Genomic DNA, 144,179 nt, shown 5'->3' with positions numbered 1-144,179 from the left:
CTGAATACAAAGACTACACAGTACTGACGTGGTAACATAATGTTTACAACGGCTGTTACTGTACATGGAGGAGCTTTTGGATTTGAAGTGTGTGCATGGCTGTCGACGTTTCCTGATCTATCCGTACTATTAAAAGTGAAAAGCTAGGATTGGATTTTTCAACTTTTGATCGCTCATCGCGTTACAATGCCCTTTGAATTTCTGGCATATAAAAAAGTCAATCTTCAGCTGGGAATTTACCTCAAATACGCACGTAGATTGACCAAATGCAACAATATTAGTAGAACAAAAATAAGTGAAATTTAAGGGAAAATCGGACAATCCGTTCTAAAATTATGAATTAGTGGAAAAATGAGCAAATTCCGACGAGATTCAAACCCGAGACCTCCGGATTGCTAGCCCGGTGCTCTACCAACTGAGCTAATAGAAAGCCCTAGTTCAGTGTTCGTCCCAGAAATCCTTGATACTCAATGCTCGAATAGTCAGAAGCTATAGCAGTGTGTATGTGTGTGCCACACACGCACACACTTAAACCTGGTTTAAACCCGAAGGATAATAATTCAACTTGGGGATAAATGCGAGAGATCACCGAAGTGATGCAGCTTTTTGAGTATGTAACAAACGCAAACAGAAGGAAACTGACCAGAAATGAATACAATTTATTAAGGTTTTGGTGACACCATCCCTGGGTGAGAAGACTGCAATAGTTTGTGACGTCACTGCAGGAAAACGATATACTGAGTATAGAAAATATAGGCAAAATTCAAAATATTTTCATTTTTTTTTTCTAATGAAAGGGTGATTGACTTACCTCTTCCAGAAAGCGGGGATATGATATCACTCTTAACATATTTATGCCAAATGACAAGTCGAATTTATGTGTCATTTTCATAAAAAGAATCTGTTTATATTTTCTTAAATAATTGTTCTGAAGTGACGTCATGAGTTTTACTATTGTTATCTTGTCATCCAGCAATGGTAACGCCAACCATAACTTTTGAACGGATTGACCGATTTTCATAAAACTTATTTATTTATTTATTCATTTATTCAATCTTCTTTAAGAACAGGCTAGTCTTTTCAGAGCCAAAAGGCCTGCTTTTAAAAAGAGCCCTGTTAACATAAATATAAAAATTACACATCGAAACATATTTGCATAAGTGTAAACAAAAAAAAAGTAATTACATCAAAACCTAAACATACCAAGTCAAAACACAATAACAACTAAACAGGAAAACAAACAAACAAACAAACGAAACAGAAACCATCAAACTAAGCTCATAACAGAACAATATGCTACATAACAAGACAGGGTAACCAACCTGCCACATAACAGTTGTGGCTACAGTTAGTGCGCAAAACTGTAAGAATGAATAAACCAGAATTTGCGTCAAATCTGCAATTACAAGTTGATTGATTGTATTTGGGTCTTAAAAGAGATGAGTGTTGTTGCCGTTCGAATGTGGGTTGGGAGTTTGTTATAAATACTGGATGCTATGAAAGAAAAGGATCGCTTTTTAAACTTCACTGATGTGATGTAATAATATCGTTACAATTACTCAGTTTACATGTATATTTAGGGAAACTTAATTCCCCTTTAAGAGAACATTTTTTCTCGTTAGAAAATCTACTGAAGTCATGTCATGTGAATTGCCCTCGATGTATCTTGGCACATAGAAGCAGAGTCCTATTGCACCTGTTCAAATAGCCTGTTAAAGGCAGTCGAGTATAAAGCTTACGGATGGGACTTGTAGCGATTTGTAGCGATTTTAACATCGAATCAATGGCGATCATAACGTTCACGCCAGGGTTTCAAATCGTTTCTTTTTATATTAATCAGGAATATGTGTTGCAAGTGAATTTGGGACTTTGCCAATCTGGAACAAGACCAACAATCCTGTATACTTTTATCAGCTGCTTTTTTTCTTGCATTTTGAGCTCCCTTCTTTACAAATGCACTGGCCGATTGGGCTTAACCCTCTGCAGTCAATTTTTTTTTTTTTTTACATAGCCTGAAGTAAGCACCTGATAACTAGGTCAGAACTACATTCGTGAATTGCGTCCTCTACATCTAGGCATCATTAATATTTGACCTACTTTCATTCTACCCCCATGATTTTTGGGTAAATTTGATTTCAATCCAGCCAGGCGTCGTTCGGAGGAGAATTTTTGGGGAGTTAATCGATATCCTGATAGCAACCTCTCCAAGACACTCATTTTCTTGTTAAGGTTTACTTTAGGCCTTTCTTCCCTTTTCACTGCTGTACTGTTTACTGCGTCTTCAATCGACGGTGCTTCTGCGAGTCTACCCCCCCCCCTGTTTTCAGCTCCTAAAGTACAATGCTCTCCAACTTGAAGTTGACTTTGATAGGAAAGTTGAAAAGTTTCGGTGAAATTTGATGTACTCATACCTATATAATTTCGATTTGTCATTCTTCTCAGCAGCAAATATATTTTATCATATAATGCATTATCCACATTGCATATCTTATCTCTTACAAATTGATAAAACAATGTGATTCGTGTGATATAATATGCTCTGCATTTTGTTTCATCCTTCTCTTGGATGGATACAAATGAAATTGAAAAATGAATTGAATTGAATTGAATTGAATTGAATTGAATTGAATTGAATTGAAATGAATTATTTTCTAAGACAGAAATCTAGTGAGGATTTGTGTTCAGGAAAAGGGGAGCCATGTGAATTGATGACGTCAGCACCTCCTTCTGTATGTGCTTTATGTGGTTCTCACCAATAATACTGTCTCGGAAGAAAAAAAATCACATGAAATCGATCCGATTGTATCAGATCTACCAATCTGTATGGTTTTACTTAACATGTCATGGGTTATAGTGTAGAGGTGCACTCTAAATAGGACGTTGTATGGAGCTACTTGGAAGAAACTAATTAGAGAGGTTGTTTCATTGATATCGGTTTTATGGTTATCTTGGTTTCATAGGTGATGTCATGCACTATTTACGACCAGTTGTTATGGTTACATGCTACACATTTTGTGCCCCAACATAAAACGTGAGAATTTATAACAACAAACAGTTGATGTTGGCATGTGTGTGTGTGAGTGAGTGTGTGGAGTGTGTGTGTGTGTGTGAGTGTATGTGTGTGTGTTCCCTGGTCGACTCGATAAATGTTCTTCATTGTAATTCTTGACTGAAAAAAAATCAGCCATTCATTTCAATGAGTTGTGCGCGATAATCTCAAAGTACGCAAAAAAAAAAAAAAAAAAACTTTTCTGAATTGAGCAAAGTTGAAAGTGAAAGATTCCGGTCTACACTCCCATTCGAAGGTTCCATCAGGTATATACATATCATGTTAAGAAATGTATCAGCACAGCGTGGGTGGAATACCGAGTCACTCTTTCATGTTACATGCACGGTCAGTATATATTGTAAGTACCGCACTTCACAACTACGCTAGTCATAAATCGATAGCCATGGTCTCACATATTTCTTTCTCTTCTCTGTGGTATTGTTTTTCAATTCAGCGCAAGTTAAGATGCACTCTGCTCGGTCCATGTAGGTTAAGTTTGGGATAGAATTTCGAAACTTTGAAAGAACATTCCGATGTGCACTGAGTAAAGGTGTGAGGATGAGCTTGTTGAATAATGGAAAAAGAAAAGACCGCGAAGCGAATGCAGAGTACAGTTTGTATTCGCTATATAAATGTTTCATGTCCGAGTCATATTACTTCCCAGATGGTATCGCATCTAAAATTTCACTAGCTCAAGGATGAAGTCTGAATGTGACCTATTACGTCTGAACCTAGCTGTCACCTGCGTGGAGCTACCAGTGGGCGTCATAGAAGTTGTTTTTTTTTCCGCTAATTTGCAGAAGTTGCCATCTTTTGAAACTCTTTTGTTTAGGTAAATAATCCTTATACAACAACGAGTACAAATTATTTTTCTTCGAATTTCTGAAGAGATTTATTATTATCATCATTATTATAATTGCTGTTGTTATTATCGTTGTTAGTGTATTGTTATCATTATTATTATTGTTATCATTATCATCACTATTATTATTATTACTACTACTATTATTATTGTTGTTATTATTACTATTATTATTGTTATTATCATTATTACATTTGATAATGTGATGAAAATAAAACAAAATGAAATGAATTGAATCTAATTTAATTTAATAGTAGTAATACAACATGTAGTATAGTAGTAGCAGTAGTAGTAGTGGTAGCACCGTTAGTAGTACTGCTGTTATCGTTATTAGTTTTATCATTGCTCATCTTTTTAATTCAATTATCTATTATTCTTTTCTTTTTCTCACCAATACAAATCGTTATTCACCTTAATTTCAGACTCTCGCAGGATTAGACAACTAGGGAACTGCAATAGATATTGAAATAGTCCGCGCACCGGTTATGTCTGTAATTCAGGTGATGGGGAATGATTTCTTGCCGGCTTGAAATGAGACTAGACATGCGCAAACTGATCAGCTATGGTCAAATCATCAAATCTCGTATTTCACAGATCAAGAGTTTGGCCAAACAAAGGTGTGAACTAATCAGGTGTAAATAATTATCATAAATGACCTCGTTATGAAGCCTTATTATTTTCATATCATTCAATATTGAAACACTGGTGAACCCTTACAGGATCGACTTCGGCTTTAATCCAAACTTTACTTCATCAAGGCCAGATTCTGGTTGAGAACGTTTCAAAAGGTGAAAAGTGATCTCATAATATGGATAACATTCTAGTAGTCTCTTGTCAGACTAATCATGTTTTGACACGTGACGCAACATCTCATTCAACAACGCAATAGTAAAAGAGAGTGCAGTTAAATGAATCATATGCATTATGTATGCGAGAAAGAGAAACTGACGAACCTGAAAGAAATTAGAATTACTGAAAATTAATATTGTAAATTGAGAGAAGAAACCTCGAGAGAAGAAACCTCGGAGTTAGCAGCTGACTTATGACAAAATCCTGAGATTTCACATTCCAGGAATGATTTACAAGTTCGAAATTTCATGATAACAATGAAAAAGGGGGAAGAAAAATATAAAGAAGTTTAAAACAATGTGCCTTGTTTAGTAAAGTTTTGTCAGGGCTTCAAATTGATTGAAACCAACAAAATATCCTGCGGATAAACTGCGAGGAATATTTGAACTTCTTAATATTGCTGTTGGGGAGATATACACAGTGGTCATAACATGATCATACCCGATGACAACTTTCCATTGTGACTCTCATACACGGAGAATTTCCCTCTTTGCTTTGTTCGCTCCGTGGCAGACTTGGGGTAGATGTGATACTAATAAAACGACTCCCCGTAAAAGCCTCTCTCATCCGACGCTGTACGAGGGCTGAATACGTTGGGGAACGCGCCAGTCGTCCATTATTAAGCGACCACTTTCGTCACCAATAGCGCGTAGACGTCGTGTAAGCACGAATTTGTCAATACCAAGCCGACTTATGCCAGCCCAGCCGTGTCTATATGTACACTATGTGGCGACATGTTTAAAGCAAGTTTTGTGCTTCCGAACTACATTCCTTTATCCCTGTTTCTGTATCTTAGATCAGAAAGTTAAGGTTGAGAACACTTTCCCCTAACATCGTTTTCGGCTCTCTTTGTAGCCCGTTTTGTTCAGATGACATTTTAAAGTCACTTTAGAAAAGCATGTTTTACTGTTGCTATGGTGATTTCAATTTACGTGTACCAATACTTGATTTTGTTGAAGTGTTAGTCATAAGTACAGTCAAACCTGCCTCCGCAACCACCTACCTATAGCGGCCACCTGTCGTATACGGCTACAAAAGCAATTACATACGGAAGGAAAGCTGTCTACAGCGACCACCTGTCTATAACGACCTTTTTTGTTGCTTGGGTGGCAACTTCAGACAGGTTTCACTGTATACAATTTTTAGCGTCCTAATACTAGTATCAGGTCAGAAATCAACAATCAAAGCAAAACATTCTTGAGAGCTTTCTATATTTCTTCCAAATTTCAGGGCCAACACTTCTTGCTTCTAAATTATGAATATGGCTAACAGCACATACAAAAAAGGCTGCTTTATGAAGGTTAATTAGACTGAATTCCCCAGTTCTTGTTCGATATTTAAACCAAATTATACCCGATGATGACGATTGTAGTGGATGTAACCACTTGTTAAATCACTGCTGTATGTATACATACATTGGAGTGAGAAAGTGTGATCACTCCCAGAAATCTATCGCACTGGCCGTGATCCAAAGACGCCTAGAGGTGATCTTGACCTTGGAATCAAGCCGGAGTCAGAGTCAGTCTGGTAGAAGGCGATCTTGTTATAGGCATCAGGGACCTGACTCACGCCTCCTTCTTCCTTTTCTAAGTTCAAGTAATGATTCAAACAACCGTGGTGTGTGTCACGGATTTGTAGTCGCAGAGGTTCAAAAACAACTGGCTGCATTTCACCGGACGTTTTCTATTGCCATTCAGTGACCGGAAGTAAATACTTTAAATTCGAAGAAGTCTGATTTAAGGGATGCGGAATGCATTGAAGCGATATGTTAGTAGTGTACGGCGAGGGCGTCCTTATCCGTTATTCCAATTATCTCGTTTCGCTGAAACCTAGATGAGGGGGGCGGGGATATCTGCTATACCAGGGCATTACCAGACTAATTCCGAAATGGAAATTGAATGTAATCAGGTGTAAAAGGAACCGCGCTATTCCAAACATGAAATAATCATGTAGCGCTTTGCCACGACTTTCCACTTTGCTCTTCTCCCTTTCCTCTTCCTTCCCTATATCCGCCTATCTCTTTCTATCACTTCTTCTCTTGCCCCTCTCTCCCTTAACTTTTCTTCTAAGATTACAATTTATATATAGACAGAGCTTCGGATCCTCTCTCTCTTATGCCTTCCTCATCTCTTATTATTCGTCTCTTTAAACCTTCTAATGCGAACATAAAATTATAAAAGAAGAGAGCAAAACAGAATGAATCAGAAAGTTACGAAGAGGGAGAGAGAGAGAGGATTCTGTTTATGTATTATCAATATGATAGGATTCATATTCATTTTTCTATCTCTCTATTCATTTTTCTTTATCTGTAAGCTTATTAAAGAAGTATATATATATATATATATATATATATATATATATATATATATATATAAACGAGAGTAAAGAGGCGGTAGACGTTGCTTAATCCTCACAAGTGAGTTTACTCAAGCTTTCGGGCTTCCTGCCCTTTGTCAAGACTGGGGACAAGATACAAAACATGGATATCATATACACAAATAGAAAATAATAATGATGATCAAAACTATAGCGGAACTGATAACTACAGTGAAGGAGGCAGAGACGGCAGGGAATAATTACACAGGTGGGGGTGAATATATGCATTAATCTTGCATAATATAACATGCAGATGTACTATCACAAACAAGTATACAAAATATAAACATTTACAAATACAGTGTCGCGCAAGTTTCACATGTGTGATTGTGCGCACACATCCGTACCCATTATGTATGTGTGCAGATGCTAAGTCATACGTACACTGTATTTGTAAATGTTTATATTTTGTATGCTTGTTTGTGATTGTATATAATCTGCATGCTATTTTATGCAAGATTGATGCATATATTCACCCCCACCTGTGTAATTATTCCCTGCCGTCTCTGCCTCCTTCACTGTAGTTATCAGTTCCGCTATTGCTTTGATCATCATTATTATTTTCTATTTGTGTATATGATATCCATGTTTTGTATCTTGTCCCCAGTCTTGACAAAGGGCAGGAAGCCCGAAAGCTTGAGTAAACTCACTTGTGAGGATTAAGCAACGTCTACCGCCTCTTTACTCTCGTTTACATACACACTCCAAAAAAGATGCGACGACCCAGGGGTTCATCATTAGCTGAAGACACACGACTCACACTTATATATGTATATATATATATATATATATATATATATATATATATATATATATATATATATATATATATATATATATACACATATATTTACAAATATCATATTTCTTCTTTTCTTTTTACTTGACAAAGTGCTCTTCCCGAAATAATCGCTTTTTGTGTACGGTGTACAATTTAAATGTAATCATGTATATAATATAGTGGTTATGTGCAATGTGCACTTGTGTTTGCATGTTTATTTATTTCTATCAAGCATGCACGTAAGTGTGTACTGCTCTTAGTTCAACTAAGCATTTAATGATAGTATACACGTATGATCACCTAACAACGCTAATGATTACATGGCATATAGCTTCATCAATGCTTTCACCGCTCTTAAAATCACATCCCATTATCAGGTTTCAAACTAAATCTAGGTCAAGAGGAGTGAAGTGGATTGGTAGATTGACAGAGAGAGGGAGAGAGAGGGAGCGAGAGAGAGAGAGAGAGAGAGAGAGAGAGAGGGAGAGAGAGAGAGAGAGAGAAGGAGCGAGAGAGGGAGAGAGAGAGGGAGAGATGACTAGATGACTAAAATGTGAGATACGTAAATGGCCTTGGTAATGCATGATGCACGTGCGTTTGCAGTTACATTTAATCACACAGACTAATTCATTCCAAATTCACTCCAGTGAGTGCTTAGAACTCGCTCATTTCGTCGAGTTGTCTTCCCTGGGAAACCATGGTTAATGGTTGTATTTCCATTAAAGTCTTTCTCCATTTTCATCTCATTGCATGGGAATTAATTCTCTCTAGCAGTGAATTCAAATGTACTGCGTTTTTACGTCTGTTTTTGTTTTTGTTTATTTTTTAACCAAAGCGTATGGGAAAGTTCTTTCCTCACCCTGCTAAACATCGCCAATCATTCATGATAAAATAGAGTCATCAGCTTGGACTGAGTACAGCACACTGCCATGCATAATTGATTGTAAAAGCAAGCCATTAGTCATCGCATGGTGATATAAGGCCTGGGATTGATAAGATCAGCCCAGTTTCTCTTCAATTGCTTCAACACCTTTTGTTGCTATTTTTTGCATGTAAGAACTTGAAAGAACTTCACAGAGAACTTGAGCTAGTTATAGGGGAACCTGAAACACAAATGACAATCTACAGAGCAGTATAGACATAACCCCCCCCCCCCCCGCCATCACTACCAACGCATCTCAACGTGTGATGCGAATATCCTATGTGCAGTTTTCCGGTTTAATGAGCGCATGACAACAGTCTTTTGGCAAGCCTCTGACGCGTCTGAATTTGAAACAAGCTATATAGGAAAAGAGGATAAACGGATGTCAGTTAATATTTGTACGGGTTACGTCAAATATGGGCTCACACTTCCAACTAGAGACCTTGCCAAAGGTATTATGCGCTATATAAGAACGGTGATAATAATAATAATTATAATATTAATAATAATAATAATAATGATAATAATAATAATAATAATAATAATAATAATAATAATAATGATAATAATACTACTACTACTACTACTAATAATAATAATGATTATGATGATGATAATAATAATAATAATGATAATAATAATGATTATGATAATAATAATAATAATAATGATTATGATGATGATAATAATAATAGTAATGATAATAATAATGATTATGATAATAATAATAATAATAATAATAATAATAATAATAATAATGATTATGATGATAATAATAATAATAATAATAATGATAATAATAATAATAATAATAATAATAATAATAATAATAATGATGATAATAGTAATAATAATAATAATAATAATAATAATAATAATAATAATAATAATGATAATAATAATAATAATAATAATAATAATAATAACTAGCTTGTTCAAATGAAATGAAAAGTTTTTCCATTGCTTGATTTGGGTTTCTGAAGTCATCGGCCAGATATCGTGATAAAGATTTTGTCTCATAATTGTGATAAATTGCATAAAATATCTGTCATGATGTAATGACTACACTCTTGACACAAAGAGCGGTGGTTTCAGATCCCTACGTAACCATATCGATAATGGTGTAGACTACAAATTTGTAAAATAAGCCAGTTCGTAATTAGCTCATGTACACCTTGGTACAAATGACCTTTCTTTTTTTCTCAGTTGGTTAGGCACTTCACTCGTTTTCAAAGCGGTATAATGCATAAGCTTGCCCGACATCACAATTTGTGGAATTCATGTTCAAACAAAGAATGAGCTTGTGCTTAGACCAGGTGACCAGAATTTTAGTCAGTCAGTTGACACTTTAGCAGGCATCTAATTCATTGTTTCGTATGGAATGCAATAACAACCTTTTTCTTTTGATATTGCAAATGCCAGGCTTGCTATCAGGTGGATGTGCTGGCAAGCTCTAATTAGATAAGGATCACATGAATAATCATCACATCACAGATGCTCATCTCAGTGAATTAATAAACAAAAATGCCTGTTGGTATAAATGACCTTTTTCTGCTCATACGCAAAGTGGAATTACGAACTGGTCTATAAAAACACTCCCCCCCCCCAAAAAAAAACACAAACAAAAAAAACACACACACACAAAAAAAAAAACACACACACACCAAGATATCAAAATGACATATATTATCTTCAAAAGAAAAGCATTCTTCAATTTTTCGCCTTCAGCAGGGGAGTGCTGCTTGGCATTTGCCAACTGTCACATGACTGTACCAGGCTCTTTTATTCATTTATCCATTTAGCTCCTATTGGTCAGTTTAGATGTGTTGAGAGCAGTATAGAGCAAGGATTGAAACGACTGGTGATCATTATACGAGTAATAATGATTAGTAGGTACGGGTATGGTTTCCGATCACCGATCTCTTGATCGGACACTGATACCGCCATCGATAATTGAGAGATTACACCGGTTAGTCTCATTTCAGGCTGGAGATGATAAAGAAGTGGAATATTTAGGGTAAAATCAATCTTAGAGTTGCTGGCGTAGTCTTCTTGTAAGTGGTTTTATGAACATAAAACTCACGAAACGCACCACCAGTTTGCTGAAATGATTGGATATAAAATTTCGTGGTTGGATCATAACTTAACATGAGATTAGACGTATAATGAAAACAATTTGCTTACCAGCAAAATTCTACTGTAGCTGTGCATAGAATTATGATCACAAAAAAACAGACATCATTATGATAATAGACTAGGAACACTTAATCTGCAAAATCAGTCAGTACAATACCATATCTTGTTGTTGTTTTTTTTTTTAAGACAAACCAAATACTTTGTAAGGCGTTTAAATGAACTTGAAACCACCTCAACTTAATGACAAAGCTCCGATAATCTCTTACATGCCTTGATGATAAAAAAATAAGAACTTGTTACCACCCGTTATTATGATATTCGTATAACGATATGGAGCATAAAGACATTATCTGTCTTATTCGTAGTTATAGCCTGTAACCTATCGGTGCAAAGCCTTAGTCAATATGATATGCAAATATGTAACCGTTTAGTCTTGCAAGATGTTCCTAACTGTGTGTATTTGTGTTATGTGCGCGTTTGTCTTAAGAATAGGCGTATATCAAATTCTCAATCACAATTCAACAAAATATGAAAGAGACACTGAACAGAAATAACCATAGCAGAGCTAGGTTGATTGTGGGCTTTGATGGTGAAAAGACCTATCTTGGCGAGCCTGACTCTTCGGATTTCCTCACTCAGTCTGTGAAAATGAAAGTATGACAAGGAGAAGTATCTCATGACGCCATATGGGTTTCAAACCAAGCCAGGATATCATCGGAGTGTGAGGCTCTTGACCCAGATCAATCAAAGAACTGACCTGGAAAAGGGGTCGGCTACATCGCAGCTTCCGGGTGAACAATCTGAGGAGGGGAGGTCGGGAAAAATTGGTGCATCCATCTACGACAACATACAAAATGCATGGATTTATCAAACTAATATATAATATCATGTTATAATTTATTTGACTTTACAACCGTGACAGTTGGAAAGTACGATTATGATGTATAAAAGGAAGCATGTACACATGAGCACAAAGTAGATTTATGGGATGAAGAAGGCACGTAACATCTGAAGTGAAAATCTAATGTTAAATGACGCAGGTGAAGCAGGCATTAAATTAGAAACGAGATAATAAAAAGAAACCCCACTGGGTCAATATTCGTGATATTACATGTCATTCTGCTTCAGTCTATTGTCTTTCAGACATAAATTGCAAACTTGGTGTGAACAGGTGATGCTGGCTGCCGAGTTGTTTGTAAGCCCTATATTCTCTTTCCAGAGTAAACTTCGCGACTACCTTATAGTATATTGGGTTTGCTATGAAACAGGCATGCTATAATCTGTGGTACCTTGAAAAAGGAATAACCTGAGTAACCTTTTTATTTATGCATGAAAAGTTCATTGTTTTTTAATTTCTTTTTCTTGATACATCACTCACTGCGATGGGATTGCGTAAAACAAAGTATAGACGGCATTTAATGAGGCTCATTACATGATGTGGCCATAGTGCCTGTTTGGTGCAGTGCTTTGCCACTTACCTGCGTTCCTGGAGTAGCAGGGTTTTACCTCTTCTTCGATTTACATTAAAAAAATTATTAACTTTAGCCGACAGCTGTCTTTCACGTCAAATTTTACGAGCGAAAGAAAACTTTATGGCACAACCCACAAAACGTTCAACATGACATTTAGGTATAGCCTCCGATTAACGCGAACATTATTTGCACGATCTAAAGCTGTTGTTCATTGAGAATGACTTCTTCTGACAGTTTCTAAGAAGAGACAGACAACACTTTATAAAGCTCGTGAAAAGATTCCTAATCTTTTTAATACGCGACAACTGTCATGCAGTTGTTATATCAGTCTAGTAAACGTAACGTATAAATTCTTAATATGTAACATGAAACCCACAAATGCTTGTGAGGGTGTCTGTGTGTCTGTGTCTGTGTGTTGTGCAGTGTAAGTACGAAATGGATAGGTAAATTCTCGTCAGTAGTAAAGCAAGTGATGCATTTTCCAATTTTGTCTTCGAAAATGTGTGTTAGCATTCATCAATGTTTCACTGCACGTGTGTGCCCGCAGCGGATCAATAACAGACGGGGAATTACAGACCGCATAGCTCCGTCTCGATCCGCGCTCTATCCTTCGTAGTTTGCAATCTCGTAGCTTGACAATCAGGGACGGAAACTTCGCTGATCTCTTCTCAGGTGTAAATATAGGTCTCGTATCAGGTGAAAATCAATGTGGTCCGTCCGAGTGCTGACCTCATCGAAATCTGTGGCTGGACGGTAAGAGGGTAACTCTGAAAGCTTTAGTAGATTTTATCGATTTGCAAATAGTATCACGTCAGCAATTATTGTCAACCTGTCCCCCTCGGCTTGTATTATACACTTCTCATCTATCCAGCTTCATCAAGTGTTTAAAAGCATGGATATCAACATGCATCTCTACCTTATATTTTCAGTGTTGTATACCCCTCAAAATAAAGTTTAAAGGGTTTATACATTAGTCATGGTGTGGATTAGGTCTAGTTTTAGCAGTTTTGCCATTAAAGGAAAATTATCACAAGTACAGCGACAATAAGAGAGACCTTTACCCACACCAAAAAGAAAACATCAGATTGCATTATTTTGAACAATCATGAGATCCAAAATACTATAGAACAAGAGAGAAAGGTCAAACAAAACATGTTTCACACTAATATAAAAATCTCTGGAAGACTGGATAGATTTCATGGGTTCTCAGTAGGGATTTCATTTCATTTATTTAGCATATTAAAAATAGATTGATAAAGGCAAAAGCAAAAACAAAAACAGCAAAAGAACACCAAAATAACAAGCGGATGGTGCGTGGGATGGCTACTATAAAGTAAATGAGTAAAGAAATCGATGTTAATTTCCTGAGCTTGATATTTAGCGAGGAGTGCATCTCCATACCACGGGACGTCTGGACAATAGTGAGAATGCAAATCTGGCCTTCAGAAATCTGAAGTCTATACTCCGAAGGGCCATGCGTAAATATGTTTAGATGTTTCTCATCGTAGAAGTGTTCATTCTAACACACTTTCTTCCCCCACTTTTAAGGTATCCACCAAAGATTTCAGAAGAGTGGTTAATCTTGAGAGTGTCATCTCCGCTGCGGTATTTACATTCATTTCGTTCAGCTTCACTTCAATTGCTGGGAAAGGTTTGGTATGCTTGGCGTTGAGCTTGAATACCCTGTGGTAACTTTGTCTTTCCTCCAAACCTCTCTATGCAACAGCAAATTTAATTTGGGAAGCTTTTGTCTTGTTGACATACGATCCGTCGTGAGCTGACATTCACCGTTCCGTTAAATGGGGGCGCGCTCTATACAACAAACACTGGAATCACACCACGCTACCTTTTCCTATGCAATCTATCAAGGCAAACTGATCAAACAATACCCTGTGGAATTTGACCCTAAAAGCTGAATAAAGGTCATGATTTACTCCGTGGAATATATGATTTACGCAAATGCCTTCCTCACATTTAATGAAAAAGATGCATTTGTGTGCGCTCTCAACTTCGTAGCTATTAGAATACGCGGAAAAAGTTTAGAGTCCAGTGCAATCTACGTTAGATATAAACTTAGTGTAGATTGTATGGTGATGCTGTGAGTGTTGGCTTGTGATAGTCAGACAAAAATTATTTCAGTGTGATTTTAATTGAAGATTTTGTTACAGTTAGAACATCCTGTGTTCCATCTTCGGTCTGCATTCTCCTATTGGGTTACATTACCAGAAAATTGTATGTGCATGTCTGTATGTGTGTGTATGTGTGTTTTGTCTGTGTGTTTGTTGGTGTGTGTGCGTGTGTGTGAGTTGTGAGTTCAATTCTGTACCAGTGAGTGCCCGTGTGCTACTTCTTCCTTTCCAATAACCGTGCCCCTGCCGCCGTTCAGATAAATCACGACCCTACCTTTGATTGGAGAAAATGAGAATTAGATTCAAATTAGACAAAGTGAGATGAGGCGATGGTTGAGTTTGGACACGACAAGGAGCAATAAATAACCAAAGACCATAGCGAGAAATTCATTGGTCTGCCTACCACTAATTAGACACTCAAGCGCGTCTACAGTCTGCGCGCCTCTCATGATACTTCGTTTACAGGAAGAAAGAGACTCGGTCGCTATCTCCCCTTCACATTCCTGGATATCTCGCCGAGAGCTGAGGTTTATAGACCCAGATCGGAAGCTTTTCAGTCTGCAGTCACTACCTCACATCGACTTCACGGCTATGTTCACCACTTGCTTGTTATAGGAAAGACTGTAAAAAGTGATGTGGTATTTTTCCAGGAGCAGAATCCAAATATAAAGATGCATGACCTTTGGCATATCATTGTAATTAGTTTCCAAGATATTCCCTACCTGTCTCGGCGGCCAATTCGTTTCCGCTAGAGCTGCGGATCACAGCAGCAATCGCTGACTGGTAAGACATTAGTAGACAAATTGACTCTAAGAAGTTACTACAGGAGAAAGTTAAAGTCTGTTATGTATTGTCAAGTCACAGTTCCACAGATCAGAAATCTGGGGAGCAATTTGTAATGTTTCAAAATGTTGTTTGTTTGTTTGTTTGTTTTTTTGTTATGAACATCCAACGACGATTAGTAATCGAATACTTTTTTGGAATGATTATGTACAGTGACTAATAAACTTATGGAAGAACACTTCAGTCCCTCTTTCTTTAGTCCGTGTAACACTTCAAGATAGTCAATATACAATCAATTCTTCGACATTATTGAAAGTTTTTAATAAAATAGCCATTACCAAGAATACATTCTCTAAACCATCGTGGCATCGTGGACGAAGACCAACTGGACATTAAGGGTGTTATAACCATCGGTTAACGTTCGAATCCGCTACCGGCCATCGATGCGTTTACTCGTTGAGGGGTCTAGGAAGAGCGCAGATCGTCGGCGAAGCAAGCTTGCGCGAAATAATCTCGCTTAATAACTGGCGACCCAAACATGTCAACTTCACTTGGGCACGACAAGGACGAATGATTGCAGCAGTCTTACGATGAACCTAAAACCTACCAGTGTACAGCAGCGTCGCTACTCATTCACGTGTTAAGTCTCGTGTACGGACCTGAAATGGTGGACTGTACGAATAATAAAGAGCAGATCAGTATCTGTTTTCCATCCATCAGATAATATGTCAGAGATTGGTCGATGTATATATACCTTAGTTTGCTTGTTTCAGTATGTCATGAACCGGCCGTGGGCAAGTGGCGATCCTGATGAAACATAAAACAGTTACAAAGTGCAAAGAAATGTAAGTTTGTGTTCTTAAAACAAACTCGACTCAAGTGTGCATGTGTGTGTGTGTGTGTGTGTGTGTGTGTTTACATAGCCTCATTGTTGAAAAGAGGCGTAGTCAAAAGCATGTATGAAGAGAAATTTGCGTCGATGATCTAATAGATTTGAAAAACAAAAGCAATCGATTAATTCATTTACAGGCAAAAGGTAATAAGAGCCCAACTGAAGGAAAGAAATGACAGGAACAAGTTATAACCACAACCATGAAGAAAAGACAAGAGACCAACTAAGTGTAAAGAAAACTAGAAACAAACTAACGAAAGCGAAACAGGAGAAAGAGAGAGAGAAAAAACCAGGCATGAAATATACGTAGAGAGAATAATATGCTTGCATTAGGGGCTGTGTGATCATTCAGTAAAGAGTAAGTGCGTTAACCACATCACCCGTTCAGAGAGATGCATTGGAAAGATGCTTTTAGCAGGAATCAAGTCGGATTTACATTTTCCAAAGAATTTACGATAATGTAAAAGTTGGAATGTGACTTTATACTTAAAGATATGGCTCAGATCATCTGCCTCGTAAGGGTGCTGGCATTATTTATAGAAAGAGTGTTTGTGGTGGTGTTATTCAAGTAAACAAACAAACAAACAAACAAACAAACACACAAACAAACAAACGAACAAACACACAAACACACAAACGAAAAAGAAACGAATTTTTCATCATTTTGAATGTGACACTCAACTTACTTTATTGTAATAATGTTTACCCCACCCTGCAACAAAACAACAACATTAAAGGACAGGGAAATTTGAACGCATTAGCTGAAATGGACAGAAATTTGTGCCGTGACCCAGTAGGTAAACCACATTATTCCGTGTCCTCCAGATGTCATGGGCTATAAATTTATAGATTGATAAAAGTATGATCTATTTCTGCTGTCCATATAATTTGTAATTTACATTTTCATGGCATTCGTCGGTTGCAACCTTTATACCTTACTTAAGTGGACAGGGCCATTTACGCTAGGACCTTGTGCCATGATAAATCCGCCGCCGAGTCCCAAACGGTGGCACTCAAGTGCTGCCATTTTCATCTCGCTGGGGAGGGGTTATCAGTGGAGGGGGTTTACGAGTCCTTTTGCTCATGTATAAACTCGGGTAGATTCCGAACAGCGCGACATGCAAATATTCAGAGGGCAAATCTGAGAGTCCATGTTGAGTGCAATTATCATACATCTTCATGTCTCCGATGTTCTCGCTCATGCTATTCACGCGGGCTAAAAAGCATCCACACCCCGCAGGCGATCATTCATCTTGGCGGACGAACTAAAAAGTTAAGGACAGTTGTCGGGTTTCCCACCCTGAAACGCAGGGACTCTAAGGCTAAAAATTCAACACCAACCTCTTTGTCCTGTGAAGAGCCTATATACCGTCTAGAATCGTAATCACATTTTAGTTCATAGTTTGAAGAAAGGAAATGTGATTCTCTTATCGTTTGTATACTCGGTAGTGGCTATACTAATCAAAATCGAATATTACATACTTTAGGTGATAGTGGCAACTTATGGAACTTTCCATCCACACTGTCACATACTGGTGAACACATGCGCAAATCATTTAATGATCTCATTTAAAATATTTTAGGTAAACTATTAAGGATATTTTGTCAATGTCACGTTTCCTTTTACATTTATAAAACGAAAACCATGCTGTTGATATTAAGGTTATCAAAATACTTCCTGTTTTTTTTTTATATTTTTTTTCTTTTTTTATTTTTTCTCCTTCTTGAAAAAATTCACAATTTGTACATTTATCTCATTCTATAAATATCAAATATTATCTTAAATCCATATTTGCAACGTCAGTGTGAAAAGTGCCAAAGTTATCCATGTACTGAAACTAAAAGTGATGGGAACTACTTTGGGTAATATCAGTCTGTAACCGTTCTTTGCCCGTTGGACGAAAAAACAAGGAAAGCAAACATTGCTTTCTTATTATTTCTCATATAGGCATCAAATCCTGTTTTATTACACGGATCCACAACTTAGATAGTGCATTTGCCCAAGCTGAAATATTCAAATGAGTTCAACGCTTCTACTTTATATGACCCTTTTTTGTTCAAAGAGAAACATTCTATTTGACACGCCTTGCGTATACCGCGGTATAATTGCTAAGTCAACCACCTATATCAGCCACAAACCGTAATATAATGTATTGGGTCATTCTCTGTTCAAATAAATGGAGCATTGAAAGCAGTCATGAAGATTGTTTCTTTTACTGTAACCAATATTCCATACGGGAGTCTTAAATCCAAATACAATAACTGAATAGGAAACGACTGCACTTGGACGAAATTCAATCCGATAAGAGATACATGTATATATGTTAATGAAGTCATACAGAGGTGTTTACTTGTGGGTCTTGTCATTGGGTATAAATGTTGATTTAAAGACAGAGTCAGAAGAAAGGATCGAGGGAGGGTTCACAAGGGTGGTTTACTGGGGCGGTTCACCAGCGGTTCATCGGGGAGGTTCACCAGGACGGAATCATAATTCAGAGGTTAATAAACCGGAAAGAAAGAGAGGTTAATGAAAATGGCATTCATCTGATTGATAACTTGCCCTCGTGAAATGTGATTACCATGCGCTACATGGTTGCTTCAGTGAGTCGCTTATTCTCGCAGAAAACAAAAATCAAGGCAAAGCAGAAGTTGAAGTCGTGTCCCGGGAAAGTAATTTAAAGGGTACTGAATAGGCTGGGGTCAGTGACTGCATCTAACCCTGCTGGTTTCATCACCAGAGCAGAAGAGAAGAGTTCAAGATTGCAAAGATTCAGCGCTGAAAGATAATCAGGTATTAACGCCGATCGATTTACAGCCTCGCGTAGGGAGTGAATACCTTGTAAGGAATGTGAGAGTGCTACTTCCAAAGCTGACTTCCATTAGGTCCCAGTTCAAGGAACCCGGCAGGTGATGGGAAAAAGTATAATGTGTTAAATGTGTTTCAGTTTATAAACTTATGGATTGAAATGAGGTGAGAAGTCGTGAAGTGGCCCTTACGATGTCTGGATAAAAAAAAAAAAAAACCCAAGGGTAAATCACTTAAAGTTGAGAAAACGTTTCCATAAAGTTGACTCCTTACTATACGAATTGTCAAAAGTTTCTGTCATGAAAAAAAGAACGTATGGCATGAGGTGGTTAACAACTTTGTTCTGTCTGTGTGTTTGGTTCTTTACTGTTTACATGATCCAGGAAAGGACAGGCAATATTGGTTCTTGTTCTGTGAAACGAGAAAGAATGTGTTTTGTACGCCATCGGGTTTGGGGTATTTATCATCTTTTATGCCTTTGGATAAGTCTCTTATACGTTAATGTCTTGTTTTTTTCTTATCATATACAATATAAGATGACGGCACGGAAAGAACAATTTTGCTGATTAATTACCGGCTAACTGCAAAGATATAGAAGGTCTTTGCTATGTCATTGTACATGTAAAGTTCATATTATCTTTTACATAGTGCCATCAATTATGGTTATTTTCTAACCAGTAAAATGTTATCATTATTATCATTATCATTCATTCGGAATTTGCAAGACAATGATTAGATAACAGATAAACAAAACATGAAATATCACTTGAGGTGACATTCTGTGAAAGATGGCCTTTTTTTAGGTGAAACACATGCTATTTCTTATCTCTTTCCGCGCTGACCGACATTGAAATTATCTTGTCTGAGCTCATCAAACAATAGAAACATCCAAAGACAGATATAAGGAGAATTCAATATGCCCTGAGGTGTAGAAGAGCTTGAACATGACATGAGGGATATCTATTGTTGACACTGTTTTATATATCCGAGATCGAGATCGTAATGGAGCATGACAGATGATGAAACACAGAAATTACAGTGACATTTGTTATGATTCATTTATGACATCGTTGATTTCACCTGTCATGTATGATACATTTATCATCTTTCAGTATACACTTTTTTTGTATGTTCGTTTGGAAATTTGTTGAGCTTTTTATTCAGTAAAAGGCTAATACACTGTTAATATTCACAGTGTGGGTTTCAAAAGGCTGCGTTTTCTCTCAAACACTGCTTAAACCTAGGGCTATAATACTTCACGTAACGAAGGGATACTGAATGTCGGATGCAGGCCATTTACTTGTGGCGTGGTATGTTGACAGTTTCATTTAGTTCAGTAAACGTTACAGGAAACCACCAGTCGATGCCTCGGCGCGCTTTCGCGCCAAATTTTGCATTGTCATCAGTCTCGGCTGGCTGAGTAAATATCTGATCAAATCAATACGGTAAACGAATCGCCAGAACGTCCTACCGATAAAAACAACCCGAGAGTGTCAACAACCTGAAAGATAGATTATTAGAAAATGAGGAAACCACCTCCTTTAAGTGTTTAATGATCTACGCATGGTTGAATATGTCTTCTAAAAACTTGCGGGAAGATAGCAATTGTCAAAACCGTAGACAAAAGCAACGTGCTGTCTCATCAAAAAGGTACAACGTTGACAAAAGTTTGTCTTTGACTATTGTGTGTTTCCCATCGCCCTCAAAGTGCACTGTTGACAGGTGGATGAAATATAAACTGAGAGTATTAATGATGAACTATCACGAAAGATTCCCACTTATAGTCGAGGAGTTGTCTGTGTTTTAGTCAATTTTTAGAGGATCGTATTTTTGCTACGTACTATGTAAAGCACTATTCATAGTTCATAAGACATGCAATGCCTACGTTTCCACGCGAAGCAAAGGTCACGTTGGATGAGAAGCGGTTGTTGACCAAAACCTCGTGAGTAGTTCGGACTGATATAGTTGTTGCTGAAAGTACTTTCTGCTCAAGATGATGATTCGTAGGCTTGACATTTCCTATCGACAGGTTCACGGTCGTCATAGTGACATTCACAAGAGGTACTGTATGACGTCGTTCTTGGGTCACTGGACGATTCCTCACACGCAAGAAAATAAAAGATATGAAATTTGGAGAATGTTTACCCTTTTCATTGCCAACGATCTTAGGCAATTCATCCGTGCTTTCACTTACTGTATGTCTTGACGATGAAGTTCTGTGTTCAGATCTTTCTTCTTCCTTGTCTGCTCCTTTTTTTCCCCCCACTTGATTTTTATTGTTTTGGGGAGTTCTGCGTCCTCCCTTCTTGGTACAAGGTCGCGCCTTTCGTGCATATGTATTTCATAATATGGAGGATCGTATGTGTGTGTGGCTTGATTAGGTTGATTAAAATAGTTTTTTTTTTTGAGAGTCATGCAGAACTTTATGTCATTTCTCATATATAAACATGGTATGATTTGAACAAAGAACCTCAAAATATATTGTATTGCAGTAGTTGGAAAAAATGATATAGCAGCACAAGAGAGAAGAATACAGCTGCTTATTTTTCGTTCATATTGTTTTCGTTGTTAACACGGACCTATTGAATCAAATTCAAATGAGGAATATCATAAAGCAAAAAAGTATGTGTGTGTGTGTGTGTGTGTGTGTGTGGTGTATGTACATGTATTATCGTTTTTTGGTCACCAAATTTCCCTGGCAGACACAGTTCGATGAATAGTGTCTAGGCTAGTGTTTCTCAACCATGAAGTGGACCGCGAAGCTCTCGCATGTGGGCTGTGATGTCTTCCCAAAATAAAAATGAAAAAGATTTGCATTCGATCGACTCATGTAACTGGACCTCAAAAACCTTTTGAAAGAACCAAGTGGGCTTCGGGTTAAAAATAAAAATAAAAATAAAAGTTGAGAAGCGCGGGTCAAGCCGTCACATTGACATCTTCGATATCTTATTCTTAATTTGTATCTCCTTTGCAGTTTAGAATAATTACTGTTTACAACATTACAATCTTTTATTCGCCTGCATTTCATTTAACAGTATATTTCAGCAGAACATTAATGCATTTTGGATGATCCACGTTTTACAAGTTCTGCCTTAAATCTAATCTCTCTTTTTCATTCATATATCTACTTTTTACGTCAACCCTGCAAAGCTAATGTGCAAGCGGATTATGATGCATTGTTTTACTTATTATTCAATCAATTTGTACATATCATCATGTAATAATAACCACCTTGTGCTGAACGTATTTCTTACAAATTGTTAAAACAATTTCATATGAGAAGTGAAATGTATCTTTGTAATTGATTTCACCAATTTCTTCGATGGAAATAAGCGATTATAAAATTGAATTAAACTGAAACGAGGCATTCCGATCTAACATTTAGCTTTTCATTATAATCTATCACATATATCTGTAATAATTGAAATTGAAAATATGGAAAAACATGGTTTATGGCTGTTGATTTATGATGTTACAGTATTTTTTTAGATAGCGTCAGAGTTAGTCAAATTCAATTGAAGTATATTCTCTATCAACATAATCATGACATTCATATTTAGAAAAAGGTATACAAATTTAAGTCTTCCTCAGAGTGGCTGTCCCTTGTGTGTTTAGGTTTTTGTATTTAACTGTGCCGATAACTATCAAAATTATCAAACGAACTCAATCAGTCATTTGCTAATCAAGCACATTCTCATTAACTCCCAAAGGGCAGACAGAAACCTAGATCCCTGGATAAGATACGTAACAACGCCACTTATGTAACAATCATCCTCTCGTCTGCTTTAATCAGGAAAAACGCGCCAAAGTGCATTGACATGGAAAAGTCGTGATGTGTCACCAATCCTATCGTCTTCCAGAAACCTTTCATTTTGGAAATAATCAAATTCCGAAACATAGTAGATCTTGCTGCCAAGCAAACTTGACAGGATCTCTCATGGAATACCGTTACGCCATTTTGTCTTCTTGCTGGAACGTGGGGCTCTATGTCTGGATGGTCACATGAACATCACATGACCAGCAACAAATTACACAGAACTGCAGGGATTAATTATCTAGATCATTGGATTGCTCCGGCTTTAGGATCACTTCTCCGTATTGCGCCCATAGGCACTGGTAGAAAAATTGTTTCGTATGCCCTTCTCGGACTTGCTCCTGATAAAACATGTAAAAAGGGGAAAAAAAAAACCGCTGTCGAGTCCCTTACCGTACATTCCTGGCTCGCACGAAGGCTGCTAATGATGAGAGAAGTCGGCTTCTATCAAGCAAACTTCGGTTCGTGATGGTGCTCCAGTATACAGTCATAACGTGTCTGTCGTTGGTTGTATGCATCTCTTACCACACTCCGGTTTATGAAACGGGTGCTGTTCGTTATTCCGAAGGTTCGTTATTCCGAAGGTTCGTTCTTCCGAAGGTTCGTTAATCCGAAACACACAAATTCCCTATACCTAGAGGTTCGTTAATCCGAAAATGAAAAAGTGTTCGAATAATCCGAACATTTGTGGCGTTATTCCGAAGGTTTGTTATTCCAAAGGTTCGTTAATCCGAAAATGAAATAGGGTTCGCTATTCCGAAGGCTCGTTTATCCGAAAATGAAATAGGGTTCCTTATTCCGAAGGTTCGTTAATCCGAAAATGAAATAGGGTTCGTTGTTCCGAAGGTTCGTTAATCGGATATGAAAATAGGGTCCGTAACGAACCTTCGGAACAACGAGCTTTGTGTCATTTTCGGATTAACGAACCTTCGGAATAACGAACCTTATTTAACTTTCGGATTAATGAACCTTCGGAATAACAAACCTTATCACATTTTCGGACTAACGAATCTTCGGAATAACGAACCTTCGGAATAACGAACTGTACCACTATGCAATTTAACCATGTCTACCCCTGTGGAACTTTCCAGCGAGGCAGACACCATTTAAAACCAAATCTGCCAAAGGAGGAATGTTTCCGTTCACTGACAACTACTCATTTTTAGGGATAGTTTTTCTCAATGACGCCAGTAGTAGGGCTCGTAAAAAAAAGACTTTTTACAACAAACAACATCATGAAAAGTCTACAGAAACTTTATCAGTTTATTAGGTATTTATAAATCTCAGGTCTTGTGATAACGTAATGCTGGAACGAGGACCATGCAACGAATTTCGGTTTTGATCAGTTTTCAGCTTCATCTCGAGTGCTGATGCGTGTGACTGTCTGCTCATATGGGTTAGTTATATTATGTGTCACTGTCGAGCTACACGTCCGACCATCCTTCAAGAGCGTAATTAAGGTTACACACTTGATCAGCGATGAACGCAGGTGGAGGGGGGGGGGACAGCAGAACGAAAATAATGGTAGAAAATGACGGGTAAAGAGACAGAGAGTACAAAGCAATAGGAAGAAGACTTAAAGGTATAGCAGAAAACAAAGATGAAAGATTTTAGTTCACACTCTTCTTACGTATATATATATATATATATATATATATATATATAGAGAGAGAGAGAGAGAGAGAGAGAGAGAGAGAGAGAGAGAGAAAGAGAGAGAGGGAGAGTGAGTAACATAAGAGGGAGACAGATAGATAAGATCAGCTTTGCGCAGATGAACAAAAAATGACTTTCCCTTGTTTTATTTTATCTCTTTGGATTTTGTGTATGTGCGTGTGTGGTTTAATTGCTATCATCTGTAATGTATGGAAATGATCATTATTGCCCCGACTTTCCTTCCACGTAATTAATTTACTGAGGATTCATAATGAAATTACCATTAGAAGTTGTTTCAAGGCAATAGATTGAAAGTACTTGACTGGCAATTATCTTAATGCTCTTAAGCCGAAGCTACCTGTATAGACAATTTGTGAAAACTCTTTCCTGTATGTTTTTCTCATTAATGAGCTCACGTGAAGAACTGTGTCCATTATCACTTTGAACGTCTGTCCTTGTATTTTCCGGGAAAGAAGAAAAAAAAAATGTCCCACACTCCTAAGACGCTTGTTGGACGCTCACTTATAACTCAATGACAATATATTTTTGTTTCCGGTAATCATACGATTTACGTTTGCATGTATCAGCCTAAAGGTGACACGATTATTAAAAGTGTCCATAAGCGTCCATAATAGCGATGATATATACAGCGTGTTGTCATATGTATACCTCTTTCAGCATACATGACTATTATAACACAAACATTATCTGATATGAACTGTCATAAGGGCTCTTACTTTGATTACACTCATCTTAGATTCACAAACTAATTCCCACTCAACATGTGTGATACCCAAACCCGTGGTGTGTGAAGACAGGTGCAAGTGGCTGTTCTTATACTGTAGATTGACGTATAGATCTCTGTCTTTCTGCACATAATTGCCAAGGATATTACACAAATACATAATAGTCGGTGGCGTTTCTCCCACTTTCAAGTGATTAAAGTGCGCAATGTGCTTGTGGCTGAAATCATGACATTGCTCCCAGCGGCTTCTTCCCTCCCAGTAGCCCCATTGCTTCACCCCGTCCATGAATTCAAAAGAATCGTGAAAGAAATGATGTTACAATCTCTTCTGGAGAATATCTCGACAAAGGAGCAAGAGAATGAGAAATATGAGGTCGATATATGCAACGGGAGTGCGGGTATATTTAGAGTGGGTGTATCTTTTTATTTGGTCAAAAGGGACTTATAGAATCCAGCCAGACAAATGACTTTAAACATTGGATTCAACGCATCTTGGTCTCAATAAGCAGTTTGAGGTGAAGCAGAGTTGAGATCAAAACACCCCCGCTACAATTTTATCTACTCGATATAAGGATTTCCCGTAATATGTCATCCTCGATTTTTCAAAATACATCATACCTCAATCTATATCTTTGTCTCTGACTTTTGAGTGCAAAATTATTCTCGATTGTTTGATATCATGTGACTACGCGTGCACGATGTTGTATTAGTAATCGTATCTAAGGAATTTTAAATGAACACAACACACGACTTTAAGCAGTGACGATGGGCGATGAGCTTGGCTATACTAGACAGGACACGGTGGCTGTTAGCAAAGCGTAATACACAAAACACCTCAACGTTAACCTCACCCCTACATAAATGAGTTCATCCAGTCGTACGGAATATCTGTTACCTTTGCAGACAGCTTATTTCTCTCAAAACGCTGACGTAGAGCTGCGTTGTCTGATTACATGCGCTGGGATTATGTTTTCCTTTATTGTCGGACTGTGTTCCAAAGATTAATCATAATGTGAGAAAATGGGTGGTTTTTGGTTTCGACTGAAAGAGAAATAAGGTAGTGTACACGGAAACCGTGCAGTAAATGTAGATAGAAATGATTGAAGTGGTAGAATGGTCACTTGAAGATTACAAAATGGGAGGTGGGGGAGGGGTGGTTAATGGAAAGCCAACATGTCTAGGAGGCGGAGAAGGAGGTGAAAAGGTTGTATTAAGGGGGAAGGGGATAGGAGGAGGAGAGGAGGGCGCCGTGGTAAGACAGTAGTGACAGTAAGGTTACTATGGCAACGGGAAGAAAAGATGAGAGGTGGTGGTGGTGGTGGTAGTAGGTGGAGGGGGAGGAGGAGAAAGAGAGTTGATGGAGGATGACGGAGAAACACTCCTCAAAACCTGTTATTTGCAGATAAAAAAATACACATTCGCACCTGTAATGTACTTATTACTCAAATCTCTGGGTCGATCTATTGAGATTTTGCTCTGTAAATTAAGAATCATCGGTAATGTTACCCATCATGCTGACGGTAAGGATGTACTATGTCAATAATGAAAGAAGAGGCCGATACCAGAAGATCTCAGGTCCATGGGGTGAGGAGGAGTGGAGAGGGGCAAAATGTGGCACTGTTTGCGAAACTCTTGGTTCAGTGTTGTGTTTGCTGATACAAAGGAAATCTCGACTATTTCCAAATCGTATTGAATTGACTGTGGGTGAGGCGAGGGGGCAGGTGCAACTGGGGCGAAGGTTTTACATTATGCGCACCTGCCCGTCGAATGGCGTGTAATCTTTCAGACAGGAAGATGGCGCAGGTTAAGGTCCGCTGTCGCGCTCTCGAATGTGTCCGTTTTTCCGATGTTTTTCATGTGACAGGAGAATTAGATTTCAGTGCACGGTCTCTCCTCCCTAATGGACCGTGAAATTGAACGACTTAGAGAAACATGTCGCATTTCTTGACGCTCTCTTCCCCTCCAGATCGATATGAGTTCTTTCCAAGCTTTTTTAGGTATCGATTTCCTATACGGAAAGAGATCCCTGTTCAAGTTATTTTAAGGCAAAGTTCTGAGTTTTTTTTTTTCTCAGACTGCCCTGGCTCCTCGTTCCTACTTCACCGAGGTGAAAGCTTCAGAAGAAGTGATAATGATTGATGTTATCATAGTAACCATCTTTACTCTTTCTTGTTTTGGTAATTTATTGAGGTTTTCATCTTTACTACAACAGACCACTCTCTAAAATGTCCATGGGTTTTCTTAAAAGTTGTTTAGTTTGAGACAGATGTTACCAGAAAGTGAAATAGTGCCTTAGCCTAACAAAAAAAAAAAAAAGGGGGGGGGGGGGGTAGCAAAATTCCTGTACGAAGTATATCTCCCCCCCCCACACACAAAAAAAAAACACACACCCAACAACAACAATATGTACCTCGAGGTTTCCATGTCACTTCAAAACCAACTGTGAAGGAGTATGGAATGACAGTCGGGAGAAGTGTAGGGTATAAGGGATAAGAATCAGGACTCGTTTAGTGATATTATTATGTTGATGGTCCTCAGTTCAAATCCCGTGTGGAGTGTGTGCTGCCTTGTCAAGATGCTTCACCCACAAAGGTCGCACTTGGACCAGGGATGAATGCCTACAGGACAGTGCTATGATAATGCCAGGGCCATCAGAAAGAACAATGCTTTGATAGAACTAAGATACTATACGCTTGGTTAATAAGACTAATTTATCACTGTTTCTTATTGAATCGTGTAATCATCACTATCATCATTATCATTATTACAACACAACACAGGATGGGAAAAATGTTAATGATAGAAATAGTATCAAGATTGTTTCCATATTTCAACGCAGAACGGGTAGAACACTGCTGCTCGTCTCATCAGTCGAATTAAAAAGTACGATCACATCACTCCTGTCATATGCACTCAACACTGCATGGCTGTTAATCCGCCAACAATTCAGGATCTTTCTCATCACTTAAAACATCAACTATAATCATGCATCGTCATACTTCATCATCTCACCCAGTTAGGCTACATTCAAAATGCATGAATCTCAGATCTTCATCCGAAGCACAGCTCGTACTTGGTCCTAGCACCCACAACCGTTATGATCGTACTTTTCCTGCTTCTGCCCCACCCACTCCTCCTGAACAGTCGATCTCCCTACCCATATTCAGGATCCAACCCCACTGAAAAAAAAAAATATCAAGACGCACATAATTGCGGGAAAATAGCAGCAGTTGTGTCATTCATGAATTATTTGGATTTAAAATGGACTATAATGCGTTTATTTCGTTTATAATAAATATCATTAATGTTAATTAAGTAGTAGGCCTAATTACTCAACATGTTTTGAATTGTAAACCGATTCGATTTAATTGGTAATAGGGGCTACATAATTATCATTTCGTGTTATTGCCATTCTTGGTCTGTCACAAAAGACATGAATAATGTTATACATGACTGTATTTTTGTTCTAAAACGTGTACATAGGCGCTAACAAGTGAGATTTTCAACACACATACAACTCATACTAAAAATCTATGTTATATATCTCTATCTACAGTTATCAATCTATCTATCTGTCTGTCTATTATCAATCTACAAATGTATCATTTATAAAGAGAGAAAGAGAGAGAGAAAAAAAGATAGAAAGATAGATCGAGAGAGAGAGAGAGAGAGGGAGAGAGAGGGAGAGAGAGGAAAAGGGAAGGGACACTTTCAATGCGACAATGTGCAGTGTTCACATTTCAGGACGAGCGATCTGTCTCCGCTGTGTTTATCCCATCAATCAGCGGCGATCGATTACATTAAATTTGGTTTGTCTAAACACGACACGGTGTGGGGGCGCTTCATCAATCTCACATATCAAAACAATGCCAAAATGGTTTGTGGTCTCGCATGGACCCTCTGCCTGCTTCTCGTGGCTTTCCGCACGATATTGATGATGCAGATGTGTTAAGTTGTGACGAGAGAAAAGTTCTCTTAAATACTTCTAGTTTTCCTTCAGTTCTTCTAGGGCTTTCAAGATGCCTTAGTTACATCTGATTAAATAGGGAGGTGATGTGAAAACTCGGAGTCATGAATTGTGTAATTCGTGTCAAAAGAATCTCTCGTCTCGTCCTCCATCTCGGCTACCACGCTTGAGTTCCTTGCACCGGGGTTCTAGCCATAAGGCCCGAGACACACATGCCTTGATTAAGAAGCTGAAATATCATGTTCTCGCCCCCCCTCTCTCTATGTCACTGTTACTGCGTTTGCCCCCTTTTCAGTTAAGTATAAGATAAGTAAGTGGATAATGAGAATAATGATAATGATGATGATGATGTTGATAATAATAATAATAATAATAATAATAATAATAATAATAATAATAATAATAATAATAATAATAATAATAATAGTAATAATAATAATGATAATAATAATGATAACAATAAATATAATAATAATGATAGTGATAATGCATTTTACACATTCAAATGCACTTTACAAAAGACCTGTTGATGGAATAAGTTTTTAGATTGTTTTTAAAAATATCTAGGAATTGCTGGTTGCGGAGAGTTTTCGGTGGTTGAATGGGCAGTTAGGAAGGAGTAGATGAAAATATTTCATCACCTTGTACACTTTCGTATAGATCATATACATTGTACATTGATATCTATCTATCTATCTATCTATCTATCTATCTATCTATCTATATATATATACATACATATATATATATATATATATATATATATATATATATATATATATATATATATATATATATATATATATATGTATATATATATATATATATATATATATATATATATATATACATATATATATATATATATATATATATATATATATAGAGAGAGAGAGAGAGAGAGATGGAGTGAAGGAAAGAAAGGAAGAAACAGGAAGAGAGACCACTTACTGATTCTTTTACCTAATTTTACGTCGCCACGACCCTGCGAGGACAAAATGAAAAGCAATTGTACCGAAGCATTTCTATTTACATCCTCCGTTAAATAATGAAACACATAAAACACTGCATTTTTAGGTATGTGTGTGCGTGTGTGTGTGTGTGTGTGTGTCTGTGTGTGTGCGTTTTGTGGTAATACTTATGAAACAGTGAAGTTTGGAGTGATTTTAAAGCAAAGTCATAGCTTGACTTTTTCAGGACGTAGAACATCTAACATTGTTCATGTTGTTCGAAGGGAAACCCCTTCGGGAAGAACACGTATTCCTTCCTACAGAAATAGCCTCGCCTCAAGACGTATCGATCTAAGCAATCCGAATTCCGCGCTGCGGTCTTAAATCGCAGCTGTATACAACATAGATGTTTCGGCAATATGTTTGTCAGAAAGAGGATACTTAAAATCTAATGTTCCTTCTGGGCAAAGGAATTGTTCAGGTAGCCAATATGCACCTGCTTTGTTATTTTCTTGGAGACATTGTCCGTAATTAAACGGGAACTGACAATTCATAAGTTTTTTCCCCATATTTCTTTATCTTTTCTATTTTGAAAATCTTTCCGTGCATGCTTTAACTCGTAATGCATTCTTTACTACAGGTTGACAAAGTAACATGATGTAGCGCACCAGGATAGAAGGGGAATATTTATGAAAACAATTTTGTCTCTACTCTTTATTAATGAAAAATTCATGTTCCATGTCGGCGGATTATAATGCAGTAATCTTCCTTACCCCGCGCTCTTCTTCCCTTCAGCTATAAGAGCACATTTTTTTTTTTTTTTTTTTTTTTTTTTTTTTTTAGCCTGTGGATGTTCTCCAGAGTGCGTGTAACGTGACGAACATTGCGGGGATCCATTACCTGACGTCAGACCCGCTCCTCACGCCCTCCGGCTAGCCGCATCTCGCGCTTCTCTGCAGACTCTCCTCGCTTGGCGAGTTTGGCGAAGCAAGGCGTGCGTGTCTGCTTCGAGCGCTGTCTCATCTCACTCATACCGCGCTTCGTTCCAGCTTACGCGCGGCTGACATGTAGTCACTTTCGTGCCAAAAGGCATCAAGTCCACCCTTCAGAGAACGTGCATAGACTTGTGGCATACCTAATTCGAAGTAGGATTCCAACGTGACGATGAACTCTCAGAATACTCGATGAATTTTGTCACATTATTGTGTTACTGGTTAGGGTCTAAGACGACAATACCAGTTATTTCTTTTTAGAGCACCTCATTTTTGAAAAAGGCTGGACATTCCACTAATGCTTGCGTGACACATTTGCTAATTGGCATGATATTATAGTCCACCCATTCACAGTCGGTTAGTAGCTAGTTCTCCAAATGATTGCTAAACTAATTTGTTTCTGTGGAAGAAACAATAGTACCCCATGTTAATTCAATTACATGAATTAGGGACTGGTTTTTGGAAGCACCACTGACAGGACACGGGTTTGATTACATTTAAACCGTGTTTTATCATCCCCTTGATCCGGCAAGAGTACGCTGGATATTCCACTGACCTTTGCAAACGGAGTTACCGACAAGTGAATAGCCCGGAGGCGCAGGAAGCTACACACGATTCTGTACATAATGTTAAAAGTTCTCCGTGACGGCATACCCTTTGTGCCACTAATTGTCTCCGATGTTGACGTAATTACCCCTCGCTGTAACCCCATGTTCCAATCCTGGAAATTAGAAGAAAAATGCGCGGAAGCATGTTACTCTTTTCTACGTCATACTGCGTCAATTTACGTCGCACCACGTTAGCATGACTGTGTGGATTTCAGCCTCCACCAAAGGGTCTGCATGTTTAATAACTGGAATTTCAAATACCAGCGGTAATAATAAACTCCGCGTTAAGCCTCGCCGTGAAAATGATTTTGCGCGGGACCGTGGAGGGGAATTCAGCTCACGCCGATGGGTCATTTAGAAGAAGTATCCGTGTAATTCGCTGGTAGCCCTGCCATAGATCATGTCCATGCAGTGAGTGTGAGTGTGTGTGTGTGTCCGTCTGTGTGTCTGAGCTGGTGTTTGATGGTTTGTGTGTGTTTCTGTGGTGTATAAGGAGGCGTTGTGCTTGATGTTTTGTGGATTGGCGTTTGTGCGTTAATGTGTATTTGGTGTATAGTGTGTGGATGTGTTTGTTCGTGTGTGCTCGTGTGAGTTGTTCTTGAATTTGTGTCTTTCTGTGGCGTGTATGCGTCAGTATTGATCATTATTTTATGTCGTGTGTGAGTGAGGGTGAGTGTTTGTGTATGTGTATATGTGTGTGTGTGTGTGTAAGTTCGTCAGTACGAAGCGGTACTGTCCAGTTGAAATAAACGGAAGACTTGCATCTGATCGTTTCCTAATGCTCATATCATTCATTCAGTCAGGATATTCAAACATTAGCATGTTATCCTCTCACTGAGATTAAAACACAAACACAAACACAAACACAAACACACACACACACACACACACACACACACATACACACGCACACACAAACACACACGCTCGCGCACACACACAGGCATGTATATGCCAACTCTTCCCTATACACGTTGTGTAACTATAGGAATTACTCTTAACCATAAAGTTTAACTCGAACATAATGAATACCCATATAAATACCAGATATATCAATGCCCAGAATGAGGAGTGTGGCTGGTTGTAGTCCGTATAAATGGCAGTAAAAACAGAAAAAAGAAAGAAAGAAAGAAAGAAAAGAAAAATATTCGATGATTAGGGCTTGCCAGCATTATTGCAAACGGCAGCTTGGACACTGTACCTGATCATAAAACAATAAACCTTTTTTCATATCCCCAACTTGACCGTTTGAAAAGGAAAAGAAGCAAATAAAAACATTAAAGTGTTAAATCAAACAACTTTGCTGAAACGCCAATTTGCGCAATAAGTCTGAGTGCCCTAAACTTCAAAATTGCCAACGTTGCAATCAAGGACTTTCAGTGTGTATTTTCTCAACAAAGGAAATGTGATTTTATTTCTTACGCTAATGGTACTATAAACTTGCCGCTGATGGGGAATGTGAAATGACTGAACTCCCTGTGACTCCATCCCGTGTTTATTGGTTTGCCGATTGAATTATGGGTTCCGGTCAATTGCAAAACGTTTGACTTCGAAGTGCAATTCTTGGCTGGTAGTCGGTTTCCTCTTGTGGCAAATGTCGAAGTGTACGGTGCAAATGACATTTTGATGTTAAATGTTAAAGGTGCCGGGAGTTAGGTGGGCGAGCCCGCTTGACATTTTGGCGGTGTCCCCGCGAGAGAGCGAGAGAGGAAATGTGCTTTGCTGAAGTTTGATGACAAGAACGTGCTCATTTGAGATCAATTATTTGGAAGGGACATGGATCTGATGAAATGTCGGCAGTTGAACTCGAATAGGTTGGGGGTTGATATACGCGGGAAAAAACCCGAGATCCAACAGCAATCCAAAATTGACTGAGTCCCAACTGAACGGACTTTCGTGAAATGTTAGATGTGAGTGCGGGTTATGCATATTTTCGATTTGCGGGTAGCGCTCGATCGCCCTGTGCACAATGCATTTATTACATTCTCATACTGACTTTGTCATGACTCAGTTTCTTATGGCAAGATATCCATTTTCATTCCTATGAGTGAACTATTATTATAGTAATAACAATGATAGTAACAATAACAACCACACACAAAATATTTATAAGCTTAAAGGTCCTGTTTACCTTTGGGAGCAGTGATTTAAAAAAAAATAAGATATCACATTTGATGCATATGTGTAGGTAAGTTGTGTCACAAAACATCCCACCATATGAAATTTTTGCAATAAAGCCTAAAATATAAGGAGATATCACTATTTTTCTCAATAAACCGTAACTGTAGACGGTTTAGTCTGTGAACAATTCTATTATAACTATTGTTCACATTTTGTATATTTAACTATATTTAACATCGACTATACTTGTTCAAATTTTTACATTGGTTGTTTCTATCCCTCACTCACATTTTAGAACTATTTTGAAGCACTAATGCTGGATGATTGTTTCATCTGCAAATGGTAAATTATGCCTTTAATCGTTTCTAAGCGTACATTTATACAGAAAAGTTGATTTAGAATACAGATGACAGAATATAATGGCAAACATTGTGATTGTGTATATAGCAAAGGAAAAAAAAAGCAGACTGATTGAATAAGTGAGTTTGGAGCATTGATTTTAAAACTTTCATTTAAAACTCAAAACTCTCAATTTTAGCATAATATTCCCTAAAGGGCGATGACACAAAATAGTTGATGCCAGCGATATGATCGTCATCCTAATAGTCTAATTGTTATGAAAATGTTGATATCGTGTACTATGAACTCCCGGACTGAATGGAAATGAAACAAAATTACTACATTAGAACGAAGAAGATAAAAAATGAGATGGATTCCCGCCTGCTCTGTCCATGAATAGATGTAGTTCCCGGATCCCCCCCCCCTTATCAAGAGGTAGAGAAAGTAATAAACTGCAGAGATCCCGGAAAGAGCAGTGCTAACATTGAAAGTACTCTTGTGGGCAAATGAAGCCGATGTGGCTTAATCATTTGTTATGCGGTGATGTTAGTTCATCCAAGCCGAGGGCTTACCATATAGTGAACTATTGTCATCGTTTATTGTCCAACCTCCGTCGTCCGTCGTCTCCTGAGTTATTATATTCTTCTTTCCTTAGAGCTATATTCACCCTTTACACAATCTTGGCTGTTATCTTTTACAGTTAATTTAATCTTTTCCGTGCCAATGAGTAAAATGTGCACAAATTTACACATAAACGTATAGGCAGGTGTACATGGTATTGGTAATATAATATGGCACGCAGAGTGTTAAAAGATCTCTCTAGTGGGCAGAAACTATGGAGTGCGTTACAATGCAACTTGAGCCTTTGTGCCGCATAACATGGGGTGCTAGAAGAATAGCCAACATAAAAAGGACCGACATAAATAAAGTCCCCAATAAGGGCAAAAGCATTGCTGACGACACGATATATAACTGTTATCTTCTGTAGATAGAGAAGTATTACGTCTTCGATGTAAAGCATATCGCTACCTCTGTAGGTTAACAGACGTCCATGACACTTTGTTATAATAGCACGACTTGGCTCAAAACTAAACTATTCCCCCCCCCCCCCAGTTTTCTTCAGAATGCATGGTTAGAGTCTCATCATGCTTCAGAGCAGTGTTTCTCAAGCGACAAAGAATGACATAACTTTAACAAAAAAGCTTGTGGCCCATACGAGACGTATAGGTTATACTGTGTTTAGATACTTTGTACAACGAAAGTAACTGTTCGTGGGTCCCTGAAATGGTTAAAGTTCCATACCAAGTCACGATTTTGTTCATTCCAGGAGGAATCACATGTTTGTTTGTTTGTTTGTTTGTTTGTTTTTTTACATCGTTTGCAATTGAAGCTCAAAATGAGCATGAAGCCCCCGAGTCCCATGCTCTTTGTCCATTAAGGCTGCACAAAGAGAAACTCTCAAACATTAGTTCCAACTACACCCCTGGCTATTTGGATTCATTTCGCATTTTATTTTGTGTATGAGATAGAATGCCTCGTTATAATTCGATTTCTGCCGTGGGGTTAATGTTTTCTTCGTTTTCCTATTGTGCAAAACCTTGACAGTATGGGAGCGTTAGGAGTACCAATCTGCTTGGGCACGAAATAATGGGCAGGATGCCTCAAGCACCAGCATGAATGAATATACAGGTGTGTATAGGAATGCAATACTCTTGAATATGAGGCTAAAAATTGCTGACAAGGATATCGCAGAACATGAAAGTAGTTGTGAGATTTACAGACAGATCTCGTGTAGGTCTCTCAGCTTTCGTGGAGGGTCTCTCTACATAGTGTCCCCAAATATTTCCCCCGATCCCCAGGAGCCCTTGTGCGCGCAGTTTACCGCGTCTCAAGGTAAGATGTAATCAGGAGACATCCGTTTTCTAACAACTCGCCAGCTTCAGTCTGAGATACTGAGATTCAACGAGGAGACAAAGTGCCCTAACCCCCAGGGCGGAGGTACGGCGGCCGCGAGGGGTCATCACCTGAGCTTCCCCTGTCAATCTAATCGTGAGCAATGGTGCTTACAAATCAAGAAGCCATTACTAGCTACTGCGTGTAAGTGATTTGTTGGTACCGACCTTCGTCTAGAACTCTGCGCTATTAAACTTAGATCTGGTGCGATCCATAGAGATGAAGTGTACGCTAAGGTGTACACTAAAGGGTGCTTATGGTAGGAGCAGTGTGATTCACTAAGTGGGGGTTTTGATGAGAGATTGTGGGTTCGAATCCTGCGTGGTGCTTGCACTGAAATGCTTTACCCAAGTAATGCTTCATCAACAGATCAAGAAGTATGAATAAGCGCAGACACGTGGCACTGCTGCTTGTAGCAATTAGAGTATAGGATCCTTTGGTATGTGGAGCTTATAGGTTGATCAATGGTGACTCAGTGTAGCCCATTATTTGTGATCACAGATTTTATGAATCTCTCCATAAAGTCTCGCAGTGACTTGGTATTACCAGGGAGGTGAGAGGAAACACGAACACCCCCCCCCCCAACACACCCCACACACACCCGTACTCACATCTCCCTGGTATTACAGTATTACAGTCTATTACCTAAAGGATAATTATAAGAAAAATAATGATGGTCTCATTAATGAGGATAAAGACTTTATTGTCAGCACTGCTCTTTTAGAGGACTCCGTTAAATTATTATTACAAATCTTTATACCTGGGTCGAGAGGGAAGGCATGGGTGAAAAAGTCTCGTTATGGGACTTCAGCTCTCTGCAGGGCTCGAATCTTGGACTTCCGTTTTAAGATCAAGAGTATTATCCACTTTACCACAGTACCCTTTGAATACGGGCAGGTACCCAATTTCTACTAGTCAGTCAAGGAGGGTAGCGAGTTATGCATCTTGTCCAGGGGAGTAGTTTGGAATCGAACCTTGGAATCGAACGCTTGTTCAACCTCCTCTTACAGGACTCCATTTGGCATTGTGCAGAGTGTGGCGGGTCTGTGCGTGATATTCAGGCGTTGCTATCACGTTATATTTACCATCAGTCAAACGTGATAGAAGTATTGATTTATAAATTGCACTTGTCCACGCAGCTGGTGATGTCACCACTGGTATCGACTTTACCTGGGGCAATGGTAGGCAGACATTAAAACACGGACCTGGATTTCGTTTTCTGTTTGTTTGTCTGTTTTTTTCCACATCATGGAGTGATAGAGTAAGACTTGTGTTCATTTAATTCAGTACATGGCTGCAATCAAGACGAAATGAACTGATGACATAAAATGACAAATTTGAGCAAAATTTTCCCATACATACATATTGTACAATATTATGCTTATGAATATGATGCATTTGTGTACTTGCCAGATAGACAGAAAGGGAAGGACAGAGATATATAGAGAGATAGAGATAGAAAGAAAGAGAGAAAAATGTGTGTAAATGAAAGAGAACTAGAAGAAGGAAAAGACACGCATGATGTAGTTAACACGTGTTTTTTCGGTGACGTACACCAATAGATTTTTATACATGTACTCCAGGTCATAGGAATGTATGTGATATACGACATAGGACGTTTACTGCCTGTGATGACGTGGTGAGTAGAATAAAATCTCCCAGGGCATTATTATGTATGTATGGTTGTGTATATCAATAATATTATCATGTCTTATCCATAAATACAGTCGAGTATGGTTTAGTGATGTAAAATTTTTACTTAATTATTTCTGCCCATTTACGTAGCTCTATAGGGCCTATGTACATTTGTGTACATGCATATTAGAGATCAAGCTCACGTATTCCCTGTCCTGAAAACTCAACATATGATTAACACCGTTTGCGGATACACGTACTATGAAACCCCAAAACAGAAATCTGCAGGTAGGTTCGAATCAATTCCATTGGCGCTTTCTTTTATGCTAGCTTTTACCTTTGATTCTCTGAATGTAAGTCCACGCTGTTTGAGATAGAAATGAGTATACACGGTCCAATTAACTCATTTTAAAAGTTTTCAAGATATCACATTGATGCATTATGTGTAGGTCTGTTGTATCTCAAAACATCCTACCATATAAAATTTTCGCAATTAAGCCTGAAATATAGGGAGATATCAGTATTTTCTCAATAAACCATAACTGTAGACGGTTTAGTCTTGAAACGTTTTTATTATTACTATTGTTAACATTTTGTGTATTTAACAACACTTTACATCAATAATACGGATTCAAATTTTTACATTGGTTGTTTCTATCCCTAACTCACATTTTAGAACTATTTCAAAGCACCAATGCTGGGTTTTTGTTTCATCTGCGAATAGTAAATTTATTATGCCTGTAAAGCCCACCATTGAGTCTTATGCACGAAATGCAGGGCAAAGACTGAAGTTACCTGGGACTGACTGACTTTGTGTCAAATTATTCTGCTGTTACATCTTTGAGATAACCTGCTGCCTTTTGTGTCATCTATTAAACTGAACAATTTGGATATGTGCTTATACATGATTGTGTTATACCATGTTTATATGCGTGCTTTTGTTGCAATCTTCGCGCATTGTATTCTTTTTGTGTTTATTGCTTCTTGAACATTGTTGAATATTTTGCTCTAAACTCTAAAACCGTTGTTGCCATTCTCCTTCGCCTTTCTCTCTTCTTGCCTTTTTTGTTCAGTTAAAGATACCAAAACATGAATACAATTTGTAAGTACACCTTGTTTTTTAAGTTTAGAGTTTATCGCATACAAAATCAAAGCGTTGACAACCTTGATAGTGGAATGCAAAGGCTTCTGCCAATTTTGCTCAGAGTTTACAGGTACATGTATGTATGCATTTATATCATCTAAGATCTGGATGACAGATCATCAAAAGTGTGCTGGTTGTTGTCTTTTAGCACAGTTTGTTTTGTGTTTGCACTGTTCAAGTAGAAGTGCAAAATCCATTTCAGATTTGATGAGCCACAATAAAGTCCAGCAAAATGCACACGTTACCAGAGAAAGAAATATTGCAGAGTTGTTCCGAAAAGAAAAAAGAAGAAAGTGTCGCAACGGATGATCAGCTTCGCCGGAATGACTCATATGTTAGAATATCAAACCTTGTTTTCATTTCACCGTTTACATGGTTTGGGGACGATTCCCTTTGGAGAAAGAAAGTGATGACACACAACAGCTCGACATGCATTCACATAACACACGGACAGACATACAGACACAGAGATGCTGCTTCACATACACAGAAAGATACAGTCAGACACAAACATACCCACACACACACACACACACACACACACCCACACACACACACGCACACACACACACACACACACACACACACACACACACACACACACACACACACACAATCACACATTGCAACAAAATAAATGACGTCATTCATTGAAGCAACAGTTGGACCATAGGTTTGATATAGGGGAATAGTGTACGTGCTGGTCGAACGTCAAATAATGAAATGTTGACGAAACATCGTGATGGAAAGCAATCAATATTGTATCAAAATTAACACCTAGATAAAAACAAAAAAGGATTCACCGTTTGGTGACACAAACTAGTTGTTTCTCTGTCTGCAAGCTGGTGTAAAGCTAACGCGTTCGGTATGTGTCATCCGTTGTTTTTTCCCCCTCGTTTTGTGGAACGCTCTGCCGCCCTTCAAACTGTGGCGTCATGTGCGTGTGCGACTGACCAATTTGGCGTCTATATGAGGCCTACGTAGTACGTATGTGGTGATTCAGAGCTGTTTTTTTTTTCTCTCTTTCTATCTCTCTCTCTCCCTGTATATCTCCCTGCGCCAAATTCACGCTCCGCTCTCTCCTATAGTCAGACTAGGCGCGTCGCCGCTCACACACTGAGCTCAGCATTCACGAGTCCGTTACTGTTGCATTCTAATTTACTTCTCAGACACCACCACGAGGAGGCTCGGCGGGGTAGTACCATAGAACCGGTAACTTCTCCAGTAAGGAAGGATATAGGAGCAATCATGTCTGTAGTGTCGACAAGATTATGAGGATCTCAGCCAGCTATCCCGAGAATATGGAATTAATGACTGTGAGCACACCGCTTCGTGCGACACGCTACGGCTTGGATGTCGGCCCGGTGCCGGGATATGCGGGCGGAGAAAACGGAAGGGTTGTCACACCTCTGCCCAATGGACTACACATTATGTTCTGGTGCTTTGTGGCGGTGCTCTGTGGAACGTTACAGCTATCCACTGGAGGTAAGAGAACATCTTAGATTCTTCCAACTTTCATTGAGTCTGCACATTATGCCACTCTGTTACCAGCGAAATGCTATAATGATGATGATGATGATGATGATAATAATAGTAATGATAATAATAATAATAATGATAATAATAATAATAATAATAATAATAATAATAATAGTAATAATAATAATAATAATAATAATAATAATAATAATAATAATAATAATAATAACAATCATCATCATCATAATGATAATAATAGCAATTACAATAATAATGATAATAATCATAATTATAATAATGATATTACTACTACTGCTACTACAACTACTACTACTACTACTACTACTACTACTACTACTACTATCATAAAATGAGAAACATCTATAATGCTCCTTACCGCTCTGTCTGAGTGCTCCGAGGTCAAGAAATAATAATCTCACAGCATATACATGGCAAAAAAGAGAAAAAGAAAAGCAACTTTGGAAAAGAATTAATGCTATCTAATACAGATTTGGATACATACATAGATTCAATAATCATAATCACATAACTCTTAAAAGAATAAACAAATATATATATATATATATATATATATATATATATATATATATATATATATATATATAATGGTATTATTATCCGCGTGTTGGAATAAGAGCATGAAGACGATGAAGACAAACAAGTTGACATAATGCATTAGAATCCAAATAAATGAAGTTGGATTCTAATGCATTATGTCAACTTGTTTGACTTCATCGTCTATATATATATATATATATATATATATATATATATATATATATATATATATATGTATTATACTATTATCATTATATTCATGTATACATGTGATTGTGCGTGTGAGTGTGTCTATGTGTATGTATGTCTGTGTCAGTGTGTGTATGTCCGTTTTTGTTATAGATAATAACAATGAGCAGTGCGTTATCATCTTCCTTTGAAGAAAAAAAGTGCAACCAAAAAACATGAGGCACCACAAATTGATCTCCTTGAGCGTCACCATGGCAACGAGACTGGCAGCCATCTTAAATGATATTGTAATATTTCCGAGACGAATGATCTCCAGCCGTGTCGAGATTGAATACGTTAACGCCATATACATTTCTACATCTCGGATATTATCCTGAACAGAATTAAAATATCGGGACATTCTCTATTGCTCCCTTGTCGTTTCCATGCCGTCCGTGAATCCGGTAGCTTGGTGAAGAAAGTTGATCACCAAGAAAACAAAATCTTACAGTCACTGTATATAGGAATTATCTTTGTAACATAACCATTCATTTTCCCCAAAAAAATGATGTCATGTGCAGTACATTTGATAAAAGCTTTGAGATCCTATAGAACTAATCTCTGCAATAATACAGACAATTACGAAGTCCAGTCGGCAACTGCGATTAACTTGGTGAAAATTCTTAAACGGCTTTGTTCTCTAAATCTTTGATTCAGATTTTTCCATCTGCAAGCGACGTGATATGAAAGTATCAGTCTAATGGTACCACAAGATTGCCAGAAAGTGAGAAATGAAACATGAAATGTTTTTATTACAATTCTTTGCCTACATTCTAGTAATATTTGCCTTGAAATACATAAACAAAAACCCTGTCGAGAGTGTGTTAACATGAATCAGTCTCCTTCCTTGCCCAATGCTCCCAATAAGTTTTCCTTCAGTTTTCCGACTACAATGCGGCCTCCGTCTGACATCAGTCTATCGATTCATCTATTTTCAGTCCATTCACTCGCCTCTCTGATCAAACCAATATTCGTGGAGTTTAATTTGTTTGCCCGGTATGTCGAGATGTCGCGTTTTCTAATCTTCGTTCCTCTCTCGGGGCTCCTCGGGAGAGTTCGTCGGTCGGACCGGGTTCATTGGTCGGGGTCGAGGACTCTTTCCGAGTCCGACTCGTTATCTTTCGATCAGGGCACCGCTTCATGAAAATTGTCAGCCCTGGCAAGTTGTCAGTCTCTGACAATTACCATGGTAACAGTCAGTAACCAGAGCTTCTCAGCCAATCAAAACCAAGGATTTTACTGAAATTGTCACAGACTGAAATCTTGTAAGGGTTAAAGAACTTTCATGAAACGGTGCCCAGATGTCGTAGGTATGATGGTGTAAAGCGAGACGTATTCAAGGTGTTAGGAGATGCCAGTAGCCGAACGCTGTCATTGATTAAGGGTTTGATGGAAGAGAAATTTTCTGTCCTCGCTACTTTGTCATTAGTAGCCTGACAACTGAAATCCTCAGGTAATTACGCTGGTCTTTTTTTTCGGTTATCGTGATAAAACACAACTGACGTGTTTAATGGTAGAGGTAAACACTTTCTGTTATGGATGTCCTCCCGATGTAAGACAACACCTGAACACGACTTGATGAAATGCCAAAATCATTGTTGTGCCTTCTGGAAATTTCAAAGATGTATGTCAACGCAAGCATTGTTTCTCTCACTATTGTAATCCGATAGTTTGTATTATATGCTTTGATTGGTACACTTCTTACAAATTATTAAAACGATATATTGGTCAAATGTATACTTTGAATTATGTATATATATGTAGAATTACCTTTCGTTTGATGGAAACAAACTAAAGTAAATTGTAACTGAAAAACTGAACAATCTCCTGATCTCTGAAAGAAATAACCCTTTTAGTGTATTTTTACGTTTACTGGTACTGACAGTAGTTAAGGATAACAAGGGGAAATAGTTCTATAAGAGGAGGAGCCTACATTAAAAATCAGTCACCATCATTATCTTGATGATCATAAAGAGGCAAGTTGGTATTCTTAATATTCAACCCTTTCTAGTGTATTCCTAAAAGCGTCACAAATATGGTTAGTGTAGACAACAAGAATTCAAGGGTGGCATATCGAATTCAAATGAGTATGCATCATTCCATGAGGCAGTTAAACTGCTTCAGCAGTAGAGGAAATTGTGTATCTTATATCCGCCATCATAAATCTAGAAAAGGCAGTCTGAACAGGCCGGTGAAGTTACGGCCCACTCAATGATAAGGATTTCTATCTGCGGTGTAGAGGCACACGTACTGTGATCACGGTATAGTACACTAGGATATCACGCGCGGAATACTTCAAGTGGTTCACGGGCAGTTTGCCGCTACGCCACTAATTCTGTAGTATAGTACAACCAGTGTACTACTAAATACAAACGAGTCTTCAGAGAGCACAGACCTCATTACGCCTTATGGCAAGCAAATTTTCCCGGGTGTCCCCCAAGCATTGATCTCCACCCTATAGGCGAGTCCCAGTGACTGCTACAAGCCACAATCCCAGTCCCAAAGACTCTCTGACCTTCTGATCGACTGATGAAATCAAGTTTATAAACCAAGGTTTATTGGTGCTGAACAAAAAAGACGCCACACAGAGAGCACTTATTGAGGGCGTTTGAAGCATGGCAAACATAATATTCCCGACTTCAAAGCTGCGGCATACTGCAGCCTTCCAAAGAGTAGTATGAATCACCTGAACATATTGTGTTTGCACACGTCTTCATTGCCAAATCTAAAATAAAACCCAATAAAATACAACGCTTACACTTCAGAGTGGCATGAAGAAAAAAGGGACACTTAATGAAGTGACCTTGAGAAACTTTGACCATGAGTGCAGTGAAGGTCAAAGTGTGGTGTTGAGGAGGTGTCTTTAAATTGCTCTCCTTTGCCACCATTATGCTACCCCTCATGCTTCATGTTGGTAAATAATTCAACGCCATACCATAGGGACAATCTTAGGTGACCCCCTCCCCCTAGAGCCGCCAGTGTAGGCCTACTTGCGAAAGTATTGAAGTGTGTGACCGAAAGAATAACATTTATCGCAAGTTGCTTCAAACAGACGTCGATGAGCGTTCGAGGTACTCAATCCATCATTCTCAAGAGATAGCAACAGATGTCGGGTATTTATATAGTTCCGCGACTTCTTCTTCATCGTTTGCATCTCATTTCGACTCGCCGCGTCCAATTTAACCGACTTTGGAATAAATTGTTGGCTGCTTTCCTGAGTTCTCCATAATTGATCAAAACATGTCACAGATGTCGACGGGAGTGTGTACGCAGCGACGAACTGTAATCACGCCCCACGTACGTTCATCACAACATTAATAATATTGCGTGTATAGTATACGCTGTCTCGCTGCTGATCGTATGTTATATTGATTGTTTTTTATCATTCGCTTTAAAGGTTATGCTTTCTAGTTAAAAACAACAACAACAACAGCAAAAAAACGAACAACAGACGCTAGGATTTGCATCAGATTTTCCCCTAACAATGAAAATTAAAACAGAAAATGAAGTTAACGAGGGGTTTCTATTCAAAAGGTCTAGTATGAATAGCTTCAAGAAAATATATTATTTTACTTTACACGCCCTGATTTACCGCAAGTCTGTATAGACTTTTCGAACAAGCAGACATATATCCGCCTTTGATGCCAAAATAATGACAATAGACTGTATACTTTTATGACATACCTTTTTAATTACAATAGAGTACCTTAATGCTATAATTTGGGAGTCATGTACGGTAATAAACAAAAGAAATGTGAACGCACGGCATGCTAACCCTAGCATTCATCGAAGTGGAAAATAGATCTTTAAAACACAGTATTTTTTTCTAGATGTCATCGAGTAGTAGCACAATTTTGTGAAAGGTATTTTCACACTCTTCGTCTACGCCATCAAAAATGATGTCCACCATAGTTGAAAGGCTGACAATTGACAATACAAACCCTTGTGTATAACTGAATCAATACGTCAAGCCGATGTTACATTCAAGTTTTATGATACAATTTTTTTTGCTTTTTGTTGTTTTTGTTGTTACCTATACTTGGAAGAGAAGCCTTTCGAATTGCGAATAAATATAATTAAAGACCCAGTTCGATCTGCGATTAGTAAAGCTTGTTAAGAAGCGAAAATGGCGACAGAGGAGAGAGGAAGGAGAGGAGGGGATTAGTGGGGAGCGAGGGAGAGATTGAAAGAGAAGGGGATGGTAGGGGAGGGGGGGGGGGGGGAGGAGGAGGAGGCAAATGAGATGAGTTTTCTACACGGGCTCGCGAAATTTGGATGTGGTCGTGAATGAATCAAATAGCGGACAGTGTGGCGCGATGTGCTCTGATCAGCTGATGACAGAAGGTCGCAAAGTGCATACGACCTATTCAAAATGTTATACGTGACAGATCCGTCCTTCTGTTAAACACATCCAGGTTCCTTGTCGATGAGCTTTATCCGACAATTCTTCAATCGCTCCTCTCCGTCTGTTTGTATTCTAGATTGTCCGCAAGTGTGTTTTTGTGATGATGGGTGTTTTGTGTACCGTGTGTTTGCGTATGTATGTATGTCTGTGTTTATATGTGTATGCATCTTTTTGTGTGTGTTTGTTAGAGAGTGTGCATTGCATGAGAGTATATGAACGCAATATGTCTGTATTATGCCATTGTTGCAGCTCCTGTTGGTGCTTGTATGACTTGTTGCATGTCACTTTATTGATCATGTAACAAACTGACAAATTTATCATCAGTATTAGAATAGAGTAATCTCGAGTAGGGATAGTCTGCTATGGGTATTCTTCGTAGATGGCGCCTGTCAAACTGTTTTAAAACCCTTGAAATCTACGTATCCCCAGGCTTAAGCCATCATTGGCACCAAAATTGATGAATTCACAAAAGTAGTCAGGCTAACAGTGATACGATTAGTGACTCTTGAGAAATATATTTCGTTACATCCATTTGGCGTCCTATTGTATGTCTCATTGCATTGTCGACTTGTTGGTTTTGTCTAAAAGCAAACCGATATCATCTACAATGAAGTAATTATAAACTCTCTTTAAGTAATACTTTCATTCCTCCCCGCTAAAACATTCAAAATGTGCTACAAGCACGCCATCTTTGATTGAAGTTTCATGCGCATCAATGGAGTCATCTTGCATGGAGGAGAGACTAAATCCCTGACCGTATTTCAGGCCGACCGATAATAAGTATAAGAGTGTCAGGCCAATTCGTAATCTTTCTAACATGCAGAAATAAAGCGAATAATTTCGCAACTGCCACGAGATCTACTTATCAGAAGCAGAATCCCCATGTTAGGGTATGTTTTAATCTGAGGAAGAATCGTGCCAAACCATGCAAGTCACTTCAATGAGGAAAACAGAAGACATAAATCGAAAGCACGTTAATAAATAAATGTGAGTTATCCTCCGAAGGGAAAACGAACCCCGAGAACGATTGAAGATGAAAATTCAACCCAGACGGAAGATAAATATCCGACAACGAGCACTCATGATAATGCGGAGGAGGATGATCCATTGCTTATCGGAAATAATGTGTCACATGATACCCCGATGGAAAATTATGATACTTGGTAGATAAAGGGTTAATCGATATAATAGTCACTACATATATGCGTTAAAGATATCCAGTGAAGGCCAGAACGCCCACACTTGCTTGAAGGGAATTATGGGGGAGGCGAGATGGAATGCCACGTCGTCTCCTCAAACTGTTATACAGCAAAACGAAATGTTCGGATCGTGTCGCGTGCAGACGACGATCCAGCATTCCAGGTCACTGCGAGCAGATCCGCGCCCATCGCCAAGCGTGTAGCTATCAGTGCTAAAGGTGACAGAGGTCTCGGGCATCTCTATTTTTACGCCTCAGATGTCAATGCTATGTCATGAGAAGACTTCCAGCGGGGTTGCCACCGACAAGCCTTGCACCCGTCTCATTAGGTGTCACTGTATCTTGTGGGTACTGTGTCATCTTACCGCGGCCAGCTGACAGACAGACAGAATTAACCTGTGCTGTTCAGTCGAGCTGTGAAATTTCGTCATGAATTAGGACATACAATTACATAGAGAAAAAAATAATGAAAATAATTATTGCTTTTTCCCTTCACATCTTTAGAGTTGTGACTTTTGTAATACATAGCACCGCCGGCGCCACTTTTTCAAAATTGGGGGGGGGGGAGGGGGGAGGGCACTTCCGGGTTTCATGAGCTATAACAAGCAAAAAAAAAAAAAAGGAAAAAAAAAGGCCTTCAGCGCAAGTTCTGATGCCACTTACATGTCTTCAGCTCATCTCTCTCTTCCACTTCCGGGTTTCTTCAGCTGACAAGCCCCCCCCCCCAAAAAAAAAAAGAAAAAAAAAAAGGTCTGCACCGCAAAAACAAAGCCTTATGCTCACACTTCAAGGTGTCTATTTTTTTTCTAGTGCCACTTATTACGCACTTCCAGGGTAAAAAAAAAAAGTGTGGGGGGGGGGGGGCCTTAAGTGGTAACACCTTATGTATTCCTTTGTATGCTGAAAAAAAAGTGTGGGGGGGGCGATCAGCTCGCCCCCCCCCCCCCCCCGGTTCCCCGGCCATGCATAGTAGCAACCTCAATGCAGTGTGTTGTGCACATAATGTGTGTGAGTGGTGGCGTCTGTGTGTGTGTTCATTACTATACAATATCATATATAGCCATCTCGTATTTTGGACGATTAAAGAAGTCCACGGGATTCAAAAAGATTTCTACGCTCTCTAATTTATACAGCCATACATGGCGTCGTACCATCTTGTGAAACTTGGTGTAGCTTGCAGTCTTGCAGTATAAATACTAAGTGTGGTAAAGAGTCAAATGGACGTCGGATATACATTTAAAGGGATTGTATAGTTTAGGTTGAGACCCAACTTCAGGTTTCTGTCATTTTTCGGCGAGGTAACGAGAAACCTCTTATAAAATATGAAAGAGCATGTATTTTCAAAGGGGTTTCAATGTGTATTTGATTAAAATCGTTTTTGAAATGACATAGCTCTTTGAGATATCCAAAAAGGGCGATCCTAATAAAAGGTGGGACCCACCTTTTATTATGATCGCTTTGGTTTACTTTGTTTTTGGATATCTCAACCATTTCAAAACCGATTTCCATGAAATAAACTTTGAAATCCTCTTAGAATCGTGTGCTGTTGTACTATTTCATAAGTGGTTTCTCGGCATCTCACAAAAAGTTAAAAGCCCGATCCTCATCTCCACCAATATTATACCATCCCTTTGATTTTTGCATATGTTTTGAGACAATAGTAGAATATCACCCAAGTAGATATTTATCTCTCTATATTATTATGTCTATCTATCTTTACTATCTATCTAGCTAGCTATTAAGCTTGCTATCTATCCATCCATCTAGCTATCAATGCTATTACAATTTGCTATATCATATTGTTATCTTTTAATGCATAATAAACCGTAATCTTTGGTATCGTTAATGTTTTCAGGTAATTTTGTTGGCAAGATACGCATCCCTGTTATTCATGTTCAAACAATTGTATAATATTGTTCAAGTTGACAGATTTGTGATGCGTGTTTACATAGAAACGACCAAGATAAACATGATAAATGTCTAATGCATATCATTCGATCGACCTTTGCATGGCCAGCTTTGACTGGCGATGAACTCGACATTGATATCGTGGTTGATGAGAAGCATGGATGTCAGTTACGGGATGGTTCACACCACGCTCGTGGCAATCATATCAGATGATGATTTGTTGATGTGGAGCTGGATGCCGCTGACCGCTCTTCGCCCTCGAGCTACGGCGGTATGCGATGCACCCAGGAACTCCATCTCCGCTAACTACATCTTCGTAATTCGTATTCAAAACAAATTATGATAACCGTCTGTACGTGAAAAAAAAAAAACACCTCGTGAAACGTACCATTTTGTTGTCATGCCTGCCATTTTCCCTTCCTAAAAACTTTGATTAAGTAGCGGCGGAAAAAATATCAATATAGATAAGTAACTTGCAAATTTGCTGCATTTGCCAGACCTGGAAAGAGAGAGAGAGAGAGAGAGAGAGAGAGAGAAAGAGAGGGAGGGAGAGAAAGAGAGATAGATAGGTAGATAGATAGATAGATGGATAGATAGATAGATAGATAGATAGATAGATAGATAGGTAGATAGATAGGTAGATATAGATAGATAGATAGATAGATAGATAGGTAGATAGATAGGTAGATAGATAGGTAGATATAGATTGATAGATAGATAGATAGATAGATAGATGGATATATAGATAGATAGGTAGGTAGATAGATGGATATATAGATAGATACAGATATAGATAGATAGATATAGATAGAAAGATAGATATATAGGTAGTTATAGATAGATAGATAGATAGATAGATAGATAGATAGATAGATGGATATATAGATAGATAGGTAGGTAGATAGATAGATGGATATATAGATAGATACAGATATAGATAGATAGATATAGATAGAAAGATAGATATATAGGTAGTTATAGATAGATAGATAGATAGATAGATAGATAGATAGATGGATAGATAGAGATAGAGATAGAGAGGGAGAGACAGACAGACAGACAGACAGACAGACAGAGACAAAGAGACTCGTTGCAATATTAATGTTCCAATGTGTTTTGTATCATTCTGCTTCCTGCTACGTGAATTGCCAAGGTCAGCAATTAATAAAATCTTCTTGAATGAATGTTGAGTACATGATCTCTTCGGGAATATAGCCTCATGCAATTTCGCGTGAGTCTACCGTTTTCCAATTGTGTAATGGTCATAACCTTCATGCTCTAGCACGGGTTCATACATGAAAGTTGCATCCTGTATAGAGAACAATAAACTCTCGGTATTGCTCAATTCGTGTGGATCGTGTCATTAGCGAGCGTCATTGCTTTCCCGTTAACTTCAAAATAACCGTATTTGAAGATATTGACGTTTTGATTTACAGATAAACTTAACTAACCAACTTTACTAATTTCATGACAAAATTATGACGATTATATAGATATAACAATGAGGAGAATAAAGATAATATTAAAGGAAAAAGGAGATGACTACCAAGATGAAAAGATGAAAAGAAGAAGAAGAAGAAAGGAAACATGAAGATTTTCTGGGTCCCGTCTGCATGAGCATCAGAAACTAGATTTTATGGGTCACCATCCCCCTGCACGTCGGTTTCAATCAATAAATCAATGTGACTGGATGCTTATATATTTGAGATTTCTTCCCCCGTACATTTGCTGCACGCTTGCAGACTTATTGGATGCTTGCATGAAACACGCAGGCTGGAGACGCCCATTTTGGAATCAGTGTATAAGTCCGAGATCGGGCAGACTGACCCAGACATTGTCTGGAATGCATTCGTTTCTACTGTGAAACGTTTCGGTTTCAGTTTGTTTTATTTCTCCAGTTGTACATATGAAATTACTATCACAAAATAAAAAACATTTTCTCACCAAAATTACAGTTGGAGACTGATAGTATGTATCAAAATTGTATGAATAAAATCTTTTTGTCACGTTAGGTAATCAGATAATTCTGCGTGAAGACGATAAATATTTATTTTTTTTTGTGTGTGAAAAAGATATGAAATGACAAACAAAAGATGTAGACAACTTGCGTAGTAAGACATCTATTATCTGATGTCCGGTTTCCATGAAATTTAAACAACCATACTTAGGAAGCAGTTTGTAGACTCCACTGAATCTATAGTTGAAATATATCGTGATATTTGGGTGGTAGCTAGCCAGAGGTTCAGCATTGTTGGTTTCTTGCCTTACCCAAGCTTGACTGAAAAATAGTAATGAAAGCGTTCTGGTACGCAGAGAAAGGTGTCAGCTACATGTCAGTCTACAAAGTCTGCATAAAATCTGAATGAACGGAACAAATTTAAACTTGCATCACATAGCTTTTCGCCACATACCGGTTTTAACGCTCTTTATGTCACGTGACGAATTATATCGCTCTGGCCCTGCCCCCTCTTTCCTTCTTCCTTGCTCGATCTCGACCTCATATAGATTCGTTCCCTATTCTCATATCTCTTCATCTATCCATTCAATCATTGATAAAGTCGGTGCCGTCTTATGCAATTTATAACTCGGACACGCAAGTACTGCCCTTTTCACAACACTTCAAAGAAATCGTTCAGTCACAGACGAACACAAGTGTCAACTCTGAGGAAAATAGCCTTCACTCTGAAGAGAATAAATACAGAGGATCTGGCTGTACACACGCCTTTCAATTCCTCACAATACAGGTCTAGTTCAGTCCCTGAATTTAAGCCTCTTAGCGCAGAGCAGTAGGCGCTAAGTGACAGGCTGCAATGGTAAATGCAGCGGGTAATAGAATTGGGCTTGCCAAATGATATGATGCACCACCAACAGGCATTTTTATCCCACGCACCAGCTCTTATAGGCAGACTTGGAAGGGGAGTTCTTTATGTGTTCGTTTGTGTTTGTGTGGGTTTTCTTTTTCCTTCGTGCAGCACGTCACCTGCACATCAGTCAAAAACATTAGCGTCTGAGCGAGAAATTGAGACACATAGACAAATAGATAGATGGATAGGTAGATAGACAGATAGAAAGGGAGAGAGAAAGAGAAAGATGAAGATAAGTACATGGAGAGAGAAGGAGCAAAATGTGTCATTCATGCATGCTTTGAATTCAGAACTGGTATGATTGAAAGTGTTGCCGATCATGAACTTCATTTTTCTGTTATAGACTACGTTTACATTATATTATATTATATTATATTATATTATATTATATTATATTATATTATATTATATTATATTACATTACATTATATTATATTACATTATGTTATATTATATTACATTATATTATATTATATTATATCATATTATATTACATTATATTATATTATATTATATTATATTATATTATATTATTATATCATATCATATCATATTATATTTTATCATATAATATTATACAGTGTATTACATTATATTACACCTTATTACTTTAGATATATTTTCTTGAAGTTTGACGGAAAAATCAAGGCATTTTCACCAAGCTTCATTGAATTGACGATGATTTACTTTAAACCTTATTCTTTGTTTTGTTGAAATTTTGTGAGCAACTAAAAAATTTAGATTGACAGATTAAAGTGGCTAGGCACTTTATAACAAAGGGTTCGTAAAAATAATCACGGTCGACTTCATACCACTGAACTTAAAGCACGAGATGGCACTCAAGTTGTGCGACACCATTAAGTCAGGTCTACCTATCTCGAGGGAAATTTTATTGAATGACCTCGACCCCTTAGCTCACACTTCATCGCCCTCATTTGTCCTTCCGAATCGGACAAGATGTTTTTTTTTTTTTTTCCGACCCATGCTTCATAATTGATGTCAATTTGCAATGAGCAGAAATAGAAAGTGATCACACTTTTTCATTCCACAGAAAGATTTGTCCCCTCCTCGGAAAGACGAGGACTCGTAAGTGGTATTCCCAAAGTGATTTCATCGCATATCGTTTTGTCGTATGAAATGTAATGGAATGCAAATGGTGGAAGGAAGAGTGGCATTGCGTGGTAATGAGGCGATATGGGTAGCCACCGTTCACTTCGGGGGACGAGCTAACACCACTCCAATTCGCGTGATGGTGAGAACAGGTGCATTCGTTAGAGTCACGATTCTAGATCCGCCTCCCCCTCAGGGCCCTGCAGCCTGAAAAGCCTCTTACACCAGCAAATTACATTGATTGCAACTACGATGACAACAGCTTTAATGGCTTGACAACTGATTGAGCAGTGTTATTGGATATGGCGCTTGCGATCATCGTAAGTTACTGTTACAGTAAGAATTTCCTGATACAGGACTCGGGTATGCCGGTAATTGAGTGCTGGGAATAAAGCCCTTGAGGTCCCTCAAGGAAAACTCAAACAGACCCACAAGCCCTAAATCGTCAGTACGCCATGCAAACAGTACATCATGATAACATTCTCGTTTAAGACTCATTCTCGCTAATGATCATACTCGTTTTGGATAACTGAATTCAGTAACCGGACCGCGAATCACAAATAAGTTCATGCTTGACATATTCATTTTACGACGAGAGAAACAGTGCGTGTGTCAGGGAGTGGCTTGTGTGGGGTTCCTCTCTTGTTTTAGTACACAGTAATTTGTTTTGCAGCCGATACTGAATCCGTAACTGAAATACCGAAAAGATTTGACTGAGAGTCACTTTTGGTTGGTAAATGCATAGCCATGAGGACAGCTCTGTCCAAGCTGTCAGTAAAAATGCGTAAATGTAAAGTGATTGACCTTACATACGAGTTTATAGAATCGTGAATAAAGTGTGTTGGTCAAATCATTCCACATTATGGCACATCAGGCTGGAGATACTGCAGGAGTGAAGAAGAAATGAAAACTCACATGATAAACAGGCGTATGAAGGTACGCAAATGTTGTGTTTTATTAGCAAGAATCGTCTATTAATCCCATTTTTCTTGTTCACTTGTTCGCTATCTATTTAGCTAGCTCTAATCATGCTAATGGGGTTCATAATATATTCGATATGTTGCAGCTATGCACGTGGGTATTAAAACTCTAATTTTGTTCAGTGCTACTTATTGTCGAGGTCTTGTGGTGCTTATTGTATTGGGAATGATATAATGGTCATTAACAGAGTAATTGTCAGTCATGATTTTTGAATTTTTTTTTTGTCGTACTATATGCAATTTCCGTTCAAGCCAGAAGGAAGTAAGAGCCAAAAGAAAGCAGAATTATGCTGAAGTATGAAATGGGAGGAAAGTGCGAGTATCAAAATACAAACGTTTGGAAGACAGGGAGGAAATGTATATAGGAAAGACCCATTTGATGACAAACCATCTTTATGAATGATTCAGTGTTAATGCCGATATTTCGAGAGCACCAGCCAGACTCTGTCAGCCCGGGAGGAAAGCGGCTCGATGGATTAGCAATCCCAAATTCGTCAACGCCAGCTTCTAGACACGCCGGGTCAAGCACTCTGGAGGGATTATTCCCGCGGGATATTTACGCCCGCTCTTTGCAATGACGTTTGATTTCCTCCAAAACGCAATTTCTCATTTCGTCAGACTGTCCGCATATTACTTGTAAAACCACATGCGATGTTCTGTCGTGGAGCCTGGGGGACAAAAGATAATGAGACAGAGAGAGAGAGAGAGTTCATGATAGCAGGAAGATGACATAGATTTCCCTCCTTTATGAGAAATAGAATATGCATTACTGAGAGGATGAATCCGGATGGAATGAAAACTTTGAGTGATAGTTTTTCAATCTGCGCAAATCCGCCATTATCATACAGCACTTACCCCACCTTCATTATGGCGGGACAAGAGAACCGGGTCTCGATAGTCACATTTGACCTTCTTTGGGTTTTTTTTTTGCTGTTCTTCAACCTATCATTAAATGCTGGTTATCAAGAATATGAGACGAGTTGGCGACGGAAGTACAAAATGTCAATGTATTCCTTGGGAGTCCGCCAGTCTCTGATGGCGGGCTTTTCCCGTCTTATACAGACTTGATTTATGTGTAGGATTGTAATCCGTCGCACGTGGAGCTTGCGAAGGAAAATGAGAGAAATATATCTAAGAGCACTTCGGATAATTAAAGATATGTCGCGGTGCCGACCTTTCAATTGTGGAGAAAATCATGTAGCGAGGAAGCGGTGAACATATTTCAGTTCAATGTGATTGAAATTAAGGTTAGTTGACTAGCCAATTAGCCTCATTTCACCCAAATTAACGTAATGAAAAATATCTAACTGATTACAATAGTTTTGTCCTTCTCATCTGAAAAAAAAGATTGATGATCCGATTTAGAAGCAGCTCTTTCTATTAACAACGTTAGTAAAGAATTCAACGCGCGATATTTCAACAAGCTTTGAAAAACAAATCTCAACGCTCGATCTCTATGACATTTTTGTCCATCATGTAATGACCGTCACCAACAAAATGCTTCAAAACTTTCAGTGAAGTGTACAACTGGGTAAACTCGTCTTGAAGAGGGAGAGTCCAATTCAGAATTGCAATTTTAGATTCGTGTTTGTATGTAAAAGGTGGTTAATGATCTACACTGCTACGATCAAATCTACGTTAATAAGTTCACATCTACGGTAGATGTCCATTCTCGTCGGTCAGTTTGTCGATTTCCTCTTTTTGATGAAATATCAACCGAGGTTCCCTCTTTTCAACACGTAGATAGTTTGACCAAGAAGACACTAGGTGAGCTCGCCCAGTACCTCCTCAGCGTGAGTCGTGTCCTTGTGAATTTCATGCCTATTTGATTCGTGTTGCAGGGATAAAAAGTTATCTTAGTTATCTTATGCACGTTCACTGCAGACATGTTTTGAAAAGTGAAATAAATGACCAATACACTGTGGAATGATTTATCGCAGTTGTATCGTTTAATTTTGCATTATCCTTCTATCAGCCCAACTCTCTCGTCTGCGCTGTATGTTGATGATATCGGGGAAACAGCATGACAAGCCCTTGATATATAGCCGGTGATTATTCACCCCATACGAGCGATAAAGCAAGACTCAGTCCGCCTCGCGTCGCATCCCTGATTTACCGAGCTTCCGAGGTTTGATCGTATAGCGGGGGTACAGGGGAAGGGGAATGTTTTCTGATTACCCCCAGGACTCGGCGGAAGACATCGTGACATCGGTGAGAACTGGCTTGACAGTCGAACGTGGCTCGGTGACCCGGAGATGATGAAAGTAATGAGGAATCGACTGTGACGGTTTACAAATCTGTCAGCCATGGCTCGCCTTGCGTCTGACAGCGAGAATACAGCAGGATTTATCTAATCTAGTCTGGCGTCTGACACTTCTGAGACGATCCCTGGGCTAATACCTGTCTCCCTCAAGTTGTATTTCTGTGCAATTCGGCAGAAGGAAGGGCGGGAACTCTCCAATGTACACATTGTTACCTAGACAACCATGAAGTCGCCTTGGACGTGTAGGTGTCACTGGCGGCGTTGTAATGACATTTCTTCTTTTTATTGTTGTTGAATTTATCGATCTTTTCAGAGTTTGCAGCCGCAAAGACAAATTATAACTGCAAATATGACCAAAAACGACCAAAATGATCGATATCATTCTGAAGTATTAATAAGCCTGAACATTATTACATGTAAGTAGCTTTATGGATCTCTTTGTACATTCACTGCACATTACGGTTAATTAAGAGTACTTTATGTCTGAGGCTTATTACAAACTCCATCAGGGATTGACTTGTCATTTCCTTTCGATTGTTCAATTTGTTATTTTAATTGCCACTGGGTTCACGTATCGATTATACATTGGTAGGTAAATGTCACGTGTGACTTCAATAACAATATAGCAAGGTATGGGCTTTAATGAAGATTTAAGGCAGATGAAAATACATTACCTTGATCTTTTTAAAGAAGCTCGAAGTTAGCACAAACTGCTCTCCATGCAGATTTTGTCGTCTAGGCATAGGCACCTACGGCGGCATTTTATTGTTTTGAATCATGTACCCCGAGAGAGACATTTGTGACTAGTTTAGCCATTCACAGTGGGTAACTTTACAATGAAAGACTGGGTAGGTGGAGATCCCTGAAGTGGGAAGGCTGGCCCGGCTTGGATTTCTTCGACAATCCCCGCAACGAATTGTGTAGAGCTGTACCACTGATCTCTATGTAGATACACACACAAAGGATCTCACCGGAGTTGACCGTTCCCGATGAGCGTACGTTTCGATGTATATAATATTTGCAGACGGGCGCTATTCGTGTTTTTTTCAAATGTATCACGGTGGGCAGTGAATAAAGATCAATTCAATCGAACCACTCACATTTCCCCATGCTACCATTTCTTTTGGAAACTTTTGGTCATAAAAAGTAAAGATGGACTTCTTCCAAATCTTCAAAGTGATTTTTTTTTTATAATATGAAAACGCGCTTTAATCTTCCAGTGACGTGTGCACAGATTGTCAGAAGGTACATGCCTGAGAGTGGCATATACACGTTATTGGCTAACAGCGTGCAGGCGATTGTCATTATTAATACTGCGCGGTCTTACCGAGGGTAGAGCGAAGTGCATGGCTGCTATACTGCAGGCCGGTTAGTAGGCTACGTCCGCTATGCTTCAATTTTGGTAATGATTTTTGACGTCATAGATGAAATTCGGTCAAGCTCAACCGCTGATGAGGAGATCCAATGAAAGTGCACATATGAGTAAAAGCCAACAGCTTGTGCTATGGACCACCAGAGATGTTTCTGTGGACTGTGAGAGAATAACACCGGGGAATATGATTGTAGATTTAACACTAGTGAGAGACATTTCTCATTGGGTTTGAAAAGTTACAGCACTCTCGAAGTTAGTCATAAAATTGCTTAGAATCTGTACCTAATACCTCCGGGAACTTCGCATTCAAATTTGCAAGTCAGAATGCAAACTTTTGAAGTTCACGCAAGATTTCGCGAGGTGTTTTGACAGCGCGCATCACAGAAAAATCGCAAATCTTCCTCACGTGACATCTGTATCCGCTGTGTTTGTATTGGGCGCTTTGAACGAGTTAACTGGGCATGCGCAGTCCTTCCATAAATTTTACGGTTTTTTTTTTTCATATGAGCTAACATCCCGAGTTTCGAAGTAATGAGGGCACTCAGCACAAAACTTCGCGAGTGGTGGTGTCGCTTATAATGAGTATGGAGGGTTATCATCCGCTCCCAAGCGGTCCGAACGTGAGACTGTCTGATAGATGATTGATTTGGTTTCCCGTTTGTCCCTAGGCGGTATATGCCCCCTGCCTATGATTATAATGATTACTGGTACTTCCTTTAACAAGCACAGTATCATGAGGTGTCACACGATATTTGAAACATCACAGCTTATCAAAGAGGAATCGACAAGTGTACATCACGTTCCTATTGTGGATCTGAAAATTACACCTTTCAGTTTTGGTGAATCAGGTATTAGTGCTCTTTTTACACTTTTTTTTAACCAACACCTTTTCACTACGGTGGATCCATGGGATTGCATGAACTTTTACCGACTTTCTAAACCTTTTCCTGACCTTTCGTATCCACAGACTTGAGCATACATAATTGTCCCCCTCCCCGAGTATATTACATCATACTACTACCGGCGTTTATATCAAGTTAGCTCCGGCAATGTCATTCCACATAATCGATATTACGAGGCAGAAGGTCCACCGTAGCTTAGTGAGACATGTATATAATGGAAGGGAATCATGCGGGGTGTAACTAATATTATTTCCCCCCTGAGTCAACAGCTGGTGCGCACGCAGGAGTGAGAGCTAGGTAAATTGATACAGCACCAGAGTACACAGGAGCACTTTCGTGCGTCGCTTCTTCGATATCGAGCAAACAGTCAAGTGAAACTGATTCCGCGTCAGCGAAATTGGCGAAAACGATGGCGATGATAGCGATAAAGGTGATCGATACTACCCCCAATCACTCCCCGTTAATTGCTATCCGAGCTAGGGTTTCTTTTTTAAAAATTTTTTATCTTCTAAAAGCTCGTGTGATTGACACTACCATTAGATAAGAAAACAATCACTGTCTACTGTAATTATTTGAAACATTCCTTTTTGACAACATTCAGGGGATATAGAATTGCAGCACCAAAGTGGTCACAAAAAAAAAAATCGTATTTATATTCCATACAAGCTGGGACTGAGAATTATATCCTTGATTACTTAAACACGTATCACAGCCATCACGGTGTTTTAAGCATCTACGTTGTCTCTTTTGTACCTCTCTTCGAATCTATGAGTTAGACCCTTTCGATTTACAGAGCAAACTGCCTGAGATGAATGAATTATTCAGTATACCATTATGCTGCAAGGGAGCAAATTGGTTGTGGAGTGCACACCGCGTGACGAGCGTGCTGAACTTGATCTTGAACTAATGAGCGTCGGTTTCCCGGAATAAGGTCGTTACCACCACTCTTCAGCTATGTCAGTAGCTTCCTTTTTGCAGGGGATAACGAGCTGGTGAGCCTGCATGGGTGGCGAAAAATTTTTGCGTCTGGTTTAAGGTAGACGTGTATCCTTAAAAGTGACGATGCACGGGGAAGCTATATTACACCATGTAGCCTTATTACATAGCAACGGGAGCGCATCACTCAGACCACGTGATCCGTACGTGGTATCTAAGTCATCCTCCTTTCCTTCCTATTATCTTACATGTCGTTAAGTGTCACATGGGACAGATGGACGTATCTAATCATTGTCCATCGAAGGCCAACCAGTTAAAAGTACCATTACTCATTGAGGATGGAGGAACCGTCGTCTTGCCCTTCGATATTACAAGCCTTCTCTCAGCATCATCGCATTGTGTCTCTATACTTTAATTTATTAGGAAGATCGCCATGGTAACATTCAAAGAAGAGATTAGGATGTCTTTCCACTTGGCAATAAAAAGTGAACAAAATTGGGTTGTTCTCTCGATTGGTTTTCAGAGATGTCGAGATATAACAGGTGCTCTAGTTTCCATGTTAGATGCCTTAACCCGTTCCATACTGAATTCTACAATCCCCGTAGAATTGATACACAGGAAACCAGGTTCCCTTAGTGAACGGGTTTATCACAGTGTAGGATCTCTCGGATGATCGAGATGTATTGCGATTCTCAGCCGGTACCACCATTTGGCTTCCACTGCCAAGACGATCATTTGTTTCAACGCGTGCCCTGTTCGGTCCTCTCGCATGGTACAACGTGTCTGATTGATACCGTCTTTTAACTACTTATATTGCTAATGTCCTGCCGGAGGGACGGAGTGTTTGCCTCTTATTAGAGGGGTTGGCGTTATTACTAGCCAACAAGACTCAGCTAGACTCAATGGCATCGAATTTCGAAATCTCAGAGAAAATAGTTGATGATAATATTCTCCGTCCTGTATGCATTCATCAGAGGTTTCTGTTTAGCTTCAAGACAGTTGGAAAGGTGGAATCTGTCATGGATATGAATCCACATAATGATCCTAACACTTTCATACTGCAAAAGGGAAAGATGAAGGCATCTTTGAATTCAGGCCAACCTTTAGGAACCATTATCTCAAAACTCTCATGCCAAAGCTATGTTCGATCGCGTACACGTGATCTGCCAAACGTCATTCGATGCGATCTAATCTCCGAAATTGTTCACTTTGCAGTCTGCACGTTCGGGAATTTTGTCTCCAACACACTCCAAAACACTCTGTAGATTTCTTCCGTCTCAGTTCACATTTTCTCTCTATCTGTTTCTCAGTCTGAATCTTATTCAGACTCTGAATAAGATGAATTGGGTCCATGTCTTCTTAATTCCGATTCTTTACACTCTAATACTTTTTGCGCAGGTGTAATAGAGAATTGATACTGAAAGCATTCATTAATACTGCCCCTCTTGGGAAAAACGTAATTACGAGCAAAGGTCATTCATGTAAAAACACTCATTTGGCACTTAGTGATACTACATACGCTACTCAGAAAATGTAAAATAATTATTGATAAGTGTCCTCAATGCTAAAACGTGTATCATAATTAGCGCGCCTGTCGTCGGTGCCCGAGCCGCATTGTCTAATTTTGCAACAAACCTTCAATGCTGACCTGTACACAAACGCCGGCTGCGACTGAACGGCTGTCATCGGTAATTACCACTTTAATGGCCGCTCGCCTCTTCGAGGTCGATTTCGTCCCCGTGGTATCAACGACCATCATGCTGTCTCCTCAAACCCCTTCCCCTGCCCCTACCCCCATACTCACACACGCACACACACACACACACACACACACACACACACACACACACACACACACACATACACACACACACAGAAAATCAAACAGCCGACTGACGAGCTATCGTCCGCCTGAAGGTCAGCTCTTCCAAGATGTCGAGAAATCGCAAACCGATCTCGTGGCGCCCTAAGGCACGTATAAAGGTGGTGTCTGTGGCGTTTGTGTAGAATTACAAAAGACTCACTACACGAAGCCTGTACTGATCACGTGACTAGTTGATGATATCCAAATCATCACGTGCAAGCAATGTAAATCGAAAACAATGAGCCACATTTTCTGGTCAATTACAGATTCCACCTACATTTTCTGAAAATTTACACACGTGAACATTGTATGATTGATAGTATGGCTACCACACTTTTCGATGTTGCACCTAATTGCTGTGCTGTAACTCAAGGTTTATTTCACATCCTATAAAGGGAAGGTGACTGATAATGATAATGATAATGATAATGATAATGATAATGATAAGATAATGAAGATATTTTCACTCAACAGTACCCAGCCTTGTATGGTGATACATTATTCATTTTGTGTACAAGGTGACTCTGGTGCATCTTTCCAAGGAGATGAAATGCTTTACTTTTAAGCTAACAATTACCAATTATTTCATTTAAATCTAAGGTTGATGGCGTCTGGTATAAAATTCAACTGATCAATTCAAATTTGATAGCCATCAGACGTTTCAATTTCATCGATATTGATATTAGTTTATATGTAATCGACTGCCTTTTAGACACGTCGGCTTTTCTGCTGTTTAGAATCGTTTAGGTGTTTTTAATCTTTTCAATGTGAAATATAATCTCCCGCAAAGGCATTGAGAAATTCTATACCCGACCTATCAGCGGCATTTTAGAATGTATTGATGTTTTCTATTGATCTGAGTGGTAAACGTGATATTGGCGTTTTTCGTGCATATCTGGGTCGAAAAGGAGGACAAGCCAGCTTGAATTTGGCAGACGACTCTAGAGAAAGGAAGACTTTTCTCCTCGACCTTGCTCGATCGTGAATCCAACACCTTGTTACCAGACCGTCTCACACTTATCGATTCTCGGTCGGTCGGCAGACGATGCAGCAGGCCTCTCTTTAACCGCGCCTAATTTGTCTTCTTGAAGAGCTCCCTTTACGTTAGCTTGCATTTCAGTCGAACTCTCGTCTCGGCTTACGTCACAGAAAAAAAAAAACCAAAAACAAAATACGCAACACAAATTACATGGCGACGTCGGAGTGACAAAGATGGAGTGTTTTTTTGTGTTTTTTTTTTGATAATGTTAACCGGCAGAATGGTCGATGATAAATGAGGTTGAGTATCTCTTGAAAATCTTCCCATTTGTATGTTGTGTTTACTGTTTACTCATACCTGCCCACTATATCAGACTTTATGTATGTGATACAAATTTTCAGACTCGCACGCAGAACTCAACGACCAGTCTCCGAGAAAGATATTTGATGTAGACACGATGTGTAGCCGTTTTATTACAGTTTTATTGCCACATTTTCGTCTCATTGATCCCCTTTTATTTTATAGGCTGTATCCTCGTACAAACAACAATATAGAGCATGCGCTCACGTCACAGAAAACTGTCAGCGCAATATAAGTGGGGTTTATAGGTATAATAAGCGTAGAAAACCTCCATAAAAACACTTTCGCTGCGTAGTGCATGTAATGAAATATCACCATTGCACATTAGAATGTCGTTTCCATCCCGTCCTTACTTTCCTGACCTTGTGGATGATAAATTGACGCGAACTCGATGGGATTATTAAAGGGCAATCTGCCCCGATTCTACTTTCAGTTCGTTCAATCTCGGCGTAGGTATTAACTACAGCAGTCCTATGCGTCTCTCTCGGACCTTTCAGATATCTATTTTTCTATGTGGCGGTCTCTGTATGACAGAGACCGCTATAGAGACTTGTCCTCATCATTCACTGGAATCATCCCTCGAAATCATCCCTCGAAATCATCCCTCGAAATCATCCCTCGCCACTATGGAGCTACATAATATGTGTTGTAGCTCTATGATACACAATCTTGCTAACAATTTCCAAGCGTACATCTCTGGGTAAATTTGAGAATCAATAAGTTAACGAATAAGACTTAATAATTCTCTCTCTCTCTCTCAAATCATAGCTTCAAGAATATTCCGTGTTATGTTATACAAGTGAGGTATCACTGTAAAGGGTTTGTTTGCTTTGTCTGACAATGGACCCGCCAAAAAATGTTTAAGAATGGTATTTACATTTCCCACCTTTCTCTTTCCAACAAAAATATTTGAATACGACCACATTTCTTTCGTCTTCTTATCCGCTCTCCAACCATCACCTGTCACACGTAAGGGGCGCTGTGCTGCTCCTTTGCGAATAATTATCCTTCGCTTTGTTCTTACCGCCTTACCATCGGTTTTATTGTGTCTGTAGCGTTGTACTTTTCCCCATTTGCTTTGCCCCTTTACTTAATGGCACCGTCAAAGAACTGCGCTTGTGATCGAACGCAATCGGCGGGACGCGTAAAGAAAATCGAAAAGATGCCTAGTGGGAATGATTTTCACATCTTTGAGCAAGCACAGGTACAAACAGGCCCCTCGAAGAAAGGCCTTCAAATCGCACGAGATTTGGTCCCCCAGGAGTTTCGCTTTTCCTGATTTGTATGTACAGACGGCCAAAAATGTGTGCTTCCCATTTATCACAAGAAAGAATCGACTGCTTCCCTTTAGTCCCATTTACATTATGCTCAATCTTTATCATAAATTGCATGTATTCATAGGCTTACATTTCTCTTTTGCTTGTTTGTCCAAGTTCCCCCCCCCCTTTTTTTTACTGTGAACATGGTGAATGTGGTTCCATTTTCCACGCTGCAGTTCCTGATATAATTTACAGCCCCACCGATATATCCGATCACTTAAAATGTTAATTATTAACGAAAAGGTGAGAATAACCGAGGACGGGCTCCCAAGACAACGCATGTCACAGCGCCTATATCTAGGCTAAAAGATAAATATTCCCATGGCAAACAACATGAAGGGAACTACGTGGGCCTAAACAAAACTAAGACCCGAGGAGGAGAGTTACAGAAGAGTCGTTGTGTGGGATCAGTGATAAGGGGAAAAAACCTAGAAATGTCACTATGGCTACTATTATGTCTCCGTCATATAGCATTATTATCCCAATATGTCTACAGTAGACCTACATATTACCAATGTAAAACAATATTACATGATTGGCCAATAATCATAATGTGGTAATTATACACCAATTTTCACGAAAATAATTAGGGCCACTTCAAAGTATTGAAAATTGGTGGAATTTTAGCACTTTCGCTCGACCTTTGACCCCACGGTCCAACGCTATCCCTATACATAATCATTGTCTGATTACGCTATAGGTATAAATTCAGTCATTTCCAGGGTATGGAGAAAATAGTGTATTATTCCAGCATAAAATAGTTTAATTTGATCGTATTACGGTGACATTTGACCGTTGACCTTTGACCTCATCAGCCCAAAACGTAGGTAGAATATCAATGTCAGGCAATGCATGTATATGCACTAAGTTTCATGAAGGTTGGCGAAGATTGACAAAATTGATTACAGGCGGATGGATGGAAAGATGGACGGACAACCTAATGCCTCCGGTTACACTTTGTGTCGGAAGTATAAAAACATGTTAATCCAAAAAGAGATTTTTTTTTTATTTATTTGTGTTTTTTTTTTTTTTTTTTTACGTCTCGTTGAAATGAGCTGTACTCCAACGCAACAATCTTGATGGATTCAAAATAATTTGTTCGAGGGTCTTCTGGGATATAAATAATGAGAGCTAGTTACCATGTGATGTTTAGTATTGATGATGACGTCAGCATTTGCCCTGCAAATTTTTCTTCTATCTTTTAGTTCTTGTTGTTTTGTTCTTAAACACGGTATGCATGGCCTACACTGTCTTAGCGACTTGACAAATGCAGTCACTTGAATCTAAGAAGCGGCGACCCGAAAGGCTGAAGTCGTTTATTAGATAGCTGCGGCGGCAAGGGAGTGACAAGGCCGTTCCTTACTTATCTTTGCCGGTAATAGGCATGGAAGTTGGGGAGGGCGGCAAAGAATGAAAGCAGGACATTAAGAATGACGGAAGGAATTATGTGAAGTCAGCTATGACGTATACGGTCGGCCACGAGCGGTAGGCAGACCAAGTTAATACGTGATTAAACGGAACTCGGCATTATGTCAAACTCGCATTTCCAACAATGTCGTAATTAGGAAACTTGTAATTTTTAATGTAGAAAGAGTATACTTACTCAAGAATATGCATTTTTATATCATTTCCAAGATTTCCAGTGAAGACAGTTCATATCAGTTTAGAATCGTTTTAAGCGTACAACAAGTGACAAATGCAGTGCTACGTCTTTGATGCCAATGTGCAATCTAACCATACGTCCGTCACACAGGAATCATTCAGGTTCATGATATAACTTTTCGATTTGTATTGAACACACAGTTGCGCTGTATGAAACGAAACAAAATACACAGGAAAAGAGAATTGTTCGCCTCCGTGTATTTTGATGAGAGCGAGAAAAGGAATAAGAAAAGAACCTTCAAAGGGGGCTGGAATAAAGACTAACACTTTATCTTGTCCTCAGCTGGGAACATAGTAACATATGTCAGGAAGAAATCTACTCTCCTTTTTGTGATATCAGATAAATAGTGGACTTGAGAAAGGCTGCTTTTTGGGCAACGTCTTCTCGTTCTAACTCGACGGGTTTCTCCTTCCTCGAATAAATCCCTAATCAGCTAGAGCGTGGTCAGCTGATAAGATTAGTTAGGTAGAAAGCACTCGGAACTCTCTTCTCGGAGTACTCGTGCAGCAGAAAAATCACGGTCCTTTTCCACATGCTCACAATAATCTACAAAAACCGACTTTCTCGCCGCAGGGATGTCTGTAAACAGTATAGCGGAAAGTAGGTCTTGTTACGCCGGACATAGTAGGGTTCAATGCACTCCGCGATATCGCAAAGTGCTTCACGCAAACACAGGGAGCCAGGATCGTCAATCCGTTCAAATAAAGCATCGGCTAGACAGACTAGCAGCTCCATCACATCTTCATCTTCGTGCAAATATCAATATTGACTGGAAGTAGTCGCCATGTTTCCAAACTCTAGCCGTCTGTCCAGGAGAGTGGCAAGCTCGGAAAGACATTAACTCTGACAGCGTCAGGCCGAATATTTCCAGTAATAAATAGGAGGAAATATAAAGAATATGATTGTAGTAATCCAGATTGAGGGGTAGAGCAGGTACTCTTTTTCTTGTTGCTGCTGTGACGACGATGACTTCCCAAGGGAAGTTGAAGAGTACAAAGATCTATCTATCTGGTTTTGTCGAGCTTGAAATTTATCAATTTTCTTGATAACTTTATACATATAATTATACACAGATATTGAAACACATAAACGCACGTACTGTTCATATATGAGTACGTGTTACAAACAATGTTTTCTCCTTTTTTTCTCTCTTTTTGATGTTGTAGTCGATGTTAACATTTCTTGAGACTGGAAATCCCCGTCATCGTGAACGTATTTACTCGTTACAGGTGACGAACATTGCAATATGGATATCCCACTGATTCACATGAATTCTTTTCTAAGAGTTTGAATTCATAGTTAGATAGGAACTGGTTTCAAAAGATTAGATTGATGAAAAGCAAACTGTCCACGATCAGCCTGGAAATTGAAGGTCGGGTCATTGCATACACGTAACTCTATTCTTTGTACCAGCTCTATACAACACGAGAGAGCAATCATTGAGAAAAAACAATAACAACTAATCAACAACCAATCAGCTTTGAGCATCTATCTTATTGTTATGGCAAATATTGTGAAGCAAACCATGCTGCCTCATTTTAATGCATCCGGGCCCTTGAAGAAGTCTATTTACTGTCAACTGTGACATCACGCCAAGAATCTGGCGACGTAACCTCGTTCTTGACTCGAAATCATTACAGCAGCCGAAAGCCGACACCGAGCTGTGTCGATTAGCTGCACGATTGGGGGCGCACTACCGTCGGAAATATTCGACAGGTGAGGGCGATCACCAGAGGGGCACGCTGTGGACCGCAGCGCATTATGATCCCAGGATATTGCGGTGTCCCCCGATGTTGTAATTTAAGGTAATATGGCGCCGCATGAAGCTGGACGTTGTTTTTACGTCCCTTGGCAGAGCGATCGGACGTATCACATCAGTTGCTGCGGAGTGAGAATTTTACGGTCGTCACTCATTTGGTTGATGATGCATTTAGTCGTAACGGGGCCATCAATTTCGTCGTGATTAAAAACAAATAAGCCTCGCCATCTCTTCAACTCCACCGCGCAGTTTTATTGAAATATTGGAAGCTGGTTGGAAGAGGGACACAGCTCGGATGGCAAAATCAGCATGGAGCTTAGAACACACACACAGGCACACACTCACACGCACTAACACGACCATCATAAACACTCCCTCAAACGTACATTCACAAACACATCACCCCACAAAGGCACCAATATCCATTACACATCCATCTACACACGCACGCGAATAAGATTATAGGCTTTGAAATCAAAACTATGTGTTTTTTTTAATTGTGAGATTTTATTAGGACCGCTTATAATGGACATAGAATTAGGATATTAGAGAATTTCTCGTTTGAAAAGAAATATAAAGCTTAGTTAAGACATATTCCTAGATTTGACGCAGTTAATTCCCTGTAGGCCTACTGCAAAAGAAATGCAAAAACATAAACAAAGACAAAATAAAAACGAAAACATACGCAAGTACGTAGGCACGCATCTTTTTTATGATAAAAATATTTCTATTTGAATTCCGTTTGATGTCACCGTCGTTCTCACGAATACAAGCATTCACCTTGAGGCTTGATCAACGTGATTAGACTGAAAAACATCTTCTTAATCATACAAAATAGATAGGTTTAATTGAAACACACACACGCACGCACACACATACACACACACACACACACACACACACACACACACACACACACACAAATATAACATACGTGTGCGTCAGCATGCTTCTCCTGTGCAAAAATTGACAGTCTGCATTTGGTGTACATCATCGGTGGAAGTCAACAATAGCCGAGAAATGAGCCAAGATTTCTGTTGCGTGGGTGGACCGATTGATTTCCGCGAATGGTAATAAAATCCACAAACTAAGAAGAATTTTATATCTCCTTTTATTCGCAGAAAACTCGCTAAATTTGACTGGAAAAAAAATGTACGTTTGGCAAGATGACTGCAAGCTGCATTTACTCATTTTTTATTTTTTTTATATTTTTCTCTTTATAAATACTATCTGAGAAAACACAATGGAAAAGGGAAAATGTCATAATTGTTGTCAGATGATGTGATTAAGATTTGTTTTCTTCCTTGTAACATTCTTCCTTCAGGACACCGATCACTTATTGAGAATGCTATGAAATTCATAATTTTTAAAACGCTATATTAGATATTATAAATCACTCCTGTGAATAATGTATAGACACACAAAAGCACACTTCGGTCTTTTGCTACCCATTGGTCTTTCGAAATTCTAATGACATTTCTGAAACTAAAATTTGATAAACAACAATATCGGACTCACATGAAAGATCTGAATTGTTTGCTCATCATGAATTCCAGCTTATGAAACACTAACAATAGATAGTAAATAGGGTCCTACTACTAGTATACAGTAACAAAATACATTACCAAACGACATGAAGATGGCTTCCAGATGGGTTAATGTTACTAAGGGATGGTGTCTCTCTCACCTCTCCGAACTATAACCAAGAGAGATTCGATTTCTATCTCTACCATTATCTTCTAATCTAATAGCAGTATAACTCCATCTCAACTTTGAACTCTTCTCCCATTTTGAAATACTCTCGGCTGAAGCAAAACTCAGGCATCTACAGTATTTTCTTTGTGGGAAGATCGGGCTGTTACGTGTTATCGGACAAAAATAAGTGCGAGTTAGGATGCATTTCCTTTTCCACTCGTATCAAATTTCTTCAGGTGCAGAAAAATTATCGGAAAATTAAGTGATGAAACTTGATCTCGCGTATTCGAATTATAGGCTCTTTCCTCGCGCGTGCCGGCCTGCCACGAGATATGGTAACAAAAGAAAGTGGTTGAGTCGATAAGAAGGCAAAATTCTCTTCTCTCCCCTGGCGTGTATTGATTGATATGCGTGAATGCGGAGAGCGTGCTTACGGCTGCAACACTGAGAAGCGCAGCACCCCTGCCTCGAGGCGGCGCCCTTTATTATGGTATGAAACCAAGACAGTCTCTCGGGACATTCTTCTTCCTTCTCTCTCTCTCTCTCTCTCCTCTTCTTCCTCCTCCTCCTTCCGTGTCTTTAATAAATCTTATCTCTCTCTCTTCCCATCTCTTAATCTCTTTCCTCTGTCTCTCTGGCCCACTTTTTTTTTTTTTTTAACAATGGCGTACAATGCAAGAAGATATGTATGAATCTGAATGCTCCCATCCACAAGAGAGAAAAAAGATAATCGGCATAATATCCTTATATTAAAGAGAATGTGATTTCTCTCTGTATGGAAATAGTGACCTCTTTTGACATCTCGGGTGACTCTCCTTTTATCACAAAGAGTTCCAGAATCGTTTTCCACGAGACGGCAATAAATCTAACGGAACACAATGGACTGCTACAAAGTTTTATTCAGGTCAATTGATATTCGTTACTCGCACAAATGAGGTTGAGGACCGGATAATTTGAGATATACGGAAGTTTCTAGGATCGCTTTGAGGAGTTGGTTGTTATAAAGGGAACTTTTTTTCCATGAGATGAATGTAATGTCATATTGGACTTGAGTACAGGGGGTAGGAGAAAATGTTCGACCGTAAATCCGAAAACTTCACATCTAGGCAAGATTACTGTACTGTTTGAGTGTGGAACACTATTATAAGACTATAGTAATGACATTGATAACTGTAGCATTTCTGTGATAACTAAGTTTATAACGTTAGAATGATTGTGACTTATAGAATGTTTCTTGACAGTTTGAATGTTAATCCCCAACATCCCCGATCCATTTTGGTGTATACACACTGTGTATGTCTCAATAGACATGAGCGTTTAGTGAATAATTGCAACATATCTCCCTGGGTCTAGGGCAATTATCCCCTGGACAATTACCCCAGACCCTTCAATTGACCCTAACCCTAATCCTGAACTTAATCCTAATCCTAACCCAAACTCTAACCCTTAACCTTATCCTAACCCAAATCTTTAATCTAACCCTGTCACTAACCAATATTCAGCGGGGGGGGGGGGGGGGTATTTGCCCTGATACGGGTCTAGGGCCATTACCCCCTGGACAATTACCCCAGACCCTTCATTCCTTTTCATGTGAAATTTTAACTTAGTGTGCCTAATTGTGGAGACTATTATAGCTGCCTCTTCCTCAGACAAAGATTACCATACCATTTGCATTCTCCTCTCCTCAGAGCATTAAAACATTGCAGAAAGCATACCACACCGTATCATTATGAATAAATCAGTGTTGGCCAAGATGTTTCAAATTCGTATTATGTAAAGCTGATCATTCTGTAAGGTCAATTTCGTCGTATTACTTTCAACGGTGCGTCAGCGGCGACACTGCATACATTATGTATAAGTTGTTATTATTATCAATGGCAATAGAAGTATAATAGTAGTAGCAGCAGAAGTACATAATGAATATGTAGCCCTCCTTCGGTTACACACATGCGCAAGAAGAAGAAGGGGAAGAGGAGGAGGAGAAGTAGAAGAAGAAGATGATGAAGAAGAAGAAGAAGAAGAAGAAGAAGAAGAAGAAGAAGAAGAAGAAGAAGAAGAAGAAATGGTCACAGAGGCCTTAATGAGACTGGAATATTTCAAGGATGTCTAATATATCATGCGATAAATGCCTTCGTATATAGGAAATGGTCTACGGATCAGTCAAGCCAACGCACATTACATCCAGTATTCACAATATGTGCGACAGAAATATATGTAGTCATCATTGTACTGCCTGGCCTGCTGCAGGGTCGCCGCATTGTCATGAATATGGATACACGTAAACCAAAACTCGTTGCACGGAAAGTAAGAGCGGTTTTCATTTCAGTGCTGTGTGTCTATGTGTCTGTGTCTGTGTGTGTGTGTGTGTGGGGGGGGGGGGGGGGGGTAGGGCTGGCTTGGAGTAGAAATATACTCATATTCGCCCGACTAAGGACTAAACTCATTTGCAGTCAATATATCACAATATTGCATATTGCGACTGATTTCCGTCAGACTCCGGCCAAGCAACAAAAGTAAAGGCTTAGACATTGTAGCTCCATGGTGTAACAGGCAAGTACTTTCCAATACTGCATAAAGACTTCAACTGTCAGTGATGTTGTGGGTTTTTAAATGGCGATAGATAATGAAGGGAGGTGCAATTAAAACGACATGATAATGATTGTTAAAATAACCAAATACATTCAAGAATTATGTATTGCAAGGGGAAAACAGATCTCATATGCCTTGTAAACAAGAGCAGGAATTGATCGACCTTATAGGCATACTTCCTAAACAAAAGTAAGCTATGATAAATCAAAGAATTACCTGGGAGTCTTGCTTCGCTCGACATAAACGTAATAGACAAAGATGCACAAATGTAGAATGGTCGCAAGTACTGGTAGACGCAATGAATTGATTCATGATAACTTTAATAGTCCAGAATATTGAATTAATCAGATTTTGTAATAAAAAGGTCATATCGGACATTGAAGTGCTTACGAACGTTACCGATCGTAATGGAGGGCTAGTCCTTTTTGTATTGCAGCGCAGAAACAGGTTTTCAAGATAGGTTTTTGTTCCTCGTCATTTGGCTGAATCTCACAAGGTACCACCAGGCTTCCATCCTCTTTACCCCCAGACACTCCTCCTCTCCTTCCAAAGCTCGTTGTCGCCATGGAAACCGCATGCTCTGTGACGAGGTTTCATCCTCAGAGCAGCGATAGATACTATTAAAATTCCAGCTGTGTTTACACTGACGTTTGGGTTTAAAAAAAGAAACTCACCAAAATGGAAAAGCGTCTAGCTGTAATTCTGGAGCTATTTGAAACGACCCAGTGCTATCAGTACAGCTGGGCGAGACGGACTAACGAACCGACAGACTGACAGACAGACGGAAAGACAGACAGACAAATGGATTGATTAAAGGATTTACAGAGAGAGTGAAGGATTTGTGGGGGAAAAGAAGGAATGGGGCACTAGCAGACAGATGGACATTACGGCAAATTCCAGACCAGGTAAAATTTAAGCTGATAATAAAGGCTAAGTTTTCATTAACACAAACGATGAAAACTTGATCAAAATCAGATAATGAATAAGGAAGTTGTAGTATTGTGAAGTTTCGCTAAATTCACAAAGCACTTTTTGAATAGTTATCATAAATCTCCAAGTGAATGAGCTGATGGCATTATTATACTTTGTACGCAGAATCTTGAAAGTCCATTTCTTTCTTTTTTCTTTCCCCAGTCTTAAATCTTCACATCTTTGTACATGGTCACTGAAATATTGTGAGTTGACGAAATAATTAGCTTAGTCATTAGCATATCAATATCAACTGTTCGAAAAATGTTTTGAAAAAAAAATGCCGAAACCTCACAATTTCATACTTCAGTCATCTTTTATCCAATTCGATCAAATTTTCGTAGTAACGGACCGGTGCCTATTTACTCTTTCTTATCAGCCTACATTTTAGCTGGTCTAGAATTCTCCTTTAAAATACTTGCTCAGGAAAATAATAGAGATGGGGGAAATGGGATTGGATATTAAATAATCAAAGAGAGGAAAGATGTATATAGGAAGGAAGCCAGTCTGTAAGATGCCTGCGAACAAGTAGAATGATACATGGAAATGCCATTGGAAGACAATTATGACCTATGACTGTTATGAGAATTGCTGATCTCTTAACCGTGAAACATGGAGGGGGTAGATACAAATGAGGTCAATGTAATTAAAGTTGACAGCTCCCATTTCAATAACATTGCATTATTCTCTCCATTGTTACAAAGTGCGGATAATCCAATTTTAGGTAAGACCTTTAATGTCAAGGCATCAAAAAAACATCCAAACTCTCCAGAACCCCTCCCCCTCCCAAAAAAAATTCACTTTATCAATGTTTGCTCTTTATTGACTGATATTTATGTCAAGTTATCAGGATAGTAAATGCGTCTTTCATTATCTAGATATGGCAGAATGTGAGCTGGTTTACATACCAGAGGACAGCAGACTCTAATAACATGGATGTCTTGTATCAAGACTAGTTGCCATCGATGCTCTAGCCCAGACAATGTGGCAATGATCTTGCTTGTCCTTTCATCTGACATAACTTCAGTAAATTGGAACCGACTTTGGAGTTAGACTCTCGTCTCATGTGAGCCCGACTTCCTCTGGCCTGGATTGGAATCAAGTAATTGAAATTGGAACCTGGTAAACAGGGCAAAGAGGTCACATGGTGCGAGGGAGAATCATAGAATTTCCTCTTATAGAGTCGATCCTTTCAATCGTGCTTTCAATGGAAAATTGCTTTTCGTATGTAGATATGAAATTCTATCATCTTACGAGCCGCATATTCCATACTATCTAATATTTTTTTTTTTCGCGAAGCGAGTAAATTTTAATTGATATTCAAGAGACACCGTAAGCGCCCTTCGCCCCGTATATGGCGAGAAGCGTTTGTTAGCAGTATGGGCGCACACCGGCACGGACGTCGGTGAATTCCCGGCTCAAGTTTAAAACAGGGCATAGACGCTATAACCGGCCTGTTTTACAACGATTTCTTTTCCTATACGGAAGGATGCATGTTTGTCTCGCCACAAAAATCGAATGCGATGGAAAAGTGACTAATGTAGTCAGCAAAGATCAGCGTTTCCCTGCTTTTTAATTGAGATTAAGCCGATAAAAAAAAAATCAAAATTCAAGGTTTGACTCATCATTCATACTGTTTTGTTTACCCAACTGCCCATGCGATATAATACGAAATCAAAATAATGAAATCATTCTACACCAGAGTTTATCAACACAGCAAGAGATTTTGGTGCAAATCGGATATTCCATGCCAAACAGTCAGTATTGGTCAGAAAACACAATTTAGGTTTTTCCATGATCCAAATCATTGACTACTATCCCAGCCATGATCCAAACCATGGAGCCAGCGAATTTTTCCCTAAAGAAACGATCCTTTCGGTCGTGCATGCTTTCAAAGGAAATTGCCATATGTTTTTCGTCGTAGGTAGATATGAAATTCATTTCTTTCACGAGCCGTAGATTTCATACTATCTAATCATACAAAAGGAATCAATTTACTGATGATAATCTTGTGCAAACTACTTTTTACGAATTGATAAATTGCTATTTTGTAAATATTTTTTGAAAAAAAAAGGCTAGCGTCCACTTGCCTTCCGTATGACATGCTGTAGTAATGGTAAATATAGAAAGATGTATATGGGAAAATGATCATAAATTGTTTCGAAACCAATATAATCAAAACCGCTTTGCAATGAATAGTCACACTTAACATTCATTCCCTAAATCAAGTATAAGATCCATTTGTAACATTTTGTTGTGATAACTTCTTGTTTGTGAGATTCCCGATCCCCTCAAACTGTGTGCCTTATTAGGATGTGGGGGTACAAAAGTGCAATGACGTGATAATCCTTCGTTATAGATCGTACGATACGAGATTAATCGATCACTAAATATCGATACCAGCTGCTTGTACCCACACGACATAAAATCCCCTGTAAAGATTGATAATAAAGCCATCTACAAGACTAGACCTAGTAAATAATTGCTGCAAACTCCCCCACCCCTCCCTCTTTCTCGCTGCCTATCTCTTCACCTCCTTCTCTTTGGATATATTCAAATGAAAATGCCATTGTTCTCCGCCCACCTGTCGTTGCCATGGCAACCCTGGCTGAATTCAATATATATGTCAGTTATCATCATCATCGGGAGAACAAGTAATCAGTCGTAAGTGGGTGACCCACATTTAGTGCTGTCCATAATACAACGTACTTCTAACGTATAAGGAACGTCAAATTAGTGATTATATAAACAAACGTGTGATGATAAATATTTTCATTAAAAGGTGCATACGATGTCTTCCGAGGAAAAAAAAAAAATCACGGCTTTCAACAACTATAGCGACGGATGAATTCAATTCTGCATGTTGAACAGAATCCCCAATAAGCTCGTACACGTCCAGTTAACATCGGTTTTGAGTGGAGTCATAATCCACTACAAAGGGAAAACACACAGGGTGAGTAAAGAGAGAGGGGGGGGGGGGGGGGGCTATGCGAATGTTCTATCTTGATATTTTAGCGTACTGATACAACATTGTACAAGGTAATCATGTCCAAAGACTTTTCTACGTGTATGAAGCAGTCCTTCAGTATGCAAAGGTAAAACTTGAAGAATAATGATAAAACAGTTCTATGTATACTCATCACGTTTAAAGACTCATTTAAATAATTTCTAAACTGTCATTGGTCGGCTATCGATCACATGACTCGCTTACCAACTCTCCACAGAGTGGTCCTACTTTAAGATAGCTACCTTCACTCCTTCAATATCAAAAGACAATTTGTAATACATTTAATTGGAATTATAAAGAAATGCTTCTAAATGGGTTAATTCTAAACTCTGTCTAACCCATTCTTAGAAGTTGATTTGTCCCTACCCTTTGTTTCCATAAAGTTGTTTCTCCGGAATGCCATCAGATACTGTTATTCCCTTTCGCTCACTCGAAAAGAGATAAACTAAGTATAAAAGGGACATACGACAGAATGAGCACGTTTTTAGTGGTCTAAAGCCACGAATTATTCATCACACTTGAAATCCAGATGCAGGGCTGAAGTCCTCCCAGTCTACAGCGACCGGATTGCAGAGAAGTAGGTTTTGAGTTGTTGATACATCTGTACCTGTGAAAAACAAAATGACCAAATATAATTGCATAAATAGACTAGTTCGTACTTCCACTTTGTACATAAGCAGAAAAGTGTCATTTATGACAAGTATGATTTTTTTTTTAAATTCACTGAGATGACAAGTATGATTTTTTTTTTTAATTCACTGAGATAAGCATCGGTGATATACAGTCAGGCACAGGCGCAGAAAACTGCGCCTGTCGAAAAGCGCCGTATTCTGCTATCATGAATATTATAATGACAATACCCATCATGCCACGCGATGCTCGTAGTGTAAAAGGCATGGAGAAAATTTAGGTGATGAAGACACCAAATCGATATTAATTTCGTACGAAAATTCTAACCTTGACACTTTTCTGATATTTCCTCTGTAGTAAGCCAAATACCTAATCTTGCATAATAATCATTTCTAGGGGAATAAAACCTTGACATCTTGCGTAATTCTGGTCGGAATACATAATTAGGTAAATGTTTTTTGAATGACCACCGGTTTGCCCTCTTTTTAGCCTTGTGCAACAGGTGTTAGCTTGTGTAACAGAAATGTACTCCTTCCTATCAGACCTTCCTCTCTCCTTTTCTCTCTCTCTCTCCCTTCTCCTCTCTCATCTCCTCTCTTGGCCTCTTTCCCTTTCTCTCCCCCAACACAGCCACCTTCCATTTCTCAACGCATCATCTCTTTCCCCCTCTCTCTCCTCTGTGGTACTCTCCCCGGCAGGTTGGGTTCTTATCTCTGTTGAGTAAACATAGGGCAGCAGTTTAAAACAGCGAAAGTGTTGTGAAAGTGCGGCCAGGCTCTCTGTGGGGCCTACCTCGTACCTCCCTGGTCTTGAACTAACCATGGGCAAAGCACAGAGGCAGGGGCTATGCGATAGGTATTGCAGTTTTAGATTAGATTCCAGAGAGACAGAGTTATAAAAGGGAGCACATATAGTTAAACATGAGTTATCAGAGTTAATTGCAGATGATTCTGCAAAGGAAGCAGAACAGCGTAACATCGTAACAGCAAGGTAATCCTAATGACTCCTACTTCATTCTCAATCTCACTAGCCTATTTCTTGATTTATAAATGAGCTATGGTCAGTGTGGAGAGACCTATATAGCGCATGGTGTTTGTTGGTGAGAGCGTGTGGCTCTGGATGTGCCTGATGCATGCTGTATTTCGATATAATTATGGTGATACAATGCAGTATACACATACATACTATCGTGTTTTGGCAATTTGTCTTGCATACAGTACTTAGTGCACTGCAAATCAGTAAAAAGCAGTAACGGGCGCCTGGTACACAGACGGTATCAGTGGAACCGACTGTTCGCGGAAACTACGAGAATCGATTGTAGCCGGCACACTTGCTCGGCGCTCGGGCGGATAACCCCAAAGTAGCAGTTTTCTGCGCCTGGCGGGAGGCGCAGTTTTCTGCGCCTGTGCCTGACTGATATAACGATTATTCATGTAACACTTTTAACTGCTGCTTCTCAGCACATCCACCTGACAGCAATGAAGGGTTCATTAAGCAGTGTTAAAGCTTGATATTTGGCAATAGTGATAGAAAAGGTTTGTTAATGCATTCATTGCTAAACAATGATAACGGACGTTTCCGCAAGTGTCAAGTGTCACCTGAAGGGTCATTTTATATAGTCATTTGGTCTACGCAGGTTAATTCTTTGTTTGAACATGAATTCCATAAATGAGTTATTCATTACGTCACTTTGACAACTAGCGATGTGCCTAACCAACTGGAGAAAGAAAGGTCATTTTGAAAATATACACATGAGCTACTTACGGACTGGCTTATAAAGAACGCACATTATCCTACACTACTGGCGAAACATTGCAAACATCGTGTATCTTGTTCTCGAATCGCATTTTTTTTTTAATTATAGCGGAATGTATTTAGCAAGTAAAGAACCTAAAAGATTAAATCTCATGCCATCCTTCACATCCTAAATAGCATGAATAGATATCAATTATAAGACATTAAAGGAAAGGTCACGTGTTTTTGAGCATGCGCGTTGGGAGGGGTACAGGTATGACTGATTTGCATTGCAGACATGCTCTCCTCTCGTGGCCCCTCCTTGAGGTGAATGTCACGTGATCATCAGACGGACAAGCACCGTCTCCATCGCCACTGGCATGCTGCCCCAGACTGGCGAGGTGTCACCTTCTTTCGTAATGTTGTGACTGCCCTCTAGCGGTAGAAGCCCAATATGACATTCACCGATCACAAATTAAAACACTACGGAGCGCAGAATCAAACCACTTGAGCCGCTCTTAGGAAGGCAAAAACTACAGACAAAACAAAGTTCACAGAGATCAGCCGAGAAGTTTCCAGTCAGTGTGACAAAATGTTCAGTGCGTGGAAAATTATCAATTTCAATCTACTCATGCAGGCTTTATAAATAAAAAATAGTTTTAATGGAATTAGCCAAATGATTGCAAAAACTGCCACAATCGATCGATGTATGTACACAGGATTGTATGGAATAATCAAATCATGGAGTAATCTTGTGGCAGACAAAAATACTAATTTACTGCAGTACAGGGATTACTAATATCAAAAAGTCATCTCAACTGACCACACAAACTGATATCAACAAGACAGAGGGTAGATCTAATCAGGAGTGTTTCGCTGCAAGTATCCGACGACTTTTCGCTGCTCCACTCGTCATATCGGAGAGTGTTCGGCATGTCCTCCAAAGATTTAATACAATGGAGATGCATCAAAGAAAGCTGCATTATAAGTAATGTGTTAGGGAAGGTATCGATGATAAGGTCCATCCATGCAATGTGTGTAATATTATGATGTTTTAGTTTTTAAGGGCATGTGATGGTGTGTGTTTGTGTGTGTTGTGTGTGTGTGTGTTTGCGTGTATGTGTGTTTGCTTGCGTGCGTATATGCGTGTAAGTGCGAGTAAGTGCGAGTGTATATGCGAGTAAGTTGATTTCAACAATTTCTCTATCCTATATTTCGTTACATCCAGCTTCCACCGCCACCATGTCAGCCGCCACCACAACAGGTACCGCCCCCATCGTAACCACCTTGGTGCTCGAGGTACCGGAGGAACACCTTTATTCCAACGAGGCCCGTCTTGAGTGGACCCTGACCACCGTTGACCCACCCCCGTCAAAGGTCATTAATTATTACGTCACCTTCCAGCTTGAGGGCAGCAACTCTAAAACGGTAATCACAGTCGATCCCGCCTTCACATCACAGACGCTTCCTAACCTGGAGCCGAATGAGCTGTACAGAGCGTTCGTAAAGGCCGTCTTCAACGACTCGGACACGCCCTTCGTGAACAGCGAGCTGAAACGGTTCACTACGCCGATGAAAAGTACGCATGCGCGAGATTGCTTATTGCTTCAGGGACAGAAAGGCATTAGTGTTGCTTGTCTTACGTGTCCAAAGAAGAGTAGCGTTAAAATGTCACTTATTAATGGCTCTCCCAAAAGACATATAATGGGTGTTTGACCTATCCAATCTTTTTGTGACACTGGCTCTTTACTCTTCCTTTCTGGTGGTAATACTAACAGTCAATTACCAGTTTATATCAAACATAATTATGTCATGCCTCAGCGTGTTTTATTTGCAGTTACAAGTCACAGTAACACCATCTTCTTGCTAATTTCAGCGTGTGTTCCAGTCGAAAATTTGTTGATGTAAAAATATATAAAGCAATCAGGCTTCCTTGGTTTTTAAAGCAGTAGACTGATGTAACTCTCGAGAAGAATGCCTTTACTGAAAAAAAAGCATAGTTAATAAAACCTCTCTTGTGGCACGAGTTAATGCTATGAAAAGAGAAAAAAAAAAGACTTAAAATGATATTTGAAATTGGGGATAACAACATTAACTTTATCAAAATATAACGAATATGATTACATTCCTCACCTAAATGTATTCATATATTTCTGCTAATGTGTGCAGTAGCTTCTCATTGTTATTCTTATATACGGGAACTGGAACTGTCTTTATTCTTCCTAACCTTGCTTAATCTCTGTTTACTGGCAAAGCTATGGTAGTTTGGCAGTGATCAACCGTGGTAATATTACGGGTTTTGTCTTTCCTTTTTTTTTTCACCTGAACGTGAACAGTGATCGCTCAGAGATATACGCTCCCAGGGGCATCAGAGCAGAGTCCCGTGGGGTGGTTTATATCCTCTGAACTTGGAGCACAAAGTCTGTGCTGGTATTTTCAAATTTTGTCTCTGAATTGCCAAGGCTCTAGCGGTGCTCTACGATAAAATGAAAAGGAGGCAAACAACACTGTGTTTTAATAGATCAAAAAGAATATACTGCAAAGAAACTCGTGCCCTAACATAAAAGTGATCGCATTAACTGCCAGACTACTATTGCTGTCTATACTATGAGTGCTATTTGCTTGCAATTTAAAGTTGACTGGTTGTGGGAGCAATACTCGGATTAATATATCAGCGCAGTGTTTCGATGTTTTTGTCTTCCTAATCGTAAAAATCTCTTTTCCCTAGAGTATCGGAGTAGTAGCATGGGCCCAAAAGAGTTCGTGATTCTTTTCACCATCTTCGCTCTCTGGGGCATGGCGATGATGAGATTTTTCTGTACGTGGAATAAGAAGATGAACTTGAGAGTAACCAAAGACACAATGAGGACTCGAGACGTGTCACCAACCCATCGCCATCTTGAAGCTTACAAGTCGCACTTCCAGAAAAAGGTTCATGGTGAGCGCTCATCACAGCGCCCTCTCACGAGCGACAAAGAGAAAGGTTTGGGAGGACGAACTTGGCAGCGTGGATCACAAACGATGAAAAGTTTCCGAGCTCGCGCCTCAAACTTTTCTAGGAGATCAAAATTTGGTGCCTCGAAATCATCAGCCCCGCCCTCCCCGATGAACCAACGTGTTCCACCAGAGTGCGAGCCGCTGAGGGAGACGGAAATTTTAGGGGAACCCCCAACGCGGCAGGAACTCTTGCAGAGGCAGCAAAGACTGCCTCCTCGGAGCCAATCACACGCCGCGGTCGCAGCGGCTGCAGCGGTGGTGGTTGGTGTGCCGGTACACGTGTCTTACCAGGCAGCTGGTGATGGGTCAGCTACGGTGACAGGCGGGCCGCCAAGCCCCGAGCGATCAGGCCAGTCCGTGATATGAAGCACGTGGGTAGAAGGTTGCCTTTCCTTGTAGTATCACGTGGTGCCATCTGTCCCACTGTCTGTCTGTCAGTATGCATGTCCACTCAGGTCACCACTTGTGTGTAGAGGTCTACAGAGGGTTACAGCTGCGCTTTACCGCCTACCTTTTCCCCCAGCATGTTTTGTGCACTTCTTCCAAAATTGGAACTCGTTTTACCTGACTTGCTATTTTGGTTTTATTTGCATTTGTCAAGACATGGTGATGTCATGCCAGTTTGACGCCATATTCTTGATATTTGTTTTCATTTGGTGCGTTTTGTTTTTGTTTCCACTGGCTTGCCATAGGCACATATATGGAATATGAATTTGTGGTGTTTTCCTGTATCGCATTACGCAATGCATTCTGTTTGCTTTGTGACGTCATTGTAGCACTCTTACAGATTCGTGTCAATGATTTGTACGTACTTGATATTTCTTAATAAGTGTCATTTATTTTAATCAATTGTTGTTGTGCTATTCACAAAGTTTGTCTTAATTTCTTTTGACTAAATTAGTGGGAATTGTAATAAAAGTAAGATAAAAAATGGGACATAAATTTAGTCAGAGACCACAAAATTTTGAAAGGAAATTCTTAACAAAATCATATATGACTAATTTGTGATGAAGTTTAGAAAAAAGTTCTGATACACCCTTTAATCCGTACATGAGCGCTACTGTATGTGTTATATATAATTATTGTACGTTTTCATTTGAGAGATAATCATTCCCATATCGTGCGTGTGATTTTCGTATTTCATAATTATCCTTTTTTGTCTGATTGATGTCCTTTTGCCGTTCAATTTTGATTTATCTTAGGTATGTTTGCCTTTATCAGCAGCCATTTGGCATGTTGTCACCTGACAAACATGATTCTATTCAATGTTATATATGTACTTAATTTTGCCTGCATTATCATGAATGATTGTATCAAAAGTATGTGTGTGTGCTCACTGTGTTTGTGTATGAATTTGTGTGTGTTTTTTTTTACAGTACAGTCAAGACAGTGAATTGATTGTGTCACGTCTAGCCATGTGTATGTAATCTTTGCACTACATATCGTTTCACACGAAGTCCCCTTAAATCAAGATCTCTGCGTTGTGTGGAATGAAACACTCCAGTCGTTAAGCAGGTGTATGTATTTTATATTAACCCCCCCCCCCCCCCCCGCCGGCACTGGTCCCTGCTCTGTAAAGAAACATTAAGATTATCTCTGTAAAGAAACAGTAACATTATCTATGGCACACCGTACAGGCAGATAGGTGTTATTATCATCAATCCATTATTGTGTTTAATTCACAGCCGTCTAATCTTAATCTGTATCAAATTTTAAGATACAAACTGTAATATTTTGAATTCATTAAGAAACGACGTATATTTTAAATAGAAAAAAAAAAAGATCGGAGGAATTTTGCAAGATATAATTCTAAAATTCTATGACTTTGAAATGCCGGTGAAGAGTAACGATAGTATACTCTTTTCGAACCTGAAAGTAGTTGAGCATATTTCTTAAAAACAAATTTGTGTTTGCTGCAGCAGCAACAGTATAAAATTATATGCAGGACAAAAATGTTACACCAAATTTTGTGAGTGGGGATACAGAAGTAAGTGAACTATAGGTAAAAAAAAAGAATGGAAAACTGTTGTAATGTTGTTGCTTATATCATTCTTTTAATCAGGGGGCAGATCTCACTTGAACTCTTCTTAAACAAATTGCCTTGATGTCTTCATGTCACCTGTTTTTCGTAATTCATCATTCCATCAACTTTCCTCTTCCTTGTATCACTATCATGACGGTTGCCTTGAAAACAACACGGTTGTTTGAATCTTACCTCGCGACTTGCAGACGTAGCAGCATTTGATTCAGCTCTACTGACCAATTAAAATGCCTTTTTTGAAACAGGTTTATTTGATTGCTCATTGTCACTGTCGGAGTCAATAGAGAATCAGGAAAACATTTGAATTCCTTGTGACCAACCCCCGTTGTCCGATTTTACGCCAAATGCGTTCCTTGTATATTTTTTGGTGTCTTCACTATTGATTTATTTTTTTTAACACCTTGTGAGGTGGGACCCGAGGAGGAGGAGAAGGAATGGTTATGAATGGGGTCCAATGGCAACACGCAACAACCCCCTTCCTTTCTTAGCCAGTAATATATTGGATTGCAGTCCAAACTCCCCCCCCCCCCCCCCAAGTCCCCAGTTCCTGGGGCTCGTGCCTGTCGTGTCTGTATACACTGTGCCAATATTGTTCACCTGTTCCGTGTCAAATTCACTCTTGCATTCATCGCCATATTTCAATTCAGAAGGCATGTGTATTTGTTTGCACTCCAACCGATCTACCTTCGTTACAGGATGAAAGCAGTGATGGGTATGCTACAGGATTGCATTTTGTTCTTAAATATTTCTGAAATGTTCGCTGCACTCCTCAGCACCGTCAAATAAAAACCTCCTTTGCACATCATCCCACTCATACTGAATATACACCTTGATGTTTGTGTGTGTTTGTGTGAGTATGTTTATTAAATTTTGTTCGTTTGTTCATTTCAGTAGCGTTGAAATTAGACGGCTCAAATTGCAGATATAGTATTGGATGAAAATCATTCATTCTTTTATTTTTGAAGAAATTACTCTAAGTACATCAATTATGAAGTAGGTAAGTAAAAACTTAATGGTGTCGGAAACACGTCTCTAAACTTTGTTTATTTTGCATTTATGTCTGCTCCAGCATTGTATCTAAATACACACTCTAAATACATCCGGTTCCGTCTGACCCGGAAAAGGGTCTGTTGGGGCCACACTCCGTTCTGGGTCAGAAATGACAAGGAATGTGGTCAGATATGACCCCATTCAGAGTCATGAATTGGGTCAGGGTGACCCCCATTCCGGGTCTTCATGATCAAATTCCAAGTCATTTTTGTCTTGAGCGGAGTGTGACCCCAACGCACCCTTTTCCGGGACAGTTCTGACCCGGATGTTTTTAGCGTGCATATGTGACGTAAGTAACTGATTGACTATGATGTGACGAAAAAGAATGTATCACGTGACAGTTTCCCTTCCCCCTTTTTTTGGTAGTCAGAGAATGTTCAATCACGCATAATGGTCATCGGAAACAAAATCACACCAAAGACAGACGTCACTAGCTAAGCAAAGTCCCGACAATACCGATTGCAAAGTTTCACAAATGTTTTGGTGATTTGACTTGTCATGCAACCACAGGAGCCATATAGGAGCCGCTGTGACTCCTATATTCAAGATAATGAGGTCCGTAGCATGGGTCGAGTCCCCTAGTCTGTCAGCAGCTCTTGTACTCTGACAGTTAATCCTTATAGTCCACTCCTGCAGAGGGGACCTTCAGCTTCCATGGTAATATGGTCATAGGCATTTAAGTGCTTCCTTGGTAACCATATTAAATGAACGTCCAAATAATAAACAAACGAAATAATGCATTGGTAAAGCAGTTCATGGTAAAAGTACTTAGTCCTGCCACTGCTGATAGGATAGTGTGTGTAAGCACCTCCTCCCTTAACTACGGTTACTACGGATTCTATATCTGAAGAGCTTCGTGAAGCGGGTTGGTTCTTTCAACATGCTTTGCTCCGCAGTACTATCTCACTTAAGTTCTTTATGTTCAACTGTTTTACATAATTATGATTTTGTGCTTTCCCTTTTGATGTGTTTGAATACCTTCAGCTGAAAAGCCTAAGTTTAAGGGTCGACCAGGTCTGCTCAAGGGTCTTCTCACACTCGGCATGATGTTTGGCCTCTGGGTTTTCGTCGTGGTGCTCTTTCTGCGTCAGTGGCGGATCATCCGACAACTGGACGCCCGGCCGTCCCGCAGCCACCACGGGGGCAAGGTCTACCAGCCCCGCAACCTCGGCAGGGTCACCGTTGTCGACAACGTGAAGGAAAGCGTGCTTGTGGGAGGCAGTCCGACGCACTCGACCTCAAAGTCGACATCATCGACATCGAGACGAGACACCGAAGGTCCATGACACAGTACGATAAGGAACCGGTCTTCGAGGAAACAGATTGTTTGTTATCTCACCTTTATGACATAATGAGAATGATGATGGAAATGATATCCACTAACATAGCAGGTGAATCACCTCAGAGTAAAGCAGTATGTCAGACACTTCTGCACAAGATATCAAGGTCAATGACCTTTAATGTTGTTGGACAGTGACATCCGTAGAGGACAGTAGCCATGAGTTTTAAAGTAAACAGCAATATATTTCCACTCGGGCTACCAAAGGTTTTGATTCACTTTGAATGAGTGTATTTCTTTTTTTTAAGAACTATATTTGATGGAAAAATTAATGGTGTACGATTTGTATTTTCACCTCTGTGAGGATGTAAACTTACTGGGAAAATGTTTCTCTTCAGTATGATCGATATCAACATCATCCTATAAAAATAACTTTGCCAATTATTCATCAAGACATAATAGATCATGCTTCCAGTTTTCTTGTTATGATAAATAAGGAGGATAAAAAAAAGAGCAAAAACAGGACGAGGTAACAATGTCGTCCCATGATTTAAATGTTTATAAATACCTTCTGGAATTCATATCATACATTTGAAAACTTTAAATCAATTTATTTTGCAATTCTTTATACACGCTGGTGAGCAGCCATACTTCCATACTTCACGATGAAAAGTTTACCGCTAGAAGATAACGGAGTCCTTTTTCTTTGTCCATATGGCACAAGGTTGTTAAACCTCCAAGGCTGGAATAAATCATTTCACCGCATAAGAGCTCATTTGAGTCATCACTATTGTATTTTTCACTGGATTCTTGATCAAAGTGAAAGCAGTTTGGGTGTATATCTCCAGTAGATCACTGGCTTGAGTATTCGTGAAATGGCGCACTGTCATCTTGCAACTGTAATCACCAACACTGTGTGGCAATAATCAGTATCCTAAAAGTGAACGTAGGTGGCGCTGCTAATGTTACAACATTTTGGAGACTTGGGCACTGATCAGTAACAGTATTAACCTCTTGGTATTTTTTTTAGTTGACTTGAGAAAACGTTACAGGGAACGTTAATTATGCATGCGTACAAAGATGCGGAATACCATTACGCTGAAGTTTTTTTTATTCCTAAAAGAAAAAGAGCGATTTAAATTCAAGTAACTGATTTATCTCTAATTAAAAAAAAAAAGTTATTTACAGAGGTCCGCGATTGCTATCGAGAAAGAAAAGGTTTATTTAAAATCTGACCGGAATACTAGTAGTCGTACTTTACAACACACTTGGCTTGTACCTTTTTTTCTGTTGGTTGCGTCGGTATAAAATACAGACATCGAATCTCTGCTTTGCAAATACATTAGGTATGACGAGAAAGAGAATTTGTGAAAGACCGAGCAAGGAGTGTCGTCAAGCATGGTCGTACGGATGTGCGAAATTTTTTACTCTTTCGCGGGGGCGTCGTGTACGTGTTAATTGATTGATTTAGAGGATGGAGAAAATTTTGTTTAATTGTGGTGGTGTTAAAATCACTAGTAATTTAAATGCAATGTGATACATTTAGTACCACTTCTTTTAGCGACAATTAACTAACAGTAGATCGATATGCCCTATTTTTGTATAAATCTTTTTGCTTCATGCTCTTTTGTATCAGTATATTTTTGTAAATTCGTGGGATATCGCTGTAAATATTCGTCGACCGTTTTATTATGCATGTATTACTTGTGGGGTTGAAGTTCCCGAAGGATCCTGAATGTAGGATTTTGCCTTCCACGGCTTTTGCGTGACAAAGAATTAGCGCCGCCACCAGACTGGTCCCTGTATGAGTTTTCCGATTTGTTCTTTTTCCAGGATGTTTGAAAATTTTCCCATGTCTTTGAATGGAGTGGATTCAAACAGGCAAATAAACCCGGCAGTCTATTGGCTGACTAGTTCTGAGATTCAACCAGACGGTAGCACTGCGTGTATCGCAGGGATGAGCGCACCTTGCAGGTTGCTGTCCCGATCAACACGTGATCAGTTGCTGATAAGTTGCTGATGCTGACAAGTGTCAATTAGGCGAGGTCAGACTGGCAAAAGATCGAGAAGATTAAGTTCGCAATCTTTTAGATCTCGAAGTTTTGCCAGTGTGACCGTAAACTTCCCGCGAAACTTCCCGCAAAACTTCTCGCGAAACATCCCACTCCAACTAGGGATATTTCCCTCACCCCGCCAAAATTACTACTACAGTTACTGAAACTTCGCGATATTTTTCTCGTGACCAATCCACCACCTATTTGCGGGCGGTGTCTCCGAAGCGCGAGGCCATTTTCATTGTACACGTGTGCACTGTTACGTCACAGTCACTAGTAATCAGACGGCGCGCTTTTTCTTCCTTCTTGCGCGCGCGCACCGATGACCCAAACTTCTCGATCCAAAGTTCGAGAAGTTTGGCTGCCAGTGTGACCGCACGACCAAACAGGCGCGGTGGAGCACCCCAATTTGCATCTCATTATCGCCCCGTTCTATTTGAATTTCCAACGGGCATCCACGGCTGCCCGAAACTTGTGTGCATGAAAAAGTCAAATCTTTACCTTCTCCTTGTGCCGCTATGCGTGCCGCTAGTAAACTCAAACTTCCCACACTATCTAAGTTTTTAAAAACCTTCCTTTTGATGAAAAAATTATGAAATTTGCTGCACTAGAACTTGAGATATTAAAGCGTTTTGAAAATCACCTCTCGCAAAACATGCTCTCTGTTTTTTTCCGACTGGACTATGGCCGGGCTCCAATGTGTCCGAAACTGGCAACATAAGTTCATCAGGCCTCAATCCATATATGGTGAAAGTTTTCGCTTTGTACCACCTGTACTTTTTGAGAAATCAACTTGTTTCTACAGGGTTTGGAATAGAAAATTGTAGTCGGCGAAACAATTGAAAATGACGTCATTTCTTTTCCCGTAATATTGGGCATGCGTGGTACGTGAGATTCAGGATTTCGTGCTCATTGTTGGTTTGCATGTGACGCAGTCAATTTTGCTGAGTGTCGCACGGCGGTGATTGCTGAGCTGCTGCCGCGCACGCTTCATGCAGCAATGCGTTGTGTGTGCTGTGACATGCAACGCCACAGTGACGCGATTAATTATACATGGGACCGACCTGTACGCTTTGCGTTCGTGTCATTTTTGACATCACCTTCTGTTTTTTTCCGACACAACCATGGCCGGGAATATTATGGTATGAAATTTAAAATGCAAGCAGATAAATAAATTTCGGTGTACTTTGTTTGAATGGCGCTTTTGTTCCGCAATCACACTTCGTGAATGTTAGGATGATTTTCGAGGCATATTTTTGGTAATTTTGCTCGCCAGGTTTTCGCTAAAATTTCACATTTTATCATTGTCAAATCCTTTAATATGTTATATGTGCATATTCGGACATGTTTTCAAATTCAAACTAACTCAATTTTAATCCGAAAATAGGTTTCCTGAAATTGTTATTAGCTTGAGAAGTTGTTTACTTTTTCTCAACTACGCGAGTACATGTTGTTTACTTTATGCAAATGAGGCTCGGCTGCCGATGGATTTCTGCGAGATAATTGGGGTGCTCCACCGCGCCTGCAAAGATCGCGAAGACTTCGCGATCTTAAACTTCTCGATTTTTTGCCAGCCTGACCGCGCCCAATAGAATAACTAAAGTGTGACGTTAGCACTGTAAAGTTGATCTCATCACCTGTCTGTTCGGAATGAAGGTCAGGTTTGATCCTGTCAGTGTAGGAATGTATATACGTAAATTTTTCACATAATTGCGATGTATCCAATTTGGAGGAGACACCCGTTTTAATGAAGTCGAGTATCTGTTGTTGTTGATTTTCACACTCTGCCAAAACAGGCATTAAATTATCTGTTGAAATTGTCGATGATGTCGATACGACGTTTTTGTTTTGTTTTGCAAGTGCTATAATTATCTGTCATTCAATTTCGAGCCTTGATAAACTTGTGTTTGCCTTTTATGTATTTTGACAAAGCTCAGCATCGCAGAATTTATCAATGTTTTTGCATTGTTTTTTTTTAATTCGCTGATGTCATAAATGCGTCGACTGATACCACCAGTCTAGTGCTATATAAGGTACTCTAGTGTAATGCAGGTATATATTGTATTCATAATGATGAACCAATATTAAGCAAAGCCATTTTAATATTTTCATCCCTTTTTCAGTCGGTCTACGTTCATGAATTTTCTCGTCACTTATTTCCCGTATTTTCACCAATTACTACTAATGGTTAACACAATTTCTTTATAACCACGTCATTAAAATCATTTATTTTCAATGAAACACTGAGAAAAGTGAGTGTATTGGGTAAATAAATTGGTGTAAATTGTTTCATAATAATGCGTGGCTAATAACAAAATTTTAATATTGATAATAATACAGTCGCCCACCATCTGAACTCATTTCTCTCTTTCCAGATTTTTATATCACTGCAGATTTTACACAAGATTCACTTGGTTCTCGCAGCCAACGGTTTAAGAGTTTTCAAACGTTAAAATGATGTGAAAAATTGATGTAACACACAATAAAAAAATATACGTTCTTAATCCAAAAACTCAGCTCAGGAGCGGCGAGATAGAGAGAAAGAGAGAGAGAGAGAGAGAGAGAGAGAGAGATGGAGAGACTGACAGAGAGGGGCTAAATATCACCGAAATCGCAGGTGAATTGATTATCAAAGGGGAAATCCAGTCCAAATATAAGTTAGTGTGATAAGAAAGAGTAAAACATTGCGAGTTCAGCGGTAAAATTTTGATCGAGATCGGGTGAAAAATATAGGAAGCTAGGACATTTTGAAGTTTCGCTAATTTTTCAGGAAACAGTTCTTGAACGGTCAATATGAACATGCAAATGGCAAAGTGAGCATATCATCCCCTCACAACTTGGCATATAGTTTGTACATAAAATTTTGAAATTTCCAGTTCTTTATTCAAACGCAATTATGCCCGAGTCTCAAATCCTGGTATATCTATATGATCACTATTTTGAAGTTATTCAACCAGGAGTAACATCATGTTTCAGACTTGAATGAGAGAAACATTGAATTATCGTCATTTTTTTTTTTTAAATACACGATCAATGGAAAATTGTGAGGTTGTGACAGGTTAGCTCACTGATTTGCATATTCATATCCGCTGTAGAAGAACCGTTTGCAGAAATTAGCAAAACTTCAAATTGTCGTAACTTCTTATCCTTATCCTTATTTTTCATCCAATTTAAGTCAAATTTTTACCGTTGAACTCGTAAGATTTTTCTCATTTTTATCAGACTAGCTTATATTTGGACTGGATTTTCCCCTTTAAATCATCTCTTTATCATGCGACATTAACAATAACATATTAACATTGTTTTCTTAATTCCTGTGACAATATCTCAATAATCATAAATCTTAAAAGTTTTCATCTTTTTTAGTTGTCGTTCAGGTCAATCTTTGTCTTATGAGCTATCAATATTTGATGTCTTGTTTTAATTTTGAATATCTTCAACACATTCCCTATACTGCGCGTGTTGTCACTGCATCGGAGTGTTATCATATAAGGTCATAAATTTCACGAATGAGGCTCTAGATCTGTGTTCTTTGAGACCACTGCACATGTCATGGCTGGCGCTCTCCACCAAAATGTATACAGACAAAGCACGGTCCGTATAAAAAGACTTGTGTGAAACAGCAAACACAGCCTTTGGCAAAAATAAGCCAGAATTGATTTTTGACCACCTACTTCTATCAAAGCGTAAAGCATTGTATGGAGGAACGTTGTGGACACTAATCATGTGGTGTTCAGTGTTGACTATCTCATCTATCTGAGATATGGAATTCTTTCTGCTTGGAAATGTTTTATTTGTTACGCAACGCTTTTGTGCCACGTCCAATAGATATAGGCGATATTACAACATATGATTAGCAGGCCTAATTACGTTGTGTGTTTATTTAAATGTCTTTGAACAAAACACACTCTGGAGTGGTAAAGCAACATTTTGATTAGTCAATATCTTTAAAGTGCCTTTATTTTGATTCAAACCTACTGTTAATACGCTTTAAAGGCATGACGTTTACGTGAAAATGGATCGGACATATTTAGTGAAGTAAATCTTGCACTTGATGTTGGTAATATGTTCTTGTTATAACGTAAAGTTTGCCTTGAATTTAACTTAATCTTAAGGAATATTTCAAAGTAGAGATAACTATACGGTATCTTCATTCTTGTGTTGTTTAGAAGCTTATACGAGAAAGTGGTTCAAAGCTTATTTTCTGGAAATGCAGTTTTATCTTGCAGACAGCAATACAAACGAACAGCTGTTTTTTTTTTTTTCTAATAGGCGAAACAAAAGGAAATTACTCCCGTTTTGTGAGACATTTCTAGACAGTCTTTGGAAACAAGCTTTAAAGATTTAAAAAAAAATCTATTCAATCCTTGTTATGCAGGAGTATCTAAACTTGTTCGTCTGTAAAATTTAATGTAATCAATGTCATGACTGTTGAAATTAAAAAGACATTGCATGTTTGATACTGATTAACGTTGAAAGCTTTATACAATGATTTTGAATATTTCTCTTATTGTGCAGACACATGGGTTTGCAAATAATACGATGTACATGGAATGTCATTTTGTTGCTTTCATTGGCCATAACACATAGCGATATATAACTTGCCGCGCGGTTTGTAAATTGACTACCTAAAACGGCTGTTACCATGTAGCACCGAGTCAAAACAGAGAATAAAAGTAATAATATTGTTGGAATAATAACCGACTCCAGCATTCAGAGCGATGTTATTATAATAGTATTATTATAATACTATTATAATAGTATGAAAACTTCTAATGAATACTGGATGTCAGTGGGTCAAAATTTTATTGAAATTAGCTTTTATACTCGTCTGTCAATATGAATATTATGCGCTTAGCATTGATGCAATGGTTAAATCATTCTTTCCACAAGATAGTCTCGATATAAGAATTGATATAGAAAAATAATCGTCAGACGGATATTGGAACCGAATGGACTATGATGTAAGGGGGTGACTTTAAAATTGTCACTCAGATCTGTCAGTACAGTGGAAAGTGAATAAAGGCGCTATCCTCAGTCATTTTATTACATGATGATGGAGTCCTCAAAACAAAGGAAACACACAAACAAACAAACAAAAAATATTACGAGTGAAGACAAAAATTTAATGTTCGCCTTAACATAGTATATATATTATATCATTAAGTCGAAGGCCAGTATCATGTTGAAATCAGATCACATTTTTTTTTTTCCTCAGCGGAATTTGAGGTTGTCATGAATACTAAGACCAGGGATTTCACGTGGATTTGGGTGAACTTCCTCTGTTTCTGGAGTTTTGCCGACAAGCGTGCGTGGATTTTTACCATTGTTTATGTCATTCATATTTCCATTTACTTTGCAATATTCATATTTCTGGTTCGGTTTGTTCATTCTTAAAGTTGATCTTGGTATGAGAGGGATGATACATAAACATTTGAAATCATTTGATACCGTGATAAACACTCCTTTATATATTCACTACTTTTATATAAAGTGTGTAACTTGGTGAAAATCTGAATGGAATGAGAAAAGTCGTAATAAGTGTTGATTACATTATATCAACTGATTTATATGCGGCTTTATAGTTACTGCAGCTACGGTCATTCCGTGCATCAGATGTTATGTGGAAAGGTTTCAGACTGAAGTTTACAAAAGTATGAAGGATAATATCCTTCATACTTTTATAAACTTCCGTCTGAAACCTTCAACAGTCATCATCAAGTTATTTGTATTCAAAATCAATATTTTCAGCACTGTTTTAGTGATATTCTGGAATAGAGTATTCCTTACAAAACTAGATATGTAAGCCGAATGAATACCATTCAGCAGCATTTTCTCATTCTAGTCGAAGAAGTCGAACTTTATGAGGTGAAGTATGAAATCATTATTGAAGAACATACCAAATGTTATATTTATTTCATGAGTTTAATCGCATATAATGATACTGCTGGTGATGGCGAAACAATGATAACTTTAATTCATACAGCTACTCTTTCATTCCTATTATCGAATCACTTGCTGAGACTTGTAACACGTGTTTGAAAAGAATCTGTGCAACATGATTACAATGATGTCTGTATAGTCCGACATGTTTTAACCACCATTTTCGGGTTGGTGATTTCTGATACTGCACAAGATTTGTGTGCTGCGTGGAGTTCTTGCTATACATACTCAGTGGAACACAGACAAGTTTTGTTGAAACTGTTTCTGAAGGTGATTACGATTGTGAACAACATTTTTATGCTGTCTGTTCTGCAATCATGCTTTTCTCGGAGTTACCCAATTTGAGGGTTACTGTATTATGTCATGACCAAATGTGACACGTAGCTTTGATGTATGATTGATAGTACTTATCAATTCTCCATTGTTGATGTATGATCTTCATAATGTGCGTATGATATTTTACCTGGCGTAATGTAAAGATATTGGTGGGATTCCCATTCTCATGGATATGTACATAACCAATAACAATTTACAAGTCTAATTTTCATAAATAGAGACATTTGTAGAAAAACACTTTGGCAATATTTGTGTCTGTTTTCGCCATGGTTGTTCTGATCATGATTGCGTGTGTACGATCGAGTGACTCTGTTATGATGAGTCTGGTAAACTGAACCTTGTGACGAATTCCGTACTTTAAATTAAACAGAAGATTGAGAAAATGAAGATATGGGAGAAAATGAGAGCAAGAGAAAGGAGTGGAAACGTAATGATGGAAGAGGGAGATTATGTTCTGCAAATAATATTATGTGTAATATTAAACGCATGTAAAGAAATCAGTATATAGACAAAAGACGTCATTGAGCGTACAGTTTCACACACACACACACACACACACACACACATATATATGTATATATGTGTGCATATAATACAACATGTACATATGAAGAGTTTGAATAGGGCCTACAGAAACAGAAAAATGTAATTCTTTTAGTTAAAGGGAGGGCATCATAATTATTTTTTTTTCAATTATACTGTACTTGTAGCATGAAAAAAAGATATTGAAGATATCTTTGAAATTAGCATATGATTTTCTTCGTTTTTCAACTACTTTAATCTAAGATATCTCAAACTGATGAATATCGATATCTGTTTCTGTATTTAAACTTCTATATACAATATATATTATATATATATATATGTATATATATATGTATATATATATATATATCTATATACATATATATATATATATGTGTACTTTATATATATATTAATTATATATATAAAGTACACATAATATATATATATATATATATATATATATATATATATATATATATATATATGAATATATCATATAATGTAGAGTAATTCGCAGTTCACGTGTTGGTACATGAGTATAAAAAAAACACACCAAACAAACGAAAAAATACAAAACCCAAGAAATATGGTATGCTGTCAAAATTTTCGCTGTTGACTTGACAAAGGGCAGGGAGCCCGAAAATATGTGTGTTCTTAATAAACTGTTGGTATTGACAGCATGATACATTTCATGAGTTTCGTTAATATAAGTATATGTATATATATATATATATATATATATATATATATACAAGTTTCGTATGGTTTTGTTAGTGTTTTTGTTTGCGTTTGTTAATATCTTGCAATATGGGTTTACTTGTGATGATAGTTGGCAAGGGAGGGGAAAAAAAGAGAGGGAGGAAAAAAAAAAACACTTTCCTTTTCAAATGATGGGAAAAACACATTTATGGAGATTGCATATAGGTCCCGAGATTTCTTACTTCCCCGACATAGCATTTCAAACCCAGAAGTTCGAACATAATATGTATGTTCACTACAGGAAGATTCGTTGTCTGTCTCTTATATCTGGCTTTAATAGTCAAATTACTTTTGTGCCTCGAAGGGAGGGTAATTATACCTTCAACTTGAACTTCCCATATCGAATCTTTTTCAAAGCATTCACTGAACTGACTGTATGAACGTTGCAGTATCAGTGATGACCTTATTAAATTTAAATATCAGATGTCAATTGATCAAATGCAGCAACATCGGTAAAGCACATCATATACCGTAATAGTGAAAGTTTTAGGAAAATCGGACGACCAGTCTAATTATACGAATTTCAAATTTTGGGGCCGCCAATGCTGAGTGAGAAGACTACTACAGTTTGTGACGTCACATATGAAGAACGAAATAAAGAAAGAATAAAGGAAATTTCTTCAAAATTTCATATTTTTTATGAAAAGTACACATTCCCTCCACTGTACAACCGATAAAAGTGTTAGGGGTATAATTCCCCCCACCCTGCTTTTTGAAAGAGATAAAACAAGTGATCTTTCATTATGCTAGAAAAATGAAAATACATGTATGTTGAAATTTCTTTATACTCTTTTATCGTTTTTCATAAGTGACGTTACATACTGTAGTAGTCGTTTCATCCAGTGATGGCTGCACCAACATTTCAAAAATTCATAGCTTTTGAATGGATCGTCTAATCTCTGTTGGCATAATTAAGAGTAGGCCTACATTCAGCCAGTACTTCTCGAAACGAAGTCTTGTTAGGAGAGATATTCAAGGCGTTATCACAACCAAGCCAATTAAGAATTGAAATTTTCGTGGAAGGAAAGGGAGTGGTAGAGATTACTTTTATTTCTTCAGAGCCTTTGATGTGTCAGAACTTTTCTCCGCGATAACGAAACAAAAGTGCGGCTGAATCGACAAGACTACAGCTCATCACGAGTTACAGCGGGCGCTCCGCTACGACCTGGTGAATTTGAATACACACGCTGTGCAGCAGCGGGTTTCGCGTTGTCTTCCTGACTCGACATGCACACACACACACAAACACACACACACACACACAATACGCCATACGCATTGTCCTGAGCTGTCTCTACGGTATAGCAGCATCGTTTTTCCGTCGCATTTGTCAGTCGTACCGGTTGGGATTGGCGTACGTGTTTGGCTTCGCCATCGCCATCACCATCAGCTGATGAAACTCAGAAGGTAGCTCCGGAGTATAGACATGATTCAATGCTATAAAATTACTCCAACGACCTATTCTTGACTCGGTCAGGGAACATCTTGAGGTTTTCAGGTACGTACCTTTTCCCAGTGGATTAGCTTTCTCACTTCCCAGCTGCGTGTGTTCATGTGGTAAGTCAAGGTTCGTTTCTCTTCGGGTTTTTGCTGCACTCTCTGTTTTCACGCCGCTGATAAGATGACTGTCATCTATGCGAGTGCCATTTTAACAATATACGCCCGTGTCGTTTCCGACACGTATCCCTCTACATCGTTAAAAAATAGAACATTGCCTTCACTCTATCATCATGATTATGTCTGTTCACTTCATTTTAACACCTTGACTGGAAAGCAAAGTCTGTTTGCAAGATAAATCGGTGGATGAGTTAAGATGTGATGGGTTTCATAGCTTGACGTCTACTAAAGGGGGAACTATTCACCAAGGGGATATAAAGCCATGTCAAGTACAACACAAGTCTTGAAGCAGACGAAGAAAGAATCGTCACATAACCGACAAATCATACTCCTAATGTGTTCACTTTCTCAGTATTTTATTTTCATCTAAAACGTGTTGGCGTTAATACCAAAGATAACGAACACGAAGGTATCATACAATGTCCATTGAATCAGAAGTTATATTAGGATAAGTGACGTTTATGTTATACATATTCATCGAATGTATGAATAGATAGCCTAGATTAAATCTCCAAGGTGAAAGTTTCCATAGAGTCTCAATTCAAAATGGCGACCTACAGTCACGTGGGAAGAAGTGTTTTGATGACAGAAGTGAAGCTGCCCTCAGTGAACGATCTGTGGAGGGATCAGAAGGAGAGGATGATGTCTCACTATTTCGTATTTTAGCGATACAATCTTGGCCAAATGTTTTCCTTTTGAAAGGCATGGTATGATATACACACTGTATGCATTATCATGCATCAGCACCCAGGGGTACAGTGTGCATAATAGCCTGCAAGCAGTCAAGTGGTTAACAAATGAACTGGGATCCGTCTTAGTGTAGAAGACAGTTTGTATTGCCAGCATGGTATCAGCTGTCCTGTGTCTACGCACAATCCGTACGGTAAATCAGTCCACTTCAGTTTTATTTCTGCACTCCGATTAGGAATACAATGAAAACAAATTGTGCAGAGTGTCGGGATAATGATTATGGATTGCAAAATCAATGTTCATATGAGATAGAAAATATATAAATTAAAAAAAAAACCGTATGAAGCAATTTCCTATTGAAGCAATTTCCTATGAAGCAATTTCCTATGAAGCAATTTCCTATTGAATGTACACAGTTGAGAAAAAATGATTAACATAACATCAGATTAAAGTTTACCGAAAATGTTAGAATGCAGGGAATCATATTCACTAGAAATATGACCAAAGGTAATAATGCAGTATGAAATAAACTATCCTAAAGTGTACGTAAAATCTTCCCTATCGCTTCTAGAAAAAGAAGAAGGAGAAGGAGAAGAAGAAAAAGAAAAAGTTCATGGAATATTTATTTGATTTACCATCAGTACAGTCTCCCAGCGGTCATGCATGAGAACTCCTGTAATAGGGCCTACAGTAGCTGGCATGCACCCTTGTATATACCAAAAAATAATTATGTTCAACAGTGTCATTGGGTGTATTGTATTAACAAGTTGTGCGTAAATAATTATTTTGGTCAGAGCTCGGAGGATTTTCCTCCTCACAATATACAATTTTAATCAAAACGTAATGTTGTGATAGATTTGTAAAATGATTTCCTCTTCAACTTAATGACCACATAGTTTTCAAGCGTCCAAAATAAACGCAACATAATGACAATTACAATACTTTGAGAGCAGGAGAAAATGTGATGGAGTAATACAGACATAGATCGTGAAGATCATTTCAATGTCTTGCCTCGAGCTTTTTTTCCCCCATATTTTAATGTCCTCTCTTTTTTGACTTTGTAGATGAGTGATGTCATAGTCCACGTCGGCGCTATTTTATCTTTACATGATTCATACATCTATGACCTAACAACAAGAAGAAAGCATTTCCATCAAACACGAAAAACGAGAGAAAAATGAAGAAGTTCCCTCATATCTTGGATCACTGACTATTCTTGATAACTTTCGAGCACTTAGCGACTGAATAACATTTTCTGCAATATTCAACCAACTTTACCCTCAGATGCTCTTTAAGAGATAAAATGGGCACACATTCATTGACATTTGCTGGTAAAGGGATTACACAGTCTTTGATTGCACATTCAGTGCAAACTGCAAAGACGTCATAGCAGCTTAATGAGGTAATGTCTTATGAATTAAAAAAAAAACAACAAGATGATGTTCACTCGGCGTGTTTGTGTGAAGATGTGTTCGTTTTTAATGTGGGTAGGAAGCACAGACGAGAATTTCATGCTTTCTAGAAGATGAAAAAAAAAATGAAGAAGGAATTTAAATCGTCTTTTACTTTTTATCACATTGCTGGAACAACGCGAGAAAAAAAAATCATGCATTCACTGTTAGATGGTTGAAATTCAAAACGGTAAGAACTGGTTTAAGAATTAATATTGTACTCTGTTCAAAGGCAAGGAAAAACACACAGAGAAACACATTATAATTATGATATCATTATACTAGTAACACTCTCACAGAAACCAAATGTGTAGTTCAAGGTTTTCCAAAAATTCGCAGTCAGATAAATAAACAAAACAAACACTTCTCTCGTACTTTTCCTAGAGGTTGAACTGAAACAACCTCTTCTGACGGATAATGTCATTATTTTTCTAAAGTAATTTCTGGACCCCCCCCCTCCCCCATGATATCCGCTCAATGTCAGCCCCCCCCCCCACCAAAAAAAGAAAAAAGAAAAAAAAAAAAAGATGTTCCCTTTGGATTATCCGTTTTCCTGCCAGCTAGCGTCGCGGATGTGTTGTACCTGGAGCTCGTGATGCTGTTAAATCATTACCGCAAAGAACATGATATTGTGACATTTAATGTCATGAAGGTGAGAGATTCTCACGGCCAAAAAAAAAAAGAAGGAAAACGAAAAAAGAATCCTGTCTGTGATTACGTCCTCTCTCACCGGATGAAGCGAAGTATTGTTCAAAAATTTAAAAAGAAAAGGGTTATACAAAAACAATGAAAATTGTTTTAGAGAGCAAAACTTAAGCTGCATGTTATGTTGACGTTATGGAAAGTTATCATAATGATTATGTGCCATGATCACGTTTTCCGAATTTATCGATGTGTATTATCACATTTTTGTATTATACTTAGTACCTATCATCATTACAATAAATGGAAATTCTCAAAATCCCTGTAACGTAAGAACGAATGGGAGAGATGCTTAGGCGATGCTGCTTTAGTGAGGGATGCTCGGTTATCAAAGATGACCAATGGATCTATCCAGGTCTGCTATATGTGGCGTGCCTTTTTCACTCTTTATCGCCCTGTTGTGGTCTTTTTGCCACGTTTGTGTACATTATGCTGTGATAATTCTGCACTGATTACTCAACTAAAACCTTGATAACTCAGATTGTAAGGTAAACCAGCCACGAATCCTTTTATTATGTTGTTATCCTGATCACAACAAGGCACACGTCATACTCTTAACTCTCTGCGTGCCACATTAATTTTGTTGCCTATAAGTCTGTGTGTGAAATTTGTGCACATTGACTCATTGGCACAGAGGGTTTAAGGATGCAATCCACGGGAGCGGTGCCTTCGAGGCTGAGGATGAAGTGATAATTATTCCGGACTGGAGTCGATCGGAAGGAGGCCGGCTTAATACTACCCCTTGGTTGTATTTACAACCTTCAGTAGTGATAGTGGTCATTGTCCACTAGGTCTTATATCAAGGACGAACAAGGATTTTCCGGTACATTGCACACTTTGAAGTAACTTTAACGATTTAACGAAGCTTGCTTGACAAGTGAAGTAGGACTACGTGATACTTTGCGCACAAGCGAGAGCTGTTGGAGAACAAGACATGACCACAGCAATATAGAGGCAGGAAGTTGGTTTTAACCTCAGGTACGAGCTAGAATTCTTAGAATTTGTACCCTTAAACGAGTCGGATTAGATTGTATCCTAGTATACATTCAGAACAATGGTGAAATTAATCTAATGCGACATTGTATTTAAATAATGCGAGTCGCAAAGCCGTAAAATGGGGTTATGTTGAACATGCGTCTATTGTGAACGGTCGGCGGCCAAAAATAGAAACGCGCTGCATGGAATCAAAGTATCACATGCATCATGTGTGTAGGGTTTCTCCTCACCCCCCCCCCCCCAACCTTCATGTTTTTAACTAAAGACTGCTGGTATAGGAACACTGGCCATGTTTCAGACAAAACATCAGTTTGTTTCGTCATGAAAAACAACGCACAAACACATGCCTCGAACGCATTATCGTAGTTATACTTTATTTCATTAAGCCCTAGTAAAGAACAATGTTGCACAAACACTCACGATTGTATTCTTTGTCACTTTTTATCTTTTTGCTTATCTTTTTCCATGATAATAGCGATAATTAAGAACAAGTCGTTATTTGTGATGACTGAGAGCGCAGCTGTTTTTTTTTCCTCAGATCCAAAGCTCTAAGATTCAGATTTAATGAGTACAACCTCACATTTTCATATCTCTATACCAAGTCACTATGTCACAAGGAATTATGCCACAATGTTCGGAGATCCGTCATCGAACAATCGCTGAGTCAACATTCCGTCCCGCTACGACTGTACACGAGAGAAGGAAGCGGACGTGCGATACTTGGCGGTCGCTATGGCAGGCACTATCGATATCGATCATCTGTTTGCTCACTGCAACAGACGATACCGTAAACGAATACACGCTTCTTGCAGCGTGTAGTACAAAGAATCCTTATTGACGACACACTCCCATTCAGTATTGTCATGTGTGTATGAACTGAAAAGAGTCTAACAATAGTGGTAGCACCTGATACACCATTAAAAACCTGTGCTCTGCGTTCAGAGAGTTCCAGTGCTTGATAGTGATCTCTATTATTATTCTTTTTCAAAAAGTTAGCATCTTTAGAAACATTAATTGTGTTTTATGTGTAAAGTAATGAATGTGTTTTCTCGGCTATTATAGATAGATGTTGAATTTTTTTTTTCGTTTGTTATCTGTTTGTTTCTTTGTTTGTTTGTTTGTTTTTTGCGCGCGCGTTTAACATTCAAAATGTTTGACCCACATGTGACCAATTACCAGTGATGAAAGCAAAGAACAGTGCGAACGAGGCCGGTCAGTCAAAATGTGGTGTAAACCTGGTCAGTCCCAATAAGGTCATCTCTTGACTTCTTCAATCCAAACGAGGCCAAGGTGTGATTTTTTTTTTTCAGAGTGTAAAAGTAATGTTCATGCCTATACTCTTATGCAGAATGGCGTAGTATATGCTCATTAATTCTAAAACATGTATCAGATAATAATATAGGCTCGCAAACAGAGCTTATTGCTACATGTCCAACTCTTGAAGCAAAATCTATCATGTCTGATATCTGCGGAGTGGCTGTGGATCTGCTGTGACCGTGTGACGCAGCAAATCAGGATAAACTGAGTCATGTAGTGCCAATCAACATATAACCACACAAATATGAAGTTCAATAAACATTGTGTGTGTTAATACATCGTACATTATATCCTGCCCGATGCGTTCTTATTCAAACACTTTCTTATATTGCCTCAAATGCCCCTCTTGTAACCTTATGTGTGTAAATGTGTGCCTAAGAACATTCTGAATTATTGTACTATAATCATTATGTTTCTACAACAAATTGTACTACTACTACTATACTGTCACCACTTCTACTACTACTACTACTAGTACTGCTGCTACTACAACTTCTACTACATTACTAAGTAATAGTAGTAGTTATAGATATGACAATAGTGATAACAATGATAATTATGATAATAATCTGATATTGTGTCATTCCATTTATTTTCATTACATGGTTTTTCTTTTTATCATTATTATATTGTTCTTGCTATTAATGTTGCTGTTAATATCATTATCATGATTATTATCATTGTCATTGTTTTACTTGTTTTACTTAATAATTTATTTGATTCGACGTATACGCAGCTAAGTTAGGAATAAAAGTTTGCAGTATAAGAGTATGCATATCCATCGGTGATGTGTAATTGCAGAGTTATTGTGGGTTTGATTTTGACCGAACCGTTGGGCTATACTTGACAGACTGGATTTGCCAAAAGGACTAATCTTTATTAACAGGTCGGGCTCTTTCCGACAAGGAACTGAACTGGGAATTTCAAATTTGCCGTGACTCACAGCATAACGATATATTTATCGGTATGATTATCTGTTAATTAGATCTTGTTTTCGCGTTACCGTAAGGAGTCTCACGTATCAGCAGGTCAAGGCACTCTGAAGCGATTCGTACCTTAAGTGATAGACCAAGACAATAGACAATCAATTCAGGTGTCACGGTTACTGACATTGATTACAGCTACCTTGATCTTTCCAAGGCTAATAAGAGCGCCTCTAATTAGCAAGTTCACCATTATTATCCCCATTCTGAAAAGGAAGTTTCAAGTTCGAGAAACAAGTAATATAGTATATGTGCTTACACACGACTGTCGTGCACATGCACACTGAATATTTACACACATTGATTGTGTAATATATTATATAAATATATGTATAACTGTGTGCATGCGAGTGTGTGGGTGCACGTGTGTGTGTGTGTGTGTGTGCGTGCGTGCGGTAGCTACTGGATTTACTCACACCGATGGAACACATTTTAATTATGTATGACTTGTATGGTGTGAAACTACCTTAAATAACAACAAAATGACCAGCTGGTTGCAGTCGAAATGTACCATAGTTGCATTCAACAAAGTTACGGTAAGATAAAATCAATCGTCCGTATGGCAAGCCATATTACTTTTTAAAAAGATTTTCTGATATCACGAATTCCCTTTCGTGATATCAAAAATTCGAATTTCTGATATCACAAATTCAATTTTTGATATCACAAATACCCATTGGTTTATCACGTAAAACCAATTTTTGATATCACGAAATCGAATTAGTGATAACACAAATTCAATTCGTGATATCACGAATTCAATTCGAGATATCACGAAATCACATTCTTGATATCAAGAAATACATTTTGTGATATCACTAATTCCAATTTGTGATATCATTAATTTACATGGAATTTCAGCACATATCTTTCGCAAAGAAATAATTTGATTTCGAGCATTAGTTTTGCGCTGAAATTCAACCGTAAATTCTAGCGTTTGTTGAGGGCAGAAATACACAGGGAATTCGAGCTTTAGTTCAGTGCAGAAAACCAACGGGAATTTGAGCGTTAGTTGAGCGCAGAAATACACACGGAATTCGAGCATTAGTTTTGCGCTGAAATTCAGCTGTGAATTCGAGCATTAGTTGAGAGCAGAAATACACAAGGAATTCGAGCATTAGTTTTGCGCTGAAATCCAACTGTGAATTCGAGCGTTAGTTGAGCGCAGAAATACACAGGGAATTCGAGCATTAGTTTTGCGCTGAAATTCAGCTGTGAATTCGAGCGTTAGTTGAGAGCAGAAATACACAAGAAATTCGAGCATTAGTTTTGCGCTGAAATTCAACTGTGAATTCGAGCGTTAGTTGAGCGCAGAAATACACAGGGAATTCGAGCATTAGTTTTGCGCTGAAATTTAGCTGTGAATTCGAGCGTTAGTTGAGAGCAGAAATACAGAAGAAATTCGAGCATTAGTTTTGCGCTGAAATTCAACTGTGAATTCGAGCGTTAGTTGAGCGCAGAAATACACAGGGAATTCGAGCATTAGTTTTGCGCTGAAATTCAACAATGAATTCGAGCGTTAGTTGAGCGCAGAAATACACTGTGAATTCGAGCATTAGTTTAGCGCAGATATTCCTATGGAATTTCAGGTGTTATCTTTTCACAGTATATAACGATAGTTACAAAAAAAAAACAACTAAATGAAGAGTTTTGGCAACTCGTCTTCATTTAAAGTGATTAGGAATTGGTTTTAAAAGAATCGATGAAAATAAATCGTTTAGCAACATATCTAAAATGCCGTTATTGATATGTTGTCAATTACTTTAAAGGCATTATTATATTTTTTTTCTCCATTTCTCGCTACTGATTTGGCAGAGACTGGTTGACTTACAACTTTTGTTTGCGTTTCTCTTTACTCTGTCATGTGAAAGATACTCTCTCCCGACCTCCCCCTGTTAGTCCTCCGAGTTAATAAGAGAGATTTCTCATTGCGCAGATTAACAAAATTGAAGTCCTTCTTACCACTGCTTTTTTCTTACTACAAATTCTAACTGTTTGTTTGCCATGAATACTGCTGCATAAACTCCTCATAAGATCTGGATATCTTCACTTTTCTTGATCTGGTCTGAAGACTTTTGGGCTTGTGCATTCCAGTTTTGTTCTCCCCGGTTTTGATTCTTGAATAAACTTGCCTATATGATTACACTTTAAATTATTTTACAAAATCATAAACATATTGGGGCGGGCAAACTGTACACCCAACACTATTGGTCTTAATGGATACACCCCTTTGTTTTGGAGGACTGGTTTTGAGGAATGAGAAAATGTCTTTAGGAGAAACACGTTGCTTTATGTGACCACCAGCCGACACCAGTGGTGGACATTAAATTGGCAAGTTTACGACTCCCTCTCGCACCCCGCATGACTCACAGTCTCTCTCTCTCTTATTCTCCGCTGCTGACATACACAGACCAGAGGGTTGATTGCCCTCGGTCGGTCCTCCGCAATACAAACACATGGTATATGCTTTTATAGCACACATACACATACAACCACACATAGTTATCATCGATTTGGTGGAAGAGTCTTACTGTAAAGGGGATTACCACATAAAAATGTATCATAATCAACAATAATGTGGTAATAGATGACAATTTGAGGACCCAAACGATGAATTAAATGTAGGCCCTAAGTGAACATAGTATCATTGAATTCATGATAACATGTTGCAAAACAATTGATTTGTATCAATAATTCATCGAATATACCTTGACGATCATTTAGGGAATGATGGATGTGTAAATCTCTCATATAGTTATTGGTATTTTGAACATTGTTCTAAAAAAAGTTAGTAGTAGTAAATACCTTCCATCTGAATATCAGCTCAAAAGTAATGTTCCAATTCCCTGTGTATTTCTGCGCTAAAAAAAAAAAAAAACAACAACAAAACAAAACCGCTCGAATTCACAGTTGAATTCCAGGGCAAAACTAACGCTCGAATTCCCTTTGTATTTCTGCGCTAAACTAATGCTCGAATTCACAGCGATTTTCTGCACCAAACTGACGCTCGAACTCCCTGTGTATTTCAGCGCTCAACTAACGTTCGAATTCACTTTGTATTTCTGCGCTAAACTAATGCTCGAATTCACAGCGATTTTCTGCACTGAACTAACGCTCGAAATCCCTGTGTATTTCTGCGCTCAACTAACGCTCGAATTCACAGTTGAATTTCAACGCAAAACTAACGCTCGAATTCACTTTGTATTTCTGCGCTCAACTAACGCTCGAATTCACAGGGATTTACTGCACTGAACTAACGCTCGAAATCCCTGTGTATTTCTGCGCTCAACTAACGCTCGAAATCACAGTTGAATTTTAGCGCAAAACTAACGCTCGAATTCACTTTGTATTTCTGCGCTCAACTAACGCTCGAATTCACAGGGATTTACTGCACTGAACTAACGCTCGAAATCCCTGTGTATTTCTGCGCTCAACTAACGCTCGAATTCACAGTTGAATTTCAGCGCAAAACTAACGCTCGAATTCACTTTGTATTTCTGCGCTCAACTAACGCTCGAATTCACAGGGATTTACTGCACTGAACTAACGCTCGAATTCCCTGTGTATTTCTGCGCTCAACTAACGCTCGAATTCACAGTTGAATTTCAGCGCAAAACTAACGCTCGAATTCACTTTGTATTTCTGCGCTCAACTAACGCTCGAATTCACAGTTGAATTTCAGCGCAAAACTAACGCTCGAATTCCCTGTGAATTACTGATATCACAAATTCGATTTTGTGATATCAATAATTCAATTCGTGATATCACAAAATGGAATTTGTGATATCAGAAATTCGCATTTGTGATATCAAAAAATCATTTTGTGATATCACGAATTACCAATGGTTTTTCACGTGAAACCTATTTTTTATATCAAGAATTCGAATTCCTGATATCACAAATTCATTTAGTGATATCTCAAATTGAATTTTAGATATCACAAATTCGAATTTCTGATATCACAAATTGAATTTGTGATATCAAGAATGGATTTTGTGATATCACAAATTCGATTTCTTGATATCACAAATTAAGTTCATGTGCTACACTTACGGGAATTTGTGATATCACAAATTTAATTCTTGATATCACAAATTCAATTCTTGATATCAAAAATTTTATTTTTTGATATCACAAAATGGAATTTGTGATATCAGAAATTAACTTTAAATGTAAAAAAGGCTTGCCATACGTCCGGGAACTACCTAAAATGTTGTAATTTAAGTTCCCTTCCCCCTCCACCCCCCCCCCCCGCAAAAAAAAAAAAAAAAACAAAGAAAAAAACAAAGAAAAAAGAAAAGAAAAGCTGACTGGCGTAATCGCTTTGTTAAAATGCGTCTTCAGTGTCATTGAAATCAAGTGTTTGCAAATATGACACGTGCACGGCCAGGATTCTCTATGTGCGCACCGTCATGTGTAAATACAGTAATTGCTCCATACGAAAGATAATGGGGAGAGATTTATGTTTCCTTATCCAAAGGTTACCTCAGAAACATAACATAGATACCGTACGTTGAAGAAGCACCGAGCAACATTGGTCTCACGTTTTTACTCTAGTAAAGTTCTCGTGCGCGATTTTTCAGGTTGTTGTAAAGAGTTGTCAACACGTGAATTCGAGATCTTCGCGTTTATCGCGATCCATGTTGAGCGGAAACCCCAAATCATTCCGTTAAATATCTTTAAGATTATGGCTTTGATGGCTCGGACGAACTTAATGGAGATTTTATAACATTTTTTTTTTTTAATAGAAAGATTGAGGATGTGACAGCGCTTTGATTTAACTACCACTGTATGATGTATCTAGTTTAATTTGTCATGTGCTTGTAATGTATACGTAAAATCTTTATTATTCGGATTTTAAATTTGATTTTGAAATCCTCCTCGATTCTTTCGAATCAATCTAGAACTAACGTGAAGAAATGTATTCTGTAATGTAGCATGTATAAAAATGCATGTATATTTTTGTCATTTGTTGATTTTTTTTTTTTTTTGTTTAACACACACTTTACTCATCATAAAATCATTATCTTTGATTCAGGCCAGACATGCCTTTGTCCAGTGTAAATGTCAAACGCACTTTAAATTGAAGGGGGAAGGGGGGGGGGGGGATAGCCACAATAGCAAAGAGAAGCGCACTTCAAGGCATGAAAATATTCCAAGTGAAAAAAAAAAATCGATGAAACTTAACAAACCGAAAAAAATCCACAGCACTGGTGGGTGACAATAGTAGCATTTTTGTAGGTTTTGTGGGTGTTCCTATCCTCATCTGTTTGTAAGAGTCATAATGACTGCCTGTCACAGTTTGCATGTATGTAACACATATCTTTGTGGTTCTTTGGTGAAATCATTCCTCCTTCGTTCGCATTTGTGAAGACATTAACCCTTGTTATCTGCCCATCCAGTAATATAGCCAGCCGATCGAACTGACCTGTTCACATTCCCTCAGTCAAAGGGCCATTTCCGAATTCCGGCTGTTTCCTTTCAGTGTTTGATATCCCTTCCAGCAAGTCTGTCCGTTTATTTGATAGATAATTATGCTGAACTTTTCTTGTCTAACAATATCGTAATTACCGAGTTCACTCTTTCCTGGACGTGTATCAACGAAGTGCAGACTGTTATTAGTGAGGCTTTATCTGTCGTTTTCTGATATCAGCCTCCACAACTCATCAATTGTTTTGAAGGAGTGTCTACGCACAAGCATGATAGTTAACGAGATACCATTCAGACTTGAAGTGGTTCATTCACACCAGCAGCGATAAGACATTATGAGAACTATGGCAAAGTTCAACTGGTTTGAACATAACCATATCCCATCGGAATTAAAGGACAAGTTCTCCTTCATTAACATTTAGGGATTGAGAGAATGTAGCAATATTTGTAGAACACATCTTTGAAAGTTTGAGGAAAGTCGGACAATCCGTTCAAAAGTTATGAATTTTTGTAAGTTTTTGTGCAGTCACCGCTAGATGAGAAGACTACTGCAGTGTATGATGTCACATGCGTACAACAGTATAAGGAAAATATCGTAAGGAGAATTTCACAAAATTTCATCTTTTGAAAAAAGTACACATTCCCTTGACTCGTTACTGACATAATGTTATAGGTAATATTATTCCCATTGCACTTAGAAAGAGGCAAATCAATTGTTCTATTATAATGCGAAAAAAGTGAAAATATGTTGAATTTTCTTTACATTTTCTTTATACTGTTGTACTCATATGACATCACGAGCCTTAGTAATCTCCTCATCCAGTGGTTCCAAGACAAAAATTTTAAAAATTCATAACTTTTGCATCGATTGTCCAATTTTCCTCAAACTTTCACTGATGTGTTCTACTAATATTGCTGCATTCTCTCAATCCTTATGTTTATGAAGGTGAACTCATCCTTTAATAAGGTCGGTGCTGCAGGATCATATGGATTAAAATAAACGTATCTTGTTAGTATTTTGATTATTGAGGAAGAATGATTCTAGTCTTCAGTTGACAATAGATTATTATAGAAAAGTTCCAGCTTAAATGCATTTCATTAGTCGAAATATCTTACAGGATAAACATGATAAAAGGGGGTGGGGTCGATACTGAGTTAAATTCACTTGCTGAGTTGTATACCATGACAATTGTTCTGATATTGTCTAATGTATTTTAATGCTTCTACCTATACACACCTGGAATGGACCATCTGCGTGGGTTGTGATAATTTCATATGAAGGAACAGCTGCGAAGGTCAGAGTTTATGGTGTGTTCTTGGATACGAATAATCATGTGTTCGTCTGCCAAGAATGTGGTACATGTATGTTACAAACCATTATTTTACTGCGGCCTGGCTTTTTTTTTCTTTTTTTTACTTCGCAGTTGCGTCTCTGCAGGTCAATATTCATTTCTTGACTGTTTATCTGTGTCATCAAACCTCTTTGAGTTTGAGCGTGTTTGTATGTAACTATGTAATTTTGTGAGTATAATTCTGGGTATCGCCAATACCTAGGTGCCATGCGCAGTGCAACGTTTCAGATGCATTATGGGATAGCTCACGAGACAAACTTGCTCCGGTTTTTCCTGCACATGCACTCAGATCATGCTCCGTCTTTATCCAGAGGTATGTTTGTTGAAGATTTCTATGCTTTCAACTCTTTTAAGCTGAATTATAGCCAAGAAAAAAAACAAGGGGGGGGGGGGGGTAACAACGGAAAAGCAGACAAATAACTCCATTGAATTGTACAGGAACTGCGACTCGCGTGAGACAACCGGAAGCGAACAAGGGCACTGAGGAATCCCACAGTGCATCTATTCAGTGTGTGCAGAAATTTTCTGCGCATTGGCGATACCGAGAATTATGACAAGACTTTATAGCAACCGATTTTCAGGTTGATTCATTTCACATCATTTTCTTAGCGATTGACTTTTTAAAAACTTTTGTCTTTTTATTACACAGAAGGGCAGAAAACAAAACAACAAGAACACTAACGGCCCTAATAGACCACGCATCAAAAGATTGTCTTCCATTGGGTTACATACAACCTTAGGTGAAACTCTACTGCCACAGTCTTGCCTGTGAACTTGGAATCTTTATCCTTGAATTCCGATGTGTTGACGTAGAGGGCAGCAATCATGAACTCCACACACGCTCCCTTGCTCGAAGCACTCGCAGCCAGCGTGTCGAGTACGACATCGCCGGTGAGCTTGCAGCCGTCCTCCGTGGCCCAGGAGTCGTCGCCCATGATGAAGATCACAAGCTTGATGACGAAGACGATGGGTAAAGATTGATTGTCATCCTAGACAGGAGTAGTCAAGAGAGGGCGCACTGCGATCTCACCTCAAAAAGAAAAAAAAATAGAAGAAGAAGAAAAAAAAAGGCATTGCTCGTCATGTCCGACTGCAAATGTGAACACAGCAATTTGATACTGTTCGAGGAATATTACTATCGTTCTTTTTCTTTTATTTTTGTTTTCGTGGTGGAGGAGGTCTGTGTTTGCAGGCAGCCATGTAAGTATGCTGGTGTAAACTTTACGTACTGACAGAAATTATAACACTATTGCGTAATCTTTCCACTTTGTGAAGCAGTGTGCACCATACCACAGTGATACAAGCACGAAAACACTATCAAGAAAATCAGTGCAGTAAAAACTGTCCTGTATCTAAAAATGTAGGAACCGTTAGAAGCGTAAACAATTCATTACCAGAATACGATGCAACATGTCAACTGCATCGTCGTAACTGAAATAATATTTTTTATCAAAAGACAGAAGACTTGTTTCTCTTTGTGTAACGTTCTTTCTGGTAGTAGAATAATTTTTAGAGTCTTTGCTAAACTGATTAGATTATTCTGTGCCCCGATTGTCTGATCCCTTCTACTATTGAACCATGTACATTGTAGCTATCGATTTTGTATGCTTCTTTCCTGTAGGAAACCAAACTTATGAGGGCGCACTGACTTACGTGCCAGGAAATGATAGCTTGGTGCACAACGTCACAGCAATGCCGGAGACAAGGTTTGATGGTTTCGGTAAGTCTATGTCATTTTAGCCTCGTTCACTATAATTAACTATTATTACGAAAATAGTGAATGTTTCTAGAGTACTGTAACACGAGTAAAGTGTGATCCGAAGGATACACAATTTGACTCATTTATTTTCTCTTTAAGGAAGATGAAAATATTGAAAGTGAGTGTGAAACGTGTGACGTCATTTTGTGTGTGCTAATAATGTACCACTGTTTGCATTGTTTGGTGATAACTTGTGAGACTTTATAAGATATACTTACTTAACATCTGAATTCAATAAACCTTACATATTCTGGTTAATAATAATTATACTCCATGTTTTAATATTGACTATAATTGTGAATGGCGATTTTAAAAGAGTTGCATTTTAATTTTCATTCATTGTGTCGTAAGTTTATCTGTGGCCATCTTTCTAGTAAAGCTCTGCTTATGGAGATGGTCTCCTGCATTTCCAGTTACATTATAATATTGTATATATGAAGAATTTTATTCGAAAGTGAGCTGAGCGCCCTTTTTAAACAAATCAAAGTAAGCAATTCATTGGATAGAGCAAAATTAAACCTGTGCAATAATACCTCATTTGTGACATAACAAAGAATATTCTAGAAGTTACGATTAAAGATATCCTGTATTTTCTTATTATGGTCTTTGATTCTTTTAGCAGCTTTGATAACAAACATCTGGAGTTAGCTCGACCGTTTTGCGATAAAAGTCTTCATAGTAGGCATATATATTCTTTACACCCAATATGACTTTTTCCTTACCGAACAATTTACATTTAGTTTGGCGTAAAACTGAACTGAACTGAATTTGAACGTGCAGCTGAGGCCTTTAACTTTAAAGTTTTGTCTCGTTTTCTATGACCAGGAGTCGATCACATCATCGTCATCCTGTCCAATATCTTCGTAGTCCTCTCCATCGCGTTCGTCTGTTTCCTGGCCTTCAAGCACAAGAAGTGGGAGACGGAGATGAGAAGGAGGAGGATGAAGGAGAACTCAGTCGATTACGCCCTCGTCGACAGCCGCGTGGAAGGGAAGACTGAAGACGTCGAGTTGAAGACTGTCTCGATCGACCCGTAGAGGGCCTCCTACAGTGTTTCCATTACTATCTACAGAAAATATAAAGTGTTACATGTATTGCCAAGTTTACATTATAGTGTCACAAACATTTATTTTATCACTTTTCGTTAGTTAAGTTGATTCATGTATGACCGAATGTAATTCAGACAAGTCTGGCAAAAAAGAAAGAGCTATGATATTTGAGGGGAAAAAATGATGTTTCTCCCCAAAACACAGTAAAATTGCATGTATAAACACAAAGTTGGGTTGAATTCAGAGATGAGACGAAGACAAAGTCGAGGACACTGGGGAAAACGAAGACGCAGAAGGAGTATACGGTAAAATGGAAATTTAGCGAATAACGGAAGAATGAAAACGTGCCTAAACATAACGAAAGACTATGGAACACTTAACCCCGCTGAAGACGGACTAGTTTTTCCTATAACACGCATTTCCCATTCACCCCATCCCGAGAACACTGTGAACTCTTCAAAGGGTTATAAAAGAAGGAGATCAACACATCCCACAACTGAATAGAATACTGTAGTTCACTATTCCTATTAAGAAAATTATCATAGATGAAATGTATTTCAATTGCGTGTTTTTTAGGGTGTTTTTTTTTTTTTTTTTTTTTTTTTATTCAGAAACATTCGAGAATTCATTCCTTTATCTCTAGTTCCCCAGGATTAGCTTCACTAATGATATTGCTCGGCTGGTCAAGAAGCATTTTACGCGGCTTATCAACTTTACTCTTCGCTTACGAGAGGTTGTTGCCAAGACTACCAAATTTTTGTCTTTGTGGCAACAAAATAGAAAAGAGAGTAAAACAGCAAGTTGTCAATATTTCCAGAAATCAAGAGAAAAGAATGTCTCAGATATAGCACGTAGGAGTGCTTCTTTTCAAATCTGTAACAGGTATCAGCATAATACACAAAGCCATTAGGTTATACCCATTCAGGGGCGGATCCAGGGAGGACCGCAACCGGCGCACGCCCCCCTTTATTTTTTGTTGAAACAAAAGAAATAAAAAGAAAAATGGGGGAGGGGTGCGTGCGCCCCCTTTAATTTTGTAAACGCGCCCCCTCTTTGCGAAATTCCTGGATCCGCCCCTGCCATTAGTTGTAGGAACGCCTCCACAGGTACTGCTCTATAGCCTACGAAAGGAAACAAGGCTACTTCTGATCATACAAATTGTGCAAGCCCATCTCCATGGATCTCTACTACGTCTTCCTGTAATGTCATGTACAAGTGTACATTGTACAGTATGTCCCCCAAAAATACAATGAAATTTTCATATTGAGAACACTCAATGATTAAACCGTGTAAATACTACTTCAGGGTCTTAAAATATAACACCTTAACTCTTTTGCAGAAAACCCCATTCAATTTGGTTAAGCGGTCACAGAGAAATGTGAAAAGTTGTAAAGCATGTCATGAGTCTGATACTTCCAAGTTTAGCACTTCGATGTTTTTGTGTGTGAATACAATAGACAGAACTTGGAGGGAAGAGATTCTTGACATACTCTACAAAGATCCTGTCATTTCTCTTTAACCACTGAAGCAAATCGAATGGGGTTTTCTGTAAGATGTGGGCAGTGAGTTATAGTTTCATACCCTGAATTTGTATTTTGATTGATTCACTATTTTCAAAGATATCATTGCGGAGGGTCCCGTTGTAATACATTTTTGGGGACATACGGCATTTCCTTTTAAGAGAGTAAGGGGTATTGCTAAAAATAGTATCAACACGTGTGACGTCTTCGATAGGATGAAGGGATCAAAGGTCTTCAACACATCTGTTTAGCTAAGGCTAGTCTCTTTCTTAATCCGTCCCAATTATATTTATTTGCGCATGCATGATGAAGTATTTCGTCTGGCCTTTCTGCTTGCCGATCAAGAGGGCGTGTTTCCATCAGATTACTCTGTCACTCGTATGAGACTGTAGTGTGCTTGCACCTTATTTAATTGTGTTTGTTTGTTTTTTGCTTGTTTTACTCCCCAAATTCGTCAGGTGCGGATTATTTCACCACCATTCTTAAACAGTGAATACGTAAAAAAGCGGTACATTTGTTGTGCCATGATTGTCTGTGCGAATTTATAACGATGTTGATATGAATCCCTTTTTGGCTCTGCAATGTATAGAAAGAACACGTATTTTGAGTAGAATGTTCTTCGTCTCATGAATCACATATATCCATCATGGATACATCGTGATAGACCTATCTCAGCGAACTGTCCCTGTTGGATTGGTTGCATTTATGATTTTTCATGGTTCGTAAGAATTGTCCTAACGGGCGTATATCATAACGATGACTATATTACGTACCGTACAAAGACGTATGATACTCTATAAGGTAACTGTATAACACAGTGTATCGCATCTCCGCTGATGCCAGCACACACTGTGTTCATACTGCCTTGAGTATCATGACTATGAGAATATACATTACACACGAACCTCGTAAAGTGTATAATTGCTCATAATTTGCCTAATTTCTGTTTTTAACAACCTATAGGTATGTAGGTTGTTTTTTTATTCTTGATCAACACGCAAAAATGTCAATATCTGTCTCCATTCTCGATTTATCATTACAGGCTGGTGTCACATTTTTATTAAAACACGACATCGTGGAACTAAATCCTTTCTTCAAATAAGAATAACCATACGTTTGCCGTTTGATCGTGCCGAAACCAAAGATTCTTGCTCTGTCTCTTGGTTTATTAGATATTATTAAACTATTTTAACGATATGTAATGGGACAAGGATGGAATGTTTGCCTGAAGTATGACGGTATGAGACACCCACCGATAAACCCAACACTCAAATGATATCTGATGACATAAATTTGACGTCTGGACTGTACTTTACAAATCAGAAATATAAATTTCGTCTGCCTCCTGCTGTTCAGCATATAGTGGGACAGGTGGACATCGACAAGTATTAACAATTAAAGTATTTTTCTTGTTGAAAGAAGACAGTTTTATATCATAGTGTATTGTTTGTAAGGTATAATGCGTACTACGAATGAATTACGTAATGATATCGAAGTGTACATATAGATATATGAAATGAGATAAATATATACTGGTATTTGATAAACAGTTTTCTTGTCACGAAGAGTTTTTGCCTACACTATACTTGCTGATCACTATTGTGTGCTATATAGTTGTACGTCATAAAGATTTGTAAAAACATAGTCTGCTGGATAACCATGGTCCCGTGCTGTTAAAACTGTGTAGGTTTTGTCAATCCGACAAACTGCAATAACAGCGCATACAGATTTTAAAGAAATGACAAAGTAAAGCGTGATAAAGACGCATCATCTGATTCATGCTAAAAAACAACTCCGAAGATTGCTACCATTCAATCGTTTATCAAGTAACAGGTCACGTATCTTCTGCTGATTATGATTAAGAAGACATCATCGATACAAATCACAGTGTTTTATATATATATATATATATATATATATATATATATATATATATATATATATATATATATATATATAGTATAATCTTTATATTCACATTATTTTGCTGGTAGAACATGAAAAGAAACCCTGTAATGAAAACTATGACATACAGCTAGAATTCACGTCGAAATGCTCGAATTAAAACGCCCGAGATTTACGTTATAACTTCAAAGACCATTACACACGTAATGACAATCGATTAACTAATAGCCAATCATTAAAAAGCATAGTGCTATATATATATATATATATATATATATATATATATATATATTATTTGTATATATTTTTTCATATGTTATATATTATAAATACAATGTCATGGTATACAATGTGTAGAAAGAGAAAGAGCGGAGTTACGCCACAGTCACAGTGAGCGCTGAAAAAAAAAAGTAAACAGGGCACCATTTTATGGGACTTGACATTGCAGTTAAATTCTTTCAGCATGATAAGAATCTCGTGGACAACACCCGTTCACCTCCTTGTGAGATTATCTCTCGTTAAAATGTCGAACACATTTTATTAAAGGCGAACCGCAAAGTTGATTCACGCTATCTCTCTCTGCTTACTGTGAATATGGCAACCCTCTTTTTATGACGTCGATGCGAAAAACCGCGTGACCTGTCTCTACGCCTTCTAGGTAACATGCCTCGCATGCACAAAATTTAGTAATATAATTTGGGTATGAGCATAATTTAAGAATCCGACCAGGGCCCTGTTGCATAAAACCCTTACCGCTGGACTTACCGCTACTTTCTAGCGGTAAGTCTTCAAATTAGCAGTAAATTTTATAATCCTTGATGCTGATTGGCTGTGACGCCTAATTTTGACGGTAGTTACTATTGAAATTCCACGGTAAGTTTTATGCAACAGGCCCCAGAGGTTTTATTATCTAAATGCATCACAGAGTACTCATCAGTGATCGTAGGATCAGAATGCTTTTTAAGGTGGAAGAGCTAAATAACGATAAACCACTAACGATGGTCTAGTGGAGATGACGCCTGTCCGGTGATCAGGAGGTCGTAGGTTCGAATCCTGCTCGAGTATGTACGCCCATGATTTTTATCATGGCTACTACTAAAACACTGATCAATTCAGTGCTTATTTACGTCGATGAAGGGCAATTTGTCAATCAGTTGCAATGAAAACATCTCGACGGAAGAATTTCATGAATTTGAATAACAAAGCAGTACCCGCTGCATGCTATAAGGATTAGAACCAACACTTGCTGTCGGGCGAAAGCTCGGTGGTCTAGTGGAGATGACGCCTGTCCGGTGATCAGGAGGTCGTAGGTTCGAATCCTGCTCGAGTATGTACGCCCATGATTTTTATCATGGCTACTACTAAAACACTGATCAATTCAGTGCTTATTTACGTCGATGAAGGGCAATTTGTCAATCAGTTGCAATGAAAACATCTCGACGGAAGAATTTCATGAATTTGAATAACAAAGCAGTACCCGCTGCATGCTATAAGGATTAGAACCAACACTTGCTGTCGGGCGAAAGCTCGGTGGTCTAGTGGAGATGACGCCTGTCCGGTGATCAGGAGGTCGTAGGTTCGAATCCTGCTCGAGTATGTACGCCCATGATTTTTATCATGGCTACTACTAAAACACTGATCAATTCAGTGCTTATTTACGTCGATGAAGGGCAATTTGTCAATCAGTTGCAATGAAAACATCTCGACGGAAGAATTTCATGAATTTGAATAACAAAGCAGTACCCGCTGCATGCTATAAGGATTAGAACCAACACTTGCTGTCGGGCGAAAGCTCGGTGGTCTAGTGGAGATGACGCCTGTCCGGTGATCAGGAGGTCGTAGGTTCGAATCCTGCTCGAGTATGTACGCCCATGATTTTTATCATGGCTACTACTAAAACACTGATCAATTCAGTGCTTATTTACGTCGATGAAGGGCAATTTGTCAATCAGTTGCAAACCACTAACGACATGAAAAAAAAAAAGAAATTTAATGACATGTTTTTTTCGACATAAATTGCCATAAATAAAAATCAAGGATAATACTTGATAATACTTGGTCGTGCTCAAAAATGCTTGTGTCCACGATGGCGTGTGTTGCAGTTTCATTTTCTTTTGTTTCCCTTTTCTCTTTTTTTTTTTCGTTCTTTCCTGTTTTTTCATTTCATGTCAGTTGACATTGGTTTCTTTGATTTTGTTTCATATATTTGTTTGTAGTTTCATGAAGCCATTATTTGCTTTTTATGTATTTCTGAGGGTCCCATATCGTACAAGCTTGGCTTTTTAGTGGGACCCTCCATTTCCATTCCCATCCGTGTAATATGCATATGTATATACCTTATAAATGCAATTATGTCGTTAATCATCATCACATGTATCTTGTTGATGTACGTTTATCGAAATTACTACAAATTTGTTTTGTTTATGCATTGAACATAATTTCTCCTTATTTAATGGAAATGAAAATAAAGTTGAACTTGAACTTGAAAATGATGCATACGTACACATCGGCACAAAACTCTTTCCTAAACACACACACGTACAAACATGCACACACACACACACACACACACACACACATATTAGCGCCTACATAATTACATATATATATATATAATTTATATATACTATATATATTTATATATATATGTATATATATATATATATATATATATATATATATATATATATATATATATATATATATACCTGCATATTCCTCATCATAGTAAGCTACATGTGATAGCATCATTTGCACATCCTATAGACAATCCATCTTTATTCGCCAGTCTATGCGGAAGACACGGGTAATATGCTTAGAGCCTATTGAAATCCTTGTACCAGGCTGGGCCCTGTTTTATGAAGCTGTTCGTACAAACTTATCAAAGTTACGAATGACTTTACGAACAACTGGAATGTGTGCCAAGATGTGTGCCCATTTTTGCCCTTTACGTTTTAACAAAGTACGACTGTATATCAATAATTCATCTACATTGGAGCAAAAATACACCTTCAACTAAAAACGTGTGTTAACATGTAAGAATGATAATTACCATCTGAAAATTTCAACTTTATATTGAAATTAACAATGATTTGGAAACCGACTTGGCTTGCCATATTAATGTCGTTCGTAAAGTCCTGAGCCACATTATGAACAGCTTTATGAAACAGGGCCTATTTTTTTTTTTCTGTATAACACCAAGTCAAGATATCAACATCACAATATCAGATTAAAGCATAATTCCCCAAGAGGAGGCCATACATGATCATTTTTTTCCTAAAAAGAAAAATGAAAGTTAAACTTCTAATAGTCGGATGTCAGTTTAAACTGTTGTTGCAGTTGTTATCTAAATTCCAGCTGATGAATATTCAAGCCAAGGTATTACAATCAAGCGAGTTGAGAAATAATGTTTGAGATTTATGAAACAGATTCAAATCGTTATCTAGCTCTATCTACTGTATGCCTATAAAATGTGTATAGAAATATGCTTCATGATATGAAAGGAATTCTAAACAATGTAAGAGTCCACTCATGAAATTCTTCTTTTTTTTTTTGAGAGAGAGAGAGAGAGAGGGAGATATGAATAATTTACAAGCGGATTCGAACGATATTAACACACCTCACCACTGTGTATTTATTTGTTTTTATTTTGTTTTCTTTAACTTCATTTCCTACATACATCAAAATTCGTGTGTTTTTCAGAAATTTAACACAAAACGTCAATATACAATTCAGATTCAAGTTCAAATAGATCTATTTCCATATACAGCAATACTAACATGACAAAGTAATATAAATAACGCGTACACATGAGTACAGAACATTAATTAAGGAATTTTGAATTCCATAGGCTTGAACAAAACGTCGAGTACAATTGAGGGGGTCGGTGCAATATAGTGCTAACCCACACAATAGTCATTTTGAGATAATCGCTGTTGAATGTTTGGAAAGTCCATACATTGTACATTAATAAAACATGAATGCATGCATTTTTTACCATCTTATTGGTTGAATTCAAATGTGATATTTTCACGGAGTTTACAGTGAAGGATAGGGATTGTGAAAATGCATGTAACCAAATTTTAACAAAAGTATGGGTTAGCACTATATTGCACGGACCCCCTCAATTATAGTTTTATCAATTTTGTATTTGGATAAATAAACAAGTAAGCAAATAATGTACATAATTTGAAGATGGTAAATAAAAACATACATATATCAAATTGACGCAACTTATATTATATTACCAAATAAGTAAATAGTTAACGAAAATGATGCAGAAGAAGACTGCCACTATTATTATAAGCGCTTGCTTGAACGCGTGGCAGTCCATAATACCTATACCTTCATCTTTATTGTAGTGAGTGAACCATTCCAGGAACCCTCGAAGCTATTTTGTTGTTGTTGTTGTTGTTGTTGTTATTGGTGTTGAAATCAAACAGCAACAGGCTTGCCTTGAAATTGTTACAAAGTTAGTGCTGCGATCACAGTGACGATGTGGAAAGAGAATTTGATATTGTTAATATCTCTAAAGCAATACGTATACAACATGATAAAAATTATCAAAGTTGTGAGTATAGTGAGAGTTGAACGACGCCGAGATTAATATCATGGAGTAATAACCCAGCACCATATTAGTATCGCGTTCAATTTCCTTATCACTCTTTGATCGATTCATATCAAAGGAAAAAAAAATCGCAAGTTCAGCATTAGATAAAAGAAATTTCATTTAATCATACCTGATTTTTAAGGAACTTTTGTTTTTATTCTTTGGCAGTATTGGACAATGGGATGAATAATTCTGATTCTAAACGAAAGATGAAATCAGACTTAAAGATTCTGAAGTACGTCCATTTTGCACGCTTACCAAAACTGTGTATAACTTAACATCATATTAACCCTATAAGCCTCTTCGACGTCACTACCACCGCTAGAATGGTATCTCCTCCAATAAACCACGCCCACCCATCCCACAAAGGATCCTATGTTAACCATGTTCGTTCAAAATACCAGTAGGATTTGTATTTCCTGGTCCTTAAGAGCCTAAACCTTCAGCTTGTAAGTGTAATGTCAGAACCTAATCGGATATGCTGCCTTGACTATATATTTCCAGATCATTCAATCTTAGCTTTATGACAAGATACTGCGTTTATAATTTCTACACAAAAAACAACAACACAGTTACGTAATAGTAAGAGTGATACCCCACCATGTCACATAACAAGACTATCTTCGCAAATTCGCCGCACATAATATGCGAACATCTGGTCCGCTCCATAAAACTATGGAAACTTTGCAATAAATGATGGTCATGATGGTAAGTCTCCAATCAACATAACTATCAATGATTTTTTGGCTGTATTAGCTATGGAAACATGTTGCTATCACCAAAATAATTTTCAATAATGTAGAGTTACTATATTCTCATGTGACTATTGGCCTGGCCAGATAACACTTGAATAGCTTTCTGCTACACCATGTACACAATACATATGAATCTAATTCAAAACTACACAGGATAAAACAGCAAAGACGAATTTATCCCCAGAGACTCTCCTAACGACACCACATTCTATTTCGTTTTTCTCATAAGTAATCTTCAGCATGAGCCATGAAATCGAAATAAATGATATTATTGGGATTTCTGGAATTTGCACCCATAGAAATGAAAAAGAAAAAATTCTTGAAGAAGGTGGATGTAATTGTAATCTGTGCACAACGTATGTAGCGCATATTGCTGATAACACGTAAACGAACCACGATGGTCAGGGCGTTAATATGTGATCAATATTGACTTATAGCAATAGCTAGAAGTATTAGAAGGTGGCGACCGACTCGCCCAAGTTTGCTTTTTTGTTGGCCGCATTCTCCACATCCGTGCACCCGCGCGGACGCACGGTAACACTCAACGAGGACTTGGTGATTCATTACCAGAAAAACGTGATCGACACGGCCCGCCCTTCTTCCAGTGATACGATGTGTATTTAAAAAACGCATAATATGCTTAATGACTTTTGTGTGTGTTCGTACGGAGATCATATTTTGTCCCAACTTTTCTTCCTATCCATTCGGAGTATCGCACCGTGGGGAAACTGGTAACAACACCAGCTATTCGTAAACTCTTGTCTGTTCGTGTGCACACCAATCTAACTTGTCACCTATGATCAGGAATCCTCGTTGTCCGTGTGTGTTTTCAAGATGTCGAGATTGGTGTGGACTGTGGTAGCTTACGTTCTTCTCTGCTCGAGTTACTACCATCTACAAGTTTCAGCAAATAGTAAGAAACCTCTGATGGGACATGGTGAAATACCTTAAACCTGCGGAATGTCATATTTAGTATCATCTTTTTCTTCAAAGTCTGCTAGTTTTTCATAGCGGTAGTCATTGGTGGTTGGCCTAACCAACCCAGAGCAAGGGAAACAACTATCATCCTTCTAATGTTCCTTTGGAAACTAAAAATTAGAAAGAAGGAAATTAAAAGATATTATTTTCGTGATACACATTATTGCGTGTATTCAGCATGATTTATGCGTTATATTTTCTATATAAGGCTTATACAAGACTGATATGGGCCTTTAATATTATGTATGTCCTTATTGATTATCATGATTTTTTTTTTTATGGTCTACTGTAAAAAAAAAAAATTCTCAAACTTTGAATAGCAAAACTAAATTTGAGAGAAAACCTATTCTGAAAAATCCAATGATTTCATTTTTTTTTTGTTTCTTCTTCCTTTCCAATCTTATCGAAATTGGAGCATTTCTGGATACAACATCAGATGTAGGCAAGATGTAACATGCATGTTTGCTAAAAGTAGTTAAATCAACATGTTCCTCTTTTCCATCTCATTGGAGCGTTTCTTTCCAGTGTTTTTTTTTTTTTTCGCTCTCCTGTCTTATCCAAAAGTCTCCTACGTTTCAGAATGCTCTTATGACACTTAATGCATATCTAACTCTTTCCTGGTATTCAGCAATGAGTCGTTATGATTGTGGCATGCCACGGGTATATAAAACAACTTCAAACATAACCCGGAACATGGACATTGATCTTTTTTTTTTCTTCGCCCCAGAGAAATGCTACTATATTTTCACGTAGGCACATTCTAACATTTTGGTGGCTCAATATTGTACAAATTGTCAATCTTTGCTGACATGGTAACAGTTGCATTATGATGTGTGCAACTGAAAAAAAAAATCGTCAGCGTATGAAAGGTTTGAGAATCGTGATGTCACAATTAAAAGATCAATGAACAAGTGTCTGTACATGCTGATAAATCGTTTACTGAATGGTTACTCTAACATATAGTCTTTGGGAAATTCTGAATATGGTAAATCCTGTCACGCAAATATTTTGTTTTAGTTTTGAAACATTTCTTACCTTCATAAGTAGGTCTACAAATATCAAGACTGTAATAGCATGAAAAATCGATCTTGGAACTTTGATTTTCAACTCTTTTTTTTTTTTTTTTTTTTTTTTTTTTTTACATTGGTGCTATGAAATAACTCGTCTCACATCTTTGAGTCATCATGAATTTTCATTGTCACAGAACTTCTTTCTCCAGCGTCACTTTTCTTTTCACCACTGTTCTCACCTGCAAAAAAAAAAAAAAAACAAAAACAAAAAAAAAAACTACATAAGTATACATTTTTAACATACACCATTAACTGATACATGGATCTTTTGAGCTGTCGAATGGGTCATTCCATTCCACGGAGATTTGTCTCTACTTAACTAGATGATTTTTATTGTAAATTTTGTATTAATGGCGTTGATTTTTGCAGAACGCAGTTATGTAGTTTACGTCTTTCTTCCCGTGTGGCATTTACAATGTTATGCATTTGTATGGTGTAATTGTGGTATATATGCAAGTTATGAATGTGGCATCTCCTATAACATCGATTTGATAGACAACAAATCAAATTATATATCACTTTACACAGGCGCATTCCATAAAAAGCAGAGTTTCTCCACATCGAAAAAAAAAAACAACAACACCAAACTAACAAGGAATGTGAAAATACAACTTGATATCATACCGGAGAAGATCAACAATGATTCAGAAAAAAATATATATATGGGTGATGATGTATTTTTTCATAAACGCTCAATATTTTGTCCATGCCGTATGATGAAGTCTAGTCAAACATTAATCTGTGCCACAGTTACTATCAAATTGTGAAATTTCGTTTGTTCTATGACACATGGTACATTCACACGGTAATAGATTAAAAAATGAGAAATAATCACTTTGTAATGTTCACTCTAGAATATCGGAATCCTGGTAGGCAAAATTATTGATTATCGATTATCGATTATGATTATGATACAATTATACAATTATGATGAATTACAAACCCACAAAAATCTGAAACTGGTAAACGCTCCATGTCATATACGGGCAGTATGATTCAGAGAGGATTTCAACAGGATGTAAAAGAGATGAACACACGTAACTTTTTTCAGAAATCATTGCGAAAGTATCTCTTATCAAATAATGTATGATCCCTTATGAAAACCTGTAAATATGTGCATATAACATTGCTTCTGTGAATATTGTAAATACGTTATATTATAATCTATATCATTGAAAGGACTGGCCTCGACTGGCCTGCACGCCATTGCCGGTTCTTTTTTTATCAAAACTGTACCTTAACTATTGACTGTTTTGACTATGATGACGATGTCTGTTTGGTAAATGAATTTCATTTCAAATTTCAAAATTCAAATAGAGCTAACTCCGAATGACCCTTATGAGCGCCATAGGAATACTCTACAAGATGCAAGCTACAGCATAGTGTATTATATAAGTCACACCTCTTCTACGTGTGCGTAAAAAATCAACACGTGTTTTATGTATTTGCTCGGTGAGCTATCTTTTCCTCTGCTTCTATCGTTATCGAACTCTGATAGGCCGCCGTCTGTTTGCTAAAACCTAGCATGGCATTCCAACGGGGTGGGAGTAAAGTGTGTCAAAGAATGAAAAAAAGGTAGTCGAGATAACAGTGATTAATATCTAGTAATGTATTTGTTTTGATTTGACCTTTTGACTGCCTTCTATGAGTAACCGAGTAAGTAATACTTAACACTACTTACGTAACATGACATGGGATAAGACCTACATGGAGGTGTGTAATGGACTGGTCTTAAAACAAACACACACAAATTTTCATTTCTCGTGGTTACATGAATGAAAATATATGTTTAACGCTTAATTTTCACTTAGTTTTGCAACTTGCGAGAATAGCGCATTTGTTACAGTAAAAACGTGATCAAGTTTGTTAGTAAGTATCTCACATAAAAATTGTGCAATCATGCCTTTTTTTTTCCTGGTGGTTGTTGATATTGTGACACAAAGAATTCAATCAAAATTCAACGCTAAGATTGTTTCAGGAATCGTACATTGATTGCTAATCTAGATAAAAGACCAACTTTAGACTTATATTTCGATCCAATTGTAATTGATGTTACTGTTATCAGAGCTATGTTGCATAAAAAGATGCAATCAAACATATGTCAGGTATCAGCCAATCAGAATTGAGTATTCAGAGACTCATGTTTGATTTTCTAACTTATGTTTGAGGGCCCTGGGTCCTAGTACATAAAACGTTGAGATCAAACATAAGTCAATAAATTGACATTAATCTCTGAATGCTCGATATTGATTGGCTGATACCTGAGTTATGTTTGATTTTTCTTACTTTTTTAAGTTTAATTGAATTTTTTTATGCAAAAGGGTCCTGATAACATTCTTTTTCATAATGTATAAGGAGGGGAGAAGAAATCAGAACATGAATACCTCATGAGACTGGCATACATTCAAGGATTTTAAAGGCATAATTTACCTCTTGCAGATGAAATAAAAAAAAACAGCACTAGTACTTTAAAATATTTCTAAAATGTAAGTAAGGGATAAATACAGCCACTGTAAAAATTTTAATCCATATAATCGATGTTTAGTATTGTTAAATACACAAAATGTGAACAAAAGTTGTAATAAAAATATTTCCAGACTAAACTGTCTACAGTTATGGTTTATTGAGAAAAATACTGATATCTCCCTAAATTCTAGGCTTTATCATGAAAATTTTATATGGTTGGATGTTTTGTGATACAACAGACCTACACAAAATAATGTATCAAATGTGATATTTTGAACATTTTTAAATCACTGCTCCCAAAGGTAACAAGATCTTTAATGATAAACCAAGGTTTGTTCAATCAAGTCATTCGGACCGGGTCACTGAAGCGATTCTCGATCCTTAATTTTTAGATACTAGGTTCCAATCTATTTTTATTTTTGTGTGACAAGTAAAAAACTGAGAGTTTTACAAAGGACATAAAACGTCATTTTCTTTGGAACCAGTAATCAGAGGAGCATTTTGAATTCGTTAATTAGATTTTGCAATACTTTTCCAATTTTTGTTATCATTATCATCACATCATTATCATTATTGCTCGCATGAATATACTACTACTACTACTACTACTACTACTACTACTACTACTACTACTACTACTAATGATGATGATAATAATGATAATGATAGTAATAATAATGATAATAATAATAGTAGTAATCATAATAACAATGATAATGATAATAATAATAATAATAATAATAATAATAATAATAATAATAATAATGATAATAATAATAAAAAAAAATAATAATAATTCACAATACTTGTATAGTGCATTATCACATTTATAAATCTCTCTAAGCGGTAGCGGAAAAAGAGAAAAAGACAGAATGTACAGTTTCATTTTTCACTATGACAACGATCATCATTATTATCATATTTATCATCATCATTGCACATCGACACATTTTTGTGGTGCAAGCTGAAAAAAAACAGCATTGAGTCCGAAAGTTGTTTTTTACCGTTTTGAAAATAAACAAACAAACTAACAAACAAACAAGTTTTTGAGATCCTTGAAGAAACGATCTCATATTGTCTTCTTGTATACTTTCGTCGGAAATGAAATGAAATGAAAGTCTGTTAACAGATGATAAAATCATGTTTGTTTGTCGATTGTTTCCATCAGGTTGCTCCACTGTGCCTCTCTCCGATCCAACGAGAGTTGTGGTAACTCCTCATTCAGATACCTATTCCTTCTACCAAAGGATCGAGCTGTCTTGTAACGCGTCAGGGGAGTACACACAGGAGGGGCCAACGTACAGTTACTGCGAGGGGAACAACGTTTGGGGACCAGATACAAGCGACACCCTGTGTTACGGTAAGACGGTTTAGCACCACTCCCGTCATACCTCCTAGTTATTGCGTCATAATGGTAATGCATTATGATTACATTGATTTTACCAGCATGAAGTAAATCATTAAAGGGATTCAGCTCCTCAGTCCTCAGACTGGTAGACATGTCACCGTGGACTCAACTTGCTCTAGGTACAGTGGTGGTGGCGTTTGGGGCTGAAAGGGGGGTCACAAGTTACTTGCCACACAATGTCTGAACATTACATAAGACATTCAAAACGTCAGCAACTGCTGCCCCCCCCCCCATAATAAAAAATTATTAGTTACGTGTTTCTTTCACTTGATTTTTCGATGCAAATTTAAGGAATTTGTAACGAAGTGATACAATTGGGGTATTTTGTCATGCGGTATAACTTGCTGTTAACGAATTCTTTAAGGACACTGAAGGAAGTGAAAACTACAGCTGTTTTTTTATTCAGTTGTCTATAATAGTATTGTGTTTACGTGTAGCTATAGTGTGTAGAAATCGCCAATGATGGTTCTTTATAGAAGCTTATTAGGGCCTACAAGGAGACCTCACTGTGCTTAATACAAAGCAAAAGCAAAACTCCAACAATGAACCCTATTTCATCTACGTTGTTTTGGAGCTATTTTCTGGTGAAATGCACGGGTGTCGGGTAAACAGCATTATAACTTCAACCATACTTTCAGTGTATGCTAAAACATATTTTACAAAATTTGGTTCATTAGAATATATAATTATATATACAAGTAGCCGGTTCAAATATCTAAAAAGCGATGTTCTTACCCACAAACATGAAAAGTTGGCAAGTATTAGATCGAATTTTTTGAGGACAAACAATCAAATTGCTCAAAAAGATAAATATGTACAGTTCTTTCATGTCAAACACACAAATTCAGTCAAACGGCAGAAAAAAAAAACACTGTCTTCCACATATTTTTAGTTTATGATTAAACAGATGAAAGCACACCGTCTAACTACACGTGAATTCGAATTTACTACATGGGCATTACAGAAACTGATAATTTGAAGCAAGTCGACTTCTTTTGATATTCATTTTCGATACCTTACATGACACCAGGGCTTTGCTTTAGCTTGACTCCATAACCGAACCTTTGTTTACCTTCCCGCTGAGGCCGGTAAGGAAATAAAGTTTAGGCAGTGGTTTATAAGCAGTAAGATAAGAAAACACCGTTTACTCTATTCTAAAGGTACTAGTATGCGTTTCCCTCGACCAAGGTACATTGACAGTGATAAATTCTATATAGAAATGGTAATAAAACCGTAAATTATTTCCGGAGGAAAAGAAAAATATTGAGAGCATTCTAAAAGGTGTTCCTGGAGATATTTTCGCATATCTGTATTTATTTTCTTTCTTATAATTATGTAATTGGTGTGACATGAGACCCGTTCGATGCACATTATAATCCAGTCCTTTATATAGTTGGAGGAGGACTATCGTGTCATAGGTAAAGAAATGTGCGGACTTGGACAAAAAGATGGAAATATGGCTAACAGTTCTGGGATATTATTTATGACTCCTGAGTTGATTCTGGTATGGAATCTGAGTGCTCATTACGGAGAATGGCAGTTTGAAACAAATTCTCTCAAATCTTGAGATGATAAAACTATACAATATTTGTCAATCGAAATTATACCATATTCGTCAATATTTCAGATTATTTCCGTTGAACTCCAAATCAAGTAAATTAAAAGGAAGTGGACAGTCTATTGTTTGAAACAATATATCTGTTGCTTGGAATGCACGAATGAATATCAACATTTGGGCTGCTAAGAATCCTCTCCATGTCAAAATAACATATGTATTATGTCGAGATACTTGATTATGCTGATGGGAGTGATGAATTTGTGGAATGCGTCAGTGATGTAACAAATAAACAGTAGTCCCGTAATTGAACGACCTTTGACCTCATGTCTTTACTGGATATCTCTTCATCGCAGAAAGTTGCTCAGCTAGTCTCATTCCAGACGGTGTCATTCATAAAGACGGAAATGGCACCACACAGACCTACTACAAACACGGTGAGAGTATCCAGTTCTCTTGTCCTGAGAATAGCACGTTGATTGGTCCAGATACTGTCACGTGTTCGGATGGCTCGATCGACGTGGAAGCTGTCATATGTGACGGTAAGCACCGGGCAGGGGGCAAGTCATTATTGCATGAGTTATTGTTTCATTTTTCAAGAACAGAGCTTAGAGGTGTATGATGCAAATGCAAGTAATGTTTATCGTACAAAAAGGAAACCATGGTGAATCTAACACGAGTGATTGAGTTATGACTGCATGGAGACCACACCGAGTTTTATACTTTTATACCCTAGAGCAATAAAGTATAGGGGAAAAGGTTTGACTCAAGCAAAAACAAACACACGTCACTCATTCATCGCTCGTGTAGGTCATATTTGTCACGTGGTATCATTCGACTTTTCCCTAGAAAATAAAACGACAACAAAATATTTTTCAAATGTTAAATGAATACTTATTTTCGTTTTCAAAGTGAGTTTGAGTGATTAAAATGGCTCTGTTCGTTGATATACACGATGTTAAACTGGATAATGAACACTCAATACTTCATCACCGTTTGGGAGATTTGTGACTTTTCTGAACTATAAATGAACAAAGGAGCCACCATCTTGCCATTTTAGTCTAGGTACGTGACTCCAGCCGCGTTACCACATTGAGATGGAAAGACCCAAAGCGATTTCTGTCTTGCCCAAAAATGTGACCAAACAAAATGTTCCAATTTCTGTGACCAAACACAAGACAGCAACACGTGCCCCTACACAAAGTGCTGGTACCATATGTGGTTCTGTGAAATTTATTTTAGAGTAAGTATTTAACCTTCCTACTTTCTTTGGAGTAATTCTCCCCGACGAATGATAATCGAACTAATTGTCGTATGTCCACACAGTAGTAGGCCTACTTGCACTTTCAGCTAGATTGGTACCACTTTGAAAAAGAGGAAATAACTTTTATTCTACTAGCTCATACTGTGATTGTTAAAATAAAAGAAATCCTTATGAAAATCCATTTAGAGCTGAACACGAACAATGAAATTTTAAATGTTAGAGATTATTTTACATTTTTCTTTTTCATTGAGATTGAAGCAACGAAGAAAACTCGATGTAATCTTTATTTCAGGAAATAAACCTTGCGATGCAAAAAGTCGCTTGTTTCTTCACTTAAGTCAATACACTGCCATAACGCAGGGTGGTAAAATGGTCCAACCTCCTGTAAATATTTGCTTTTAGAACGAGCCTTATTTGATTAAGCAGCAAAGAAACAAAACCGTGCAGATACGAAACTGGCGCCTGTATCTCCACTGATCTTGTTAAGAACACGTGGAATTTCATCAGGATTGTATTCCCTGCATGGTTAACTTTGCACATCTCCTGTAGGATGAAAAGAATATTACAGAATGCGCGCTCAATATCAAGAGGAACGAAAATACTTATAATAAATGAAAGAAAAAAATGACAATGTAAAAGAGAAAATCAAATCGACATTGGTAATGATAAAACAGTTGATAAAAATACATTTTGTAATGATAATGTTTATGCTGAAATTTGATGGTAAAGAAGTGGAAAATGTTTTCATCCATATTACAATAATACGTATATTTGTGTATAACTCGCACATATGTGCAATGTGCAAACGGTCAATAAAATCATAAGAAAGTCTTGATATCAAAAACAAATAACTTAATTCGTCATCTTTTCTAGTAGGTACGAAACTTAAATATTGAAAATCTCGATGCCTTCAGCTTTGTCTATGATTTTTAAGTGTTCAAAATATGAAAAAAAAAAAGACATTTTGCATCACACATGACTATTCTGCAAGGATACGGTACAGTGACAACAACTATGGCAACCGAACAGAATACCCAAACTACTGTAGTAGAGCCTGTGTTAGGTCCTCACAAATCTCTTATTGTGTGTGCAAATGTACGTTATCACATCATGTTCTTGGGTCTATATTCTAACAACCAGGTACCCAATCATGAAATTACAGTAAGTTAAAAAAAAAGTACCCCTAGGCCTAACTTGTGAGACAGTGATTTCACCTCATCTTGTTTGCCTAGAGGATTTAAAAAAAATCGTACCTGACATCATGACAAATCTAAAAAAAAAAAAGATAATAACAATAATAGATGGGAGAATTTGCTGCTACGTTTTAAAACATAACATCGTTTCTCTTCAATCATGTGGTATTGATAGATATCTGTATTCCATATTTCCCTTTATCTGATTTGTCCTTGAACCTACGACTGAAGAAGTTTGCTTTTACGCAAGCTCCTTGATATTTCACGTACTACTGTATGAGTATAGCCAAACACTTTAACTGTAAACAGACCTTTGTGTTTAACTATTATTATTGATACAGACTGTTGTTAATTCAGGTGAATTTTCACCTAATATATGCTTTGTGATTTGGGTATTATATAACTGTATTTTTTTCTGTACCATTTTCATGAGAAATATAAAAATGAAATGAAATGAAATAAAGCAATGGAATGATATCAAGAATCATCGACTAGATATCATGGCCAGATCTTCATAATCATTTTCTTGTCATGGTGATTTACATAAATGACAGGTGGTCCAACTGACGCTCCTCCAACAACTACATCGGAGGGGGCGCTGTCTACCCAAGAAACCAGCCAAACGACCCACTTCAAGCAGACGACATCCAGTGCAGATTTTACGACGTCGCTCGATGAGGGTGACGTGACGTCACAAACCACCGACGCGGACGTCACCATGCTGGCAACAGAACTGTACACTCTTGCCCCAACAACTCAATCCCGTTCGTCTCCCATGGCAACCTCTTCACCACCTTTCTCTACTCAGCCAGGTGTCATTGCAACAACTCCTACTACAGCCTCCACCTCAAGTTTCAGTGGTTCAACGCTACAGCCTACTGGTCCTCCCTCACACGACACGACAGTAGGACCTGCAGATCCAACAAACCCTGTTACTTTGTCAGAAACGGACGAACCTCCCTCCACCAGCTTTGCAACGACTTCTCATGGAGATGATGTAACTGAAATACAGACGATTCCGTTGACTGATGGATCACTCAAAACGACCACAGAGAAAGAAGTCGAGAAGACTGATGTCGTCACTTTCATACAAACCCAAACTGCGATGACGTCATCAGACATCGAATCAACTGATTTAGCAAGTGACATTGCTGGAACGACTCCCGGGTCAACTGGCTCTCTTGCCACCACAGAGGGCGCTGTTCCACCTTCGGCCACCAACGTCATGGCAACAGAATTAGACGAAGTCACATCAATCTTCACTGAAATAGTGACGGAGGTGCTTACTACACTCGACGCAGAGGAATCGACGACAGAAGTTGATATGACGCCCCCTACAGGCAATGACGCAACAGCAAGCATGGTCCCAACAGATTTGTACACGGAGACATACATCAGTGACGTCACAACAGGTATGACGGCAGAAATGATTTAGGGAAAGAATGCTATGTGAGTACAGCTGAGAAATGTAAATATTCCATGAAGATATTCTGATATCACTAAAACTCATTGTGTGATTCAACAACCTCACCTTATTCGTGTCATTTGTGCACTTAAAATGAACAATTCTTACAAACTTTAACTTGCAAAGATATGTTTGTAGGATGGGGGATGGGAGCATAAAGTAGATATATATAAAACTGTAATCGTAATGATAGCAATGCCGAGGCTGCCCATTTTTTGAAGACCACTGACGTAATGGTCACAAGGTGATATTGGGCCCAAGGGCGGTCTTCATTATTTTTTTCCTATACAGCTGCAGAACGGGTGACGCAGGAGATATACAACGTCTGCTCAATGCTGTCATCCCGTTAATATTGACGAGTTCTCTGTGTCAATATCAAGGAAATTCCATTGTAAACAGTACCGCGAGAAATATATTCAATTCAATTCAAATCAGTTCATTTTTTTTAATTCTTCTTTTTTTTTCTTTTTTCAACAAAAACATAACATAAGATAAATCAGGTTTTACATCATAAACAAAGAATATTTGCCTTTGCAATTAATAAATGGTATCAATAAACATAAGAGCGCATTCTGACAAAAAAAAGAAGATAATAATACAAAGTCATGCTTCAGTTGAAAAAAAAAAGGAAGAAAGAATAGAGAGGTCCACTAAAAGGCAAAACTTGTAGATTGTGAACCACTCATAAAACTTATGAATTACTTATTTAAAAACACTTGTGACAAAAATGGTAAACGACAGGACGGGACAAAACAGAAGAAACACAACAACATGACACAACTTGCCAGAATAGATGAAAAGTATGGAAGGAAAGAAAGAAAAAAAAAAAGAGAGAATGAGAGAATGCCTACACGCTTAACAAGGAAAATGGAACAGGGGATGGTAGAGAATGTGCTTCATAGAGTTGGTGCTGCATGCAGCTGAGCAAGGATTGTGATGGTTACTTCTTTACGTAATAATGAATTCAGTGATTGAATGATTGGTGGGTGGATGATGAACCCTGAGGTTAACGAAACCTATAGCTAAGGGGGGAAAAAAAATAAGGAAAAAAAGGATTTAATAAAAAAGATTTCAACTTGCGCTTAAAAGAATACAAAGATGGGGAATTTTTTATTTCACAGCTCAGTGAGTTCCAAAATCTAGGACCAGTGTACATAAATCTATTCTGAGCCAATAAAGTTCTCAGGAGGGGTAAATGAAACTCATTAGATTGTCAAGTGGGATAATCATGAAAAGACTGGTTCCGTGGGAACATTGAATTGAAGATACTTGGAAGTGCATTTACATTGTAATTAAACGTAAACTGACCAAGTTGAAAAATACAAATCTTTAATTTTCAAAATCTTATGTACTATATGAAATATTATGTGCTGAATGTCTAGTTTACAGATTTACATTAACTATTTTTTACTGTTTAACTCCACTGCAGTCGCGGGCTCCTGCGAGGGTCTGTGCGACCCAGCCAGCGAGCGTTGCGTGGTGGGGCCAGACGGACCGAGGTGTGAGTGTCTGCCTGGTTTCTACAGGCTGGCCTCAAATGAGGCGGAGAAAAGAGTGGCGTGCGTAGGTGAGAATGAGATAATAAGATTGGCGAGGGTGGGCGGGGAGAATGGGATGGGTGTCACCATGGCAACCTTATAAGATGCTTTCTTGACTTCCGAAGTCTTTGCGGCCACACCTGTTTACTTCTTCATGATCCGCCTTGTATTGATGCCAAGACTTTAATAGTACAATGTACTTATAACAGTTGGAACAGTAGCAGAAGTAAAATGGATAATTTATAAACTGTCACAAGTTGTGAACCTCTTTGAATAGGAACATGCTTTAGTAAAAAGTATGTTGATTGCATGCTAGAATGATAGCAATTTGTGTAAACAGTAGCAACAATCTAACTTGCTTCTATAGTGACGGTAAAAGTTTGCACTTAATTTTCCAAGAAAAGGTATAGTACTATGACTTGACTTGCAAACGGTGCCACTGATAGTTTATTGTTTTATTTTTTTATCAGTTCACAAAATCAGAAATGATAAAAGGACCGTAGTCTCGTTTTCGGCTTCTCGAATCATGACTTTGTTTTGAAATGTTCCGCTGAAAATAGAACGAAAATTATCGTATGGGAGCTGCCATCAACTTTGCTCACCAAACTTGGTGTAATTTTAAGACAGATTATCGAGGGCAAACGGAAGGATAAAACGTCAAACAGTATTTGATCTACGACGTTGAGGGGGCATGTGTGTGGAATCGAGATGATAAACTGACTAGTGGTTTGTAACTTCAAAATAACAAATTAAAAAAAAAGATAACACCTATGCCATAATTACTATCTAGGAATACTCACAGTTACTATAAATTTCTCTCAATCTCCGCTTTTTACATAATACCCTTCTACAGAATCAAATGTATTCGTGGTAATCATCAGGATAACTGAAATCTACGGTGAGGAAGCGATATTCACAGAAGACCTGACCGACGCTTCGAGCCTACAGTATTCAAATCTCGCAGATATGGTTTGCAAAGAGGTGAGTACAATGATTAGTTATGATATTTTTGTCGTACGTATCAGAGTTATTCCCCACTGCCACTATAACGAAAATTATGCGTGAACGGAAAACTAACTTACTTTATTGGAAAACCACCTCTGCTTGTCATACAACTGGTTGATGTTATGCGATGTACTGGTTAGTGAAGCCAGCTGTTGTATTTTTTTTTTCTGAGAGTGAATGAAAATAAATGGAAAAGAAAAGTGAGTTTGACTCATTCTCGTCACAAAATTCGTCTAGTAGTGTCAGTAGCAGTTAATGGGTGTGGGCAATGTTTGAAACGTTAACAGCCAACTTTCAGCTCACAGAGCTTCAGGGATGTAGCTACTTTAGCATGTTTCAGTGTTATATTTTAACGGTTAAACGGGTGAATAACATTGCATAAATATCAGAGGTGATTCGAAGCTGTTGTTCGTATTCCAAAAAGTGATCACCTAAGCCATTCTTAAATTCTTGATAACTAGACTGACTATTTAATCAGCATTCAAAATCTATACCATTCATTCGTGTACTATTCAATATGTTGGCATTCGGTATAGTTTGCTTTATACAGTGTGTTGACTTCCATGCCATGCAGTCGAATTGATGGTTAGCGTTTTTAGCAAGCTCTTTCATTTTTTTCATACGAATGAATCGTATAACACCATGGGAATGTGGTGGCATGGTGGATAATCGCTTAGACTCATGAACTTGGAATTCTCAGTTCGAATCCTGCCTCGTTCGAGCATGTTTGTGTCTGTCTTTTTCCCCCACACTGTTACTCTTGACCGATGAGATGTAGTCATGAGTATACATGGGGAAACCACTTCCATGATTAAAGGGCAACTTTTTTTTTTTTTTTTTTTTGAGAGCTGCGCACCTAGTACAATGTACTAGAGAAGTTGTATCCTCAGTCGAGTTGTGCAATATGATTAATGTTATGAGGCTTTTCTGGCTTTGCGTTTAGAAACTAATATTTTCATTAAGCAAGTTTATGGTCCTGTCATCTTTAGAATGAGACTCAAAATTTTCCGATCTAAACTTTACATAATGACTGGAGATGATACTCACTGGTTTCTAACTTAGAGATAGTTGGGTTTTCTCTTTTAAACCATTAAGTAGTAATTTGCAAATACGACCTATCACCTTCAGTGCAAGTGTGCAGAAACAGACACATGGGTGTATATCGTATGTCTGTTGTCACTGTGACGTAATTTCAGCTTTCTACAGTCGGCGATTCCTTCTCGGGGTTCTTTGGCTGTGAGGTGACATCATTTACAAACGGCAGCATCATTGCCACCAGCGAACATTTCTTCAATGTGTCGACCGACGCCACAGAGGGCGGTATTCTAAATGTAATTCAAGACGACTTGGAAGAAGGCAACTTGACGGCTACTGTTGTCAGCGTAGGATGTAAGTGTGTAATCGTTGCTGCAGATATTGTACTTCACGATACCCAGTGAATTGATATGGTACTTATTTGTACAATGTTGTGAACATGTCAATGCCTGCTTGCCCAAAGCACAATGGTAAAACAATGGAAATTTTAAAGGGAGACTTTGAGAAAAAATTCTATTCTGAGTTTGTTTTCGGCCATCATATTTTCAACGAATGCAATAATTCTTACTTGTTCGCCGAAACCACAAAAGCAGTCACTGTTCGAATAACCATTACACTTTTACCAAAGAATGTATCAGATTTGGAGTTATTAGATTAACATTTTCTACAAAAACCTAATGTCTATCACCGAACTTATTCCCTTCTCATACATAACATATTTCGTTCTCAGGTATCGTATCGTACTGTGTGTTGTTGTCTTGTAATATATTGTATAGTGTTGTATTCACATAATAGTACTGAATTGTGTTGTATTGAAATCTTTCTTTCAAATCACATGCCACAACAGTTCCTCATTTTTTCTTTTCTTTTCTTTGTTTTTTTTTTTTTTTTTCAAAACAGCGCTCGAACCAACTGTATCGACCGCAGAGACGTCTACAAGTCGGTTTACAGGTAAAGTCCCATCATCCGGTAATTGAAAGCATTTATTATGACGTCATTGGAAGTCTTCAAGAAAATTGATACTTCCTGTGGATTTCTACTGACACAGAATTGCGCCAGAATATTCAAAAGTCGAACTTTTTTTTTGTTTGTCTGTAACATCAAGTACATATAACGCAGTGATTCAGTAAAGATAAATCTATCTTGGACATGACACATATCATAATGTACATGTAGACAGACAAAAAAAATACAGACAGACTTAGAAAGTTATATGATTGTTGCTTTTCGTTAGTGGTGGAGAAGAGTCCAGACTAATGGTTTGGTAAGTGCACGATTGGTATCAGTCCAACAGTTAAAGGCATAATTTACCATTTGCAGATGAAATAAAAACCCAACATTAGTGCTTTAAAATAGATCTAAAATGTGAGTTAGAGATAGAAACAACCACTGTAAAAATTTGAATCCGTATAATCGATGTTAAGTATTGTTAAGTACACAAAATGTGAACAATAGTTATGATAAGAATGCTTCCAGACTAAACCGTATACAGTTATGGTTTATTGAGAAGCATGCTGATATCTCCCCATATTTTAGGCTTTATTGCAAAAATTTTATATGGTAGGATGTTTTGTGATACAACAGACCTACACATATGCATCAAATGTGATATCTTGCACATTTTTGAAATCACTGCTCCCAAAGGTAAACTGGATCTTTAATGGGGAAAGAGCAAAAATATATCTTCCTGCAAGCAGTTTAAACGTATCCTCAGATATGTTAAACTTACACATCCTGTGCTTTCTCTAACAAAACTTGAGAGATATTGAGCATCTAAAGGTCAAGCTGGGTACATACAATTTAGCTAGGTATATTAAAAAGCAAGTACAAGTCTGGTGGTACTGTAAAGCAAAAAAAAAAAAAAAAAAATGCGGCGTGAAACTTGAGCGAATTGCCTATGGCTTTCAATGTATTGTGTAGATTCAGAACTTTCTCGAAAATTTTACTTTTGCGTCTTGGCTCCTCTCGAAATTCACAAATATTTCATGAACACAAAAGTTTCTGGTTTTCATAGTAGTCGTTTTGTAAAGTCTCGTGATTGGTGTGCCGATGGTGGTTCATTACCGATTACATTTTGTCCATGTTGATCTCTAGATCCCGGGTCAACGCAAACCTCTCCTGCGACCTACGGAACCACTGCAGAGCCGGGTAAGTCTGACTCCCACCTCAACTCTCCTTTAAGTACAAAAGATTTATTTGGGAAATCCATCGTTGAGAAAAAAACGACATTGGAAAGGAAAACGAAGAAATCTGAGGAGTTGGACATCATTTTACCTGTATTTTTTTTTTCCTGTGACGTAACGTATTTCTTTTTAAAACTGGAAAGTATATTACAACAGCATACTGTTTGATGTACGTTAATTAAAGCAACCGACATGTCTGCCATTACTATCTTGTACTGTTTCTATGGTAACTGTATCATTTCTTAAGTGATGTTGGGAATCTTTACTCTTAACGGCTCTATGGAGCCTGTAATAATGGTATTTCATTCTTTTATCAGCAAATTTCACAACAATGCCATATGGAAACAAGCAAGCATCTAAAAAAAAAATGTCGTCTATATGGCATGTCTCTCTATCAATCCTTTAACATTCAAATTCAGGAGCTACAAAGAATTTTAGGGGATTGAAAAGTAACAAGAATTTTCAAAACACTTATTTTTATATCCCACACGGACGAGTAAAATTTCTCCGTTCTCACGTTGAAGTCGATCCTAGCTTTGACTCGAGTTCAATAATAGTACTTGATATCAGGGGGGCATTTCATGAAGGAACTTGTCGGATAAAATGTCCGACAGGTCAATTATATCCGACAAGTTCAGAGAAATCAGCCAATCAGACTAAAGAATTTCTCAAAACTTGTCGGATATAATTGACTTGTCGGATATTTTATCCGACAAGTTCCTTCATGAAATGCCCCCCTTTCCCACTGGATACAAAACGCTATGAGATGTCATCCCTGGTCGCCATAGGAGATGGAATTTATACAAATTACCGGGCAGTGACAGTACAAGTCCAGTGAATATATAGGGATATGAAAATAAGTAGGTCTTCAAATTTTGTTTGAAGTGATCGAGTGTTGGTGATGATTTCAGAATCCAACCATGTATTCGTCAGGGCACCATCCAAGCGTATGATGGTCCCCCATTCCTGCAGTGCTTTCGTCTTCTCTCACTCTTGATACGCTTGTGGTGTGTAAGTTTTGTAGTTGGGATGTTATCGAATGAGTGTTACTGATGTTACAAAATCGACAGTTCCTTTGCATTAAGTATTTGTCTTCTATACACCTTGTTTGCATACTTCGTAGGCCTACTTATTTTCTACTGCACCTGGAGAGGGAGAAATAATAATACAGAAATGCAATCAATAAAAGCAAAAATATTTCCTCTCTGGTTCTCATGAATGGCAGCACTCCTCATCGACACCGTCGTTCTCGTCTTCGCAATTCTGATTCCGATCCTCGCTGTCGTTCTCCTGGTCGCCATCGGCATCGTTTTCTACGAGAACCGTCGATCGAGTCAGAAGTATATGGTGGACAACCCTGGTGGCAGAAGGGGACATAAAATGTCCGTAGAGATGCAGAACAAGAAGGGAGTAAGTCGTCCAGGATTTTTTCCCCTTTTCATTGTAACAAACACGTCACACCGCGTCCCAGTGTACGATAGCGAACGAGGTGCAGTGTAGTGAAATCTTATTAACCGTACTGTCTACAATAGGGAGCAGTGAATTAAAGAATGCTAGAGTTATCACATTTGATGCATACATGAGTAGGTCAGTTGTATCACAAAATGTCCTACCATCTGAGAATTTTGCAATAAAACCTTAGTTGTAAGGAGATATCACTATTTTTTTCTCAATAAACCAAAACTGTAGACATGGTAGATGATTTATTCTAAAAACAATTCTAGCGATAGCTATTGTTCACATTTTGCATATTTGACAATACTTAACATTGATTATACTGATTAAAATTTTTACATTGTTTCTACCACTAACTCACACTTGAGAACAGTTACTATTTTGTAACACTAAAGCTGGGTTTTTGGTCCATCTGCAAATGGTAGATAATGCCTTTAAAGTCTACCGAAAATAGGTGAATTAAAAGAGTCAAATTAGAACGTATCGATTAAAGCTTTGCCACTTTTTCAGGGACAATGGACTTTAGAAAGAAATTCAGTACTCCTCGAATGTTGTCATTAGTCCCACATTACTTTACAGAAGGACAAGTATGGCATTCTCTGAGAAGTTTTGACATCTTGTAATGTTTCGCTGCTTTGCACGCGACCGTAATTATTTGAAGGTTTTGCAACCGCACGCTAAATTTCTCCGTACTGTCAACAATAGAGGGCAGCACAGAAAGGAGCAAGGCTCGTTACAGTTCACAAGTTTTAACCTTTTCCGTCAGGAAATGTGGATTCGCTCAAATTAATACTTAGGAAATGACATTACTCACTAGAGAGAGAGACATCTCCCTGTCAAAAAGACTTTTCATTCACATGTGTTTGTCGCTGTAACCCATGCATAGAGAATATGGAGGACTGGCTTCCGAAAAATGTCCATTTCGTGATAGCTGATATGAAATGATATTTAGATATAACTATCCGAATGACGTCATTATTGTATAACTATTCATATCATTCACACAGGAAGAAGATGGGATGTTAAACATCGCATATTACAGTTCGATCACAATAGGCGAAGAGAAGGAGACTCAAACGAACGGTCCCATCATGTCCAGCGACTCTCCAGATGTTGGCGACGAAATCGACCACATGGTTTGCCCGTATCCCGTGGACGAATCCGAGCCCGACACCGGGTCTACTGCACCGAAAAAAGAGGAAGAGACCGTAATTTACGCGACGGTGAAACGAAAAGCGGTAAATGGTAACGCGGTAGCGGGAACCGCGACTCCAGTAAGCGAAGCGGTTCAACCGAAAGAAGTTGTTGTGGAGGAAATACAGAGATGCGATGTTGGAGAGCCGGAGGAATCAGCGATCCAAATTGACCCTGCCCAGGAAGAGGTCGCTGATAAATCCACCTGCGACGACTCCGAACAAAGATCCCCCGCTGATGAGGAAGATCTCACCAATCGTAAAGAGGCAACAAGTCTGCAGAAAGAAGAGACACAGGAGTCACATTATGTTGCTATTGGTGATTTTGAAATGGACGATATTTCGCCCTCATCAGAATCGTGGGACGCGGTTGGATCGGACGCGGTGTCTCCTGAGGCTGTGCACGTGGAACTGACGTCATCAATGGAAGTGGAACTAGATAAACGCCTCAAACGATATCACAGCACACCTTGCTAATAGACTTATCTCCAGACCACTTTCAATGTCTGGTCATTTTCATCACATGCGAACTGAACTCTGTGCTCACGACTTTAATTATACATGTAGTACAACAAACGGAACAGTGGAAATATCATACGACTTGAAAGAATAACTTAATCGAAATGTGAAATTCAGACTGATTTCGTGAAATAGCGTCAATCAGTCATTATTTGTTTCATGAAACCGCCATATCGGTGGCCGGTACATCTGTAAATCGGATTGAGTCCAAACTCTTCCATAATATATTTTCAGAAAAGTTAAAGCGAGATTTTGAAAGAAAAAAAAATAAAAGGAAGAGTTCAGTCAATATTCTGCCACCTCTAATGCGTCATTGTGGCCAAAACATTTTGACTCTTGACTGATGTGATGAAAATGATTTAATTGTTTCTTTTTCTGATGTACTTGAATGAAAATGTTTTGTCAAAGAATTATGTGCAACTCAATGACGTCATCACCTTATGAAATTTGGCATTTTGCTTGTATTTGGTATATATATTCTATATCATAATTATGTATAGACATATTTTCTTATTTGCATGGTAATGAATCGTGCTTTATTACAAGGTACCACGATCATGACGATTTTCTTTCTTCTTTGTTGTCTAAATTCGATTAACCTCTTCTGTTCTGTTCTTATTTGATTTATATTTAGTAGTCAAATAGTATATGGAGTAAAGTTTCACTTCTAAGTTTCACTTCTTATCACTAATACAGAAGATTATGTTCTTTTTTTATTGGTCACTTGAGGAGCTCTTTTAGTGTGGCAAACGATTGAAATGTTTAGTTTTGTATTTATTACCATTCCTGAGTAAGGAAAGAGGAGAAATACAGTTTTCTTTTTGTATACGCATAAAAAGTTTCATGTTGTAACTGTTTCCAAGCTATCACAGAGGAAGGTAGAGTTCTTAGTTGTTTGAAATAACGAATTTGATGAATTTATATAATTTTGAAGAAAGTATAATGATCGGTTTCTCTGTCGGCAGGTCCTACACAGAGATTGATGTAAAAAAATTTTGCGAAATTACTTTATAAACACTTTGGTTTTATGTGTTACAGAGTCATAGCGTATAGGTGACATAATTTGTAATGTGTGTCCCTCATGTCGTGTAGTAGAAGTGATACACTGATGTGTAGTAACGATTATATTATGATACTTTATTGTCAATTTTACAAATCGTTTTTACACTGATATGGATTTTTGTATTTTTTATACTTTCATTGTACATTCTCTTCACAACATATTTTATAACATATTTAATCTCTCCTGGATTTAGATAATTCATATCTTTCAAGTGTTGCGGACAAACACATCATGTATTTGTAGGCTAGTCGATGATCGCCCAAGGAAATTTTAATGACATTGTAACATCTTATTTGTCGTTGAAACATAGAGTAGTGTAAATAGCCGGAATAAAGATATGTGATACTGTATATGAAGAATACTTTGGGCCCTTATGCAAACTTCTACAGATTGGAATATGATTTACTCAACTTTTTTTTTTCCTAAGGGATGGTATCGAAATTATGTTGATAATCATTCATCAAGTGCTATTCTTTTTTTTTTTTGTATTTGACAAAATGCGCAGTTCACCGTCAGATACAAAATCATCTGTTGGAACCATGTCATGAAAACCCATTCATGAATAATTGAAATATACATATATAATCGAATACTTGATATCAGATATCAAATAATATGCTCTTGTAGCTCTTTTGTCTGAAGAACTTTGTTTAGAATCAGTCTCATCCGCATTCCTTGGATGCTCGGTATCTCACAGGATTTATGATATGCTGGAAATAAAGTTAGTCTGGTGGAAAATAATCTTCTTGGTTAGCAGTATTCCACCTCTAACCGATTAATGTATAACATTAGACGAATATTGTCTTTGATGAAACATGATTTACAGTCATCATTGTCAATGATTATATTATGGTTCGTTTTTAGATATCTAAGAGATAGAGTAACGAGCCATTGAAATGTATTAATAGAATAGCACGAAATATTAGTTGGCAATACGATTTCGGAAGAATAAACAAAATCAACAAAATTGTTCATATTACAGAATGTAGACATGATATGCACTCTGTAGGTAGAAGTAATTTGTGGACGGATTAAAGATTGACTAATAGCTCTACTGCAACCTTGTTTTCAGAAATATCTAGTGATTTTAGAAGAACAAAAACAAAATCATTGACGGAGAGAATATAATTCTAACCTCGAAAACTCCATCAATTATCTACTGATTCTGTTTGTGCAGTCTTGCAGCCAGAGGATCTTTGCTGTTTTGTTTGTTTGTTTGTTTGTTTGTTTGTTTGTTTTGTTTGTGTGCATGTCTTCATGCAGGAGGATGAGACCGTGTGGCATATCATTGGTAATTTATCTTGAGGTAACTGGACTGAACCTCTTGATTATATAGAAGATCAAAAGTTGAACTTGAATAGATAAGATAGTATCGAGGTACACATCATTGCAGAAGTGTCATTCATCCCGGACAACGGGCAAGAAAGTTTAGATATCTACGTTTCACTTCTTCTTCTTGAAACCATGCTGTTATTGGCCACAATCGCATTAAGCAATACATTGGGTTTGAAATAATCAAGAAAAAAAAAAAGATAAATAAATAAAGCCACCTTATAGTGTAGAGTTGTAATACAGTGGACTCCCGTTTTAATGAAGTCCTCGGGACCGGCCGTTTTCTTTCGTTATATTGAAATTTCGTTATAACCGAACCAAAAGATAGAGCGGGAAATGCTGCTGCCTGAAATTTTACCTCGTTGTAACCGGGATTTCGTTATAACCGTGTTCGTTATAACGTAGTGTACGACGACTTTTTGAGAGAGGGTGTTATTTCCCAAATCAACAACAAAATTATTTTTTTTTTGTGGCAATGTTTTCAAACCTGTTACGAGGACCTGTCTTTAAAACTCATATATAGGTTTTCTTACGTGGTTGCGATATAAATGATTGTTTGGTGGGA

The 144,179-nt window shown here is 38.1% G+C and overlaps 2 protein-coding genes across 2 annotated transcripts; both read left to right on the top strand.

Moving 5' to 3' along the window:
- The first annotated feature begins 40,249 nt into the window (after positions 1-40,249).
- Positions 40,250-81,133, top strand: LOC140239347 (uncharacterized). Its single transcript, XM_072319222.1, has 3 exons — positions 40,250-40,463; positions 78,999-79,349; positions 80,499-81,133. Exons 1-3 carry the CDS (start codon positions 40,250-40,252, stop codon positions 81,131-81,133), a joined length of 1,200 nt encoding a protein of 399 aa, XP_072175323.1.
- A 14,990-nt stretch (positions 81,134-96,123) lies between these two features.
- LOC140239278 (uncharacterized) lies at positions 96,124-112,091 on the top strand. Its single transcript, XM_072319150.1, has 4 exons — positions 96,124-96,255; positions 109,945-110,265; positions 110,917-111,015; positions 111,880-112,091. The coding sequence occupies exons 2-4, from the start codon at positions 110,121-110,123 to the stop codon at positions 112,089-112,091; spliced, it is 456 nt and encodes a 151-aa protein (XP_072175251.1). The 5' UTR covers positions 96,124-96,255; positions 109,945-110,120.
- The last annotated feature ends 32,088 nt before the right edge of the window (positions 112,092-144,179 follow it).

Source organism: Diadema setosum, chromosome 15, assembly GCF_964275005.1.
Source record: "Diadema setosum chromosome 15, eeDiaSeto1, whole genome shotgun sequence".
In the NCBI taxonomy this organism is placed as follows: domain Eukaryota; kingdom Metazoa; phylum Echinodermata; class Echinoidea; order Diadematoida; family Diadematidae; genus Diadema; species Diadema setosum.
The sequence above is the reverse complement of the archived record's forward strand: the minus strand, read 5'-3'. Positions and strand labels throughout refer to the sequence as shown.

Excerpts from the sequence above, each read along its gene's own strand:
- LOC140239347 (XM_072319222.1), top strand. The coding sequence starts at position 40,250 with ATGAGGATCTCAGCCAGCTATCCCGAGAATATGGAATTAATGACTGTG. Across the intron at positions 40,464-78,998 it reads GTTACAGCTATCCACTGGAG|CTTCCACCGCCACCATGTCA; the intron begins GTAAGAGAACAT and ends CGTTACATCCAG. Across the intron at positions 79,350-80,498 it reads GTTCACTACGCCGATGAAAA|AGTATCGGAGTAGTAGCATG; the intron begins GTACGCATGCGC and ends TCTTTTCCCTAG.
- LOC140239278 (XM_072319150.1), top strand. The coding sequence starts at position 110,121 with ATGAACTCCACACACGCTCCCTTGCTCGAAGCACTCGCAGCCAGCGTG. Across the intron at positions 110,266-110,916 it reads CTTGATGACGAAGACGATGG|GAAACCAAACTTATGAGGGC; the intron begins GTAAAGATTGAT and ends TCTTTCCTGTAG. Across the intron at positions 111,016-111,879 it reads GACAAGGTTTGATGGTTTCG|GAGTCGATCACATCATCGTC; the intron begins GTAAGTCTATGT and ends TTCTATGACCAG.